The following is a 124,519-nucleotide window of genomic DNA, read 5'->3' as shown; positions in this document are numbered from 1 at the left end:
CTACATATCTATTACTACAAACAGTTTCAGTAATTAGTAAGAAATCGGAAATTAATAATTGGAAGTTAGAAATCAAAACAGGACGATAAGAATCTATTCTGACAGTAGGTTTGTGCACCCACGAACGAGCTCTGAAAGACCTTACTGTTGAACGCCAGTTTCCACGGCTGACAGAGCCGAATAGGAGCACAGGTTCGTCTCGCGAAATCCCGTGGGGATTTAGATTTCGATTTCGATCTCGCGAAAGGCAAACATGTTGCTACGCGACACTGGGTACAGCGAACGCTCGGAAAAATTATAATTGCTTCCCTTACAAAGACAGACCGGCAACGCGTAAAGTTCCCAAAGAACCCATTTCTCGGGGCATACAAAATTCAAGGAACACACCCAATTTCCATGTTTCACGAGCTTATCACAGGGGACGGTGCTTTCGCACTGTTAACGTCTATTACAGGCGAAAGCCCGAAAAATTAACGAGCCGCGTTAAACGCACCGTGGGCGAGAGAGCCAGTTTCTGAATAATTTCTGAACACACACACGCGCCATTTTAGGGGGTGGGGGGGGGGGGTGGAAGCAGTGGGTGTAAAGGGAAAATAAAACGAAAAGAAACACGCAAATGAATGGAAGAGATTGACAAAACGGTGCGACGACAGCGGTAGATCAACATTTTAAAGAGACCGAGATATATTGTGTTCCCGGTTGAAAGGCTCTCCCTGTGGCTGTGAGCATGGTGATGAATCCGTGGCTGCAAAATCCACGGTGTAAGAACACCGAACAACCCTGTCGGTTGGACAAAGGCTACCCGCAGAGTGCTTACAAACTAGTCATAAAGGCGCGGACCTGGCGCCCATTAACAGACAAATGTTCATTGGAAGAGAAACGAGTTACCGGTATTATGGCGGTCCGCCGCGTTTCCTTTGAACTCGAAAACATTTCGCAACGACCCAGCCCCGGCCGGTAGTTCCGACGGCGACGACGACGACGACGACGACGACGTCACGAATATAAATCCTTCGTGGAACAGTTGGAACGATTGTAGACGATTGGCGCGGCAGGAACAACGTGCCATGGAATTTCATTTGAATAGAATTGTCAGTTTCAATGAGAACGTCTACTGTTTGCTTTCTGCTGAGCTGTTTAGAGGGTAAGTCTGTCGAGTTAATTAGAGGATAGGCTGTACGAATGGCTTCGTCGCTTCGTGGAGCCGTACTTTACTTTGAAGACGGATATTATGCAGGTATTTCTTTGAACGAAACAACATCGGCCCAACATCTGACAGGAATTGTGATTCTGGGTGAAAATGGCCTGTTAACACTAGAACTACGGACGATAAACGTATATTTGCATCGATCGATGGATAAACGTGAAAAACTTATGAAAATTTAGAAATTTAGAAATTCACTAATTTCTTCAGTTTCGTATCGTAATAAAAGGTGTATAAGATCTGAGAAAATCGTCGTTGGAAGAGTGTATTGACAAGTCATTTTGATTTGCTCGGTAGTTCTAGTGTTAAGTTTGCGTATGTACACACTTCGTTGAGGAATTATTAATTTCAGGCAGGTGAATGTGTCTAGCAAGCGTAGAGAGGATACTTCATTTAAACGCCTACTTCTTTTATGAATATACTTATATAAGTAATTTATGAAGCATACAGGGGACAACTTTTACAATAGACAACTTTTAACTTAACACTTTGAACGTTACGTCACATACGTGTTGACAATACGATTTTCGGTTTAACACTCAAATGAAATATTTATATGTAGTACAATGTTAAATGAAACGGATTTAATGTCAGCTCCTAAGATTCAAGAAGATGTTGGGACAACTACTGCGATACATCTTACTTTTTAAGTCTCTGTTTCATTTAAAACAGGTTTTTAATTTGGTGGAATTCTTATGGGTGCTCCTCTGGTAGTCGTATGTGTTATGTACAATCTTAGGTCAAAATAGATCCGGGAAGCACAGTCAGTGAATTAATGGAAATCTTTAAACCCTGTGTTTTTTACTCAAGAGATTACGAAAATTTTAATAATTGAGTTATTTACATATAAAAAATGAAACTGAACAAGTATGGGTCAGTCTGGACGTTCAAAACATTTTCCACTTTCTTGTAAAGATTTTTGGTAGATATTTCAATATTTTGACGTGGTATTGCGGTATAGCCAATACGGGTGATTTCTACTATCTTAAGCTTATATGGATGGCATGTCAACAAATTTCGAAAAAAATGCTAGAATGAGTTGATAGGACACTTTGACACCAAATAAATCTCAGAAAATTGTATCAACTTGAAGTAAAATCAACTTGAAGAAGGTAAATATGACACTACAAGTACTACATCGTAAAATAATGGTTTCAGAAGGAACTTGAGTCCAGAATGCATCGAAGACTAATAGTTTCTGACATAGATAGCTTAATACTTTTTTATAGCAAATAACGAAGCGCATCGAATAATGCGGTCAAAAATACGTACTTCCATTTGAAGAAACAAGTTTGACCTTTGTACGTCCTCTGCGCGTTCACCTACAAATAAACTGCTTAACTCAAATTATATCCCCTCGAAACCATTTAACTTATATCTGAAAAACCATCACCCTACACAAAGTCACATCAATTGTAAATAATAATGATGCACCCACGAACATCAATTAACATTTTCAGGTACAAATTACATTTTATTAATTCATAAAAAGAAGTATGACACGTAATTTAATTACGCGATCATTTGGACGTTTGTGCGATATCTACACCTGACTTAGCTCCTATTTCAGGGGTCGGCAACCTTTCTTACTAAAAGGGCATATTTCAGAAATGCGGGAGTTCAGCGGGCACCATGAGATGAAGAGGAGGGAAGGGTAAAAGTATAAGATATTTAAACATGAAAATTTTAATGGAACATAAATTTTTAATACATGAATTTAATAAGCGGACACTTCAAAATTGCTTCGCGGGCACTCTGGATCTCGCGGGCACCGCGTTGCCGACTCCTGTCCTATTTCATTCTTCACCATTTTTGTGGTAAATATGACACGCAAACTTCCACGCGTCCCCGTTAACTAACACGGCATCTTACAAACCAGCAGCAAAGGAGAGCCCTAGCTCCAAAATGCATTAGACTGTTTCGTACTTTCCACTCACGAACGCTGCGAAAGGGTTGCTCGTGGCGGCACTCTGGCCGGTTCTCACGTCGTAGGTGAGCACCGTCCACCGAATCATCGGACGGTCAATTTAATTTTAAGTTAGATCACAATCCCGGGGCTAAAGAACTTCCCGTAACGGTCCGACCGTTTTATCGCGGTGCCAACGTAGCCCTCGTAGCTCCTTGTAAACGCGTGTACGTGTGGGGATCGAAGCACCTCGAGAAATCGTGGTTGCGCCGCGATTACTACTACTTCCACGGTGAAGAGGAAGTAAAACCGGCGGATACGCGAGGGAGGATAGTGATTCCGTGATTGGCTTCTCGTGGGGAAAGTTGGTAGTCTAGGGGTTGAAGTGTATTTTCGACTTATTGATTAATTAAAGAAAAGCCGGCGGACTGAAAGAGAGGAAGGGTACCGTGCACGTGTGCGCGCAACTCCGGTATTTACGTTAATGGCACGATAATTGCCACGGTCTGTTCCCGTATTCCTCGATGGTACGTGGTACACCGAATGCCGCTTGTAATCGGTACCTCTTCCGTGACTTCGTAAATATTGATTAGAATGGAATATAGTGGTACATACTGAAATGAAATGTACTCGAACGAATTCTTCTGTTATCCCCTGATTATTACTGAATTGTAGGCATTTACGCAGACTTATATCTACTTCACATTTTTGTCGATTAGGGAAGAAAATGAGAAAGTGATTTTGAGAAAGTGAAAGTGGTTTTTTTCCTATTAAAGTCTCAGGTAACTGAAGAGCAGATATGAAAGTTTGATTGTAAAAGTATACAATATGATACAATATCATAATGTATAATGTAAGTTAGAAACGAGAAGATAGATATAATAAGAAATTTTGAGAAATGTCAACATATATAATTAAATATAAATAAGTAGACAATATCAGACAAAGTATGTAAATAATTATATCAAACATTTACCATAGATAAAATAAAACGTTTTAATACTTGAAGAGTACCACTAACGAAATCAATTGTATTATTGTACAATATGAGTACGATGTCTTATAAACTCAATCTTTGTAGGCAACTATATTTAGCATAACAAAGACTGCAATAGAAAATATGAAATACAATGTAGCTTTTTAACTTTCTTTACAATTTCACAAGTATGTCGTCTAAACTATACCGAGTCATTATGCACTAAACATACAATATTTATTACTTATTTTTCAATTATTACCTTTCTTCTTCCTCAAGTGTCTATAAGCAAAGAAAAGTAAAAATATAGACGCTCAAAAATATACGTATCCATTTAGAAATGTTAACATGACCTCAATATCATTTATCTTGTTCTTTACAAATGAAATAAAATCTCATCCAACATTGAACCTACTTCGTATCAAATTATCTCTATTATACAGTAGTTCCAAATGTAAACTACGTTATATTCATTTGGTAAAGTTATAATAGTGATATGAATATTTTGATAACTTAAACGTTTCACAATATGAACATGTGTAATAATTCACAATCCTTATGAGCTAACAATAACTTCTTCATTATATTTCAAGTTTCTATATTTAAATTACAGTATACATACACTTCCAGCACAGCATTACTCATTTCCTGAGAAACGAAACCACTCATTTAGTAACAGTACCATAATAAATTGTCAGATCATCATTCTAGACAACATGCCACCTAAAACAACAGATTCGATTCAGCGCTTTTTGAAGAAACACTTCTGATTGTCGAAAGTGTAATGAGTACAGCAATAAAATACTTCCCGAGTTCACACTAAACTGACCACAGAAATTTCGAATAAAACTGGTAAAGTAAGATACAACACGATTAATCACGTGTTCCACCCATGGGAAGGATACAGGCAATCTCGAACACTTGGGACCCGATAGAGCAGATCCTAAACTCGACAATGTCCCGGCAAGAAAAACCTCAGACGTTTCGGACGTGATACTGGCTAAAGTTATACCTGCGGGACACGATACAGCACCGTTGAACTTTCGAAAATCGAAAGAGACAGTGGACTCGTGGGTCTAAGCATTGATTTGGGAAACTCGATATAAACACGATCTCGGACTCATGACGCTTGTTGTGAAGAAAACATCGTAATGGTCTAAACCAATACAAAATATTTTTTATTTATAGAAACACATTAAATGATTCTGGGAGTCATTGAATATCAAAATATAGAAGATTCGAAACAATTTAGATAAAATGTTTAACCTATATTGGAATATTTAAAGCCATCGTGACTATTAAATTTCCTTCTTGAACACCCTATCAGCAAATTATTAATAATTATGTATATCTATTTGCATCTATATACTTGAACTCATAAAAATCTTAGAATATTAAAGAATTGTGGAAGACATAGTTTTTCGTAAGCACCTTACTTCTTGTAAATGGCCCGATATGTGGTACTACAGTAGATTGGGTGTAATCCAAAGTTAACATCTAAAATTAATTTATCCGAGAAAATAAGTTATGACGGTAAGATATGACCAAAATCATAAAGAGTTATTCTTTAAACATCTGAAGGTTTATTTCAAGGGACAAATAGAGTGATTTGCTTTGGAGTCATTCAAGCAACCTGTTGAGCGGCAGCCTTATTGAATACAAGCCACCTTAAATATGAACTCAGGACCGAGGAACTGGATTTGGACAAATCCAACCCCTAGAGAGTCAAATTGAATTAAAGCACAGCCTAGAGATCCTACCTGGACCATAGGAGTCCTCGAAAATCTCAGGAATCTACAGTAATTCTGAAGCTACAAGAGCTTTTCAGTATGTTGAGTATTCCGAGAGAATCACAGACCAACCAACTGTAGTTACTTATATCCTCTACCCCAACATTTTTGTTAGAAAATAACAAAATTAACTAGAAACAAATTAACTAGAACGATACTATTCCTTGAAATGTAGTAACACAATTGGATAACTCAGGTATTGAAGTCCTTAAATTAGAGTCATTTTAAGGGGTCATCAAATTAGGTACTAATCGAGATCCTAACAGACCTAACTAGATCACTTCTGGGCCGAGAAGGTATGAGAAGTTCGAGGTAGGTCATCTGGGGACTCAGGAATTTGTATCAGAAAACCCTAATCACGACAGACTTGATTCAGACCATCCCAGGATCGATATACTCAAATTGGTATGTTCAAAGGGATCATCAAACTCAGAAATCGAAGTTAGGGATCCCTCAGATTCAAAGACCCCAATTAAGAGTTTTCGTATTTAAAGAATCAATCTGAGACTCCAGACCTATGGGTTTCCAATTTTAGGGTTTAGTTCTTTAGGGTGGGAGGTCCTATAACTGGAACTTTTATGTGTGAGGGTTCGATGGCGTGAGTTACTGAATCTTCAAGGCAATACAATTCTTGGATTAGGTGGAATGATCTAACTTGAATCTCTCCGTTGTGGAATGGTCTGATTCGAATTTCTCGGTCCTCAAACGGAGTGATTCGAGTCTCTCGGTCCTGGAATTGCGCTGATTCAGATTTCTCGATCCCGTGTTGATTTGACTTTTTTAGACCAGGGTTGGACTAATTTACGTTTCTCAACTTCCAATTTCTTGGTTTTGATTTGGTTCAAATTAAGTCTTTCCACTTTGAGTTCGCCTAATTCGGGTCCTTCGACTTCTATAAACTATACTATAATCTAATTTCAGTTGTTCAGTAATGAGATGACACAATTTCAGTCTCTCAATGTTGTAGTGGTATAACTTGTCTTTTGACTCTCGATTCGTCGAACTTTATATCTCCAAACCTAAGGCAGTTTAAGTTACATCGATTGGTAGTAGAATGGAGTCTTCCTTGGTTATCGAATAATTTAGGAACCATTTTCGTTATAAAAATGTTTGCTTTTACTAACCATAGGACGGTAATATACAGTTTCAGAGGGACTTTGCCCTTTTTATTTTACTACTTGTGGAACATCAGACAAATACCCTAATTAATACCATTACAGCTCTAAAAAGGGTAATATCACACCCAAAACATCAATGTTTGCTACCCAATGAGACAGACCAAACAATATCTACTATCTTAAGTGTATGTAACACACAGGAATGTTTAACACTAGAATTACTAAAGCAGTAAAACTGACTGGTTCGTAAACTTTTGCAAAAATTATTATGTCATAACAGTGTTTTTTCAGAGATACTTCACAAGTTTTATTGCAATAGTTTATTGCAAACGTTCTACTGAAGAAGTCCATTAGTTTATCGATTTGTATATCTTCAACAAGTTCTCGTTTCTACCAATGTGATAGAAATAGAAACACGTCCATTTCCAGTAGTTACACTGTTAAGGGGTCATGCTCAGTCAGGAAGCCGAAAAAAGAGTGTCTTTAGGAATTTTTCTCTCGGAAACTATAAGACCTTCTTCAAGAAATGTGTTTGTGTTTCGAAGATTGTAGTTTCTGGATTATAAGTTAATTTTTGTATTTAAAAATATGTATTAGTAAATAAATGGTGAGCGATCTGCCGGATGTCTCTTCACAAAAAGTAGTCTGCCGTGATCACTGTAACTTCGTAACGGTTCATCTGAAATTAAAAATTCAGTAAGATTTATGTAATGGAAGAACCAATCTTGTCCTTGAACGTGGGGTTTTTCGAAATATTGATTAGGAACAAAATAGCGGATGTTCTCCTGAAAAAGTGCGATTTTTACTTAAAAATACACTCGTTTTTGGTCAATTAAGAAAAAAGGATGGAACGAACAAAAGAATACTTCGTTTAAGGACAAGTTTTTCTGATTTGAAATAAGGCGCAAAAGGCTTCATGTAAATCGACACAGTAGTTTTCGAGAAATATTGATTACCGATTTGAAAAATGTAGTTTCGAGAAAAACGCGTTTAAAGTTTCAAGTCAAGCTTACACTTATATAAAATGTTCATTTATTAATGCCTGTAACTCTGTCATTTTTAATCGGATTACCTTGAAACTTGCATAGAATGTTCTCGAGATGTTGTACTCAAAGAAAATGTAGAAAGTGAAAAATCGATTTTTTTGAAAATTTTTGACTGACCATAACCCCTTAACCAAAGGATGCCTGTATTACTTAAACGATATTTATTCCGGTAATAGGTAACAATGTACCTATAGCATAACATAGATTATGCAAACAGAAAAAGCCTGCTTATACATTCCGCATCTCGTTTCCATCAGAAGTTCACAGACATCGTAGCAACGATATCCCCGATCCAAATAATTAGATCGTATGTGGTCACCCGCAAACTCCATTCATTACGCTCGCGGTCGCATAAACGTCGAAAAGTTTCTGAGCTGGCGTACTCCCCCGTCGTGTTTCGAACCTTCGTCGAGGGATTATTTGTTGCACGCGGAGGGGTGGCGCGGTTCCAACGGCGTGCACCCTTTCGTGATTCAAAATTTTACGAGTACGACATAAAAACTGCCCGGTACACGATACCAACAACAGACCGTCGATGGTGGCACGCTTTCGCCTCCAGTATTTCATTTACGTTTTTTTTTTGCCCGTATATCGACCGGCGATGTACAGGAAACTGGTGAAATTCGGCGAAATTCAGCTACAGTTCAAATATATGCGCTTGCAAGTTATTACGTGGCCGCAAGCTACCCACGTTCGTCATAAACGTAAAACTCCAAGAGGATTAGCGTATCGTTCGTGTAATTCACGCAGTAACAATTCCATTATTAGACGTGTACGATCGGTGTCGAAAGGAGAACGATCTAATTGCGACAACGAATTCACATTCGAGTATGAATTTTAATGCTATTTATTTCTGCGTTTCGATTGCGTTATGGGGTTTAACAATACCTGGTGAATTGTTTTAGCGCGCCGTAGGAATATTTAAAGAGTCTTTCACCGTATCGATACTATTGTATATTCCATTTTTCATGCATGTCATTTTGCAAATTTCATATACACGCGACAATGTTAAAATATTTATAGTGGAAATGCGGGTTCATTCTGTTAGATTGTACCACATAAAATTGTTGATATTTGAATTGTTCGTAAACAACCGCGATTAGTAAATTAAATGTGACCTACATTGTCTGTTATGCTGGTTAGAAGGTGCACTATTACTGTGCTATTCTGTCACTTTTGATTATTGAATTCCTATTATGATAGTTTAATGATTCTAGATAAGTAAACAATATAAGGGGAGGTCAAAAGCGATTGTTTCGTAGCGACTCCTCAGCCGAATACCTTGGTCTTTCGCGATTTTACACGATGATTGAAGTAGTATCGTGTGAGGGGTACTAGAAAATAAGAAATCTAATACTGATAATTAAGTTTAATAATAAGTGACTGTGTACAGGTAACTGAAGACAAATATACAATACTAGGTGTATACGGTATGGCGGTTATAATCGATCTGAAGACCGAGCGTCTCCAATTGGGATTTACTCATTTTGGTCACGCAATCTGGTGGCGAAAAAAAATAAGCAGTCAAATCGGGTCAACTATCCCTTGTGACATACGGAGTTAGTACTGTTTTTGCTCATTCGAAGTACAATTCTTTGTTTTAACACGCTAGATACGTTAAATATTTAATAAAAATAAAGTGGAAGATACATCAGGTGTTCGGTTTCCATCAAAAGAAACCAAGAGCAAGATGTACTATTGTGTATATGGGTGTAGCAGCAAGCTTTGTATCGACATTGCGATTGCGGTTCCGAAAATATTTACCTTTCGGTTTCGATGAAAATTGGTAAAATTCTCTCAATTACTCCCAAATAAACAAAAGATTTTTTGGCAGATTTGAAAATTAATATACATATATGTATACATATACATATATACATATACATATATGTATACATATACATATATACATATACATATATGTATACATATACATATATGCACATATACGTGTACCATATTAATTTTCAAATGCTCCAAAAAAGCTTTTACAAATGTTCGTTTGGGAGTATTTGAAACAATTTTACCAAGTTTCATCAAAATCGAAAGGTGGACCTTATCGGATCTACATCCAATATTATAACAATAATGAAAAAATTTAAATATTCAAATATTTAAAATAAATTGGGGCTTTGTAAGTATTTATTGTATTTCTAACAATGAACGACACTGAATTTTAACGAATGAAGGAAAGAAAGTACAATAATGTGTTATTTTACTGACAAACTTATAAATGCATATTAAAGTTTGTATTGCGCCATCTATACAAGACTAGAAGAAACTATTAAATACTCACAGATATGCAAAAATACATGACACTAGTATTTTATCTCGTAATTTATTATACAATACGTAGTCATATGGCTGCAGTGGGATCGAAAGGGTTAAGACAGTCAACGTTGTTAGGTACTCAAACCTGTCTCAAAGTACTTCCAAAGTGACTCAAGACTTAAATTTTTCAAATCTATGAATATTCTTAACTAAATATTATTATCATCCGACGAAAGTAAATGACAGACCACAGCTGTGATATAATAATTTATTTGATCAGACTGAATAATTTGAACCCAATTTAACATTTTGCTGTTTGTAGGAACGACTGCGGTACCGTTGAGGTGAAAGCTGCTCGAATTCCAGTACCAATAGACTCGGAGGTGTACCACATGAAGCACAAAAGAAGAGGCGTTGCCTTAATCTTCAATCACGTCAATTTCAAGAAGATGGCAACGAGAAAGGGTTCTGTCAAGGATAGCAAGGATGTAACGCAAGCGCTGAATCGACTCGGTTTCGAAATCCGAGAATACACGGATCCTGGTGTTCAGCAGATCGCAGGGATTTTAAAATCCAGTGAGTAAATTATCCACGTATATTATTTGTCTGTGTGTGTTTTGCAGACTTTTAAGTGAATAAACATTTGAAAGTTAACTAAATAATGGTTCATATTTAGTCGAATACATTCAGGTGAAGTGTTAGGTATGAGTAAAAATTGAGTCACAGTTTCGTGTACGTTTTAATAACTAAGTGAATAATTTAAAAAAAGGGATTATTACCAAACATTCCGGATAAATGGAAAACGATTCTAAATAATAGTAGCCATTATTCCTGACTTTAATGTGAGAATAAAGACATTTGTAAGCAAACCGCATAAGATGCACAAAAACTGCATAACGCTCCGTCAGGTCTGATAATGTATTGTTTTCCCATAAAAGGTTTGGAAAACTCTTATTTTTTCACTTTGTATAATCACGAAATTCCAATCGAAAATGGGAACCATTTCAAGTAATATTATTATATTTACATTTATTTTGTACATAATTATAAACGCTCAAAAATCCATTACAGCGTTTCTTTAAAAAAATTTTCAACTGATTCGTTATTCTCCTATTAGCAGACTACTATCATCGGAATCAGAACCTTGGAAATTCGAAACTGTTTGTTACAAACGGTACACGATGTATCAATTTCTACTACTGTGTTTCTAACGATTCAGAAAGTCAGGAACAAAAGAACAATCATGAGTACACGTTCGCAAATTAAAGCGATGAAATTTAGGAAATTACGGCATATTCCGCCAAAGTGTGCCTACGACAAAAATTTTTTGTTCAAGCGGTCGGTCGCAACTCGTGCAACGCGCGAAACACGATTTTGGGAGGCGAAACACGTTTTGTACGCGAACAGGGTGACAGCATTTAATCATTTTTCTGCGCTGCTCGTTAAACAACACGTAATTCGCGACAACGGGCAGGAACGGATAATACGCGCGATAATTCATTTCGGCCGTCTCCGCGTAACGAGTCGCGTTTTCATTATTTGAGTAACGCCCGCTTTGATACAGTTCGGGGTACCGGGGGCGGGCGGGGTGGGGACACCTTTTCGACGCCATGAGTTTCCCCCGGACGAATAAAATTACTAAATGTGCCAGGCAGTTTAAAGAGAACAATGAACAGCTTGAATTGCCTAATGAACGATATAATACGTATGCCGAATTAAACGTGAGCAAAAACATTTAAATAATTTGGGACAACATGAAATACATTATGATTTGAAAAACGCGAGGGATGAACAGAAATGCAAATAATTGAGGAGATATTAGAAGCTTCTAACAGGCTCTTGTTCAACGTTAGATGTACCAATTAGTAATCTATTAGTTCTTTTTCATAGACTAATAACACTGTTTAAATTTGAAACATCTTTCTATCCGTTTCTTCCTTCAAAATGACGGCGAAGAATTTAAAACGAGGACAAATATCACTCAAATATCATAGCCTTCTGATTTCCTCCAAAATACAGTCTGTTCCACAAAAAAGTGTACAGCAGTATTTCTGTAATATATAATCTATGAAAAAAAGAACTTTTGTACTGTAAAATAGACTGAAAAATATATTGCACAACTACCTAGTGGTAAGTTCATTCGCCTCGATTGTCGATAATTGCCTGCCACTTTCTTCGCAAGCTTTCCACGAGTTTTTCTACGTATTCGTTTTCTACGTGTAGCTGGGCTTTCCCCTGAGCGTAAACTTCATGTAGAACCCAACATTCTCGATAGGATTCGCATTTCGAAACGATAGTGGCCAATCCATCATAGTGATGTCATTTTGCGTTTTCGACTCAGTGCAAAGACAACTGCGATGTTTTGGGGCGGTGTCTTCCTGCAGTTTCCAGTTACTCCCGTCTTGGCTAAACTATTTCTGAACAGGCTTCAATAAACATTATAGATTTGGCACCTCTTTGCAGTATTCAGATTCCCGGTTAAGAGAAAAAGTGTGACGAAATCACACTTGCAGAAACACCCCCAAACGTGTAACTGTACGCAGAATGAGCCTGCCACCTGGAAATGATCAGGCCTTTCTCAAGACTGCCCATGCCCAGAAGGAAGCTTCTTCCAAAGAGATTACATTGTTGAAATCCTTGGTCAAATTTTCTTGCGACATGATTTTCGGATGGAAAGCGTTTTTCGATTGTGAAACGATAATCAATTTTCAGTTCATGCAAACGACGCCTGGTGGTGTCTATTCCCATGTCTACGCCTCTCCTACTAAGTTGAACCTGAGCTGAGCGTAATGTTAGAGTAAAGGTTCGTTGAAAAATGCAAACGATCAATGTATCCTTGTTTGATAACATCAAGCGAGTTAGTCCTCTCTCCGGCAAGTCATCCACGTTTCCAACGTCCATTCGCATGATTAACGAGAAACACTGTTTCATAACGCTTGAGATATTTAGTACTCATTGTATAAAGAGTCCACTTGCAGGAACCTAACAATTAGCGCGATGACAAAGCAGACATTAAACAAAAGAGCATAATTCAAACTTTCAAACGCCTCGACGTAGATAGCGCTGCGATTAGCCGTTTAAAACTTCTGCTGTACACTTTCTTGTGGAACAGACTGTAAATACTGAATTTGACAAAATATAGTGGATTATTTACGGACACACTGAACGTAACCAAACATCTGGTTTCGTCTAGAATATTAAAAATGCTAAAATAATTGACATAAATAAATCTTGGTGATTTCTATGTATATTTTAACGTATTCTTCTTACTTAAATAAGTAAAATAAGCGATTCCGACCAATTGCAAATTTTGAACATTTTGTTAACACATCATTTAGTACAGTAATCCTTCTAAGTTAACAAAGAAACACGAGTCACTTGGTCCAATTTTGAAAGAGTTGTTCTGTTTTAAAGGGTGAACGAATACTTTTTTTTACCCACTGTACGTAGTGATTACGCACAATGTACATACACTTTCTTCTGTTCGATCGAATTCTACACGATTACTTTTTTTCATGAAAAATGTCTGAAATTTAGTAGTCAAAACAGTATGATGTTTATAAATATTTAAACAGACGGTCAATTTTCTTGATTTCTTTTTAAATAAATGATGTTTAGTCTCACAGTAGTGATTGTTCTATTATTTAAAAATTCATTTATCCGTACACTTATGTCTCCTTCCTAGTCTGGATACAGAAGGCTCTACTCTAATTAAAAATGATCTCAGCTGAGCAACTAAACGCAAATTATTGAAAGGAGAAGACAGTCTTCTTATCGAACGAATTCGTTCTATATTTCGTCAGCACACCAGCAGACGATGTCCTCAAATTCTCTTTCCGTGGCGAGCACCGACATTTCCATAAAATTCGCATGCCAGACTCGAGGCCTGGAACCTTTGCCCAACAAATCGTCGGTAAACCGTAGGCAATGGGGAACAGAAGCGGAATCGTGGTCGTCGAAGGAACGTCACGTTGAGCACTGTTTGAATTTTCCTCTCTAATATTCGTCCATTCAAATATTGACACAATAGGCGTCGCGCTGCGACGCTGTCCAAAATACATTTATCAAACGCCATTGTCGCGAATTTTACGAAGATGTTCCTTACGGTGACCGGGAACCGTGAAGCTCGTAAATCGTACGTCTCTAAATCACCCACATACCCACAACAATTGTATCGCGAAGGTTTTATTTAAACATATCTTTCGAGTTTTTATCGCGGGTGATGAATTTCAATGACCGTACTTCACGCGATATTCCTTTTTGTTTCTGTAGTTTATCTTTGGAGAAAATGGGTTTAAAAAATACTGCAATGATTTCGTCCTTTTATATATTTTTATTATGTCCATGATTCAAGGAAAAGATAGATCCATACGATTTAATAATACAGTAATCATCGAGAGAGAACAAACAGATCACCGTAGGAAAGTATAAACAATTTTCTCCTTTCATGTCTGTGTAGTTACTAAGCCAGCTGGGCGGACAACTTATTTATTATCATATCGGTCTGTTGTTTGTAAGAATGTTTGTAGACGAACGTATATAATAAAAACAAAATAGTTTCTATTTTACGTTACAGAGAGTCCTCTAATATTTTGTTACTTGTTACACATGAATCCGAACATAGCCTCGGTTTGCACCATTTTAACACGTTACTTGACCGGTTTATAGATATTTTTGATCTCAGAGCTTATGAATTGGAAGCCTTTTAATTTACTTTTAATTGAGGATTAAACTAGAATTCCTAAGATTATCTTATTCAAGCTGTTGTATTGTTTCATGATTGTATTATAATTTGCCACTATGATTAAACAGTTTATTTGTAGGTCGTTGGTTGTTGATTGTTGGATTTAAGGAGTATATTAAAGAGCCGTTGGTAGATAATGTAGTCAGTTATATAACAATATATTCTATAGTGGTAAATTTAAATGAATTACATAACATTCGTTTTACCTTTACCGAGTAATTTGTTGTGTACATTTATTTATTATCTTTATTAAATAACAAATCTGTTAATTCGCGAGTATATTACAGTGAATTATGAATACTTAATCAATCGATTCATACGTTTTCTAATTTCCAAAGAATTATTCGATGAAGTTAATTATATCAGTCGAAATGGTATTCCATAATGATGGTTTCCAAACGAGAAACATATTTGCGAACAATAATTTGATTATTATAACACATATGTATTGTGTAAGTATAATCCATATTATTCTGTGTGTTAAAAGCTCTGCAGGTCTGCAGAAATTTTCAAACATTTATTTCATATTATGTTGTTATTAATGACGCACTAATTGCAATCGGACCTCAATCTCGAAGAGCCCGCGAATCGGATAGAATTACGCTATTTCAACGAGAATCTTGTTTACATTATAATGAGAAGGCAATACAGTTAATAATAGCAGAATCGGTATCGCTATTAATTTAATACCGAACGGTCGACGTAATCGTTTGTACCCGTCGAATTTGAATGAAAATAATATTTTCAATCGAAGTTCTCGACTTACTATCGATGTAATATCATAATTATTAGGTCGTGTTTTAATACGATTAGGATCATGATTGTATGACTGTACGATTTTATTGTAAGAGCATGAAATTATATGAAATCAATTGCAAGTTGCACATGTTAAGGTTACAATTGTCACTTTTGTAATTATATAATATGTAAACTTTCTTCAATTAATTTTATAACGTATGAAAATTAGTTTTTGCACGTGTAAATGAATATTACAATGCTGTCTGCTACGGTGGTCACCGATGACCAACACCATTAAATTATGTAAAAAAAACATTTAATTTTTAAACGGTAAAATTTGTTATCAACTAAATATTGTGATAGAGTAATGATCCAAATGATAAGTATCGAATTACATTTGTAACTATTTATATCATTAATTGTAAAAAATTACACATCTGTACTTTTTCATGATATTGTTTCAATAGCAAAAATGTGGAACGGATACAGAATTCTCTTATCGTCTTATCGACAGAGACGTGATGGTGCTGTAAACGGACGGAAATCGAAAAGTATAATTATTCGAAAGTACACCTTCGATCATTAATTTCTAAAACAAGGTCAATGCAAGAAAATTTAACCTAGTTTTTTTTTAATGTACATGTTTCATTAGGTAGAAGCAGTAATATTAACATCAAAGAAACATCATCCACTGCAGAAATCCCATATTACTTTGTGGCCAACCCAATAATATTCTACAAATGAGAATCTGTATGGGCTATTTTTCCTTTATCAACTTAGAAAACAAGATTAATCGTATAATTACTTTTAAGATATGAATTTCAACCAAACATTGCAAATGCCAAAGAAATTATTTATTGTATTTATTGAAGAAAGATCTTAGACACAGTTTGCCCATAGATCGAAATCATTTATAATTGCCTAGTTCGACAAAGCAGACAATGGAAGGTTTCTTTCCCAGATGTTTTAGTTGCCGTCAGTTGTTTTAAATATAACGACAGAGAGTTAAAACATTTATAGCGTTGTTTTACTCCGTAAACTCCATACTGTCTGTTTAAAAGTATGAGTCCCTAATTTCGACCACCCTTATTGCCTACGAATTTCGAATAAAGTTCGTATCAGACGGTCTGTCAATGGTCCCTTTCAAATCAAAGCACATGCTTACATGTAGCTTTGTTTGCCATTTCCTGGTACCATATCCACCCTCACCGTAGTTATCTGATATTCAGAGACTCCTTACCTACCTACTTCGTCTATAAAAACTGTGTAACCCGGACAGATTTTATTTTCTTTGCAGTACACAAATTTCAAATAAAATTGTCGTCACGTCTTTGGGAAGGAGCCATTCTGGCCATTTTTGAAGACGTTTCCACTTACAATTAATCACCGATCCTTTACCTGTATAGGTGTACCATTTGGACTTATAATTTATTTATAAATTGTTATACTTATAAGTTTTAGAGATATGCATCTTATGTTGTTTTTAATCTTTCTTGGAAATTAATCTTTGTAAAATATGTGTTGCCTCACACAGATGACGAACTTTTGCCACTACGCCACTAATTTTTTAAAAATTTATAACGTCGTATAAAGAACATATTATGTAATGAATGACTAACAAAATACACGAAGTGAAAGCATATTGCTGTACGAAATAATCTCTACAAATAAAAATTGTATAAAAAGTAAACTGCTGCATCGTATGCTTTAGGTGGGTAAAGTAAAACAATATTCATTTCAACATTTTTTTTTATATTCTTATACGCTATAGAAATAATTGTATGTATACATTTAAACCAAACATCTGGTACATGTAATGTATTGCAAAATAAGGGGCCAAATCTTATGATTGTATTCAACTCGTCTCAATGATAACAAGAATATTCTATGAATATAGGTCCAACGATATTTTATTTGCGAAGCATAATGCTTCAGAGTCCTTTATGAAAAGAACTGTTCGCATCTCAATCACCTTGATTTCTTTATTTGCAAATATCTTAAGCGGCTTGTCTATCGAAGACCAATTGAAAATTTAGTAAATCTCCGCAGCTGTATTGTTAGAAACTGTCAAACTGTTCGAACCAATGAAGAAAGTCTAATATGTGTTCGACAAATCTAGTAAACGACGCTGATAAGCGTGTATTCGTACTCAAAGAAGTCTTTGAAATTACTTCTTCTAATAAGACATTTTTGAATGCATTACCTTGGAAATATGTGGTAAGATTCAAAAGTTCTCGGCCTCTCCTATTTTGCGTATACATGGAAAAATATGAGTATCGAGGATATAAAGCTTAATATTAGAAAACACCAACACCGTCGGTTTCCTTCTTGTGCGTTCAGTCTTTTATTTGTAAATGCAGTGTAAAGATTCCACGCGTTAAGTCGAATCTACAGTACCTACCGTGCTGTTATAAAATTCTTCACAAAAGAATATGGTACGTCAATGCACACTCACGAACGCCTTCCTAAGATATTAATGTTCACTCAATGCTTCGCCTTCATATTCAACTGTAGGGCGATGGGTAAAATTATTTAAAATGGGAAGAGAATTTCTCGAAGACGACCCACACAGCAGCCGCCCAATCCAAAAAATATTTTGGGATTGCGATGTCATATTGCTGATCGATTTCAGAAGGAAAAATAAGACAGTAAATGCAGAATACCATGCCAACTTAATTCAAAACCTCAATGCTGCTATTAACTCCTTGCTTTATAACATCGATTCAGACACGTGATGACGATTTCAAACTGGGTTTAATAAACATGTATACTATTAATTTTCTTCGAGTCGAAGTGAAATTCTATTTCATTGGTGTTACTATTTAAGATTTAGAGTAAATGTTAGACTTGTCCTGGGAATAAAATTCCTTTTGTATCTGGAAAATTATTAACAATAAAGTAATGCTTGAGAATACAGTCGTAAAAAAAATCGTAAAGCAAGGGGTTAAAGAAAAATGGAGAGGTAAGCTTTTTGAAGGATCCTTCACGTCAACGTATCTGTCCAAACTGCTTACGTAGTGAAGACTGTTACAAAAAAAATTGCTGAAATTCCTCACCAATGTACAGTCCCAGATGGCCCCTAGCGATTATTATTTATTTCCAAAATTGGAATCTAGTCTTCGTATATGAAAGTTTAATGGCGATGAAGAGCTTGAGGAAGTTGTTGTGAAGCATTTTGCAGACAAAGACAAAAAGTATTTTTCTGAGGGTATAGATATGTTAATTTTCGGTTATAACAAATGTATTGCAATAAAGGGAGACTGTACTGACAAATAATTTGTTTATTCGATATCTTTTTATGGTTCAGGCCGAGAACTTCTGGACCTTACTACGTAACGCATTCGCGAGCCTATGGTAGGGGAGACCCACCCGAAATTGAGTATGTACCTAGGAGAAATCGGGGTCTACTATTGTTTTTATAACGGCTCTACAGTTTCCCACGTTGTTACAGGCACATATCGCAGTCATTTGCATCAGTTCATCGACAAACGCCGATAGCGTAATACGTGTGCTTACTACGGTTGTGATGTTCTCTGTGTTTTTAAGAGCTCTGATCTAATTTTCGATCACTTTACAACTTTACAACTACTGATAGTGTTAAGTAAGTACTTTTTAGTATAGATTCTGCTATTTGTCGTGTATTAAAGTATAAATGAATTGTAATTACGTGGTTGGAAGTCTGTAGAATTAAATGAATTGCATTACCACAGATACCATGTCGGTATATCAAGTAGAACACCCGGTTTGCTCGAGGTAGTGGGGCAAAGTCGTATACGCACAGTATATTTAAATTTCCTATGTTTTTGTGTTAATTTTCTTTTTCCTAAAGTACTAGATGTAAGCTATTATATGACGCAACGATTGCTTTAATAATTTTCTATTCTTCCTTAATTATATTTAATTTCAAATACTCTAAGAAAATGTTTATTTTTTTCTTATTTTATTAATGTCAAAGTTATGAAATTTTATTTTTAAACCCCCTGTTGTACCCCAGACTCCTCTATATGATTTATGTTACTACTACAATGAGTACAATGTGCTCGTAAGGTTTTTTCCTTATTTCACAAACATCTTTTGGATCATCTGTAAACAAGAACCGCTTCTTAAATATCACCAGTAATTCCAACGATATTCGCGCGAGTCGATTGACATTGTCTCAAAGAGGTTTCCAAGCTCCATTGTTCAGTGAAAATTTTTATAGACTACCTGAATGCCGTTCACGGCGTCCTAATAATCGTCTGGCGAACGTCTTTGTGCAATATTTCGTGAGGGGAACGAGGGCGCCAGACGATACTGGCCCCTTCAGCCCGGTTGACCCGAAGCGGATAATGATGTCGCCAATGAATGGGTTTACAAGAAGTTGCACAAACATTTCACAATGAAACGAGCTCATTAAACGTCCACCTCCTTCTCATCCTGCTCCTCTAGGGAAGGTGGGGAGGGACAAGCAGGTTTCCCCTCTGAGGAAGGTATAACTAGCAGAGACAATCACGGGAAATATAGACGTGAGCAACGTAGCCAAGCGGAAAGTCGGATGATCATGGAAACTTTATAATAAGCGAGGAAACTTTTCATATTCCCCTCCGGTTGGAATGCGTCGAGACATATCGCGTTCAGTTTACAACTGTTCCCTGCCTATCTTCCATCCTAATTTTTTCGTGTCAGCCACTGTTCCTGCCCCCCCCCTTGGCGCGTGGACCATAACCGGACATGGTCCGTTCAATTTCGTCCGGCCCTGAGACGAAAACAGACAATTGAATTTCATCGGCACTGCTTACCGATTTAGGTCGAAATGTTATTCAGTCCCTGGTAATCCGGGATAATTAAAATCGAGCTCGAGCTACTGCGTGAACGCGACTCGCGGCTGCAAACGAAGATCTCATAAGGGATGTTCGCGAAGTGATACCTGCCGATTTTTCTGTAACTTTGCTTAATTGTTTATGGGACCAACTTAAGAATTTTGCCGTACTTGGTTCGTGCTAGTTTGAGACTTTAAGGAAGATACCACTCTTTTTCTATCCGAAGCGTTCCTCTTACTTATTCGATTGTAAATCGTAGACTACAAAGGATATCGAAAAGAAGTTTAGATAAAATTTACAGTAATGTCTCGATGAATGCGACGGACTCGGGTCCGCTTTCGAGCATTCCTGTCAAGGCTGTAAAGTTTTCAGCCCCTCATAAATTTATGTCTTGCCCGAATCCGAGCCTCTGCTTAGCTTCTGTTTACTCTATTTTGATTGGTTCCACAGAGGGATTCCTCCAGTGAGAATAACGCCGTGGCTCGTGTCGTATTCATCGGGGAATCACTGTATATCGGTAAAATGACATTTTCAGAAAAGTGATTTTCAAAAGAAAATTTTTGAAGAAACTGTTTTCATTCCTATTTTGAACGATGAGTTCTCATTTCTCTTCGGCAATTTCGCCCATGAGAGCTGTGGTCACTCGATTTGCTCCTAATTCCTACTATTTCTGAACACTTCGTGTACATTATTTGCTTACTGCTAAGGTGTACAATATTGAACGATGTATTAAGTACCGTCATCTGTAACTGTTCATTGCGAGCATGACTCGAGCATGCACGCTGATGGAAAAGAGTTACAAAACAAAGTACAATGACTCATAAAGGGTATAGCTAGATAAATGGGTTAAAACTGATTTTAAACTGAATGGGTATTGTTGATGAACTATTCGATATTTTAGAAAAAGAAATTCGTAAAGGAATAGTAACCGGGACAAGTTGAATTATCCGTTTTTTATTTTCCCGATATATAATTTCCCTGTTCAATACCGAAAAAATCAGTTTATCAACTTCTACATACTTCGCGTATTTCGCGTTGTGAAACCAACGTTCGATTATTCCGTGTTGTCGGAGTATCGGGTAACTTTTCACTCAGTGTCTCGACATCTGTTTTGTAAGCGACGAGTAGGTAATTAAACATTCGTCGTGATTATCGTGTTCATTCGATCGCCCAAACAAAACCACAACTGTACGGACGCAACTGAGAATCTGACGAATGTGCACAATTTACCTAATGACAGGCAAAATGGGCATGACTATAATCGAGACATAATGAATTAACGGCTGGATATTATTGAGAAATTACAAAATAATCCGAATATGAAATGTTCATAAAGGACGATCGCTGGGACCAAATATCGTACAAAGAGTGATAAATTGAAATTTGTGATTTTAAAATTTGCAAAGAATGAATCGTCTGATCATCATGAAAATTTGTTATTTGTGGTTTAGTTATTTTGTGGTTACTTTTGCAATTGGTTAATTAATAATCATTAATCATTTAATCATCGTTGAGATTAGTCAGTGACTAAATACGTATAGTATCTGCAACCTTTAATTATAAATCAGTAGTAATTAATCGGCCAACAAATGATAACATCAACTTTTATTAGAACCAGTAATGTACGTGTACATTCTTATATGATAATAATATAAGCCTTATGTGTTTGAAAATAATTGATACTATCGCTTTTATCTTCAGTCTTTTCTTTATATTGTTTTTTTTTTTTAACTGCAAATGGCCATCTATCTTATATGATATTTAGCGCATTTTATGTGGGATTACAATGACATGAACGTGTATGCACTCAGTAGTGCAACACTGGCTGTGGTTTAGTTTATTCACTAAATCTGAATGGTAAGTGTAGGAAGTGATGTCTTTTTAGTCTTTCGCGATCCTCTGTGGTGTCCAAAAGTTTTGTGGCTAGGTTGTTGGGCTGGTTCCTCAGTCTTTGTTGGTATGTTCTGCTGTGTTCGGCGATTTCATCTATTACCCTGGGAATCTTTATATTGTTATCTGATGTTTTGTGAAGAAATATTCAGTATCATTATAAACGTTACATTATTAATTTATAAATTCAATTATAATCAAAATCCTAATCATTTCCTGATTAATGTAAAATTATTCGCATTGATCACTCTTCTTATTTATTAATCATGATTACTGACTACTCAGCGACCATGTTCTATATATTTATGATAGATCCTGTTGTTGGTGAAAATGTATTCACACTTTATATTAAACGTTTACCATGACTTAACTGAATAAAGTTTTTTTATATAACATTTCGTGGCTACTATGGTATCGTAAAATTGGAAAATCGGCGCCAACGGGTGAAACACTTCGCGGAAAATTTAATTCAATTTGTACAATATCAGTTACTGTGAAAAAAATATGGAGATGTGCGAGAGTACTCGTATTATCACATTACATAACGTAGTCGCGTAAGTTATGTTCATGAGGATATGAATATGCTCGTAATGAATATGCATGTACATTTGAAAGATATGTACAACGTGATAAAATTTGGCTATTGGAACCGTGGATTGTTTAATTTACAGTATCGCTCCGTTACGAAATACAGTTGTTGACTGTTTATTATCGAAGTTGGACATGTTGTAAGAATGATGATTGATTAATTGCAATAGTGATATACCTAATAAAAAAATAATTTCTTAATCTATATTTCTGTACGTTGTATCAGAAACACCGCGATTATTTTTACAAAGGAATATTTTATTTGCACATACGTTTTAATTAATGTCTCAAATATTTCAGAATTTCAAGATAGATTCTGAAGTACTGAAAAAGTAAACCATTTTATCTCATCATTTTAAAGAAATATTTTCCACATGTTTTAATATTGATGACATTTAGTTACCACTATGTGCTTCTATTCCAGTTCTTTGGGGTTTATGCAATTGATCTACTTTAAATCCATTTTTTCCAATTTCTATTTCCTTTAAACAATTATTTAATCTCTAATATGTTTGCTCGTTCCTGTGGTGTCTTCTCAAATTCGATGCAATTTACAGGATATGGGAAAATACGCGGTACAACCGAAAAAGAGATACTTCCTCACAGAAACACAAATGCAAAATATCAAATCAGCAACTGGATATTTCACTGGAAGTGTTTTTTCATTAAAAACTGTTTCTGCTTGATACGGACACAGATACAACAAAAAGCTTTCAAAGAAATGTTTCATATGTAGCTTTAATAGCCTTAATTGCTTTGTGTTTTACATTCATATACAATTAACAAACTCTGATAGGTGCTCTTAAATCAAATTTAATTTAGTATAAATTCATTTTATCAAGGAAAATAGAGCATCATAGACATAATTTCCAAGATACATGATCTTACCTATAACTTATATGCATGGTACAATCCAATTCAGCTGAAGAGAACAAATAATACTTAACAGACAAATAAGTGGGCACACTAACGCAGCACACGACTAGGGGAAAGGTGTCTAAAACGATCCCTCGGGGTAAAATGATTCCTGGCTGCCCTGTGGCTATTAGTGGTGCTATATCGTAATGTCGTTCTACAATAGTTCTCTCCGCACGTCACTAGTCTTTGCTCGAGGAGCCATGTTAATATCAGTGCTCTGTGTGTTGTCCACAAGAAAAATGTAAAATTACTGCAATTTATCTAAGATAAAGTCTTTTTCAATGTTGTGTAACTTTTGTCATACACGGTTTAATGTGACAGCTGCTTCTTGCGCGGATTTAACCACAATTCAATAATAAGTTAATTAATGTTTCGTTACCGCATGTATTAAATTGATGTTATATTCAATCACTGAATGTAAGTTGGGTGTTTGGGGTCATATGATCACTCTCTAGTAGGATAAAATGATCCCAGGAATCATGTTACCCGTATCCTAAATTATTGAACTTCAAAAAGTTAATGAGATTAAATAATTGTTCAACAAATGTCGATTCATTCATAAAGAAGTATTATTTTATTATAACCATTGAAATTACCACGTTTAAACAATTAGAAATGATGAAATATTTTGTTTACCTTTCATTCGTTATTCGAAACTTTTTATCTAGATAATGAGTTTGCCCATCTCTGGTTACAACAATGCCCCGTCACTATGAAAGAAAAACAACGCGTCAAAGCTGTTTTCATTTAAATAAAATGTAATAACTGAAATGTTTTTTAATGTTCGTCGTACTTATTATCAGTAGATATAAAATGATCCCCGGAGATTATTTTATACACATACATTACAAAATGATCCTTAAGTATACCTTCAAAGAAATATGAATAAAAAATATAATTGATCACGTAGCTAAATTTTATTTAAACCAATGATAAGATTGATAGACTAACTTACAAAAACTACTTTACTTTTATTTAAATAATGAGCATTTGTATTTTTTATGTAAATTAGGCCTTAAAGGGATCGTTTTAGACACTTTTCCCCTACATTCTAAACAAAACTTCCCCACCACACTGTGAACCTTGTAAAAAAATAACCACCAAGCACATGTACCAAATTGCAAGAGCACAAAAGAAGCTAGAAACCAACTCCAAATACCCAACAATGTCAACGAAATATTTGAAATAAAAAACCTCCAGAAAACAGTTCAACTTATCCGTAGGCTAAACCGTTATTCTGAAATACAGAATAACTGCCGACAATAGTAGCTCATAACCGAAAAGTTAATACGATTTTAATCAAAAATGGAAAATTAGAGCATTCTTATCACAAAAGGGATATACGTTTAAGACTACTTTCTTTTACCATATATGGTTTAACTTTTTAATGGTAGTCCGTTTGTTACTAGAAGAAAATATATCCTTTTGTTAAGAAAAATATTTTAAACCAGTAATATAAATTCCTGTGTACTTTTTCTTTTCATTTATACTACTGTCACAGCAGCAATAGATTCCCATACGCTAAGCCGACAAATCCGAAATACCAGCGTGCGTGCAGAAAATATTGCAGTGCCGGTTTATTTGCAGAGACGCGTGTCTCCCGCAGCCCCCGTGTTGACGTTTCGCAAATACGGTCCGAAATGCGAAAGCCATTTCAAGTCGTATCCTGAAAGGAAATTACAGAATTTCAGGTTTGAAGGACAAAGAATAAAGCTTTTTTCAAACAGGCCAGTTTCTCTCCGCATTTCCACGCATCATTTAAAGTGGATTCCTGAAACATGGTGTTGGGTTTCTGGACAGTGGACGAAAGTATTGTATCAGCACGTGACTCACGAGGGGAACTCCTCAAGTGTAACCCTCACGTTTCAATCAGTTCTTTTTCCTTCACATTTCACTTCCCTTTGGGCATAAACAATTAAGAATTTACGAAATATTAACAATTAAAGTTCGTTATTTTAGTATTTTTTGAATATTTAAGTTCACTTCAGAATCATAAGTTAGAGATATTTTAATGCATCATAGCACGTGCTACATGAAAAGCGATAAAAAAAGTATCAGAAAACTGTTCTATGTGTATCACAGACGAGATATAAGAATAGACCTAACATCTTATGGGACTTGGTGTCCCACGAAAATCACGCTAGTTCGAGCGCACCTCTCCATAAAAGTTTCCGATTTCAGGAATTATGTTCGACACCGTGATAACAGGCAGCACACACACACTCATGACTGCATATAGCAATACATGCATACATTATTGCTCCGGTTTCGCTAGCAAGGAATGGAATACTAGTATGGTACGGGGGTTCCTGCCGCCCCCGAAGCAGGGAACACAAAATTACATTGCACGTTAGGTCTATTCTTTTATCTCGTCTGTGATGATACTCCCCTTCTGAAACCATTGAAACTGTGCAAGAAACATTTCTCATATCATTAAAAATAAAGACGGTGTTTACGTGTTAAGTGTCTTAGCTGGAACACCCTGTATAGCATACGAATTTTAGTATACAAAATTTAATTGTTAATATGTCATAAACTATGAATTTCTGCACCCAAAAGGGATATGACTGTGTTCAGCTCGACAGCTCAAACTCGCAAAAAGCCGATTAAATTACATTTGGGGAGTTCTCGAAATTAATTCTAAGCGTAACATAGTGATTAGAATTGCAACGTTAAATCGACGAAATCGGTCCGATGAGTTTGTCAATTAAGACATTGTTCTCCTTTTTCTATTAGGTAACGAGAATTTCTTGACAATAGAATAAACGATGGGGATAAACTGGTCACATTTGCACTTTGTACGCATTTTAGCCTTTTTTATTATATAAGTATTGTGTATTATTTTCGTCTTCGTGGTTATATAAATATATACAGTAGGTATTCAATAAATCAAGGCTCATTTAATGCGCGATAGGAGCAACTCTGCAGAGTACGCGTGTTGTACGAAGTTTTAAATATAGTTCTTTGAAAAACAGATTCGTTTTTGCTCGTAACATTGTATACCTTTCAATTCCGGTACGAAGAATGTCGCGCTATGTGCTCCGGGACAGAACTACGTAAACAATTTTGAATTTCGATTGTTAAATCACAACGGATTGCAGTGTTATTACAAACAATGCGTTTCCATATTTTCGAAAAGGTGGACGTTGTTATTTTCAATGCTTCCATTTCAGTTGGGAATGCCGCACGTCAGCTCAGAACGCGTTTCCGTTCTCTCATTCTCGCAGATTGGATTTCACTTTGAAGTCTGCTCCAAGTTTTTCAATCGAATCGTTCAACGAAGCTGAAATCGTTACGTCTCTGTCTATCATTTGTAAGGAAAATGTGACAGACGCAGAATAAGAAAGATTTCTTTAGTAATGAGAGTCTGTAGGATTTACTGAAGATCCGCGCTGTCCAACTTGATCTAAACCATTTACAACTTCTGACAACTTCCACTTTTTAAAGAACGAATTTTTTTAGAAAGGACGGAGACAGAAGTACCTACTGGTACCTCATTGCTTTACTATCCGGGAACAACCATTATAGGTGTGAGAGTCTTTTTAAAAGTGGTATTCACTTTTCTTTATCTCGAGATACATGCTTAGTGTTTAAAAACTAAATAATAGCTTGTTTCATGCTTTTAAGATTCCAGACATATTTAATTTTATTATGCGTTCACTTTTGTAAATTTTCTTCATGAGAACAGTGTTTCACTTGGAAAAAGATTTTGTTAAAAATGTGACTAATACCAAATTTCAATTTATATTTCAATTGACATAGATTTTCTTAAAATGCAATTTTACCATATGAATAATAAAAGCATATTACTGAATATAAAAATATCTTCATTTCATGTATATTTTCGAGAATTCTGTTACAGTAAATTTAATAAAAGAAGTACAATCGTAAAGATAGACAACGGTAATAACTTTCACTCATATTTTATTCATTTTGCTTTGCAAAAAGTTTCTTGAAATACTGTTATTCTTATAAATGGACTTATACAGTTTCAAAGAAAAGTTTTATGCAATTCCATGTAACAGCCAACTTCTTTTGACTAATTCATATGAATAGTGTGCTCTATTGACTTTGTTATTATAAGTACATATAAAAAAAAGAAATCTATCTGTAGCAAAAACTAGTTTCAATTTATTATTCTCAATATTGGACCTGTACCACTTTAAAAAGAACGACTCATATGCTAATAGTGGTTTCTTATAATCAATGACATAAATTACGTGTATCTAAAAATAATGACCGTTGTGTTTAAAGTTAGTATAACAATTCTATTTCGATTTATCTACGGGTAATTCAACTTTCATTAACTTTGTGTGTACACATATAGTAAGATTTATTATGATTTTTTTTGAAGAATATATTGTATCCTTAAATGATTATTAAATTAGTAAACATCATAGTCAGATTTTTCATGAAAGTATTGCATATAAAACTGTCTGCCATCCAAGTAAATACAGAATATATTCGAAATCGCGGTAAAACCGAAATGGTAGCCATACTTCATAATTAATTTAATGAAAACTACATTTACAATTACATTACATACAACGCTCCTTCCCAAGAAAATCGACTGCGTAAATTCGTTCCATGCGTGTGCCTTTGTGCAAGCAGCAAGTAGAAACAGTGATCGATGAACAGACACATGATTAGTCTCATTAATCAGGTGTTCCCAATACATATTCAGTTCGAATTTTCTAAACAACGCACAAACGAAAGAAAATTCTCATTCCACGTTCTCGACTTATTTTCGCAAATTTCTGCCATTTTAATTGCACCATTGTTCCAAGTACATTCTGCGCAAATCTGAGGAGGTCATCGAAATTGTACCACGACTGTTCGTGGACGATACCCAAATGGGAACGAATTTGACTATTTTTATTTTCCAGCCGTCAATCGAATAAATCTTTCATTCGCAGGGGTTGCGTCAACAGGAATTCACTGATCTCGCAATATTTTTAAGCGGCCGTCCGTGAAATCGATAATTCTCATTTCTCTCGAACGGGACGACCGCCGCGGCACCTGTCATTTTTTTAATCTGCTCCCGCTGATGGTGTAAACCCGACCAGATAAACACTGGTGTTTTTTCTTCCTGCTCTCACTGCCCACTCCTCGTCGCGGCAGCGACAGCAAGAACGACGAGCGAGCACGCGTATTGGCGTTACCCCGTTTCCGACATAGGATGCGAGAAACAAGTGTACACGCAACTTTTATTTGGACAGCAAACAGGGCGTCCCGTTGGTTTCGCTGGACGAACGATGAAAACAGTACCCATCGCGTTGTAAATAGTTAAATATCTCCGGGTAGCGGTGAAATGTGTTCGCCACATCTTTAATTTACGGAAAAAATAAAGTCAAAGTTGATTTCCCGGTCCGAGTACTTACAGCACGGGAGTATAGGTGTTTTCGCGTGAACTCACGATGAAACTGTCCCTAGTCAACGGAGATCGTAAATCTCCGCTACGATTGCAATCGACACCGAAATTCCGTGATTCCCTAATACGAATTAACATAACTAAGGATGTTAGATTTTAATGGAAATAGTGGAAACAGTGTATATGGATTCAATGATAACAAATAACAAATAAACTATTGATATAATGTGAATATGGAATATGAGGTGACAAAATATACGCGATACAGATAATGCGGTTACTCCGAAATCTTATAAATGGGTCATTCCACTCCAAACGGATCACATTTGTACACGATGTCTGGGATTTTGGTCAAATTGGAATATGTTAAACTTTATGTAAAAGTAAGGGCAGTTTAAGTCATCATTTTGCTGGTTGGAAAATTGGTAATTTTCACCGATTTTTACGAAATCTACGATCACAAACGAATTTTTATCCCAGTAACTATTAAAGATAAGAACTTGATTCTTCTTTGGTTTTGATTGTAAAAGATTGTTCTTTCTAATGAATTGTTTGTTTTGTATGTAAACTTATTTTTGTAATGCAAAAATATTAGAAATATTTTTATCTTGCAAATTTAACCCCTAGGATACAAATTTCAAAATTTCAAAAAATATGCTCCTATAATACTATAACTTCTGTCCTGCCTACTACCTGTTTATAAAAATATTCGGTAAGTTTGTAACAATGGTTTTAGTAGCATGTAACGACAATTTCCGTTGGAAGAGTCCAGTTTTCTAAATACAGAAACATTACTTCGGTACAATAGTGATTGACGAATTCGTTGGAATATTTTTAATACGATATTGATTACCAAAGTGCCAACTTTTAGAAACTAGCATTAAAGAGAAATTTGGTTATTCTAGCAAGGATATTGTTTGCTTTCAAATAAAATGCAAGATTAATTAAACTTTCTCGAACCCTTAAGAACACTGTATTTTAAACAATCGTATATTCATGAATGTATAAAATCGTTGGTAGATTCATAAAAGAAAGCTATAGGTGAATTTTACCGTTTACAGTATGTGTGTACTATTGCATAATATATGAATTTCTAAGTACTTCATTATTCGTAACTAAACTCACTAAAGTTCATGTATCTGTAGTATATATGTATGTCATCACCATAATATATATTATGATGTTTAATGCGGCTTCTATGCTATTTGAAGACTGACAAAACACCTGCAAAATTTGTCTATAGATACCTGTACTTGCATAAAAATCCGCAGTCTAATCACTAATACTTTGCATATATGTCCACAAGTCATTATTTTCTTATGCTACTAAATACAAAACAAGAACAAATTAGTGACACAAAATCACTTAACTTATGAAATAAACAAATTCTCATTAATTTTACACAGTATAAAAAAAATGAAATCAATATTCACTGTCATGAATGATCTTAAATACCTATGCGGGTATGTTTAATTAACATTTTTCAATTCATTCGGAAAAATCCATTTGAGCGATTCATGGCAGTTTAACAGTGAATTTAAAAAATATTTCTCGACAGAATCCTTTCAAATTATTTCATAACCACCTCTATCAATCATTTGTTAATTTTAGATACATATTCTTTATTTGCTTGGTAATTAACAGCACACCTATTAGATCATGTTATATTGACTAAATTTTTAAATAGTGTTGCACAGTTATTCATGACTTTGCAAATTAACATCATATATAGTAAAGTTAGATTCCTAGAATAATCCACCTGGCGACCCAACTCTTCCCGTGGGAAATTCAGAATAAGTTACTTAATATCAGAAAGTACAGAAAATCCATATGAGAATCACATAAGTGTACATATAGTGGTACAAAACTTTCTTAATCTGTGCGAAATAATATTAACGTAACAATAATTAATAATAAACTATTAATAATTTAATAGTTGAATAGGCTTATTACGAATACACTGTTCTAATTTTAAAATATCTAAACCCCCTATAATTTTTCCAACTCAGTTTTCTGTCTGTAATATTGAAAAATACACCAATGTATGAGCCGTTCTGTTTAAAGTTGTACAAGTTCAGTTTAAAAAAAAATGAATTAAATCTGGTATCAACTAAAGATGGGTGCCTTCCTTTTATATTTGTAATAACAAAGTCAGTACAATACGGTATACTTATGAATTCTTGTTTCTGTTAAATGAAATTGTATAAATGTTCCTTTTGACACTGGTATAAGTATTTATCAATATATTAACATATATAAATTATTTTAAATTTATGTAACATATTTTAAGAAGAAAAATTAATAAAATATATGATATATGATTGCACTTTCATTTTTTTAGACTGTCCTTTTATTAAAATTATTTTAATAAAGTTCTGAAAAATGTATATCAAATAAACATATTTTTACATTCAATAATATACCTTTATGGTTTTTATTATAATTATTATATTTAAATTTCGCATCTGTAACGTTGTTGTTGATTTATTACTTTTGAAAGTGGTACAAGTCTATTTACGGTTAACAAAAACACTGTTTTACTCGAAGAATATTTATACAAAGGTCCGATAATACAATTCAACATGTCTGGAATCTTACAAGCATAAAACAAAGTTACTATCGTTTAACAATATTTTTAAATACAGCAAAATGCAAAACATCAAATATTTTGGGATAAAGAAAAGTGAATATATACCACTTTAAAACAGAACAGCACGTATTTTTATCGATTCATGAATGAATATTCGGTTTCAGTGACTCGCGGTACGCGTGACCGAATCCCGTTTGTGGTGGAAATCATTCTTGCTGTGTGATCACGCGCCAAACGAGGTACACGACGCGATTTAATAATTCACTTCACGACCGACTGCTTGTGTCATGGCTCGGCACGCGTTAAGGGCTTGCCGATATTGGCACCGCGCCAACAGACGTGATAACAGCCAGTTTGTCTAGGTTATTTGGTGTTGGATATGAAGATTTTGTTATCGGTCGTGGCAAAATCGAAACCTCGTGTACGGTGCAGAGAGGTCATTAATGGGGTATTCTCACTCGGAGGCGTCATTTTTAAGCGATTTTTAGAAATAAAAATTAATGGACGACGGAACTTGTAGTTTCTTAAAACTTTCTTTAATAAAAATAACAATTTGGTGGAAATTCCAGGAAAAATGAAATTTTGCTTGGGTCGTGAAAAAACATCCACATTGCCTACGGAGAGTTAAGGATGAGTGTGATCAACCGTTTATAAAAAAAACATTTTCGCAGTAATTGTATAACTATTTTACGTCAGCCTTATATAATGAATACTGTAACTGCTGAAACGAATTTCCTTTTAGTTATAACTTTCGTAGAATCTCCTTTAATTTAATGGCGAATTATTGACACAATTTTAAATAACACGCCAATGTTTTGTCTTTAAACACATGATACATCGAAAACATCATATTTGTACAAGTATTTATACAAGACAGAAAACTGTTATATTTTCTCTTAAATTCCGAAACAATAACTCTAAAACGAGGAGACACTGGGGCGTTTGTTTACTTTGAAAGCAGTATCGAACTGCGAGAGCACGGGTAAAATGTAACGATCACAGTTTCGCTTCTTTTCCACGGATTTAGCTAGATATCTCCTCCACAACTACCGGTGTTCAAGGCATAATTTTCAGTGTCCAGGTACTGGGAAAGTTTGCTTGGCAGATAGGGGCGGAAAAATCGGAGAAAAGCGAATTCCCAGAACGTTTCCGCGAACGTAGTTTCTTACTACTACAAAGTGGCTGTAATACTCTGCTAAAGAAACTTTTTCGAATATTTGCAACGACTTTTTGTAGATCTATTTTACAAGGAGGAGATGAAAGACGAATGGATTGTTAATATAAAATAGTAGGTTTCCAAGAACATAAATTATGTACGGAGAAGTACACGAGAAATGTAAGAGCCATGTTAATACAATATACCATAAAGTTTATGAAATGTTTAGCAATAATACTCAGGAAAAATAAGAGACTGTACAGGGTGTGGCCGGACAGGGGGTGATTCTACATGTAAAAATAAGTTGAAAAAGAGAATAAAATTTTTCCGATGATGCTTCGTTTTCAAAATAATCGAATTTGAAGATTTATTGGATAAATGGGCACTAGAATAGAACGTGGCCAATACGTCTGTTCATTGCAGACCGTTTCTACTTATTGGCAGAACAAATGCACGTGATTGAGATGATTTTTCAAACCCGATTTTCTAACTTTGTCTGCTCAATAGAAATAATATTTGTTTCTACTCAAATGAAAAATATTGTTCTTTTTTTTAAACTTATTTTTGCATGTTGAATCACCATTCGGCCGATTGTATCACACGTCCGAGCCCACCCTGTACAACAAACACTAACGAATAAACAATGTTTATCCATAATGTTCGGCAAAACGAGATTCATAAATTGATTTAAACACATTTGTCAATAATTGCAGTAGTGCAAATAAAATTGACATTCTATAAAAGCATTATGAAACAGGAGAAAATGAACGAATATCCTTAAAAATACCATAAAGGCAAGTACTTCTTCATTTATACCATGTAATGCCTACAGGATGAAACTTATATTACATTTCATATCAACGACTTATAATTATTATATTATATTATTGGAATTATTTATAGCGTATTCTTAATCATTACTCATTTGTCTTATTAAACGTTGCTCAAAATAATTAGAAAATTACTATCATTGGCGGTCTTATTCCGTCAACCAAGTAAGAGACGAAACAGATATTATAGGTGTGATAAATTGATATCTTTTGAATAATATATCTTCTATCTAATAGTAACGTCTAGTTCTGATTTCTAAATATTAAAATATAATCAGTGCAGTCAGTTAAATTAAATTATATTTCTAATTTAATACAGAATACATTCCCTACTACAATTTCTTTTTATGTACTGTAACATGATCAGTAGAGAAAAACAATTCAACGAACGTAGAAGCTTCAAGTGCAAAGATATCCCTCGAATTTATTCCATTAGTTATCTCATTGATTTATTGTCAAAAAATTAATTATCTGAAGCAGAAACGCATATTTAGTATATAATGGAAATACAACCAATGAATGGATTGCCTGGCGGATGATTGTCTATCGTCGCAAAATACTCTAAAATTTGGCTGTTCCCCATTATTCATTGTCCTCTGATCTGCCCTTTCATTTTTAACGCACTTCCTGCAACTATTCGCGGTTTACGAATCGGATCGAATACTCGCCACGCGTTAAAGCCAGTTTCCAAACGACTAAATGCGAAGCATCGGTCGCAACCAGTCAACGATACCTGCGTTTTCCGCGATGATTTCCGATTCAGGGTCTACAAAGAACAATGAGAACATTCAAAGGGAAGTAATTCATTTTCGAGCACCCGGATATCGTACGATTGTTGCTCGCAGATCCGAACGGTCGTCGAAATTTTGGTAATTCCTTTTTCATTACGCTTGCGAATCAATCGTTGTGATCGATTTTGTAAAAAGTCGACGGTGACTAAATAAAAGAAAACGGTGTTCACCTTCTCGATATTTGACTAATTGCGGAAAATCGAATCTACCATCTCACAATATTATACAGAAATAGAAGCAGCAGGCGCAGATTAGTACCTTTACTAAGGAAGTAGCTAAATTAAAATGAACTGAAGATTTTGATCCGTGCTCGACAATAGAGCTAATAAATACAGCAATAACGCGACAGAAAAAAAGATGGAATGAACGCTGGAGATAATTACCTTTATAGCATGAAAAAGATATCGATGAAAAGTTTTTCAAAATAAGACCACGTAATTAACTTCCCAGAACAGAACAGGTAGGAGAAAGTGGGGCAATATGATATATCTAATATTTCTCTGCTAACAAAAAATCAGAGGGCAAAAGAACTTTGAACATCATTTTGAGTTTTAAGTTGATATTAGTTTGTCAGAAAATGAGACCTTATGTTTGTAACAAAAATTTGGCTAGCAAAGGAAGTAAGACTTCCCGAAATTGTTTATTCAGAAGCATATAAAAATCCGTTCATTATTTGTATAGAAACGACTAATTATTCCGTCGTTGAGTTGGTATTACAATAATACCTATTATATAGTTCAATAATTTTTAGGACAGAATCAATCGTTTTTGTCGAATTATAATTGGCCTGTGACAAATAATGCATCAGAGTGTCTTTGTGTTACTATTTCATGGTGGATTTTATTTGCGATATACGCGGTATTCCATTTTCTGCGTTTTTATGCAATCTTCGGTGCAATGAATATCCATCCTTCAAAATTGTTTTATTTCCAATCGTTTTATGACATACATGAAACTATGACTCTTCTGCGCCAATTATACAAAAAATCGATTATCGCAACGAATTTAAATAATGGGCGTTCTACTGTATATTCAATACTTCGTCTATTCCTTTATTTATATTTATGTGTTTGGAATGAAAGGTTACATAAACTACATTTGAATACCTCAACCAACTTCTAAATTCAAATGACAGTGACGTGAATATTAGATATTACTGAACGACACTCAAGTATCAACACGTAATTTATTTGAAGAAAAAACAACAAAATAACAAATAGAATCGAGCGCGTGACAAAATAACGTGGCGTTAACTGAATCGAGCAAGACTGGTTGACAGAATGACCTTATTCGCCGGTTCGCGTGAGCGTAAAAATGGAAAAGATAGACACAGGAAAAAAGAAAAATAAATTATGTTGGAGAGAACACCGAAAGCACGGAAAAACTCTCAGAAAGTATCTAGGTAGTAAGAAGGACAGACCGGAGCACAGATTTCAAAAGCTTCGTTTTCGAGATAATCAAATCTGAAAATCTGCTGGACACGCGTACAATTGATTAGGTCTTGTTTAACCTGTCTGTTCAGTACATTCCGTTTCTACTTATTGTTACCATGCATTTGATCTTGCATGACCTTCAATGATGGCTCGCTGAAGTCGTCTCAACATTGGCTATCACGTTGCGATAAAAAAAACATAGCATTCCATTATAAGAAGTAGAGATCACCTTGAAATCTCCTCTATGCCTTCACCCACGCAGAAAATGTTTGTGTCACACTCTATACCGTGTAAGTTTTGCAACATAACATTTTGTCATATTATTAGAAATAACGGCAATATTCCAAGTGGACATAGTTATTGCCCCACCCTGTACATGTACATAAATGTCTTCAAATTCGATTAACTCGAGAATGAAGCATCGTACTAAAACGTTTTAATCTGCATTTCCGACGTACAGTAATCCCTCGCTGAATGCGACACGAGCAACGGCTTTATTTCCACCACTGGTTGGGGGGGGGGGGTTACCCCTGGACACAATCAAAACAGAATAAACAAAAGATAAATACAGGCTCGGCTTCGAGTCAAAAATAAATTTGTGAGGGGCTGAAAACCTTTCCGCCTTGCCATGAAGGCTCCGAAGCGGACCCGAGTGCGTCGCACTCATCGCGACATTACTGTATTTTTCTACGTAGAATAACCTCCTGTATAGTTCTACCGCATGTTCTGGCCCAATTACACTGGTCTACAAAATTTTACTTTTTTTTTCGTTACACAAGTTTTAATATGCGACTTTAATAGTATTTTCCATGCTGAATACATATATACGTTTGTTGCTTCGTCTTCATCTGTGGTTTTTGTGTAACACAGAGTTCTAACAAAATCCTAAACATTCGGAAGCTGTAGAATACATATAACCTAAAATGTGTTACATGTTGATTATCTAGAATATTTTTCTTTATGAATATTCCGTTGGTCTATCGGATATGACTCGATTTCCCCCGATATCGCGTTTCCATACACGAAATGTCCTGATGAAATCATTCACCATGTTCATCGCTCAAGGCACCCAGATTTTCCGGGAAAAATTCAAATGAGAGTGCTGGAAGCGGATTTTCAAAGCCATGTTACACCCTATATCTGTGCAAGAGTTCAATAGTTCTATAAAATAATATTCTCATCTCTATAATTTAGTTACAATTAAGTAATACAAAACATTGTGACACAAAAATTATGGGTGACGAAAAAAGTTTGATTGCAGTGATTGAGTGCACTGTAAATGTTTTTTGCGACAAAAATCATGTTGACCAGTGTTATTGTCACGGTTCTATACACAGAAGTATTTTTAAACTGGACTATCTCGAAAACGGAAGTATTACACGAAAAAACATTATTCTATATTTTCAACTTATTTTTGTATATAAAAAGGATCTCTCCGGTTGTACTACCCATCCAGGCCACACTGTATAACCGTCACAACAGTAAACTGTCCACGATTTTCCTCGTTGCTGCGATCCGTACCACACACCGTTTTGGCGTAGATCGACCGAAGTTGTGTTATAGGGTCTTCTAAGAGACAGGACTTGGATGGACAATTACTTCATTCGACGGTGTACACCCAACATTATACCGCTGTCCCTATCTACACATACATAGTTATATACCCCTATAGTCCACGATTCTCGATGCAACTCGGGTCACCGAATGCCACGAGGAGGAGAGAGTCTCGTTTGCTCGTGGCAAGGGGGTGCATTTCAGCGGCTGCTTTTAACGTCAAGCCTACGGAACGAGTGTACGGAGTAGTGTACCAGTGATGGTAACCTAGCTAGGTATGTGAGGGAAGCCCCACCGGTAGTAGTTCATATCTTCAGCGGTATACTAGATTTACATTTGCCTTGGAACCATCAACCGTCTGCGGTAATAAACTTGCGAATTTGTAGTGCAGTCGGTGTATATCGATCAACCGAAGGTGCATTCCGCCTTCCCTCGAGTGGAAGAGGATGTTCCTACCAGATATTGTTAGTAAGAGAGCTAGGGTATATCGGTTTATTCGAGACCGGAAGCGGAGTAGCGTGTTCACCTTCGTTGAGCAGCAATTACTACAGGTGCACCGTGTTCGATACGTCTACCTGTCCTTTTGTCTACCTGAAGACCATTTCGCCCCCCCTTCCCTTGACTGTCCGTGTTCTTAGGCTGTCCTCCCTGTTTCGCGATTAATTCGGCCGGAGCTGATTTATTTGATTGAAGTAGCCGTAACTTCCAAACTAGTCCACAGTCAGCATCGAGGAAACTTTCGTCGCTGTCAGAATGAGCGTGTTTATGTATCTAATAATTGAATGTTAATCCTCCATTCGGAAGCAGGGTTCCGGTTGAATTTATCTTAAGTTTCGAGTAAGTAGGGGAAAGGTGTCTAAAACGATCCCTTAAAGGCGTAATTTATATAAAAAATACAAATGCTCTTTATTTAAATAAAAGTAAAGTAGTTTTTGTACGTTAGTCTATCTATCTTCTCATTGGTTTAAATAAAATTTAGCTACCTGATCAATTATAATTTTTATTCACATTTCTTTGAAGGCATACTTAAGGATCATTTTATAATGTGTGTGTATAAATGATCCCTGGGGATCATTTTATACCTGTTGATAGTAAATACGACGAACAATAAAAAGCATTCCATTTATTACATTTTATTTGAATAAAACAGCTTTGACGCGTTGTTTTCCTTTTATACTGACGGGGCATTATTATAACTAAGAGAAAAAAACAATAATATAGCATATGGGTAAAATGTAACCTCATCATATAACCCCAAACACCCAACTCACATTCAATGATTCAATATAATATCAATTTAATACATGCGGTAACGAAACATTAATTAACGTATTATTGAATTGTGGTTCAATCCGCGCAAGAAGTAGCTGTTACATTAAACCGTTTATGACAAAAGTTACACAACATTGAAAAATACCTTATCTTAGATAAATTACAGTAATTTTCAATTTTTCTTGTGGACAATACACAGAACATAGAAATTCACATGGCACTTCGAGCAACGACTAGTGACGTGCGGGGAAAACTATTGTAGAACGACATTGCGATATAGTACCACTAATAACCACAAGGCAGCCAGGAATCATTTTACTCTAAGGGATCGTTTTAGACACCTTTCCCCTACATTTGACCGGTTACGTGTCCTACGTAACGTACCGAGGTAATTACGGAAATTGGGGCAGGTTTGTACGGATCGTTTTTCAAGCGAGAATGCAGACAATTTTCTAGGAGAAATGTAGCCAGATAAGGTGCATCTTCGTGTGATCGTACTTCTTCCGAAGATGTTGCTGTAACGTGCAGTTGCTTTACTTTTTTAGGTTCTAGTAGATACTTGCACGGGAACTTCGGTAACCAGGAAATTCCGATTTTCTTGAAACTTTGCAACCTTTTAGAGGACTCCAATGAAAGTATGAGACAATTTTTTTTTCTTTCTTCTTGCTTCTTCAGGGAAAAAACGCACCTTAAAGGTTAATTGGTGGTTTCCTATTTCGCTGTATATCTTGAAAACTATAGTGAATATAAAGGGAATTGTTAAAATGAAAGTTTCATGGTATTTTATGTTCAGTAAAGCTGTTCAACAGAATTATTAAAAATTTGCTTCTTTAACTATTTATTTAACCACTAAACTTTTAACAATTTCATTGCACTATTTTATAAGAAGTATAAGAAGTCATTAAATGTTCATTGCAACTTATTCTTATGTTTACTACAGTTTTTAAGATATAGTGAGACACAGAAGTATGCGCACCCTTGCAATTCTTGAAATCAAATGATTAATTATTATCTATGGAGATATATAGTGTAATAATTAAGCTTTCGAATGAGATGTCTTTTATTGAAAATTAACCATTCATAGTAATATAGATGGAATCTTTAACAAATCATCGCGAATTGTATCCCACGAAAGTATTAAACATATACACAACAAAATGGATATATTGTAAAATATTAGAGGTGGGTGGGAAATAAGCGGCCGCTCGAACATTATAAAATTACTATTGCCATGGCTATAACTGCAAGTGCTTGCAATTTTAATTAAATTACAAGATGACTATAAACAAATTCGGTTTTCACGAAACAGAAGTCTTATATAAATAAATTTTATTGTGTATTTTCGACTTATTTTTACACGTAGAATTACCCTCTTCCTAGTTGTACCACGATTAGTGGAACATCCTGTATAGTATCACCGGTAATAGCACACAGCTGATCAGTATCATACGAAAGCTGTCTTTGCTTTCGAAAATCCGAGCAGGAAATGCTTCTAAACTTTTCGCTGCGTTGTATAAACAGTTACGGTTCTCCGTTGCGAAACAATGTTCCAAAGTGTGTACTGGGCCTGAACTGTGCACAGTTTCACAGATCGATCTGGCTGGAGGAAATGGAATGTGAAATTACGGTTGACTTTTGCGGAGAGTTGTTCGGGAAGTTTTTACCCATTGAGAATTTTGCTTTGCGCAATTCTTCTTTATTGCAATTTAGTATACGTTACTTTCCTGTAGAAACACTTATTTGTGAGCATAAAACGTCAATTTTAAACTTGTTAAAATGATTGCTGTTATGAACGTGCTGCAAAGATAGTTTTGTGATAAAAGAACATATTTGGATGAAAACATAATGTATCTTAAAAGCTGTCAATTCAATTATGTTAGCATTGTGCAGTCAAAGGGAATACTTAACGCAGAAACGTGAAAGTTAATGGGGCAATGTTTTACGGAATATTCATTTGTACGTGCTTTTGATGAAAAGTATGGTGTTATAGCCACAAATAACATTATATATGTGCTATATATGTATTGCAATTTTATATACACAAACTTTATACGTAGTTATTAGACATTTATTATACTGTAGTCATGAATTTAGATATACTTTGAGACACCGTACGATGCATTGAACTTTCAAGTACTACATTAAAATCTCGATCGCTGAAACGATTTATTAAAATTAAAATATCTTGAGTACCTTTTTCATTATTCTGTCAACCACTCTGAAAAAAGAGGACGGTATTATGCGAAAGAGCATTCTAATTTATTCTGTGTAACACTTCTTATTTTTTTATAACCTTGATGGACAGTGACAGAAAACGTCAAGTGCATCCGTCAATAGTTTCATTATTAACTTATTCTCGACACATAATCGTATAGCACATGTAGACTACATAGTTAACAAAAATCATATTTGAAGAAACAAAATTACAAACCATAATTTATTAACATTGCAACGACTGCCATTAAAAACATTTCTATCCATCTGTATAAGCAGTGGCTCCTTTCTACTACGAGGGAAAAATGAAGAATTTTTAAAAAGATACAAGCTAATATATTGCAAAATAATATAAATTTCATAAAATATATTATTAGGATCATGAATAATGTTTATAAGAAATATTAAAGCTAGTTCTCATATCGAAAGAAATGGTTGTAACCATACGTCGTGTGGTATACGATGAATAATCTATGGAGATTCATGAATTTTCACATTATCATAATGATGACAGACATTAGAACTACAGAAACATGTGTGTTAACTATTTAGATACTTGTTTAACTAAAATTAAATTCGAAATTCCATTAATATTCATTCAAATTTTCATACTACTGTACATTGAAATCTCTAGTTCAGCGATGAACAATCCGTCATTTGCTGCTAATATGATTAAAATAAATTCCATTGGAGTTCAATGACTTTTAAGACCTTAGAAAAGATGCATTAATCTCTGTATATTAGCACAGAGAAACGAAAATGAAAAAGCAGCATGAAAATTGGAGGTTTCCGAACACTTTCGTGACTCACTGTACACGGAAAGAGCAAATCCAAAGGTTTTAGGAAGTCGGTCTGTTAGCAATTCGATAAAATCGTTTCGAATTGTTTGCAAAAGTGATTTTCAAGTACGTCGGTGTTTGTCGTGGAAACACAACAGCGAAATCGGAAAGGGTGAACGGTTAAACGAACAGTACGTGCCGTAGTTAACCTCTTGATTTGCTTGCGTATGACCCATCACGGTAAACAGCTCGGTCACCATTATTGCGGGCTGCGCTGAATTAATTAATCCTTTCATTAAATTTATCGTCGACGCTGGCACGGCTACGAATCTATAACGTAATAAACTCGTCCAATTTAATCGTTGTCTTCCGACGAATTACAAAATTCATGCTATGACTTTAATTATTGTAAGGTCGCATTAGGAGAGAAATCTAAAATTTACATTACAACACAAACAATTGTGGTCCAATCGAAAAGTCGAAAAGGTCAGTGAAAAGTATAAAAATATGTCGAAAATATATGATCCAAATTTTGTACATATGTATACACTTGGCTTCATTCTCAGGAAAATACGCTCTGCAAATTGTTGGAGACATTAATTGTATTATTGTATTATATATTTTTTTACAGTAATTTGATATAAATCGATCAGAAGATAATACTATACGAAGATTAATTTACAGCGATGATCATTTCATTTGAGCCACTTGCATAAATTGACAATTTTATGATTTTATTTGTATTTTTCATCATTACATAAGATAAGTTGAATTTTATTGTGAATTTTTAGTAGACAATTTTTAATTATAAGTTATTCAGTATACAAACCTTGATATTGTAATTTAATTCTACACAACCACATAAAAAATAGTTTTTGTAGTGTGGTTCTCATCATTCGATCACCAACTGTAAAACATACTATACCGTAGTATCACCAGTGTTTTTATCAAGTAGAAATAGTAAATAATAATCAGACATGTTGACCCATTAGTATTTAGAAGTACGAATGCTTGATGAGTCTTCGACTTCAATTTTTGCAAAAATGATGTTTCGTAGGCAATAATTTTGTTCTCACATTTTCTACTTAACGATACATGAGAAACCACTGCATTTAAATAATCAGTTTATTTAAGACTTCCTTTGTGATAATAACATTGGAACAGAATAAATCTATCAAGACTGTCCTTAACATATCTAAGTAATTAAATACTATAATAACAAGCACACAAAGTACAGTAACAAGAAATTGTATTTAAACTCATGATATTATTATTATAGACAAAATGTATATTTTGTCACTTCTACATACACTTTTATTAGTATTTTGAATCAATCGGCAAATCGTCTAATCGTCTCGACTTACCAAAAGTTCGGAAGCATGTTCCTTTCTTAAATTATCCTATGATCGCCACTGTATGTAATTGGATGATAATCAACAGCGTTACATGTTAACTAGAATTAGTTGAGCAGCATACGTAACCAGGGAAAATGTATATTTTCTCTCCGGAACACCTACGAAACCTCTTATGAGGGGCTCAAGGAGAAACTGGTACAAGTGAGAAAATCTTTAATAAAAAAAGCAATGTGAGTAAAGTTAAACTTTAATTGAAAAATCTGTATTCTATCAAACAGTAAAATACATTACCTATACGTGGGTACTATTATTAGAAGATGCTTGTACTATTACATCTTCAGTTAAATACGGATCTCATATATCTTTAATTGAAAAATCTGTATTCTTCCATACATTAAAACACATTACCTATATGTACTACTTAATCTACCATTATTACCAGTGTAAGAAAACTCTTGTTCCATACTTCCTTCAGATAAATACGGGTCTTATATGTATATGCTTTCCAAACATTAAAACACATTATTTATAGGTATTTCAATTAGGAAACTTTTGTACCATTTTACATCCAGACAAAAATAGATCTTACATTTCCTGTACTTGCCTAGTTTTTGGGGAATAAATGTACTTTTTTCCACCGAGCCCATCATACGATCTGACAGTAGAATGTGATAAATCCAAAACTGTGTAAATAGTGAAACAGTAACTTCGGCGGAATATACGTGATTTCCATCGATAGAGATGGAAATAGAATGGTGAACTTAAGCTTGCCCAATATTGTTTCTAGTATACCTACTACGGCAAACAGTCCGTGGACGATATCACGGGCCGCACCGAATTAATTAATCCTTTCATTAAAGCCGCTGCGGAAGACCACACGGATGCTGACTGTCTGATCGTGGTGGCTATGTCGCACGGGGAATCGGGTTTACTGTATTCGACCGATAACATGTACAGCGTCGATTTTCTCTGGGCCCACTTCACTGGTGACCAATGCTCCACTTTGATCGGGAAGCCGAAGTTGTTTTTCATACAGGTAAGCAACTCCAAAAAATAAATTATTAACAATTTTCATAATTAAAAGAATATACAAATTTTCTTTAAAACCGCAGATAACACACTTCCTTTTATGCACCCATATAATACTATGTCCAAATTTTTAGTTTATACGTAATCGTAAAAAAGTATGTTTTAAGCGGTTGTTCCACCCTTTCAAACCGTTCATTAGCAAAAACAAAACACTATGATTTCAATAGTTTTTAATTCTCTACAAATTCATGCCAGTATGCATGGGCAAAATATTTTCACTCTGGGGATGTTCCCTTGTAAGACGAAAATCAAGAATGACGAAATTGCGTTCGAGGCTTTGTTTTCGAGTTATTAATTGATGAAAATACGAATGAAATACCGGTGAAATATGTTTGACACGGAGGGTTATTCTACTCGAGAGGCGTGGTCTTTAACTATGTCACGAGTTAGTTTTATTCATTTCATTTCATTCATTAGTTTCACTACATCATCGATCGTGCCTGTATATCAGCTGGGAATCGACTTTGTAAGTAGTACTTATAACGTGTCAGACATACTTCCCGCGTATTTTGCCCATATTTTTAACAATTAATAACTCGCAAACGAAACCACGAACACAATCTCGTCATTCCTCCTTTGCTTGGCGTCTAGAACCCACCCGCTGAAAGTGACCCACATTTTTATTAACGTACTGCATAAACGAAACAATATATCCTCTTCAATTGATACGGTAACAGTCGGACTATTACTGCCAAGTGTGGTATCGAGCTTAACGTCATAAATTTGAATATTATCCGCGCTACGGAAAAAATGTAAATATCTCGCGCAATGATAACGTAAATCTTAGTTTTCCCCACGATGGTAATCCAGCTGGGATCTTTTTCCATTTATCTACCTCAGTAAGATCTCACAAGGATTTTCAGCGCATTACTACGGCGGCGCCGCCTCTGTTTTTCAGCTCGACAGCCCGTGAAACGTGTATATACCCCGCTAGATAATGGAATTGTTTGTAAAGAGATCGCGAATGTGAATAATTAAGATTACCCTTCAATTCCGAAAAAGTGAAATAATATTGACGGTAAGAAGAATGTTAACTATTCGCCGAAAAGTTCGGTCTCAGACCGAATCGTTTCACGAGCTTCACTCTGGCTCATTCACGGTTTCTCTGAGAATTATTTCGCATTCCGGTTTCCACGGGTGAAGCGAGTACCGCGCACTAACATTTGAACGTTCGAGGACACACACAAGCGAGAAAGATACTCTAAACTCCTTTGAACCCGGTAACACCATGGCAACCCACAAATTTTGAAACATTCGTAAAATTATAGTTCCTTCGGCAGCTATAACCTCGATGATTTGTACAACGTGCCGTAAAATATGTGGACATTTAGTCTATTTAGTAGGATAATTCTTAAATATTGATTCATAAATATCACGTATCAGTCTATGATGCGGCGTCTCGCGATAAGCTCGCGAATTATCCACTGCTCGTTGGTAAATTAATACCGTGGAGCTTGTTATTTTGTGTTTTAAATGATTAACACAACTTAGTAACACACGTAGATTTTAATATAAACTTAACAATGTGGTGTATGTGCATGTGTGTACTGCTTGTGTTCTGACTGATCGATGTGTTCGTGTTGACGGTTGAATGTGTTCTCCTGAATGAGGGAATGTATAGGTGCTTGCTGGAACGGATCGACTCTTGATTGGTGGAAAATGCAAAATTTTTGTTGGTGTAGGTGGTTCAAGAGGTGGTACTCTGAGTTAGAAGAAGTGGGGTTTGGTGTATGCATTCTCACTTGAATTTCTGGAAGTCCGCGGCGAAATATATGGAACGGTCTAAAGACTCCCAGGAATCCCTGTTTATGACGGTTTGGTGACCGTGTCGACGGCCCAAGACGCGACGAGCGTTGCGACTATCGCCTACCTGCATTGGGTCGCAACAGTCTATTTTGCTTGCCACTTTAGAGGCATTTGTAACATAGGAAAAACAAGTAGTATACATGAATTAGTGCTAGTCCGAAAGGACATATACAGGGTGGCCCACATAACTCTTAACAGCTCTATATCTGGAAAACTATGCCATGAATTTTAAAGTTCTTGGTCTTAAATTGCATGAATCTGAATGGCCTTTCTATGTACATAAATGTGAAGTGGCCCCCCTTTCCCTTTAAGGGGGAGGGGCGGGGGTACCTTTGTAATTTTAAATGGAACCCCCTATAAAACGTTACATATTTACATTCTACAGAAAAAAACAAGTAATTTTTATCTGAAACATTTTGTTGTCAGATATTTCCATGATGAGATATAACAGTTTGAAGTTTCGACTTGTAGGTACTTACTTGAAGCGCTCGGAAATTGCGTTATTGAATTACACCCGCTTGAGTCCTTTGTTTATTCGTGAAGAAATAAAATGTTCTTTAAATTAAATGTTCAAAATGTCCACCACGGGCTTGTAAACATTTATTTACTCGAAACATCAAAGTTGTTCTAACATTTGTTAACATTTGAAAAAAATTCGTGATTTTGTTTCCATGATTGGTATCTGGGATGATCGGCGTTTCCAAAAATCGACGGTCTACTGTATTCCAGCTTACGAGGATTGAAAAATGCTTTTTAGTAGATGATGTTTAATTACTACGTCTTATTAGATAGGTTACGGTAAATTCGGGACAGTTGCTTCACCTCAAATAAAATGGATATTAATAATGTTACTGGGTAATATTTAGTGCGTCATAATAAAGCAATATCAATACAATTATTTGATGATTAAAAAATTGATCAATATTTCCCTTAATATCCTTGAATATTTAATATCCGGCATCCCATCCGGATTTTCCCTGTTATTAGAGTCTAAAAATAAAATTGAAGAAAAATTTGCTTCAACCATCAAAAATTTTAGGAAGCAATGGAACAATAAAAGCATTATAAATCTTTGCTAGTGTAATCTTATTTCTTATCTTTAACTTACAACGACAATAATCGTTGGAAGGAATCATTTTAAATGTTCTCTACCTTTATGTAAAAATTGCTTAAATTTTAATAAAAAGAAAGATTGTTAATATCCGTAGTCAGTAATTCATGTTAATTAAATTTGTAATATTTGCATGGGATTTGCTTCAATCGTCTATGGATAATGTGAACGAGGCTTTACGAAATATCGTCGCTTAAATAAGTAATTGAATATATGTATACCGATTGGAAACAAAATGGAGCTACAAGTCAAATGACCTGTCAGCCTTTCATGTTGCTTGATGCTTCCAGGTATATTGATCATTTATGCTTCTTATACAAATTGATCTTCCATTATGTGAAAATAATATATCGATGACACTCGATGCCAACGGTGTTATAGTGAACAGGAAGTACATTTATTGCTAACGAACTGGTCGTATAATGGCGGAATACATTCGAATTGCGTATTTGGTAAACATGTACCGATTACACTTAATTGGCACGCTACTAATTAATCCCACTGCTTTGAATCAAAATATACATTACGGCTATTACAATTTCGCGAATAAGCAAGTTTAATTTTCTAATCATGATGTACCAAATTTAAAATATAACTTGATGTTAAAGGAATCGTGACATTCAATATGCAAAGGACTGTACATCGTTAAGAGACAGTGACTTTTAATAGATATTTTAAAAAATCACACAAATCTAGCAACAAAAAAATAAAAAGAACTCAACGTACAAAGTATTTTTACATTAGTGCCAGTAGAAATAAGTATTTTGTACTATTTAGGACGAGATTGTACGTCGAGGCAAAACGTTTTTCTTTATTTATTAGGTTGCTAAATATAAAACGTCGTTTTTCTGGTCATCGATTTTATTGGGTCAATAACATCCATTAAATTTTTTCCGATCTTCTGTTGCTTAAAACCGTACTGAAGAAGAAAAAAAACGCTGTTCTCCATGTGTTGTGAGTACTAACAAGATTCATAATGTAAATATTAATTCTTTGTTAGCAACCGTCACGAGTATAAGATTTCCTTATATGAGTTTCACTTGGGACAAGTGCCACAAATATTCCTGAAAACATAAATTTAGCATTTAGAGAAAGTCATGTAAATCTTAGGACAGTTCAACCTTGTTTCGTAAAATTCAAGGCTGGTAAGTTTTCATTACAGAATGAATCAAACGGATGACCAGAAAATGATCAAAAAATTTTCAAAGCATTCTACTGATCGGAGTTAGTTAGACCTATAATCGACTAGTGTTGGAAACCCGGCAAGTCAATAATACACTGATGACAATATAATAAATGTATTTCAGAAACTGCAAGGCTTACAATATACGACTTGCATTTAGACACGACTAAGTACACTATACTATGGAAATGAGTTGTTACTGACGATATTGCGAGTCTCGTGTCTGAATTAGATCTAACCTCCGCATCTTTCCGGGGAGCTTATATGCAGTAGTATTAGGAGGGAGCCGAATGACCTTAGGCCCTTAGCAACTAAATAGGAGAAAAACCGAATTTTGTACAAAACCATACTTTGAAATGGAAAGCGAAACGATGACGGATAACGAATTTGAAAAACGTCGAATGCATAGAAGTTATCAGACTAGCGCTCTGTTGATTCAAGACTAACAGATGGTTAGTCATCCAACACTAGTGTATAACGAGAACCTGTATCTTCCGAATAAGTGAATTCCCAAAGCTAATTCTAAGATTTTATATTTGAAGTGTTCCAATACTTTTCAAAACACCCACCAAGTTCTTGATCTTGATCGGCTACCGGTTCAGAATAACAACCTAAAGAATACCACCTCGTTAGGTCGAACAATGAAATAAAACGATTAATCGATTCCTTTATAAGTTGTCGTTTTAGTTCTTTCATAGAATAACATGATCAATGACGGTGGAAACAAATCGTGTGCGTGTCGACGAAATTTTTCACCCGTGGAAAGTTTCTTTGCCGCGAAATTAATTTCAGCGACAAGGGGTTGCGAGATCGGCTACGTCAGACACGCGGAGGTCGAGGGTACAAGGCTCGTTCTCGCCTCCCGGCGTCGCGCAGCAGCTAGCCACTAACGCGCTGGTTTTCCGGTTCTTCGTGAAAAGTGGAGAGACGCGGCGGTCTCTAACGGAAGTGGAAAAGACGACACAGTTAATTATCCGTACGACGTTTCAAAGGGACATGAAAGAGTTTTATAGTTGACGAGGTTACTTCTCAACTCGTTTAACAAGCTCTTGAGTAGGTATGTGCTACGGCACTGATGTACCGCGGGGCGACGTTAAGCCAGGAAAAGTTACGCGGAAACGTGGTAATATACACGAGAAACATACGGGGGCCGGATCGCTAAGAATATAAGCGTGTCGGTACAATATGCAGATCCTCGAAGTGAAATATGTTTGTTCTCTTAAGCGGGGAGCCTGATGTAAACGGCCTGAAAATGAATTTTTGGGAACTTCTTGTGAAGAAATTATGAAACCAATCTTTTTAAAACTTTCAGAATACTTTATTGTACAATTAAACAGAATACAAAAGTTTTTATTTTCACGAGAAATTCATAAATATTACTGTTATAAGGACTTATGTGAAGCCTTTGAGCAAAAAAGGTGTTTCACGCCGGGATATGCAATTAAAAGAATATTTAACCAACTATCGCAGCTTTACATGTACATATTTTTTAACATCTTCTTCACAGCATGAACCTATATTTATAATTTCATTGTTTCAATAAATCATATTTTTTAGCATTATTTACTTGAAAAAAGTAACCAATTTTTCATTTTTTAACTTCAAAATAGGTTCATGCCGTGAAGAAGATGTTAAAGAATATGTACATGTAAGGCTGCGATAGTTGGTTAAATATTCTTTTAATTGCATATCCCGGCGTGAAACACCTTTTTTGCTCACAGGCTGCACATAAGCCCTTATAACAGTAATATTTATGAATTTCTCGTGAAAATAAAAACTTTTGTATTCTGTTTAATTGTACAATAAAGTATTCTTAAAGTTTCAAAGAGATTGGCGTTAGGAATTTAAAGATTTAGAAGTTGGCAATACATTCCTCCACTCCATATGTTATGGATTATCGATATTCTTCTTATTCTTCTTTGTGCTCTCATAGCGTTCCAATCGTTTGTAAACATGTGATACAGATATTAAAAACTATATGAAGTATATTCTCCCAATTAGATATTTACCCATCACTGCACTTTCGCTAACAATTGGTTTAATATGTACTTTTGTTGTGCCTGGATATGTATCAGCATATCACACTGTGAGACACCCCCTACCACCTCATTTCAGGCGAATGCGACTTTATAAAAACAACGCTCATCGCCCTGGGGACAAAATGATATCAAACGACAAAGTGCAACTTAAGTTTGAATAAATACTTCCTTTCGCTGAACTACTGGTGAATGCTAATTCTTCGAACGATCCCGAACCCAAGTATCCCAAATTATTCGTTGTACCCCCACGGGCACAACACATTCTTCATAATAAATTCCCCAAAAATTCATTCATTGTTACCTGTTTACACCAGGCTCGCGGAGGTATTCTCACTCGGAGGTGTCATTTTTAAGCGATTCTTAGAATCAAGAATTAATGGACCAAGGAACTTGTAGTTTTTCGTACAGGTTTGTTTACATTTCAAGAAAATACAGTAAAGGTTTTGTGCAATTATCTTTTATAGTAACAAAGTTATTGAATGTTTTGTGTAGCCTATCGTTCTGAACGGCTACCACAATTCACGTTGTTCTATTCATCTGAAAAAAATCAAAGATAATCTTAATCTACATAGAAGTGGCTATCTTGTGAACTGCTATGAAGCGGGAAAATAATTTTGTAACCAAATGACACCAGTGTGAAGCAAAAATTCATTAAATTTGCAACTTCTTCAGGCGATAAAAAAAAGTATCAAAAATTATCTGGTAGTTCACAAGATAAAAAGACGTCTATTGTATATTTGTATCCATATAGATGTCTATATTATATGTGTGTCAAATCTCAAGTAGCTTGGTTAACTCGTTATTGAGATATTGTGGCAACCAATTTGGAAAACATGGTTTCGAAAAAAACGCGTTTACTCGTGCAGCGGTACACCGTTGTTCTCAGGTGTATCGTTCTCTTAAAATCGTTATAATTTCGTCATTTCAATGACTTGAAGCGTATCATTTTGGGAACACATTTTCAAGATATTGGGTATACTTCAAGAAAATACAGTAAAAAAAATCGATGCTTTGACCCCTCCGAATGGGAATACCTCTTAAGAGGTTAAACCACCCTGAAGCGTCTTTAAAAAGTACCGTATTTTTCGAAACTCGTTTCCAAGTAACAAAGGAATTTTTTCGATCAAAATTTTTTGATAGAGACAGAAAATAAAGAACAACTCACTTCGATGGCTTTTAACTAACTGAGTCATGAACTTATATAATGCTCCAAGGGTAGAGGAGACCTCAGCACAGACTATCATGTCGTTACTCTGTTATGTGTAGGTAAATCTAACTAAGACACCGTGACCTTTATTTTAAATAATTTACAAATTGCACTATGTATTCCTTCATTATATTAATTTATTACCACTGTGTCAATTCGACACTAAGAGACAATGTACGTTGCAAAATGAGGGATTGATGAGGGTCAAGGATGCAACGAAAATAAAGGAGACCTGGGAAAAGAATTCGTTTCACACTTATTTAATACAATTGTACATAAGCAACCCAAAGACCAAGAAGGTATGTCTCCACTTGGAGAGGTGTCATAGACAGTTTTCTATCACTATGCAAACCACAAGCATAGTAATTTTTCGTAATATCAATCAAAGCAACTTTAGCGCCGAATAATTTCGGATGAAACTAAAACACGCCACACCCGAGAAGAGAAATTGGTTTCACACGATTCGGGCTCGCACAACCAAACATACTTTTCCAGCAAATAGAGGAAAATTATTTCTGCCGTCGCTTCGTAATGGCCTGCCGCGCGTTTTAATTCAGGACCGGCTTCCACGAAAATCGCATAAATCTCGGTCACGTGTGGTCACGAGGCGCGTTTTATCGAATAACAACGGTGTGAATTTCAAATTCACCGGCCTTTTGTTCGCACGCCTAGCCGCGTGAAACGGTGGCGAGGTTCTTTATCGTTCCCGTCGAATCCGTATCGCGGCCACGACGACGAGCTGCCGCTTTTTAGCGATAGTCGAGTCGCAAATTTTTGCGACTTAACGCCGTCGCGAATTTTCCAGACGAAATTTGCACGATAATATCACCACCTTCCGCCGTGGTACACAAGCGGAGCGAGGTGACGCTTCGAGCTCATAACGCTCCGACATTTTCCTTTCCCAAGAGAACGGCGCGGTTGGGAGATTGGAAAATAAGAATGATAGGAGATAGGCGAGGGACGACGACGAAAAAAATTGCATCGAGGTGCAGTCGTCTGTCGATAGCAGCTCGGTTCGTACTGCGCGTTAAACGCTCGTCGCTATTTTTTCCTTTTTGCCATGCTGAGAGCTAACAGAAATAATCTACAGTTACATTGTGGCTCACTTGTTAGCGTCAACGATTCTCTAGTAGAATCGAAGACCTAGTTTTTATTAATGGCCTGACGCGTTTTCGCGTTCCAAGAGTGTATGACAGGGTTTTAGGATTTGCTCGGTCTGGAAAGAGGCTGCATGAGACTAAATGGTTCTGGCGTCTATTTAAAAAGAGGTGAAAGGGAGTTGGACATGGCAAGTACCGTGACATTATGTTATCTTAAGGATAAAGGTAGTGTTCCGAGAGATTCTCAGTAGAGAGTGGTGGAGTCTAGGGCGCCTTCTGATAAGAGGACTGTGTTGGGCCACACGGCACTTATCCCAGAATCGCCCTGGAAAGAGCATCTCGCGTCTCTTTTGAAATTCCAGGTCTTTGCATTTCCGATATGCTATTCGAACGTGACATAAATAGGTCGGAAATTTAATGTATTTATACCAAATGGAAAGATAAATATTTAGAACAAAATAAAATCAACATTTCAATGTTATTTCGAAGGTACTGTAATTTACGTTCGAATATAAGTTAATTTGAATTCCGTCTTCGTGAATTTATAATTTTCAGTCTAATCATAAATTAATTACCTTTACAGTATAAAAACTTATTTCATTCTAACAACACTTTATACTTAACGTTAATTTAACCCCTCGACGCCGGGGGCCGCGAAACGAGAAGTAAGTTGTCGTGCCGGGTAGTATTTGCGAGCAGGGGCACTGCAGTGCCGGCAGTCGCGTAGCGAGAAACTATATTCTTGTTGTACTTGTTAGGATACGCAGGAGGAATCTTTCTAACAGATGAAAATTATTAATGCTACAGTTTTATATTTTCATATCATTGTTTATTAATGTGTTTACATGATGTTAACGCGTATAGAAATGCGAAATAAAATTCGCATACAAAAAAAGTGCAATAAAATATCAAAAATTCACTAAAGAATAAACAATATATTTTATAGTTATCATAACAGTCCTGGTCATATGTGACTAAAAATAAAATCGAGGATCGCTCATAAATAATTGTATTGCTTGAGACTATATTACGGGCGCCCCAGGATTTTATTATTAGTCACATATAACCAAGTAGGTATGCTGTAATAGCTATTAAAATTATTTTTTTATTTTTTGGTGAATGTTTTTATGTATGTCGTATTAACTTTATAGTGCATTTTACTATAACCGAGTAACTTAAAAAGGTTTTATAATATATATTTTATTTGTGATATCCACTATATTGAAAAAAGAATAGAACAACTCAGTTTATAATTAGTGTTTACTTCAGTAGATAAATTAGCGTAAATTATAAATAATAATTTGTGTAAATTAATAACGAAAATTTAGTGAGAAGACTTTTGAAAACTGTTATAAACAAAACATAAACGTTTCATTACGATACGATATATGATTGTATATATCAATGAATAATATATACAATCCGTCTTATCGCATCGCCCTTCCTAGCAGCCCGTGGATCGGTAATTTGCATCGACGACACGTGAAGAAAACAGGGTATGTCTGAGATACGGACGTCGGCGACCTGTGAAAAACGCGGGGTCGGTATCCCTTACGTATACTGGCGGTGTATAAAGAAAGCAGGGTCCGTATCTCTTACGTATGCCGGCGTTGAGGGGTTAATAACTGTTTCCTTATTAACACTTTGACCGCCAGACTGGAAAAGGCCGTACAAACTCAGACATACTTCATTTCTTAAGTCATAAATTGTCGAAAATATATGCGTTCGTTTAATACAGGCTGTTGGTAGTATTTTTAATTATACTGGCGACATTAATTTTACGCAATAATTTTGTAACATCATTTAAATAATCCAGCTTCTCTGCAATGTACGTGTCACCCATATTTGGGTGATGTGACAGTCAATGTGTTAAAGGTGACTACATTCACCCAACGTCGAGCGCTCGCTGTGTACTAGAGGTAACATTAGTCACCCACCGCCCAGCGCCTCTGGTATCCTAAAAGTGACTGTAGTCGCCCTCTCCAAATTGTGCCTCAGTTAAGAATTAACATAAACTTAATTCATTCATTTCATGAATTACACGGATTAATTAAGCAGACGTTACACTTTCCGTGGTAAGGTGTAGTCCCGCGACTTAACTGTCCAGTACAATGGCAACATTCTAGCGACCAACTCCGCCGTAGCAAAAGGGTTAAATATTTCCTAACTGCTTCACTATATTTCCCTTAATTCTGCCAGTCTACCTCAGACACATCTACTACTACACCATCACAGCTCTTCCCACTTTGAGTGTCTACCTCTGTGCTTCTTCAATTCCGCTACTCTACATTCTTTAGTTCTGCCCACCCTAGTTTACTCAGTTCTCTCCCCCACTATGTTTCTATTATTTCCCGTACTTCGCATCGGATAGCGTGCACAGGAGGCTGCGTTCGCGTAAAAAAGCTTCATGAGTAGACGACACTGAAAGATGAGCGAGATATCTGAGGAATATCAGTTTCTTGGAAAGCTCGCGAATGTTACCACGGTGAATCAACTCAGGCGTGAACGTCGACGTGAAACGTAAAAATCTCAAGCGGGGACGGCAGTTGTCATCGACGGAACGTCGTTGTTCCGCCAAACAATGCTCCTCCCCCATAGAATCATCCGCTGCGTTCAAGTGGATCGCACAAAGGGGTAATGTCTGCGCACGGTTGCAACTTGCGTGCCCACTCACGTATGCGTTTTCTTTTCCGTAGGCATGCCGTGGGACGCGGCTGGACGATGCAGTGGAAGTTATGCACGAGACGGATAGCATGAGCTCGTACAGCATCCCCTCCCATGCGGATATTCTGGTTGCTTATTCCACTTATGACGGTAAGTAGAGACGCATTATCCATCCTGTAGAGTGCATAAAGTGAGCGCACCTGATATCGATCCGAATCTCTTTTCCAATTTTCTTACTGAAACTCTCAATTAATATAACCCTTTAACGCTCAGTGTTATTATGTTAAATATTGTCGCCGGTTAACACAATCGTAACCGTTGTTCCGTCGTAGACCGAAACGACGGTTATACGGTCAGACGATACCATTACTTTTTATTATGTTATTCCTTCTTTCAATCAATTTATATATTTTCAAGACCGACCCTTTGCAATTTCGATTTCGTTGACAAAGGGAATCAGAGACAAAAGAAGCGAACATTTGGTCTGCAGTCCGCCACATGCGCTCGGTAACCTGGGACCCATCCGCGCCAGGCCTTACCGGGGCGCGCTGACTCGCAGACAATATAGTCATAAAACCCTACCGTTGAGAGACTCGAAAATTCGTCGCGGTCAACTAGCACCGTGACCACGTGCGCGATATTTTCCTGACGTCCGCTTCGCCCTGAAGGAGAGGTATTCCACCTCCACGTCGCTTGGAAAAACCGAGCAATTTGCCTTCCCCTTCAGGGCATAACCAATAAGGAGGCGAGTTTTGGTAACGCCTTCAGCGAACTTTGAGGAAGCGCGACGTCACACGAAGCTCGTACAATCGAAAAGATTCGGTCGAAAACATTCATTAGAAAAGATTCGTTCGCAAACATTCGCAAAACGTACTCGTATCGACAGACTCAAACCAGAACTCACCCGGTGAACATCACACACACACACAGACACGCACAGAAACACACAACTTGTAAATACAGTCATTACGAAACAATCTAAGTGTGCTTTATTTTCGGTTTCAAAATTCTAAAGATCGTGTAACGGTTCGGCAATTAAGTGCGAACATTGCACGACCTAACAACCGTCTTAGCGTACAAATCTTTAGCTGTGTACCGGTAATATTGTTCTATGTCATTTCAAAACCTTTTATATTGATAATACAATAACTATGTCCACTTTGAATATTGCCGTTATTTGTAATAATATGGAAAAATGTTATATACAAAACTTACACGGTATAGAGGGGGGCATATTGTGACAAACATTTTCTGCGTGGGTGAAGGCATACAGGAGATTTCAAGGTCATCTCTATTTTTTTTAATGGAATGCTAAGTTTTTTTTATCTCGATGTAATAACCGGTGTTGAGACGACTTCAGCGAGCTATCATTGAAGGTCATGCAACGTCAAATGTGGTAGTCAAATAAACTTCACTTAACCGCATTTTATCGATGGAAATCTTACTGGCGAACGATATATGTACACACTTTATACGAAGTAGATTAGGTACTTTATTAGAAAATGTACCACTAAACGTTCGCCAAATGATGTGGTTACAGCACGACGGGTGTCCAGCACATTATGCTCGGTCCAAATAAATGGACAGGACATGGAGGATTAGTTTCTTTTCCTCTGGGGAGCATTGAAAAATGCTGTTTATCAAGAAGTATCCACTACACCAGAAAATATGAAACAATGGATAATTGCAGTATGTGCTAGAATAAGTTCAGAAACGATAAGACATACACGTGATACAGCGATACGAAGATTGCAACTTTGCATTGACGCAAACGGTCATCACTTCGAGCATCTCCTCTAATGTAAGAAAGTTTATTTTACTACCACATTTCACCTTGCATAACCTTGAATGATAGCTCGCTGAAGTCGTCTCAACACCGGTTATTACATCGCAATAAAAAAAACATAACATTCCATTGAAGAAAGTAGAGATGACCTTGAAATGTCCTCTATGCCTTTACCCACGCAGAAAATGTTTGTCACAATATGCTCCCCTCTATACCGTGTAAGTTTTGTATATAACATTTTTTCATATTATTACAAATGACGGCAATATTCAAAGTGGACACAGTTATTGCCCCACCATGTACATGTAACGGTACTTGTGGGTTATCGGGACACAAGTAACTTTTCAAATTATTATAGAGATTAATTGGAGTTGGTTAGAGCTGGTTTCAAAAATTCAGGGTGATAGAGCAATCCCGTTTTTGGATTTGTGTTTGTGACGACACGTTTTACAAGGATATTGCAGATCAGGGAAAAAGTTTTAATTTTTTGGACAGTGTTACTATTCGAAGATCCAACGCTACACTTTGTGGGACACCCTGTATATGTGTCCCTTGGATGTTATATAATCATTGTGAATATAAATAAAACATTCAAGGTGCTTGATTTCTATAGAAGCGAAAACTGAGGGGTGCTTCTAATGAAAATATTATTATTCGCGCGTTCAGGCGTTAATTAAAACACGCGTATGTATGCACACGTTACTTATCTCCTACGCAGCCACTAACAAGGAACGCATTGCGCAAATGCCATCGTTCCTCCGCTTCTCTAAGCTTCTTATTTTACGACACGGAGCGTACAACAATGCTCCATCCCGGGTACGTGCTCGACATGGAAACGCGTGGAACGAAGTGCATTCGTTTCTGTCTCTTCTTTTTTTATCCAGACGAGGGGAAATGTTCCTTGACTTTGTATTCATGCAAGGTAATTTTCATGCGTCGAAAAAACAAATATGTGATTCCGTAGCTATAGGTATATGTGTCTATGAGAATGAAAGAAGGGAACGCTGAAAATCACCGCCAGTGGATTTCATACATGAATTCATATCCAAAAGTGGCAAAGCCATATGTGCTCGTTATACATATTGGACGATTCGCGAAGCAGGAAAAATTCAAATGACAAAATATATATTATGAAATTTGTAGGTACATCAGTAAAACTTCTGTTTCGGGGACATTTCCTTTAACTATTAAATCCACATGTGTGTTTGAAGTAAAATAAATATTTATTTTATTAAAAAGATTACTTATTAAGAAGATATACTTGAAGTTTATTCATGAAAGTTGTAAGTACATCAGAACTATCCTTTAGAACGTCTTTCTAAATCTGAAGATTATTCGAAAATTATAAACGATTGTGTACTTTATTTGCAATTTATGTCAGAAAAATTAATGGTTAAAATAACGTTGATATATAAGCTTATGTTACTCGAAAAAAAGTCGAACTAGAAAATTATGTCACTAACCAGCATCACGAGGTACAAACTTTAGATTTTACTGAATAAACCATCGATAATTTCGCTGATTTAACGAAAGTGACGTCGAAGTAGAACTGTACAACTTTTAATTAAAGAAATTAAAACATTGAAATTAAAATGATTCATATATCTGACACAAAGTATGTTTATCTAATCGCGAAAGATATAAAATGAAATAATTCTCATTCATTGAGTAGAATATTAGACGAATAATAAATATCCACATTTAGTTATAATATATCAAACGAGAAATTTATATAAATAACGATTGCATTATCGTCTCTGATGTAGGAAAAATTGCCAATTTTTTATACACCATGATGCTTTATACTAAGCTTTCTATAATTTGTACATTCCAGTAAACGTTACACTATTTTATATGTGATGGACAGACGAGTATATTTCCTATTTATATGTATAATATTTCTTGCCATGACAGTCCAATTTTCTAATATACTCCTTTAATACTGCGCAGGGTATTTATGTTATCCGAGATCGATTAAAAAATATTCAGTAGGCGATTAATGACATGAAAAAATGCTTTCTATAAAATTCTAAAAATTCTATAAAAATTCTTTCTATAATTGTTGAATCAAAGGGGATATCACGTAAGGTATAAATTTTTTCTATAAGCGTAATTGTGGGGAACATTCCACATTCAATTTAATTTTTTTTAAATATAATAGAATGCAATACGTTTCTGTTTCTAATATCATGGTATTGTTTGAGACAATTTCAACGAACTGTCACATGAAGTTCTTCCATCCCACTGAAGGTCGTAAATTAGTGCGCTTCCAAGAGGTCACAAGAAACTGCATACACTCCCGCCCATAAGTATTTATCAGGATACTTTTATCGAATATGCAGTAAATGTTACAGGGTATTGCAAAATTGCTGAAAGTCTGAAATAAATACAGTTTCGGGGATATTAAAGGTCGGTGGACAACGTTTCTGCTACTATGAAGTGATAAACGCGACTCAGAATGTATAATATTGACAAAACATATTTTCTTCATACAGAACAAATGTCCTAATACCTATGAATGGTAGTGTACATATGTATAATACAATAGCATTTCACAGTTTTCATACTTACGTAAATAATTTTTGCAGTGATCATGTACATCTTTTCTATTAAGTATATTCTACCGTGAATAGTATTTTTTAATACTTCCAAAGCTAAGTGAAACATTTCAGTATTCTACTTTCCGTAACTGAATTGTAGCATGTGAAAAATCAAACTATCATGAAAGTTAAAGAGGGGCCGATAAAACGACAAAAAAAGTCATCTTACGGACGGCGTTTAAGTAACTTCCTTCTCGTCGTAAAATGAACGTTATAAGGTTTAACCACTGTTTTCATTCGATTAACGAACAAAGAAAATTTTTAAAACGCTCGCAATGCACTTCCTTCTACCTTCATCATTCGTGCTGTACGGCTTGAAAGAAGTAGAATTAATCATCCTTATTTCGCGGAAGATGGCCAAGATAATGAACTTTTTCAACGTCTTCTTTATAAACAAATTGAATGAAGTTAAAGGATATTTCTCGACCCGGTGCGGCTGTATAAACACCATTTATTCTTATCTTCTAAAACGCTAGCAATATTTCAAACAGACAGAGTTATTGCTGGATGACTTACACGTAAACCGGGAACGTAGGATGTTTCAGACTTATGTATTTGCGAGTCTGTGCTGCGTGAATTGTGTATAAGACAATGTTAGGTTTCTACAATGGTCCTGACGCTTGGTGAAACTGTATGAAACAGAAATTCAATTTTATATAAACATTTTATATTAAAAATCGTACTGTATATTTGACAACTGGTTTTTATAATTTCAGAATAGACTGTGGATTTTATCCATTTATCACATATATGATTGTTTAAAATTTAGTACAAAAAATTTAATGAATTTTAATAAAATTTTTATATTATCTGAAACTTGATGGAATCCTTAGTAAAAAATGCTATTCTATATGATTTGGTTTTCTATGAATTACTTCATAAAAATCTGTATTTGCATAAACTTCTGCAATTTTAAACATTTGGGAAATGTTTCATATACGTCTTTTAAGATATTACCATAGCGTTTTTAAAATCTATTTAAACGTTTTCAAAACGTATAGGGAATGTTACTTTTACACATTCGAGAAACGTTCACAGAATGTTGACACAGGACGTCCTCAAGACATTCATCTTAACCCGGACCTAACGGGGACACATGGACCTTCTCGGAACATCCTCCGAATGTACAGAACGTCCAGAACGTACGTCCAACGGACATACATAGGACGTTTTTGTGCTATTTGGGACATGTATCCAGCAAAATTTCTCGAAAATAAAGTCTCAATGGAGAAAATGTTAGACTTTATTTTCAACTTCTTTTGTACGTAGAAGTAACCCCTATCCAGTTGTACCACCAGCTACATAACACCCTGCATAATATTCCTACGAGTTACCGATAGGTAATACCTACGTATTGTGTGACAATACAACTGATACTAACAAAGACAATATAGAGTTGGAGGTAAACCTCAGAGAGACAAAGACGTGTTAAAGCTAAGTAAAAGTTAAAGCTCGTCTATTCTAATAAATCAGTTGTATTTTTAGTAACCATTGTCCTTTTTATTATGATTATGCCGCGCCTGCGCAACAATATTTATATCGAAATACACATGTATAGAATTCCTACATTTGGGGGCATTCCTAGGTAATCCTGGAATTACCTGGGTTTACGTAGTTGTCAGAGAAACGTAGTAGAAACCACTGCTTTTTACACATTCCATTTTTCGAGACAGCAACACAATTCGAATACTCAATTTATCCAAATGGATGACAATAAAATTCTGACACTCAACTTCTCAAGATAGATAGCAGTAGAATTGAAGACTTCAGAGGATGAAGGGTAACATTTGTGTGAGGATTGAATTGCCTTAGTGAATAAAAGTTGTATGTGGTATTCTTTCACATAGTAAGTCATTTTTACATTATCCTGTCACAGAATAAAAAAATTCAGTAAGGTTAAGGATATATGCTACAGAAGCAGGTACAGGAAAATAAGTTTTAAACTCAGTCTACTACGAATTTAATATTTGTAATATAAAATCTTCATCCCCTGAAACTTTCAATTCTAAAACTCAATTTATCCAAATGAATTGTACCAAAATTCTGACATTCAGTTCACTAAAATTTTAGAAACGTTTTTAAATGTTTCGAATAAACATACATACCTACATGCTATATTATTAGGTTGTGCAAAATGTTCTGTTAGATTCTGGTTTCTTGAATTTTAAGAAAAATTCGATAAAAAAATCGAATTATTTATTACTCCATTGTTTTATACACCATAAAGTTTATTTCTGTCAGCTATGGTTTAATACCTATTTTCATTAAGCGTTTCACCTACGAGTATTTGTCTAACGATGGAAAACCGTTATCTCTGGTGATTCCATACCTCGTAGCTTTTCTTGCAAATGGAATAAGTAAATTAGTGAAACGTTCGGCAATGTGTATCGATTATAATGGTTCTTACTTTAAATAAATATATTGACTTTCGACGGAGTTATAACTATTTACTTGAATTTAGACGACGAAATCCGACAAAACTTTCCGAACGACCTAATACCTTGTCACAGAGTAATCAAGGTCAAGTACGCGTGGAAGTGAATGTGGAATAATCTTATCAATAGCGTCACCTCGTAACGCCGGCTGTGCATATCAATGCACACAGCGATGATAGCAATTTATCCGATTTAGTGTCCGCACATTTGAATGATACGAGCGTATCGACGTGGTGTACGATCAACTGCAGCCGCTGGCCATTTGGAATATTAGGCTTACGGTGAAACAATCTATTGGTAGCCTGGATTGCCCAATCGGTTTCGGATTTTCGGCCTGTCCCGATACACTGATTGCTCCAGTGCTTTTAGAATAGTACTCGGTACTTCGAACATTTATTGTGAACTACTGTTTCTAATTAACCTAAAAATCACTCTCAATGGAAACGTATAGAATTGATAATGAAAATGTAAAAACTTCATAGCTTCACAACGATTGGAAAAGACTTTTATTTTACATTAATTTCTAATATTTATTTCCTCTTCCAAAGTTCATAATAGAAGAAGGAATTTTCTATTTAATTCCTATTTTCACAAAGTAATTTAAGAAAAACTATATTTACACAACGATCCATAATCTAATAATGATAATTGCTTTATCATAAACAGGGCGTGCGTTTTAACCCTCGAAGTACGGACATTTTTAACGCTCGTAGAGACAATGGTGTGTGGATCCATTTGAAACCTTATGCTTCCTTCTTTTTTAAACGTATCATTAAGAGACACCTACTTTTTTTACATGACTAAATATGAACAACTCCCATCTTAAATTACATTTACAAACCGATGAGTTAGATACAGTTTTTAAACACTCGGTTCCAAACGGACCCGGTCACCGTACTCCAAGTGTTAAAGTTAGTGATGGACGCTTGTATATTTCTATAGGAAGCTGAGAGTTTAGTTTCCATTAGAATAGTAATAAGGGTAATAAGGGTATTTTTAACGTAATAAGGGTTTTTCAGCTCCCTCCATTACGTTTCAGATTAATACAAGAGCATTATCATACTGTAGCATACTGTATCATAAATCAAATAACTAGTGAACAAAACTGCAGACCGAACACGTATATGATAATAATAATTGCATATTATAACACAATTGCAAGTAGTAAGAAGGAGTAAAAATGTAGTAAGCTGTTGTTAAAACTATTTACACCTGTACTTTGATTGAGTTCATTAAGATGACTGATAATCTATGACGTGAGATCGAAAAATTTAGCAAGTTTAATTATTTCAGTGTAATTATTTTAGTACTCTATTAATAATTCTATTTATACCTGCACGTTCTTAACCGCTTATTTTCGGAGGTACATTTTCAAGCAGCTTTGAAGGAGAAAAGGGGTTTAAGCTAGCTCGCGCTGATGTCTGCGGAAGAAACTTCTCGAAGCAGGTGCACGCTGATTTCCTCGGTTGATCAGCTAAGACGTGCATTTTTTCCGTCGACCTCTGGCGGACGCTTAACTACTTTCAAGGGAATATTATTAACTTGATAGGATCATACAGTTCACCTGAAAGTGAAGTATACATAGAGCTTCTCACAGATTTTACATATTAACACGTTGAATTCCACAATTTTTACTCTTCGGACAGTCTCGTGGTAAGATACATTTATTTAGGTCTCTGTTTTTAACAATATAAGTATTTACGCGTTGACTGTAACGTTAATTACTTTGAATATTATTTCACTACTGATTACATTTATACAATGTTAAATGTTGCTGTTTAGAAATTCAATATTTCTTTGCGTAATTTAATGACGCTGGTCATTGGTAACCACAATGGCAGTCAACGTGTTAAAAAGCAAGTGGATAATGTCAAACTGCATTTTTATACAGAAATCCTCGTTTTGAAAAATTAAATTTGACAATTTTTCAGCAACAGGTGTATCTGAGTAACACCTAGTTCGTATGCCCTAATAACCTCGCTTAGTTCTACTTACTATGGTATAATATTTGCAGACAATAACAGAAGTATTATTTACTCTACATAATAATTTGGAACAAACTGATAGTTGACAGATCGATGTTTTATTGGTAATAATTATTTGTGCTTACACATAAAATTACTTCCAATCCGATTGTACCGTTCGTTTCCGCCACTTCGTACACCTCACCGGTTGCATTTTCATCACGAATTTATGGGCTCAAATATCGACATTTATCATTTTAATATCATATAAAATGTCGTGTCGTTAGTTTCCATTATGCTTCAAACGCCAGAACAGTACTTTGTGTTTACTCCTAATATCTTCAGAGTTTTAATTGAAATGCATGTGTGTTAAAATGTGCTTATTAATATTTTTTAAATTTTATACCAAAACAAAGAATATTTTCACTTTCCTCGACATTTTGTTTTTAATTCTCGGTAGCAGAAAATGTTTTCACTACTTCAGAAATTCTTCATAGAAATAATTAATATTTCTTTTGAATTTATACTTCCAAAAAAGAATATTTGTACTATTCCTAAGATTTTCTAAGAGAATAACAATTTGCTAATTGTGAATCTGAGCCTGAAAACGAGTAGTTCCATTATTCCAACGATTTCCCAAGGAAACAGCGACATGCAACACAGCACACTTTGTACACCCCAGACGCAGATACGTTGCGCAAACGGTTGCCGTTGTGTGCAGCCAAGTAAAGCTGCTTACCTTAAGTGACACGTCTCGAAATGATGGTACTCGAAAGGAGGAAAGCGTATACAGAAATGAATCCTTCTCTTTGATTAAGATTGATGTCTCACGAACAAGCAATCGTTGCTACAAGTGTACACGCGATCGAACGAAAGGTCTGTGTGCACGTAACGTACGTTGTAGTTTATCGGGGAAAGAGATTCGTGTATGATGGGAACAAAATTTAATTAAAAGGGGAAATTTGTCACGGAAAATTAATTAAGGATTGGTTGTTTAACAATATCGATTAATTAATAGCGTTGGCGAATTGGAGAGTGGTGTCACTAATCCTCTATAAATCCATATAACTTTGAAGTCTTGTATCAGTTTTATCAGTATTGAGCAAATGAAAATATTTTCTTCCACAGTTGACCAACGTAACTTAAAAACCACGATAAGGCTGCTTATCTGCACAGTCGCTACTGCCCAGTGTGATTTCAGAAATCTATTCCAAAAGACCTGAAACCTGCAAAATTGAAAATTTAATTTCCGGGTGTCGAACTGGTCAGTGGTGAGGTGTGGAACTTACAATGAATATCTAAATTATTTGTGCTGATATTGAAAACAAACAAAATTAGTAATAGGAGTTTATATGGTTTCAAGGCGTGCATCTAGTTATAATAAAAAAAAGTCTCCTCGAAGTTATCTTCAAGATTATTTCTAGATCGTTAACATTTTTCTGTATATCGCATTCTGTGCTTTATATTACGATCATGTCCTTGAAATGACCGTAAACTTATAATTAATTGGTACTCACATTCGTCCCTCGCATGTTAGCCGCTTCTATAGCTTGTTAACACTCTGAGAACCCAATATTACCAGTTTGAATGTTTCGCTTTGAAGAAAAAATAAATATATTTATTTATGGTGAAGTTGAACAGAACACGGTTCGAGCGTGTAAACTATATACAAAAATGTATCCAACAAAAAATCATCCTTGACGAGTTACACTTCAAGAGACGGTAACTTTATTTTTCGAAACAGGTATTGTTCATTCCCAATAGAAGGGAAGATGTTACATTACTAGTGGTAAAGAAGCAGAAGTAAGTGTTTTGGAGACTGTTGCCAGTAATCGACAAATCAGTTGGTAAAACTGAACGATGTTGCCCTGATTACCCATTTTCTTCTATTAAACATCACTTCAAGACCGTAATGTCATAGGTAGTTCAACTTGTCTGAATGTCGGCTACAACGTTGCATTATAAAAAAATAGAACGTAATTTGGAAAAAAATGTCAGATAATTTCCAAAAAAAAAATTCGTCCCTGAAATGACCTTCAAAATCGCCTTATAGAAACTTCTCTTGACATCACCAAATACGCATCTTTAACTCGTATAAACTCTTCTTAGCCATTTTTTCTTACCTCGAATACCAATTGGGATAATTTATATGTTCATTATGAATGATTTCAAAAAATTTGTTGCACAATAAAAATTATTTTCGATTTTAAAAGGTTAAAATCGTTACGATCGGATCTAGCGTGTTCGTGACATGAAGCTCGTTGTCTAGTCCTGACGAGTTCTTTGAGCGGTAAAAGGACAAACCAGCGGTCCATAACAGGACTCGATACCGTGGCCGATTGACGGTCCGTAATTGTTCGGGACGAGAAATTTATTGTCCACCGTTGCAGATATCATTGACACCGTGTCACTGACCGTATATCGATCTCGTCGGCTGTGTCATCGAAATGACCGGGTAAAATATTGGTCTGCGCGTCATTTTGGATCGTTAGCCGGTCGATTCGCGTCACGTGGAAAACAAACGGGAGCAATTGACAGGGGGATACAGACACACCGATAAACACAATTTATTCATTTAGCTGAGTCGCATGTGAACGATAGTTTCGACGTGGCCTTTGAAAGGTAGGCGATTAAATAATCATTAAACTAACTGATCTATTATTTGACGGTTAAATACGTTTCGGTTAATTTATCATATTTCCAGTGAAAAAGTTTATGAATAGGATTATCGACGTTGATATTAACAACGGAGCCAATTGATATTTCTTTAAAGAGAAAAAAAAATAGTGTTAAATATTAATTGTTTAGATATTAGAATACATTCACCTTGTGTGAAATATAACCTTGAAGTGACCTTGAAGACCAATTAAGTGACATGTTTCTAGATATTGTATTAACTGAACAATTAAAATTAGTTATATTTAGGACTTAAATAATGTTTCCTTGTCGTTAGATATGAAACAAGTATTCAGATACTTGATTCTGATAAGACATCCTGTACAAAAATAGAACTATTTTTGCTCGATTAGTCTGTGAAATTACGACCTTTACTATTTTAATCATAACAAAGATAGATACTTAATAGCGTAGCGTAATTTAAAATGGGAGTGCAATTTCTTCCTAATTGGCAAACTTTCGAGAAAAATCAAATATACTTAACACTTTGCACATTCTCATGTAAACAAGAAATTTAACTTTAACGTAAATCCATCGCAAGTGTGTCTAACGAACTATTTTTATATTTACTTTTACACAATTTAGTGCAACCTTCCGCGAGAAGTCATTCTTACGAAAACTAAAGTTTTTCTTTGGCTGTTTGCATTTTATCGTTACCGTGTACACATTTTTGCTTTTATAAGGAACGTTACATTATTCTCCTGAACTTATAATTCGCTCCTCAGCGTCTGTAGAGGTAGAAAACTTTTCTGATAAGGCAGTTCTTTCGGTTAAACCGAATCACTTTGGAATAAAAAGTAAACTTACGTTGAAATCACCGCTAGGATCTTTCTATAAGCAATTAACTTAACTCCAAACAATGCAACTATGTTGAAATTAACAACTGGCATGTCAGTCCTCCAGTATACAGGATTTTCGTAGAATGTGATAGCAAAGTTTTTGAGTTAGTTGCTTTTGAAGTTTTTCTCATGATATGTGACAACGTTCATGGTTTCTACATTACGAATACATTGTTCTAATTTTAAAATATCTAAACCCCCTATAACTGTTTCAACTCAGTTTTCTGTCTGCAATATTCAAAAATACACCAATGTACGATCCGTTTTGTTTAAACTTGTACAAGTCCAGTATTTGAGTTAGTTGCTTTTGAAGTTTTTCTCGTAGTATGTTGACCAATCGTTCACAGATATAACGTCGTGACAATCTTCATGGTTTCTACCGTGATGGCCAGTGTTCAAATACACCCGAAACACATTCAAAAATCTTTGGAAGAGACGTATTTGAACACTGGCTGTCACGGTAGTGCTCATCATAGAAGATATTGCCCCGAACAACATAACTTGTATTTAAGTCACGCAAGAAACATTGAATCGTAACTATAAAACTTTTGAGTATCTACTCCTATATGGGGGTGGGGGCGATTTATTAACACTTTGATGTCGGATTACGTATTACAGTGGATTCCGGTTAATTGGGACGCCGGTTAATCGGGACCGCCAGTTATTTGGGACAAATACTGAAGGACGAAAACACACACTATTGGTTCCACTTCGATTATATGAGACATACCGCTGCTTTATTGGGACAGTTAACGCTTGTACAATTTACGGTTGGAGATATATTAAAGCGTGTTCTGAAGTAGTAATACTGATTATAAGTATAGATATGGCTCGAACGTAGGAAAGGACAGCATAAATAAAGTAAAAAAGGGCCCAAAATTCTGAATCATATTAAAGTGGGATCAAGTTGACATGCTCGAGTCGAGGCACAATAACACGGGTGATTCGGGGAACGCGGCACGGCGTCCCCCCATCGCATTTCTATCGATAGCTTTTTCTTTATTACTTGTATAACTTTTTTTGTTAAACTTTGTATTTAACTATGTATTTATTTTTTACCTTATTCAGATTTCATCTGTTGATACTTTTAACACAGTTAATTAAACATTTAGTTGAATTGTTCCCTACTGATTTAATTGAAATAAACATTTTAATTATTCCCTATTGATTTAACTTAAAATTCGCTTTATTGAGACAAAATAGTCTGGTCTCAATGTGTCCCAATTAACCGGAATCCACTGTAGTACGTATTTTCAAAAACAAAAGCTGAGAGCGGTTGACGTAGTAGTACGTCTTCTTGAAATAAAAATTAAAATAGTAAAAAGTAGGAAAAATCGTTTTTTCTATATGCAAGGTTTGACAAATGAAAGTTAAGTTTTAGTTTCCAAATATGTTTAGTATTGTGCATGCTATACATGTAGCCCGTTCTGAACGTACGATCTTAAGTTAAATCCTCCCGCCAGAAAAGTGTTAGAAAAAAAACCTACAGATTCTAAATACAGTGAGGTATGCTACAACCATCGAATGCTACAGTGAACAGTTTTTATTATTATTAGAATCGAAATATTACAACGAACGAATGCGTTATAACGCACGCAGGCAAAGACGATCGGCCATTATGCCGATTGTCCCAGTCCGCTTTCGTTACCATGGTAAAGAAACAACTGACGATAGGAATCTGTTAATAACAGTATCATGAATAGTATTAGAGCGTCAGTTGCCATATGTTGCTATAGTGGGTGAAATTAGATTCAGTATTTTTTGAATGTAAATGCTATAACGAACGAGGTTTTACAATCAATTAGTTCATTCTAGCATATCCCACTGTACATGATTTTAAATGTTTCATTAAAATCGGCGTCCCAAAGTTCGTGCCATCATCCCGTAAAACGATTCGTAATACTTAGCTTTCGCATAGAGCCAGACAGGGGAGGAGGTCAAGCTACACAGCAGGGGTACGTGCCTGTTTACATTGTTGTCACTTTGACGGAAACAAAATTATTCCTGAAATTTTATAATCACACCTCTTATGCAACGCATAATGTACACATGATATACAGGGTGTAACAAAAATCTTGCTGGTCCCTGAAATGGGATACTTGTGAGGCAATTTGGCACAAGTTTTTTCTTAGCAAAAATGTTATCTAAGGCTTTGTTAACGAGATATTAACGAAAAACCTTGACCAATCAGAACTCTAGTCTTCCTGTAGAATGTGTGCATAGTCAACGTTATATGTTCAACTCACAGCCCTCACGGCAGTCGACAGGTCAACACTATCCATATTACGTAAACTGTGGTGTGTACCAAACTGCTGTAAAACACTTTTTGCAGCTTAATTCAGTGTACATTGATATGTGGACTAGACCAAGGATGAATGTAGGTATACTGATGTTTACTGAACGAAACTGAAGCATACTACTGCCTTAGGAGCATGATATGTAGGATAATACGGCTACGTAAATCCTTAGGTGTAGCAAACATTTGCACTGTCAACGCTAATGACACTCGAGCATCTCTTCAGAATGGCGCACAGCTGGCACACACCAATGGGGTGTTAATGCTGATGTCAGTCAAATCGCTGCCCGTGCCAGGCGGGTTTAAATTACATCCAACCGAATCCGGATTCCGTTGCATATTTAATTAAATGATAAGCTTGTTAGGATTTTTGAAGTATAATATCTTCTGCCGTTCCCTACAAAAGTAAAGTCACATGATTACGAAAAAATCGACATGGTTTGTGTCTAAGTTTTTGACACATGTTACACGACATTTTATCTTCGTCATATTCTTCGGCCCCTATTTACAGCTTTCGTTGCCAACTGCAATTATTCGACGGAATAAATGAAACGATTTATAATTGGGATACTTTAAAAATTGAATGGCTCTTAAAATTCAATGTATTTAGTCGAAAGGTGTCCACGAATTCCAAGACAATACTGACCACGCATAAATTCACTGACTACTGCAACAGTGTATCAGCATTCTCTACGTCATGAAACAAAAACATGATTTCGCCGACATTGGTGTTTAATGCAGCGTTTATTTTCAATTTGGAACAAGTGTTAACTGAACGTTAACAGAACTATTTGATAATACTCTCGAGATTCTCGTCACAGGGGGCTATTATTGCTTCACGTGCATTGAATGAGATGAATATGAAACACCGTGACAGCGTTGCTGCTGGCGTTTAATAGTATCGAGCTTTTGTCTTTTCGAGGCAACGATCGCACTGGAGTTTTCGCGTATCCGCTACAATCGGCTTTTGTAGTACTTCCAGAGACGACTGAATTATTATCCTTACATGTTTCGAGACAAAGGAAATTGTTCGTTGCCATGTAAACGCGACATAAACGATGACAGAATTACGAGGACACGTTCATTCGAAATCGACTGGCTGTATTAACGAGGGATTGCGTTCAAGTAATATTGAAAGTTCATCCATAGTTGCTCGTTACATTATTGGAAATCTGTTAGATTGACGGTAATAGTGAGCTTCGTTAATGGTACACAAAGTTCATTTCCATCCGACTAGTTCGATATACATATAATTCCTACGTTTGTAATAGGGGTATACTTGATTGTTTGTAAATAACATACAGTAGAACGTTGTAAAGGAAACACACGTCTATTTTAATATATGCTATATAATAATAATGCTTATAAGGCACTACAGATAAAATGTGTTGTCGCCAAACATTTAATCCACAAAAAAATTGGCGGCGTATTCCATACGCCACTAATACAAACAAGTCCTCTTTATCGCTAAATTTTTTACTTGATAAATGTTTTTCTTTATTCTAAATATTTATCAGTAAAAATAGAAAATTAGTAAATTAAAAGATCACAAAAAGCTTGCACCTGTCTTTTAAAATTACGAAAAGAACGTTCTTCCTGATTTTCGACTTTTAATTTACATGTAGAATCCATTGTGTAAAAGTGTCCCACATTTTTATGAACACTCTGTACAACACTTCTACAATTTTGCGTGTCTTCTTACAATTCAGTGAATGTCAGATTATCCTTATTTAACTAGAACTCAAGAACATTTATTACTTGTTAATATTTTCCTCAAACATCATTAACTCTTCTAATCTGTTTCTTTAATACACATAAAACATTACCCTTCAGTACTTGTGTAAATAATTACAGCAGTGATCTTGTTAATCTGTTTGGTTAAATACTTTCTGTCAGAGGCAAGTACTATCTTTAAATGAACATGAAGTAAATTATACAAGGCTCTAATTTCCAAGTCAATATACATATTGGATTTGAAAATTGTAATTGTGATGATATTTAGAAGCAATAAAAAATACCTGAAGATTATTGAGGACGTAATTATTCATTCAGAAATATTCATTTGTGTTATTGTGTGATCTGTCATGCAATAAGCTTTCATATGTCAAAACTGCATTGTGGTATTGTATGTATATGAAACTGTTGTTTTCGTCGACCAATTACCCGAGAACCGCTTATCCGAATGGATTTGCGTTTCTATTAATTCGCATAATCAGCGTTCTATTCTATTACCTTTATACCGGTATTCAATAAAATGATCGTTTCAGTGTTATAGATAGTGAATTGTGAATGATTATTTAATAACGTGTACACGAGGCCATTCAACAATTTGTTTCGTAACGTATAATTATAGGATTCTTATATGTTTATTTTAAGTTGTATTGATCTGTCATGCAGGAGATAAAGCGTCTCTTCATTTATATTATTACGCTGCTCGAAATAATTAGAGGATCGCCAACTCAAATAACGTAGTAGCACAACACTGTTACGGTAATATAGTAATTGCCTCAGACTTTGAGTTTAGCAAAGTGGAAATGTTGGGTGATTTCAACTTGTTAACAAGAATTTCATTTAATAATAAACAGTAATTTTATGAATGCAAACTTTTAAGAGAATTAAATTGTTGTACTAAGTACATCTACGGGTGGCTAAAATTTTGTAATATACGAATCAATAATGAAAATGCAATGAATAGAATTACACCAATATCTGATAACTAGACTGTGGATGTTTATTCAAATATAGATTGACATGGTTGAACTTACAGAGACTAGAATAAAAGAAAAAATTTGGTTCACAAACAATTCTATTAGATTCTAAATAAAATGGAAAGCTCGTTGGTCTGTCATCAATATGTAATTATACTGAAATTTAGGCAATCGTCTAAGCTATGAATGCATAAAATTTGCAGTTTAATGATGGCCATTTGGATAGAATTATTGAAGAACAATCTATAATGCAACGATAATTAATGACACGAAGGTAGGTTTGTCCATTTAGAATTTGAATTTGGATTAAATTATATTCAATTGGAACTGAAGTGGAAGCAACAATAGAAATCATAGAATCTGTTGAAATAAAAATATATGGACTGGTTTCGAATATGATTTAAAGGCAAATTTAATTTTATAAAATGGTATATTATACTTCTATTCCGACATTTCCTACTCAACAGGAACATGAATTCAATACTGCCCTATAACATAAACTCGAGGTGAGCGAATACGAAATTTTGATTAAAAACATCACACATTTAATCACCATTTGACAACTACGAGTAACGATTTCCAATCTAAGTACCTAATACATTTTTCATAAAGGTAATATATTATACATTTCACAGATTTTTCATCATTCATTATTTTATACTCTAAAACTTCACTTGGCGGTGTAATGTTTCTCGTGAAAAATACAAGATAAGTTACTCAGCACAGAACAACAAAGTACATCAAATAAATTATACATAAGTATATACATATATGTATACATATGTACCTATAGATTGTTCAGCTATTGGTGTAAGAAACGTTATGGGGTCATTCAACGTGTCAACATAAAATAATAATTTAGAATGACGAAATTGTCATGAAGGCTCTGTGTTCAAATCATTAACAATAAGAAATTGGGGTCAGAAACGCCTCCCGGTGTTTTCGGTCGTTCGACCACCTCGTCTTCACTCGTCTTTTAGATGTTATTCTGACTAGCAAAGAGCTTTTCTTTATTATTACTTTTCTGTCCTTTGCGCGGGATTCAAGTATCGTTTCGTTAGTTCAGTGAGGGTCGTCAACGCGAACACATCCAGTCGGAGACCTCGAAGAAGAATATCTGCGCTCTTTTATACTATTAACTGAATTTATTATACTGAGTTGTAGTGTCGTGCAAGTTAATTTGTTTAGTGTCTATTCTCTGTAGTCTCTCGTATGAGCTTGAACGAGTAACTAGATTTAACGACGTGCAACTAACTTATGCGTATATGCTAATTTTATGAAGAGTCGCAAGAAGATACTTCAGGCTCACAATCTGTTGTTACACATCACTTTTGTAGCTACAAGGTAAATATGTATGTTTTTCTAACAGTGCTTACACCTTTATGCAAATTGTCTAGTTTCAGGCATTCTGACCCGAATTTATTATTGTTAATAACGTTTAAACGAAACCTCTAATACAATCTCGTCATTCCAGATTTTTGTCTTACTTCGGCATATAGAATCACGCCTTAAAGTTTTTGACATCAGTAGCGGAACACCCTGTATATTCGGTCGGTTCATTATAAGTGTTAGACTTTCGTCGGGCAGCTGGGCCAATGTACGACAATTTGGAAGCTGACTACAAGTCAATATTAACACATTGTAGACTGATCATGAGAAGTCTCGTCTTTTCAAATATTTTACGTATATTTTCTGTACCAATAACATATCCACTAACTTTTGTTATATTAAGTATTCATTTTCTAGGCAATCCGACACCCAAACTGTTTTAGCAAAGGAAAGGACAGAAAGATATTTTGAACTTGCACTGTGTTACCAATTTACTAAAATAATTTGTGCTTCATAATCTCGGATCACAACACCAGAATTTCAAAATTACCCTTCTGGAGCAGAGTCTTTACTTTGCGGGCAACGCCCTCTGTACACCGTATAAGCGCGAAAACTGATCCGGAAAATCACCAAGAGATATACCAGACCCAAAGTGGTTGCGCACCTAGTGCACCTGTTAATTGCCAGGTCAAGTTTCCGAGATCAATGACATGTCAATTGCTATTGAGTCGACCCTTTAACGCCTAGTGTTGCAACCATGCAACAGTCGTTCTAAAAGTCCAACCACTTGTGCTCCCGATTAATACCTACTTGTTCTCAGCAAGGATCCGTAGTTTCACTGATGTGAAGTAGATCTCCACGTTTCCACTTGAGAAATTCAAAAATAAATAAAAACAAGAAGAAAATGACAAGAAAGGTCTGTTTAATATTGAAATTGTCGACTTCAAAATAACAAGATACAACATATACAGAGTGTCCGAAAATAGTTGTTCTTGAAAGGAGTGATTCCTGGTGTGATTTAAAATAACGTTTTCCTTAGCGAAAAAGTTCTCCGAGGTTTTGTTAACGAGATATTAACGAGAAACCTCGACCAATCAGAGTGCGAGTCTGCTGGCTGAGCTCCTGCGGTAACGTTAACTACGCGCTACCGCGGGAGCTCAGCCGACAAACTCGCGCTCTGATTAGTCGAGGTTTTTCGTTAATATCTCGTTAACAAAGTCTCGGTGAACTTTTTCGCCAAGAAAGAAGTTGTTCCAAATCGCACCAGGAAACACCCATTTCAAGGACTTACAGCTATTTTGGGACACCCTGTATATCAGTCTCATAAGTTTGCAATAATGATGTACGGGTCCGAGTGTTATAGGGCCAGAGGGCCACGTATGCAACAGAAACTTTTCACAATAGAGCAGTTTCGAGTCCAATATTTTAAAACTAAATTGTCAATAGTTAAAAATGCAGTTTGCTCAAAAAAAGCAAACTTTAACCGTTCGCACCGTAACAACACCTTGTACAGTTAGCCGTATACATGCACCGACAAGGCCGGCGGTTTTTAAAGCTTCTGCACGATTGTCCCCGACTTGCACGTCGGGCTGCACTGTTTCCACGCCTCTTACGGTACTCCGCGGGCATCGAGACCTTGTATACATCTCCGGCGGCCGCGTTAAGAGAAGCCGGGGGCTTCCGTCCCCGTCTATTGTGATCGATAACGAGGAACAAAGTGCCTCTCTGCGAGGCAGGAAGCCCGAACGAAAAGTGCCGCGAATACTGACGAGTCCACGGTGGAAAAACCTCCGGGCAAAAATGCTGCTTTTAGAGGGGACGGCTGGCTGCTGGCTCGTCGTGAACACTTTTTCGGGATCTTTTCTTCTCCGCGAACCGGATGGTGAAGGGATACGATTACATTCGTTCGTTGAAATCTCGGCGAACTCATCGGACTCGCAAGAAACGGAATATTTAATTATTGTATTTTGCGCAGTTGTTCACGGAAGCTTTGGAAAATCGTTTGCGATATATAGGGTAAGCGCACCTAATATCGCCTATCCAGATTTAACCTGTACTCAATTGAATTATGTAGGCAACTACTGTCAGATAAAAAAAGAAATAGTCTGGTTTTCAGACACGGCTAGTGAGAACTGTTAAAATCTAAAGACTTTCAGTCGCAATTGGAAGAAAACAGAACAAGCCAAAATTTTGAAGAATTGCACATAATATCGCCTACTTAGAAAATATTGATTAATTCATGAATTTATGAGTTTTTAAAATTATATTTATATGTGTGTTTATGATTTTTAACCATATGATTATTTTTTGAAGCTTTTGCCAAGCTGCTTTTTGATCGGATTTATGTTTAAAAACTGTCTTTATTACAAAAATGAAGAAACACAGTTTCAAAATATTTATAATATTACATACTATTTTCTGGAGACAATCACTTTTACATACTGAGAAGACAAAATTCAGTTCTGTAGCGTTGCAAATTTCGTGTCCGCATCTGTACCGAGTACTACACTGAAAGTTAGACGGTATTGAGTGCACCTCTGGTAGACGGTAATGGGTGCACGCTGGCCAAGACCCAAAAAGTCCGTTTCCATTAACGAAAATGTTAGAACCGATTAAATTGCTGAAACATGCCATTAATTAGACACTTCCAGTAAATATTCTGCATTCATAAAATTGTTAAACTTGCCATCTCCCAATGTGACAAAAAATTGTCACGATTCAGTAAATTTTTAAGATTCACTGAAATACTTTTCATTTGTTACATGTTACTCAGATGATGTTGCAACCGTAGTATGTCTTCCTACACATGATTGGTCAGTATTTTAGCACATTACCAACAGAGTTTAGCACTTTCTGCACGAGGTATTACGAGTGGCGATATTACATGGTAGGCCATACAAGATACATTTGGCAATACATGTGGCAAAAAACAACTTTAAATTGAAAAATTTATAGTTACAGTTTCATATTCTGGATATTGTAAAATAATATAATTTAAGTCTTGAGAATCTGCTTCGAAGTGACAGGACCTACAGAATTGACATTGACTCCTGCTAGGCAACCCTTTAAGGTACAGTGATGGGAGTCATCTATTGATGAATGTAATTACATTTCTGGAGCATTTATAACCGTATGTATGGATAAATATTCACAGTCTAGTTATAAGAAAACTGTCCTCTATCTTGTCTTCCGTGTCTTCCACAGTCAAAAAATATTCAGTGTCCATACTGATTGAGACTACCTAAATATCTCATTTCTTTTTAACGACATGAGAAACGCTTGAATTGTAATTAGAATGATTTTGAAAGAGGAATACCGTGGAAGAAAATTTTTTTTAGATTATTTTTCTGTGTTTTTCCTAGGTTACAGCCTTTTTACTGTTGGTATGCATCTGGTAGCAGATGGACAAGTGCATTCGAGTATGACTAAGTTATGACCTTCAGATGACCTTGAACACCAAAGACGGTAATCGCATAATTTGAATTTGTGCTGCTGTCACATCTAAGACAATTGAAAGAGCATCGCAATCCATGATTACCCGTGTTAGAAAGTTTATCGCTGCTGACTCACATCACTCTGAGCATTTGTTACATAACAAGACAGTAAGTTAACCACTATCCTGATGAGGTTGTCTCAGAATTTCATCACTCCTTGGTGTTCAAGATATTCTGAAGGTCATAACTGATGCATGCTCAAATGCATTTCTTCATCTATTTCTGGATGCAATTTTTGCTAGGAAAAAAATATATGCTTTTCAAGAAAATATCACCAGTGAGCTTAAAAAAACAGACAGAAAAAATTTGTTTCCTCAACAGTATTTCTGTTTCGCAAAACCATTCAAATTGAGTTGTACATATACATTTCTCATGTCATTTAGAAGAAAGAAAATATTTAGGTGGCCTCCTTCAGATAGGATATCCTATATTGTAGCTTTTAAACGAAATCCCTTATCTTAAAAGATGTCCTCTCTGGCGGTATCGACATCCTCTGTCCTCGCAGCGAACTGTTACTTGTACAGACGGTCCCATTCAAGAGACGTATACGAAGTATTAGCTGGATATCCAAAGATACGAATGGCCATCATCTCGCGAGTTCACGAGAGTACGGTTTTTGCGGCGAAGACGATCTTTCCCGGGCCCTGGAAAGTGACAATGCTATATCCGTCCTCTCCCTGTTGCATTAGCGTTCTGAAAGTACCGTCTCGGTACCCTTTGTCTCGACCGCTTCCGTCTATTGTCAGGTTACAAGTAGCTTCCTTCCGCGTAACAAAAGATATATTTTCGTCTAACGTGCAATCCATCATAAGACTTGGAACGGAATATTCGCGTGCTTTTGAGGTTTTCAGTCTTCGTTCTATATAATTAAGCCCGGAATGGATGCGCTGCATATTGTACGTTAAAAGACAGCAGGATATTAAATAACAGGTATAAATTATTTGAAATATAAAGTACAAAATCATATTTCGAGTAGCAGATTATTACGTATACTTTGTTATTTGTATATGAAAATAATTTCGCAAGAGTATTGGGTTCGTGCAAAGGTTTTAATTGCTTTTCTGTAGCTGATGTGATCGCCACGGTTTTGTGGAAACAATAGACAACTATTTTAATATATTATGTGTCGATGTCAATGTAATACAATGAATTGTTGTTCAAAATCAAAACTGGCGCGGTTGCGTGTGCTATTGATTAAAATAAAATTGAAATTAAATAATGAAAGGAATGAACGTTACAAACACCGCAAAAAAATATTTGTGATTTGTATGAAGAAGCTTTATGTAAATTCCACTCCGTGGTAAACTGTAAATTAATTATTATAATTTGATTATATTAATTCACTCAGTAATAATATTCCAGAACATTGGTTATTAGGATAAAAATTTCTATTGAACATACATATGTTATAAAAGAATTATTATGTATTTCAATACACTGTTATTAAATAATAATTAAGTTTATTATTCGTCTACTCCTTTAGAGCAAAATCCATCAAAACTATTGCACTGGTCCACTAACACGATTTTATTAAAATGAATTGAAATATACAGTAAAGAATAAGCTTTAACGTAACAGACTATTGCCTGTACTCTTTTATTTGTATTAACAAAATCATATTCTATAAATAGGTAACTTTATTTCATTCCAAAACAGAACAAAGAATTTCGAAATGATTTTTCATTTAATTTAGTGGTTTCAGTGTATAATAACCGATTATGTAGAATTTTAAATATAATGCTCACAGTCGTACTGTGCGAATGTACATCTTACGGAAGATATAGTTTATATTTGTTCTTGGTATTGATTACCTCGCGCATATGGAAATCTGGTACGTACAGTTTATGTGGAAAGATAAGAAATTATTTGAAAAATTACTTTAAACTACAGGTATTCAAATGATAATCAGATGAAAATGATTTTACTACTACCAAAGATTTTGTCAATAACTAAACTGAAATATTTATATAAATTGTCTTTCACTTCATAGAAAATCATGATTATAATTCAAACAACACGCAGTTTCACATTTTTATAAGTTAAAAGAGCAAATAAAAAAGTTGTTTCTCATCCCAAGGATTTTTTCATATTCAAGTTAAAACAAAAACTTCTTTATAAAATATTAATACATATTTTACTTCGGTATAAAGTGGACTTTAACTATATTGCCACTAAACATATTGCCATGCGAGGCATTTCTCCTTCACATGTACTATCGAGCACACAAATTCGCTCTCCCACCACGTTGCGTACACCGGCGCACGAGTACAATCCAGCTTTTGCGCAGGCGCAGAGGCTGATGCTATAACGATAGAACTTAGCATGGGGATGGCTCTGAGCTCATTGTCATTTTACTCCCCTACAGTCCCGACCATGGCAATATAGTTACAGTCCACTGTATGTCGTAATGTTCACATTTAATATGAATACAAAACCTAATTTATAATTATGACAGGATTGTCTCGTTCTTATAAATATAAGAGTATATAGAAAATAACGTTATATAGAAAATAACGAGATCAATCGCAATAAATTAATTACCAAAACTGACGAGTCACTAGACTGCAGATATTTTCGCGAATTCCACATTCTCAAGACTACTTTATAAAAATCACGGTAAAAAGCAAATCCATTTCTCATATTGAGGTGTTGAAAAATTGACATTTTGTGGTGTTCTATTCCTGCTTTGTCAATGAAAAAATTAACTAAAAAAGCAATTAATGCTTGTGCATGTACACACTTTATTGTGTCTTACTAACCCCAACAAGAATGTGCGCAAAAGAAAGCGGCACACAAGAACATTCCATCAACGATCGAAGAATGGGAATAGATCACTCCCCCGTAGAAGAACGAAAATCTACTTCGGCTAAGAAAAGCTGGTCCGTCCAGCGACGACGGTAAAAATCATTTTCAAAGTACAATTAATCTTTCACGCCAGAGAGAGCTCTTTTTGAGAGGCGACCCGTATTTACGCGACCGTGCATCAGTCCAGGACGATATATAGCTTCACGATCCGGGCGCAGCTCTTCAAGTTATTTCTGCAAACCCTGACCCGGCCAGCCATTAAGCCCCGATATTTACCCCCGGACGAAGGTTCACGAAAGCAACTAATGACCTCATCAGGGACCGTCCATCACGTGAGAATGCGGCCCCGTCTTTATAAACACAATCGAGCCGCAACAATACGCAGGATCGAGGGGGCGGGGTCGGTGTTCGTACAAACTCGTTTAGATCTGTTTAATCTGGCGAGTTCGCCGGTGGTTTTCCTGATTTCTTGTACGTTCAGGGTCCTCCCACCCCCACCTCCCCCTGGCAATTCCGTGAGAAGACGGGAAGCATCGGAATAGGGGTAAATTACCATTAAGCTCCGGGCCGAGCACCGAGTGTTCCGCAAATACGTATTGACGTTCAAATACGGGAGTTTGGTTACCGATAAAAGTCGAAAGTGTATTGTTATCTGTATTTATTAATACTGTGCTAGAAAACAATCAGAGGAGCAGATAAATACAAGGTCTGATCAAAAAGTTTGGGAACTATAGGTATGAATTATTTATTATTAATCTTGACAATTCCATAGGATCACCATGAAAGTAATCTCCTTCTGCCCTTATGCGTCTTCGAAGTCTTTTTTTCCAGTTTTTAGGAACCAAGTCTAGCTCCTCCTGTCATTTCTTAGTTATTGTCTCTCGGCGAAAAATCGTCCTTTTCACACTCGTTTAAACACTACTGTTCTCCCCATTTATTTTTTATTTTGTGTTCCTTTGAATACAATTATTTCAAATTTCGAAATGATTTGTTCTTAAGAAATGGGAAATACACAAACTGTAGACGTGAATTTGAAATATGATGGATACTAAAAACAAATGTTTAAAAATATAATCTTCATTTCGGGTCGTATATGCCCGAGGAGAACAGCAGAGTTAAATCGAGGAAAGCAGATGACAATTTCTTAATATTAATCGTAATTGGTGATGAAACATGGATCTATGGTTGCAGTATGGATACGAGGCAGCAATCCAGCCAGTTGGCGAAGAAAGCACACATGTGTTCTTAACATTTTGACGGCTGGATTCGTGTATACGTGAATTCGTTTAGTTAATGTTTATTATTTAAAACGGAGGAACCAGAATTTGGTACGATCAATAATCATATAAGTTTCATGCATGACACTAACTATTCTTTTGAACTAGAATAATCTGCAATATACAGGGTGAGTCATCTAACAATATTATCTAAAACATCTCCGTTGTTTTTAAAGATACGAGAAAATTTTTAAGGAAGAAAATGTTTGATCCTGTAGGGCAGTTATTGTGACAAGGAAAATTTTTTCCTCAAGGTTATATTTTCCGATATTTCAAGGTCATCGTCTTTTTTTAAAGGAAATAACGTATGTTGATTCGTGTAACGTTATAGCTAATAAAAAACAAATTCAATCATGTATAATAAGTCAACCTTCGAATGACCTTCGGAGGAGTTATTTTCCAAAAACGTATCTTAACGTACGAAGACGATGTTCATGCTTCCCGTATTCTAGTAGCCCCTCATTAATGTAAACACTGAAACATTGTCGAAAGATAAGTTTATAAACAAAAGATAACTTTTTAAGAAAAAACTACTCCGAAGGTCAGTTAAAGGTTAACTCATTATACATGGTTGAATTTGCCGTTTCATTAACTATAACCCTGTATAATCAAAATACGTCATCCTGTTTAAAAAAACGACGATGACCTTGAAATTTCAGAAGATATGACCTTGAGAGAAAAGTCTTCTCTATTGCCATCACTGTCCTACAGGCAGAAACATATTCTTCCTTACATATTTTCTCATATCATTCAATACAACGGAGATATTTTAGGTGACTCACCCTGTATACTTCAAAAGCTGCAAAATATTACCTTGTTAACGGGTTGTGTCCGGAAATGTGAAAACACAAAATTGTTCGAATTGTAGGAAAAGGGAAAATAGAAAATCCGCGAAAACCATGTAGACTATCCATCGCGTCAACAAAAAGTAGTTCAACTGCACTTATGTGTTCCTCATGTAACGTTCCGTTGCAAGTTGGGTAATATTTTGAGAAATGTCACACTAAATAAAAATATAAAAAAGTTGTTAATAATAAAAACTTTATTTTATAATGGAAATAATTACGCCTTCTTACTTATTCAATAATAATTATGTTTGAATTTGCAACAACATGTCAACAGCATGCCTTCAGTTTATAACCAAACTTATGAAAAGTGCCGGCAACAGCCAGTTGTTTTCGCCATTATATGCCCGCGGCAAGAACAAACCTTTTTGTTAAAAGTGTGGCTGTCAAAGTGTTAAAATACCTAATCCACTGGCTGGATTACTGCTTCATCTCCACATCGCAACTATAGATCCACGTTTCGTCCCCACTTATGATTAATTAGAAGAAATTTTCATCTTATTACTTCGCCTTAAACGGGTGCTAAAAGTAAGACATTTTGCCATGTGAGAAACAATAATTAAAAAATCGTAGGTATAGCTAGACTTGATTCTGATATCCATTTACCACACCGCTTTCAAAAACTGGAAGAAAAGATTTCAAAGGTGTATAACGGAAGAAATAGGTTACCTTCGTGGTGATCTTATGGAATTGTGGTTAAGATTAACCCTTTGTCTTATAACAGCGAGTCAGGCTCGTGATGACGATATCAAAATGGATTCAACAAACAGAAATATTAATAATTTTCTTTAAGTGAAAGTGAAATACAAGTTTGCTGATATTAATATTTAACTTTTAGAGTAAATGTACAATTGCAATAAGTACACGAATTCCTTTTCTTTCTGGAGAATTATTGATGATAAGGTAATTCTGAAGACTGCAGACATCAGGAAAATCATAAGGCAAGGGGTTAATAATAAATGATTTATAGATATAGTTGCCGAACTTGTTGATCAAACCATGTATTATAGTCGCTATTACCGTCAGTATGCTGTGTAAGTCCTGAAAAGTTTTTTATAAATGCTACTTTGGTACCGAGAACATGTGAATTTATCAAAGCTACAGCATTTGTTTCATTTCTGATGGTTGGCGCAATTGGACCGCCCGCAGTCGCGGTTCTCTAATTGTTTTTAGCGGTTTTTAGCGGAGACAAGACTTATGAGTATGTGAAGAAGAGATGATTTATGATGGAACAGTAAATGTCCGTAGTGTTCTAAAAATAGTTCATGATGTTAAAGAGGTATTGTTTATGTACGTTTGAATATTATGTGGACAACAAGTTAAACATATGAAATAGAATCTTATTTGTATGGAGCTTCGTTATCGAACAAATTGGATATGAATATTTATCGGCCGCTCGTACGACTTACAAGACTTGGTTATCGTTTTCGTCCTTCCAATGACTTCTAAGTAGCATGGTATTATGTCATAATACTTAACAGAATTTAATATAGTTTCTAATACAGTATCCTTTAGTAATAAATTATGAAAAGTAAAAACTGAATCGAGTATTAATCATGAGAAAGACGGAGTATACAATATTAAAATAATAATAAAAGACTTAAACAGGCCATCTAGAGAAGATATAATAGAAGAACGTCTATTATGACTTTGGTTTCGTTATAAAATGAAACTGCTTCTGCATATGTTCCTCACTATTGTCAATTTTATTGATTTACGTTTTGTAACGTTTTGTAATGTTTTGCCGTAACCCCTATTTACGACCGTTATTGTTTTTCGAGTAATAAACTCATTGTTTTGATGGGTTCTGACATATTTAGAAATATTAAATATATACAGAACTTCGAAATTACAGTGTTTAATAATAAAATAAATTGCCATGTATAATCATGTTTTTATTTCAAGAAAAGTTAACTTATACTTGGGAAAAGGAAATTTAATCATTGCAATAATTTAAAAAGTGTAACATCTGAAAACGGTCATTTTGACGAATTTGGTTGTTCTAGTGTTAACAGAAAAAGAAGAACAACACGAGATGTTAACTCCACAGCGTCAGAGCAACCATATCGGGTCACCATCACAGACTTCTATATACATATATACGTATATACTAAACAGACAACTAACTCTTTATATAAATTGTACCCAAAAAACATGTACAAAAGTATCTCATTCTGCACACGCATAGAAGCATTGGCCAATCAAACCTGTCAATTTGGACATGGCAAACTAACCTCTCGGTTTGATGTCTAATCGCGCAAAGTTTAAATCAATCGTTACAAACATATTTTGTTAAAAACATGCTACCTTAATTACTACAAGCCAATAACATATATTCATTAACAATATCTACACATTGCTTCTGCCAATAATATTTCGGGAGTCATTGAAGCGCAAGCGTCACGTATTCTTTGTTTCATATTCTCTTTTGTCGTCGGCAGTTCAAACATAATGTTAACAAATGTTAACAAATGTTAGGACAATTTTGATGTTTCGAGTAAATAAATGTTTACAAGCACGTGGTGGACATTTTAAACATTTCATTTAAAGAACATTTTATTTCTTCACGAGTAAGCAAAGGACTCAAGCGCGTATAATTCAATAACGCAATTTCCGAGCGCTTCAAGTAAGTACCTACAAGTCGAAATTTCAAACTGTTATATCTCATCATGGAAATATCTGACAAAAAAATGTTTCAGACAAAATTTACTTGCTTTTTCCTGTAGAATCTAAATATGTAACGTTTTATAGGGAATTCTATTTAAAATTATAAAGGTACCCCCGCCACCCCCCTTAAAGGGGAAGGGGGGGCCACTACACGTTTATGTAGTTATAAAAGCCCTTCAGATTCATGCAATTTAAGATCAAGAAATTTAAAATCGATGGCATAGTTTTCGAGAATTGAGCTGTTAAGAGTTATGTGGGCCACCCTGTATATGTATACCCTGTAGAAGTCTGTGGTGGTCATGTGCTTCGTCCGTAGTAGTTAGTGGGTTAGGTTAAATACATTTCTATCGAAGTGTATTACTTAGACGGGCACAGCATAATAACCATAAGGTATTATAATTACATTGCATTGCGTATTATGCAGCCTGTTATAGAATTCAGTACTGTTATAATATTATGCAAACACAGTTAACATCATACCCGAATGACTCGCTTCCTTTGATGAAGCATTGCGAGAGGAGAGTTTCACCTATCCAACAAGTTTCTGTGACTAATAGTGTGGGTGCGGGTTAGGGAATACGAAACATTGTTAGGAAGCATTTAATTGAGGAGATAGCCGCACTGAAGCAGCTTTCGTCTAATGATGCTCTCTTCGAACGAAGCAGTATTGTCGGTGCTCAGATGTTGCTGGATCAAAGTGTGTGTCTGAATTCATCTGGTGCTCGTTATACACAGTAACGTAACATATTCAATTTTTGAAAATAAAAATTTTCAATTTGTATCTAGATGAAAACCACGAATCCTGTTCTTATTTAGAAATTGATCTTATCATTCTATAAAAGTAATTCTAACAAGGGAACATACCGAAATGGCTATCACCGATTTTGATACAGCTCTGTGAGAAAGTAGTTTTCATAAATATATTGACTCGCATACTTTTTGTTTAGCTGCTACCATCCACGTTAGAGAAATGAATACAGTCCTTAAAGTTAGGGGTATGAAATGCTTTTGGTCGAATATCTTGGAAACTATTAGAGGTAGGATAACGGTTTAAATAGCAATATTGTGTGTTCTTTGATGAGGAATCCAGCTATATTATTAGATTCTATTGTAACAAGGTATAAATGTGCATTTTTCTTCTAAACTTGAACTTCTGTGGTCCCACTGGTTTAGATAAAGTTTTAATAAAATATAAAGGTTCATAAAATTTCATGTTACATCCTATACATCTTGAGGACATTTATTCCTCTCTTAACAATATGTTAAACGCCGCCATTACAGCGTGTTAAGTACGCAGCAATCCATATTGCATTTTCATATGGAAATTATTTCGGTTTGAGAGACAAATCACAAATATCCGAAATATAAGAATTGCACTTAAGAAAGTTCAGGAGATGAAGATAAGTGCGTATATTAATATTAAATAAATATACATCCATTTATCTTAATAATTATATATACCATAGAAATCACAAAATTGACATAAAGTATCCTTTATCTTACTTTTGGTAACCTGAAAAACTCGAAGTACGTAATAACATTTCACAGATACGAGCATAACAGAATGCTTCATACATTTCTCTGGAAAAAGAAGTTTAAAGTATCATCCACGGAGATCAGAACAGAGTATCGTCAATAGGTATCTCACAATACCGAAACTGGGGCTCGGTTGAAATCGGAAGTCAATCACTCGCTACGGATTAAAGACCGTTCTTATGCGACCAGAGACGAAGCAGCCCTGAAATAAAAGAAAAGAAAATCGAACGTTTTTTGAAAGAATCGAAAGAACGACTTTGCTTCATCCCCCCTGGCAAAAACGTTCGCCCACAATTAACGCCGTTTCCCTTAATGACGTGTCTTTTGCCGCAATGGAAACGTTTCATTCGCGATAAATCTGCGGCCCCGTTAGAAACGGAAGTTCCGTGCGCCAAGCGCTCGGAGACTGTTCGTGCTGGGCACGCTGGGGTACGAAAATGCATTTCGACGCTGTGCATAGTGGTCGAAATGGTTGAATTAGGTAGACAAAAATTCTCTGTGACGGAAAGAACCTATTAAAGGACTGTAAATCTTCCAAGGACACTGTTTTATTCACTCGAGTGTATTTTGTTGGCAGACTGTCACGATAGTGGACAAAATCGACTCATTGTCATAAACAAGGTGTTAATTTTAACTCGAGCACCTAAATTATTTCCGCTACTATTTAAAGTAAGAAAAAATGACTAAATAGGATATATATGGTTTTAAGGCGTGAATCTGATGGTGATGAAATGTTTTTTACTTGTTATTACGTTTATTTACTTCTGCATTCTACAAACTGAAGCTGATTCCTTCGCCTTCAAGGTCACTTTAAGGTCGCGGTATGTAGGTCGTTGAACTCATCTTGACGCCGACTACCATATCATGTTATAAAAAATACATGTTAATGTGCAAAAAAATACGATGACCTTGAAAAAACCGTTAAAATGACCTTCACAGGACTTTTTTATAGGTCTGCGAAGCGAGCACCTGCGAATGCTAAATTTTATGAAAAACCAACAATATTCGTTTGTCCACGATTTGTCCACATTTGTTCAATCAAAATTTTCGTTTGTCCCCCCTACAAAAAAACGTTTTGAACTAGTTGACCACATGAGATTAATACTGCCACGAACATTTTCCTTCATTACAAACTGAGATATGATTGTCCACGACGTGTCCACGTTTGTCCACCCCACATTATCGTTTGTCTACCTAGCAGAATCGAATTATTAACAAACAAAAACATAAAAAAATAAAATTTAATATTGACAGCGACAAACGAAAATTTTTGATGGACAAACGTTGACATATCGTGTACAAATGATTCCGATGCTTAATTTAGAGAAAATGCAATAAGAAATACTCTGGGTGATTAAATCTTATTTTTTTGTGTTTTCTTTTAATAATAATTCGATTCTGCTGGGTTGACAAACGAAAATTTGGGGTGGACAAACGTGGACATATCGTGGACAAACATATCTCAGTCAGAAATGAAGAAAAAATGTTTGTGGGAGTATTGATATCATATTATTAATTTGTTTATAACTTTTTTTTGAAGAGTGGACAAACGAAAATTTTGGTTAGACAAATGTGAACAAATCAAGTTTTTCATAAAATTTTGCATTTGGGAGTGCTAACTTCACAGACCTCTTTTTTATCACCATCAGATGTACGTCTTAAAACGATGTACATCCTATTTAGTCATTTTTTCTTACTTTCAATAAAATTAACACAATGTATGTTCCCGTTCATACGTCACCAAGACACTTGATTGTTTTTGAGAAAAATGGAAATTGAAAGAGAAATGCAATTTCTTGAAGCAATTTCACTAATTTAGTCTATTTCTAGGTATAAAAGTGTAGATGTTCCAATTTCTGCCACCTTAAGATTGTAGCGTAACAACATTTACTTATTGTAAGTGTTGTTTAACCCGTTCACTGTCTTTATCCATTACACAGAACATCAATTTTATCAATGTGTTACTAATATCAGAAACATTTTTTACCAATCGTAGGCATATAGAATCTTTAAGTAACTCCTAAACAATAGAAGATCAACGTAAAAATTTCTTTTATTAAAACACGTATTTCCTAACGAAATTCCTATCTTTACTGTTGCCTTCAAAAATTATTTTAGAAAATTTCATTTTGCATAAAAATCCGCAGTCTAGTCATCACTTCCTACTTACGCAGTCGCGTCTCTGACGTTCAAATTGCACTTTCATATTTCTACAATAATTTGTAAATACCAAGTACATATAGGTGCATGGATTTCTTTGCTTTTATGTAAATTAAAGTTCCATTTTAATAATACAATTTTTTTGTTCACAAATTCTTTATAGTTAACACTTCTGTTAAGTAATGTAAGTGAAGTGGCAGTATTAAGGACACTGGCAGTAATTCGGGCATTTACCCTAGTGGTGCTGAACATACTTCAGACGTCTTTCAGAATTATTTTAAAAAAGTATAACACAGTAATCAGCTTTAAATTTTGTAACACTACTCATAGTACAGCCAATTTAATACAGTTGAATAATTCTGACATTGATTAGCAAAAAGATTAACCTTTTAGCTGCAATACGCCATTGTACTGGTATCTCACTAGCTCTTTTAGAACGATATGTCCCTGTAGTGGCTTTTCTGTGTGTGACACTTTTGAACGTTACGCCACTATAGTGACTCGCTTGTTTATCTCACGTTGAGAGGCGGGCAGATCATTTATTTTTAAACATGGCTTAATGCATAGTGGAAAACATTAAACACCGTTCGCGATACTGACGTTGTTTACGTGCAGTCTGCGGCAAAGCTGTCCGTACAGCGTCAAAAAAATTCTAAAGGATTAAGAACACGCGTAGAAATGAACGAAAAACTCGTGGAAGTCACTATAGACCGATTTGAGTGAAATCAGGGGAGAATTATTTTTAAAACTTCGCTGTCAAAGTGCCACAATTTATTTGGATGATTATTCCTGAATGGAATGAAGACATTAAATAAACAGATTAATTACTCATTTATACGCTCATTTATCTCATAATTCAAATAACGTTGCAACCCTTATTGTTTTTTCGTATTCCACGTTTAGCAGCATAAGTTGTCGATGACTCATGGACGGGTGTTTCGCCATAGTTTTCTATGAAATATCATCAAACTAGCGGTACAAGCTACAAGATAAGATTCTATATAAAAAAACTAGTATGTCACAAATATGAAATTTGATTTTTTTTGTGTTTTGTTTTCAAAACAAATTAAATTTGACGATTCGTCAGAAATGCGTGCTTTTTTATACACGACTGGCGTCATGTCTGACCATTGCTCACTGATTCTACTTGGAATACATTTTACTCGTAACAAATTATTATTCGTGTTCCATCGATTTAATTATCCTTTAACTATTACTTTATAATTAACTATAGTAGAAGTAATTCACCGACATTGATTACAAATATTGACGTAATTATAAGGGACTAGCAATGGACAGACACGTAAGCTAAATGATGTTAAATTACATGTGCAGGTACACCGACGTACGAAATCCAGTATGACTTTTTTTTATTCCACATTTTTTAGCCAATCCAATATCGTTAGTTCTCGTCACTTTTTATTCCACTGGCACGATCCGCTCCACTTCTAAATGACACAAGTAACGCAGACTTTTTTCTTTCTCATTTTCGTCCGCCCGGATCGATCATTTAAACCACAGCGCGGCGTGCATAGATAAAGAGCGAGCTCGAGCAAGAGAACCATCTGACCGACGAACATTTTACTATGAATTTCAGGCTTCTATTCGTGGCGGAACCCAGACGCTGGATCCTGGTTCATACAGGCACTCTGTGAGGAATTGAATCTGAACGGGCGTACCCGTGATCTACTCACCATAATGACTTTCGTCAACCGGCGAGTCGCTATTCAGTATCAATCGTTCGTGCCGAACAACAAGGATTTCCACGGGAAAAAGCAGATCCCCTCCATTGTCTCCATGTTGACGCGGTTGGTGTACTTCGGTGAAAATCCGCTTTAATATTTCACGACACCGGACGGACCGGAGAGGAAAAAGGGAACCGCCGGCGAAAGGCTGAATACGGGGATCGAGGAAATTTCATGGATCCCGGCTATTCCGTTATTCGAACGAAATTCACGGAATCCTTTTTTTTTCTCGGGTAAAATATTCCACCGATTTTCCAACGACCTAACGTTTCACAGACAAGCATGACTAGACTCGGATTTCCGATTAGTATCGCGGTCACATCTAATTATTTAGCCGACGCGTGACCAACGAGAAAACAGAGAATTCTCGATCTGATGTTAATTAATTCCTCTGAGTAATTGAAGCGATCGACGGGAGCGCTGTAGGTTGATGCGTTGATTATGCATTGTGTTTTGTGCGTGCAAGGGCAAGATTATTAATTTCGTTCGATTGGAATTTGGCGTCACGATTCATTGACTATCCTACTGTGAAAATGGTTAGCACGAATTTCGTTGAAATATTTTTTACCCTTAGCTGTGGACGACTCATTTCAGAGACGAGTCTGAATTCTTAGTTCACTTTTATTATTATTATTAATTCATAATTCACGTAGTGAAGAATTTTTTATACTTAAACGTTTGGATACCACAGTAAGTGGCACACCGGTTCCAGAAGAGTAATATAAAATAACGTCCAGTTGGTTGTTAACCCATTAAGGACCAAGCAGTGAAGTAATACGATTTTTATACAGAAGATTTTTTATTCTTTACAATATTACATACCTAAGTGGAAGAAGAAATGGCGACGAAAAAATTATTAAACAAATCCTTGGAATGCCCTTTCATAACCACAATGTTAAAAAACAGAATTGAATAATATATTGATTATTAATGATCATCAGTTTGAATAATGAAAGTCATTAATCATTTAAAAAAATACAAATGAAATGTTGCATTAAAGCAACATTAGTCCTTAGTGGGTTACAAGTGTTTCGAAGTAGTCGTTGTCATTGACATGAATCGTCTGTAGTTAAGGGTTAATGTGATTTCTTCTTAATAATTTTATATTGATCAATAATTTCGAAATCGGAAGAAAAGTTTCTCAGTATGTCCGATATAATTTTCAATAAAAATTTCGAAGATTCTAACTAAAAGTCACTGTATAACGAGCAAATCATTCCAGACAGTGACATTAGTTCCAAATATTACTGTAGAATGAATTCGAAGTACAAAGTAACTATTTTCTGAAATTTCGAAGAAAGTAGTGAATCTATGAAAATGATTTAAATATTCTTGTTATTTGTAATTAATGCGAAGCATCGTTTTGGAATTTATTGCTTAGCGTACGACACCATAACAGTACTATGATAAGATATTAAAGAATTCTATACATTGCAAAATACCATTGACAAATGGGACGACAGACATCCGATTTTATAATACTGTATATTAATCATAAGTACCTATATTAATTTTTTAAGTAATTGGCAATAATCAGATTTCGTTTGGCAGTTTTAATATTTCGTTATTTCAATTTATTAAAAGTATTGTACACAGTATTTATACCCCATTACGAGAGAAGACAATTCTATTACGAATATTTGTGATTATAGTTGGACTAAAGTCATTTACCACTTTGAGGTTTCTTTGCCAACACTAAAGGGTTCTCATATACAGTATTGGCTCCCCAGAATTGCATTGCTAGGTCGAACAGTGAGATTATAAAATGCGGCCGATACGATTATGTGACCGTTTCATATACTCTGTTTGGTTCCTTCGTCTTATGTTACTGTGCAGAAAGCAGGTTATCTGAATGTCTATTGTCAGGAACGTCGATCATTCAGTGTACCAACTATCGAAAAGCAGAATGAGTCTGGAATATTTTGCAGTGAATATGTGCGACACTTTAAGTGACAATTGAATATATTAAATTTGAAGGTTGCAATTGTGATAATATTCAACGGTGGTTAAAAATACGTACAGATAATATAAAATTATTCACAATATTTTTTGTTGAATAAAATACTAACTAGAGATGACAGGACCATGTATTGTTTTTATTCTGTCCAACCTTCCGTAGAATATACATCCATTATTCAAACTTGTTTTATTTGCAATCGTTTCATGACATAATATGAAACTTTGCTTCTTCTGGACCATTTATCCGAAAAATCGTTTATGCATCCGAACGGCTTTGTTACCCAGAGTTTGGATAATCGCCGTTGTATTGTACATGAAACCTTTTTTAAAAGTTTATTTAACGATTATATTAACCTTTTTTAACGATTTACCATTCTGTTTTTTTAAAAGACAAAGAGAGTTGAGAATTAAACAAACGGTAACGGTAACCTGTTAATGGCGCCGAAAGCACAGTTCAGTTCATTCCAGCTATAGAATTAGTTTGTTTACAGTGTAATTTCTACAATGTTTAATATTAATATTTGTTGTACTAGACAGTAAGACTTTAATTATTTTCATGTGATTACGTTAATTGTGACTTATGGATTAGTGCAATACAATCACGTTCTCTGAGGAACATTTGGAAATTGGAAACAAAAGGGTTAGTAGGTGTGGCACTGCTTAGACTAATCCGAGACTCACTACTTGTATTTCACCTCTAATATATTTAGCAAATTTCGATTCGAAATGAGCCTTTTATCATTCCTGAATAAAAGTATTAGATGTAGATGATTAATGTTCAGAAAATCGAAATTCGTACTACCTACTTAAATAATATCTATCCTTGTTCCCCAACATTCTCCGCTATTCTTAAAACAGGAAAGATTAAAAAAGTGTTTTACATTTAAGTTACGTTGCCAATTTATTTAAATAATGTAATAAATTACATATTAGTAAACCCAATATTTAACTAATACCGACAAAGTTATTCTAATGTTTCGTTAAAGTATACATTAAGTGTTGTCAGTAGAGTAGAATAAACAATGTCACACGAAACACTTTCTTTTTTTGTATCTTAAACCTTGTTTAATGCTTCCACATTACCTACTTATAATTTTTTTCAAAATTGTTCTACGTATAACGCGAATATGGATTTCATGTATTTATAGCCTATAAAGGCACAGTGAAATACAAAGAGAAACCAAAACTGTCGTCAGATGCAACACACCCATTAAGATACTTGAAAGAAGAAAGGAATTCCTACATTTGTTCTTGTGTTTATAAATTACTTTAGAAAATATCATTTTGCATAAAAATTCGCAGTTTAATTATAACTAACCTAAAATTTCATGATTCAGACGATCTGTCGAGTGAAAGTGGTAATCCAATTTCGTGGACGAAGCAACGGATCCTCCAACTTAACCGGTCATAGATTTCAGTTGCGTGGTGTTAAATACAAATTTGTTTCACCGATATAAGAGGCTCATAACGAAGCACGCGGGGCGGATTGTTTGAACCAGTTTACGATGTTTAATAGAAACGGCGAATAACTTCTTCTCAAGACAAAGCGGAAAGCATGAATTCTATTTAAACTTTAGAGTCACTTTATGATCGGAGCTTAAAAAATTAACTATATTTCGCTGGGTAAGTGAGTCACCGATATATCTTTTTATTATTTCATCGCGTTATAGCTTCCTGTGGTGCTGATGGCGGTTCTGTTTCGCCATAAACAACGGTTTGCAGTCTATAAGAATGAACACCTTTCTCGGTATTCGCGATAAAAATTAAATTATTTTTTACGACCGCGAAGGAAAACTTGCGAATGAAGATCCTGTTCCAGCATTTAGATTCATCGACCGAATAATATGATAACTAAACATCATAATTGTCTTATGGATTTATCGTTTTTCATTTATAAGTCAACGTGTAATTGTAAATAATGGAAAGATTGCGGATTTTATACATTTATAACTTATATCAATGGGTACTACGAAATATAATACCATAAATTTCACACGTGTTTTTGAATTTACTCAAATCCAAAATAAAGATATTTGGTTGCTCTTTATTGCCCCCCCCCCCCGCCCTTCACAGTGTTACAAAATTTTTGCAGAATATTTAATATTGCAGTATAATTTGAAACACGACCAACAGCCTTTATTAACAAAACGCATTCATTTTGAACGCTATATGACTTACAAGACAAAAAAAAAGTGTGTCTGGCTACATACGGTCTTTTTCACTGTGACAGTCGATGTATTAATATTTTTGTCCCTCGCCCCCCGACTGATAACCTGGCTGCGCCCATGCTTCAATGTCTATTTTTAGAACCTTCCCTCTATAAATGCAAACGTGTATAAACATTCATAGTCTAATCAGCGTCTGTTAAGCATAACGAAATTAACGTACATTTTTCTGTCCACTCTGAAACGTTAGCTGCGATATTTTACGCAGTTGTGTTTTTATTGTCGAAAATTATTCTTCAACGCGTCAACCATCTGTTTCATCGTTGAGTGAAAAAGAGAATATAGGACGCTACCGGGAACGTAATTTCTCGGAATGCTTCTGGTTCTCTAAAATACGTAATTGGAGGGCTCAGCCATTATGGGGCAAGCCCAGTTGACTTAATTTTATGTAAATTGACTTTAGAAATTACAGTCGTTTAGGTGCAGAGGTCATAACGTATGGCAGATGAGTGTGGTGAAAGATCTAGTTTTTTTTTCGCTTGCATGGTTCGAAACCGTCATACATTTTCTGCAAAATGGACAAAATTGATTCGAACTATATATATAATCATAATTATATTTTACTTATAAGTTACAATTATATAACTTTATATAATTATATTTACGTTTACATAATTAATTTGTGCATAATTAAACATAAAGTATATAGTTAATTGGGAAATTATATTTCTATAATTATCACATAGCTATATTCATTCATAATTGCATTCATGTTCCGGCACGCTCAAAAAGCTGGATATTCAATAAATTCTGTATTTGGTTAATGAAGATATGCGGACTCTTTAATTGAGTATAATGCAACATCTTCTTGGTATAACATTATTTTATTTTCACCGAAATTTGTGTAATAAAGCTAACGTTTATATATTTTCACGATCTGAAATTGAATTTACTTAAATCAATTTCCAAATACAGCAATGTAGACTCTCCCAATACTGAAATTAACCAATGTGTTACAAATTGGGTCATTAAACATTTTTATGCATACAAGATTTTTAAACTATTCTTATTTCAGCCATTCGTGGAGAAACAAAAGGCCTTATACATATAGATCGACATAAATATTCATAAAGTATATTAACGAATGTATGACATATAATGTAATAAATATTAATAAAATGTATGAATATATTACTGTTCTTGTATATTACTGAGATGTGTTATTTCCAGTGTCATCATATGCAAGATAGAATTAGATAGGTAGTATAGATTATATTATTAATTCATCCATCACCTTCGCTACAGTAACATTTCAATTTCTTTGAATGGTCAATCTTAATACGCTCTACGAATCACTAATAAAATAATAAAATACGATGAATAATATCATAATTAAATCAATAATAAAGTACAATATTAAATTCATTGAAATGAGAACGTTAAAATATTCTAAGAACGGTTGGCTATAATTTCAAAGTTCATCAGATAAATTTGTAAAGACTCATTGCGTAATGCTGCTGCGGAAGAAACTTCACACTTTTCTAAATATGCACGAATTGAAAAAAAAATTTACATTCTTGCGTATGCAACCATACTGTAGTTCAAGTAAGAAGCACCCATCTCCGTGGTTTCATAATTCCCAACTTCCTAATGTAAATCCTATTTTAATCAGAAGTTGCATCATATCAAGCTTAACGCAAGAGCACGTACGTTTACGAAATTAACCAACGAAAATTTCAAGAGAACCTCATGCCTAATAAGATTTTCTACTTCCTACTCCATTCCCACGTTAGTCGCCATCCTGACTTTGTCACTTTCTACGCAGAATCACCTCCTGTCGTATTGTACCATTCAATCCGCCCTATTCAATGTAAGCCTCCCTTTTGCATTTAACTAAGGTCAATGTCCCTATTTTTAATCATATAAGAATTCTGCAATCGCAGAAATTGATTTTTATTATTTAGTTATGCAACAATCGACAAGAAATCGTATTGGGTATAAAATGTAAACCTCCCTTCATAGTCAAATTTAAATAACGGTATTTCTAAAAACATTTTAACTTAATAATAGTTAATTAGTATGAAGTATAAAATGTCGCTACTTTTGTTCAGGGAAAGTGAAAATGCTCGCACCTATGCTCACGAGCGTGTCCCTATTCTTGTTCAGTGAAAATCGAAGTGCCAAAACCAGTTTTTAGCGAACAATATTAAAGAATCCGTAAGTTTTTTTCAGTAAAAACCGAGCGTCCACGTGTAACTCACGATCGCAACGAAACCGCTCAAATTACGTTCCTTTACGATGGACACACTTATTAAATTTATTTCTATTAAAATGCTGGCATCTATTGAACAGCGGGCTGCAGCATTTTGTACGGAAATACTGAACTAATTTAAATAATTTTTTGTACAACTAATTCAGTGACTAACTTTTTACACTAAAAAAAAATTGTACGTACTGAGCATAAATCGGGACGTGATCAGAAATAGGGACATTGACCTTACTTCTTCGGCGGTTTTTAAAGTGACGTGCACGAATAGATCACATCAAATTCGATTTAATCGTATGCAAGTCGTTTATATCTTACAATTCAATTCATAGGATTCGCCAGCCTCGGTTCACCAAGAACTTCATCCGTCGCGGTTCTTGAACTACTTTCGTACAAAAGAGGGACTCAAGTCTTTTGGGTGGTACAGATGCAGACGTCTGTTTGACCGTGCAATGACAATTCGATTCCATTCACTTCATCCCCGCCTTCTCAAATGTCTAAGTGGATTCTCGAGGCAAACGGAGCATGATAGAAGCACGGCTCGTTTGAGACACGGTTAAAGGGTTTCGTAATACGGGTTACGAGATCCTGGTCGGCAATTTGCTACAGGTTACCGGCGGAAGTCACTGTACAACCAAAAGGAAGTTAATTTTATTCCTTCGCCAAAAGGCAGTGTACACAGTATTTCTGAACAATAATGGGATTGATAATATATTAATTGAAACATTCATCGTGTATCTGAAAATCGTTCATTTTGTTCAAAGTATATCCCTTCATCATTAATTACAATGCTCAGTCAGGGTCGACAATTTCAAAGATATACAAGGTGTCCCAAAATAGTTGTAAGTCCTTGAAAGGGGTAATTCCCGGAGTGATTCAAAACAATTTTTTCCTTAGCGAAAAAGTTCTTCAAGACTTCGTTAACGAGATATTAACCCCTTAACGCAGCAATTAAAAATTCAAAAGCGGTCGTTTTTCCACCAATTTTTTTATTCTTTATTTTCTTAAAATACAAAAGAACGTTAACAAATCTTGAAAATAAAACACAAAAATGTATTATATAAAATAGACTAAGGTAATTGCACCTACTTCACTTAATCGAGTTAACTCGGGCAATAAAAAAAATCTTGAGAACGATAAAAGAAATATTGAAAAATAAGCTTTTAGTCAAAATTTACGACGGTATGGTAAATTTTAATATCTTGTTTCTTTGCGAACCGTTTTATTGTTTTCATTCTAGATGACATTCACAGAATCAGCTGACAATCACCGGTGGCAACTTTTTTCGGGTGAGAGGAAATAAGCACAACACTGTCTAACGAGTATATTCGGTTGTATTTATATAGAAAACCGAAACTGTAGATCTCACGAGTTAACTCAGGCGCGTGGAAAAAAATCGTTTTCTTAAACCCGACTTAACTCGGGCGAGTACGCTAAGAGGTTAACGACAAACCGTGACCAATCAGAACTGCGTAAAATAGCAAATGAAATTTTCATTTTCGGACGCTACTCTTTAATTTGCTGTTCTACGCAGTTTCCTTCGATGTAAAACGTAACCAACGCTACCGCGGGATCTCAGCCGGTAGACTCACGGTCTGATTGGTCGGGGTCAGATAACATTTTAGCTAAGGAAAAACTTGTTTCAAATCACCTCACGAGTCTTCCATTTCCAGGTCTTCCAACATTTTTGTTGGAGTAATTATATAGGATCACTTTCAAAGTAATCTCATTCTGTCCTTATACAGGGTGTCCCAAAATAGGTCGGGGTTCGTCGTTGATATCTGGTTCATAAAGCCTCGAAGAACCTTTTCGCTAAGGAAAAAGTTATTTCAAATCACCCCAGGAATCACCCCTTTCAAGGACTTACACCTACTTTAGGACACCAGGTATAAGGGCAGAATGAGATTACTTTGAAAGTGATCCTATATAATTACTCTTAAGATTAATAATAAATGACATAGGCAAATGTTGCCGAATTGGGACCATAGCATATGTTTTGGACCATTAATGTAATTTGTCATGTGTAACCAATTTTCCCCGTATGATAGTCAATATTGTATGTGTTGCTTTATTATACACATATTGTCTATCGTACGGTGCAAATTGCTTTCGCATGGCAAGTTACAGTAGTGGTTCAACTTAGGCGATGGTCCAAATTCGACAACCTTCCCCCATACCTACATAAACCAAACTGTTTAATCAGAACTTGTATGTTCTTTGAACATTAATACACTGAAGAAAGATTTCTGGAGACCGGCCTTCGAAATCGTCTTGAGTATCCTTGCGACGGCTGCTTGTACACAAGCGATCATGCACTTGATCATCGTACCACCAACGTAGGTAAATTTTTGGCCAACAAGCGAAAAAAATGCTCATCGTACCACCAACGTAGGTAATGATTTGGCTTCTTGTGATTACTTCCTGCTTCTAAGACTCTAAATTCCAATGAAATGGACTCGCTATTATGACACTCCAATCGTACAAACAGTCGTGACAGGGATACTCAAAACGATTCCAATAGCAGATTTTTAGATATCTACTCAAACATTGGTTGACCGTTTCCAAACGCTGTGTCAATGCCGAAAGAACATACTTCGAATGAAATGAACGATTTGTAAAATATGGTCAGTGTTTGAATTAATAACGTTAGTTTCTCAATCCTGTTAGGTTATATTCAGGACATTTCTTAACATGAGTGACCTGTTTCAGCGGTAGGTGGGGGATACGAAAACAATAAAAAAGGTCATATAACGGAATTGTAGTAAGATGTTATAGAAACTTCTTAACTGAAGTCAAACTTAATCAAGTAACGCTTTAACTGAAGTCATCAACCACTTTTTGCCAACCTTTTTTTAATGCCATTACGTTTCAAAAATGTTAGTATAAAAATAAAGAAATATCATTTCGACAGATTTATATTAAAACATACTTTTTGACACGATAACGTTTACATGCTGAGCAGACAAAGTTTAGATCTGTAGGTTCGGAAGTTTCGTGTCCTCATCTGTTGCAAATACTACACTGAAAGATAGTCGGTGTTAAATGCATGCTGGCCAAGGCCCAAAAAATCAGTTTCCATAAAATCTTGTGATCGATTAAATTGCTGAAGTATATCATTAATTAAATACTCCCAATCAATATACATGCGTTCCTAGAATTTATAAACTTGCCTTCTTCCATTATGACGTTAAATTGAAACTGTTCCATCAATTATTACGCTATCAAGAATCACTGAAATATTTCTCATTTATTACACGTTGCAACCATAGTATATCTTCCTGACATGCTTGGCCGCTAGTTTCGTTCATTACCAACAGATTTCAGCACTATCTTCACGAGATATCACATGCTAGGCGATATTAGTTGCAGTTACCCTATGCTAACTATTATCTGACTCACGCCATGCCGCATTGCCGACGAAATTTCCGTTGCAAAGTACCGATTACAAATTTATAACTTTCAGCATACATCACGGCGTCCGTTCGATCCTATATACAACGATAAATCTAAATAGGAAGAAGTTACAGTGGTAACTCGTCGCATTATGGATCATGCATCACTAGGAAGTTCGTTATAATGGAATGTCATGCTTCGGTGGGCAGTAAAGCGACACGGCCGATTTTACCGCGCGAAGTATCGTGCCTCCGCCGCGCTACAAAATGGAGTTGGTGGTCAAAGACCTTTGTTAGTACATTCCGACCGCGTGAATCGCAGCGCGCTTGGGTTTGAACGAAATTTTGCAATTTAATAATTCATCTGATGAACCGATGACAAGTCGAGCTATTCCACACACCGATGGACACAAGACGAAGTACGCTCTCGAAGTTGAACCACTCGAGACTAAGTGGATGACTAGCTCGTTTCGTCAAAGGATCTCGGGGCCCAGGCCGCCCAGGTGCTCCTGCCACTTCATCGAGCATCGTTGCGCCGAAGGAGGACAAAGTAGTACTTGTATTTCTGGAAACTTTGTAGTGAAGCGTCATTGGTTCACTGACGTCGAATTACACCGAGAGACAAAGTGAGTTCCATGATATATTGATACGTATGCATTTGTATCACTTTATAACTTTCAAAACGCAGCAGAATAAATAACTTTATCAAGTTTTAATAATACTTATATGTTGTCATAGACATAATAAAACATCTAGTTACTAGAAATAAATTTTTCTCTAATTTTCGTGTTTCTAAATTAGTGCCTAAAATTATTAATTTATATACAGATCTGCAGTCTAATCGTGATTTTTGTACATGCTTAAATAGTTGTTTTTTTAATACGTTGGGTTTCTTCGCAAGATTGGGTAGATTTTCTGAGGATGATATATGATCACTATGATTTTGAGGTAAGTAACAATAAACAATTATGCTATCGTAGTATGTATCGATGTCAGTGTAACACGGTAAATTGTTGTTTAAAACAAAAATTGACATTCTCAGTGAACTTTTGTAGGCTCCATTTACATGTCCTATTACTGTACCCACACGTTTTGCAACGGATTAAATGTTACAAGCAGCATAAAAACACGTGTGACCTGTTTATCTGCGTTTAATTGAAGGACTTAGTGGAAAAATGGTACAGATGCACTTTTTCTCGAAAACAAGCTACAACGTAAGTACAGAAAACGATAAGCAATATCCGTATTTATATAGAAGAAACATGCTACAGGTGTTTTCTACCGATTGTAATATGTTTTTTAATTTAATCTGAAATCAAAAAACAAAAGTTTTCCTTAAAACTTACAGGGATGCTTATCGTATCAAGCTATTTTATTGTGAAATATTGAAAATTCGTTGATTAGTACCTATTTTAGTAAAAGTTTTCCGAAAATAATTAATCTTTTTTTAAAAAATGTTACATACCTGTATGTAGCATCTATCATTAATAATGATACATTGATTAACCAAAACTTCGGAATCTGCTTGATACGACAACCATCCCTGCAAGTTTTAAGAAACACTTTGGTTTTTTTGATTTGAGGTTTTTTTTCACGTCACAATCATTGCTATTTTTTGCAGGATATGTATATTAAACAGGATAACGTAAAACGAATTTTTATGATATCCTGAAATGATATAATATTAAGAATACACCCTTAATAAATAAAATCAAGGATACCACAATAATACACCCTTTGAGTGCGAAAGGCGTATCTATACGCCTTCAGAAGTTTCTGGATTAAAGTCGAAAGGCGATTCTAGTGATACGCTCAGTAAATTTTGCGCAGTATACCACACATGCTGTTGTACTAAACTAATATAGTATAGAATTTAAATAATAATACAAATAAAATAGTTATATAGTAATACATTCAAAGGATTAATATAAACTGCAATACTAAAAAGAAGCCTTTTTTGCAGTGTTTATGCCATAATAATGTACCTTTGAATAATGATGAAGACACACCAGCACTATTATCATCAGAACGATACGAAATGTGTCACAAATTTCGTCGTATCACCATCACGTCTAGTTCCCGCGAAAATTTATTCGCGGTCCTTAACTCCTTGTTCCCGCCACCACGAAACCGATGTTCCCGCTCGCACCCCCTGTCATCGGAGTTGACGCGATATTCGGGTCACCGAGAGGAGGACACACACGGTTTCACGGGATGATATTAAAATCTAACTCGGGAGCAGCGACGCAGATATCTGGGAGGCCGTTTTGTGGAAGTTGCCGGCGGTGCAACGGAATTGAAATGTGGTGGGATGGTATAATGATGTGATTTTCGGTCGTGAAACGGCGTTCGTTGCGGCGAACGACGGAATATTGCTTGTAATTATCCGATACGTTGTATTCTCCGTAATTAGCGGAGTACCGGTATTAATGAATTTCCGGGATTTCCAGGACGAGGGGCTGTGACGTAAAATCCAAAACCGAAATAAATTCACGTTGCGCCGGTACAATTCGAAGGAGGCGTAATCCAGGTTTTATGATACGTCGTTAAATGCGCACATTAATCAGCGGACATGATTGCACGATTGAACGTTGATTCGAAACGAGCAAACAGAACGGAAAATTTCGAGCTAATAAAATGGAAAGTTTCGGGTCCCTTCATCGCGGGCGTCGTTACAGCTTTTATCGATTCATAGTAGACACGTATTGCGTTGTGCTTTGTTCAAAAAGAGTATGCACATGTTCTGGTGAAACTAGTTCAAGAACTGGAATTTTTGATAGCTTCAATGATCAGTAATTATCTGTTTTATTATCAGGAATAGTGAATATTCTCTCGATTAATTAAGCGTATTTATGTTATTTTGTTTAATGTATAATTTAACAACCAGCGATGACAGTGGCATTCAAAAAGCGGATGCTTAAACGTTCTACTTAATATTTCGAGAGCCATTCATCTGAAATCAGAATATCAAGTTTTTCTTAAAACTTATAGGGGTGGTTATCGTATCAAACAGATTCATAAATTCTGGTTAACAAATACATCTTCCATTTAACATTTTTTAATGAAAAGGTTAGCTATGTTTGGAACACTTTCACAAAAAGAGGTAGTAATCAGCGAATTTCCGTTATTTTTCAATAAAAGAGCTTGATATTATGACCATCCCTATAAGTTTCAAGAAAAACTACGGTTTTAAATATTATTTCAGATGAGTGGATCTAGAAATTTTCGATACACCGTTTGGGAATTCGTTTTCTTGAACGTCACAAGTAATTGATGGTTTTTACAGTACCTATACATTAAACAAAATAACATACAAAATTTTGTTGATATCTTAAATGTATATTAATAAATATCAGATTGATGGTTTCCTCTATGTCTTATAGGTTTCTTTTACCAGAGTCCTAAAAGAGTTGTTTTTTTGCAGCGGTTACACTAGGATGTACCATTAAGAAAAAATTCACTCCGTGTCAAAGTTGGAGGATCACGAAATTTTTGCTGAAAAATTGTTGATCTTTGAACCGTGAGGTTCGTGAAGCAAAAATCGTACAATAATCCACTTTGGGTCATTTTGAAGAGCGGAATCTTTACATTCACTTCCATAAGTTGATTTTCCTCGACATGTCTTTACACTAGGAAGCTGGGCGGGAATGTCAAGATGGCTTTTCTTTCTCGAAAATTGTACAAACTCAAGCTATTCTACGGAGATACCAAATTTTTGTTTGCGACTTGAATCTCCATGAGTTTGAAGATTGAAACCTTTCTTTTATAACGACCCCCCGAAAGTTAATGTTCGACTTTTTTCGCCATTTTATTAAATTTTGAATAAAAAGTTCGATATTTCGTAAGAGTAAATGCAGAATGAAATTGTAATAAAATGACAAGAATTACCGCATATTCATATTTAAGGGGTCGTTGCAAACGGGAGACGTCAATCTTCAAACTTTTACCAATTTATGTCGTGAATCAAAATTTGCAGATTGTGTAGCGCCGTTTGATTTTGCAAAATTTTCGGAAAAAAAATTTCCTATCTACTATAAAAGAATCTTCGCGGTAAATCAACTAATGGAAATAAAAGTAGATTTCCCTTTCACAATGACCCCAGGGGGATTATTGTAAGATTTTTCTTCAGGAAATTATAACAGTTTAAGTATCGATAATCTTTTGGCGAAAATTTCGTAATCTTTTAATTTTGATACCCCCATGTAGCATTATTGAGTTAATTATATTATTTAAATTAAAGTACAACGAACAGATTATTTTTATTTCGTTCTAGCTTAGAATTTTAGGAGTGTGGATACCTATCATGAAGGACTTCATAGATGGATAATAAAATATGCTAGCATGTATGAGGGCAAGGGTATAAAAGCCAGGTAGAGCCAGGTATCTATTTAGTTAGTATACAGTGAACTGTGAATACGAGCACATCGGAGTCTCCCGTGTCCTGTTTCTATTGAATTGGCCAAATAGTTCGTGCGGTTTTTGGTGATAGTTGTCTTCAGGCCCTTTGAAACGCAACTAACTTTAGTTTAAATCTTGAAAGCATTTAGTAATTTGATAGCTAATATTTAATAGCTGTACATTTTAACCGAAAAGTTTAAAGATTAAGTCTGTTTTCGAATTTTGGCGTAATTTAAAAAATGGACATCCAAAAGACGTATTTTCGGCATATTTTGCTGTTTTATTTAAAAAAAAAAGGAAAAATACGGTGGGAACTTGTAAAAAGTTCTGCAAGGTGTACGGATCGCATAACATCAAAGAATACGTGTGACAGAAGTGATTCGTGAAATTTTGCTTTTTTCCACTCCAGGATGATGCACTACACTCCCAGATAACACATGACGCTTTGAAGACGCCCATTTTACGGCTATTTTAGGTCTGAGGTGCCTTTAAGCCGTCTTCGAGGCGTCATTAAGCGTCATGTGTCACAACGATCAAATAAACTGTTTAATCAACATTGATCCTCGTTACACAATCCGGGAAATTGTATAAATTGTCCATGTACCATAATCAAACGAAGACAACCGTTTGCATAAACCTGGATATGTCAGCCGGCATAAAAACTGCACGAACTTTATGGGCAATACAATATGTTCCGTTGTGCAAATGTAAAAAATGGGACCGATACAAATTCAAAATAGTTGGTGATAAAAATTTTGTGTCGAACAAATTCGTATTGGAGATTCACGGTCACCGGTGGCTCGACATTCAACAGTCAAAGATTCATCGTGAGTTAGCATCCGAACACATTCTATTAATTCTACAATTCTATTAATTTATGCTGTTTATATCATGCTCTACTGTTGCGCTATTTTATTGTTGTAATTGCAGTGAAGGCTCCATGAGAGTTGAATAGGCAGTTCCTTGTGAAAGTTTCTAATTCATCCCCACCACTGGGCGGATGGGGGAGGGGTGGGTGGGGGTGGAGGGGGGTGGAGGGAGAGGGGGGAGGGGATGAGACCGTGAAACCTGCCAAGCGCCTTTATTGCTTTTTTTGCAATTTATTGCTCCCTCCCATCTTTTGTTGCCGCGGTTCGGGCTTCGGTCAAAAAATATATTTCTGAGGTGTTGAAACGATTCACGGTGGACCGTGAAAGTTTTGAAACTGTCCCGAGTTTCAAACTGTCATGGAATCTTTACTGTACGTGTAGATAATTTAATTACTCAAAAATTTAGTTTTGTTTTAAAGTAAGCCATAAAATATGTACTTTTACAGACGCATAAGTATCGATACAGTAATTTCTTAAACTTAAAATTTGTATTTTTAGATTCTATTCGTTAAATACTATCAACAAACATCAAAATGGATCACGACTTTTGAGGCCCCCAACACGAAGTGTAGCTCTTCGAAATATTTACTTGAAAACATTTCATAAGATTACAAAGGAATTTGCAATGCTACGAGGATTTTATTACACCTCGTCCAAAGAGTTGAGTCAGTAACTGTAAACAAAGGGAGGTGATGAACATTTAGGTGGAACAGATACAGAGAACATTGCCAGCCTATAATACTTGGGATTAACACGTGAATGTTTTGGTTATTTTTACTGACTCGTTTTGTTGAACGGAGAATAGAAGAGTACTTTTATAATTATCTTTAGAAATCAAAGCTTTATGATCAGGGAGTATGTAGGTTAAATTCCATTCGACGCATCGACCACATCGTTTTCCCTTATCCCTTTTGTTTCGGGCGCGTCGTTGTCATCGCGTAGCACCGCGCAAAATCCACGAACCGTGGAACTTGAAGCACTCTTCGACGGCAGCCGGTACTAACGATCGTGCCGATTGACTCATAATTAACCGCGGCCGACAGTTTCGAATTCAGCGTGCACGAGGCCATCCAGGTTCGATATTTCCGATAAGTTACGAGCTGCCTCGGTGACATTTCAATTTCCTTCTTCGGACTGTTTGCCCGACGAGCCTGCCCGTACAACAGAACGTCAACTAATTGAATATCAAATTAGTCTTGTGACCAGCGACGTTAATGAAATAACGATTGCTGGATAATTATGTGGTGCCCGATATTTGCATAACCCATTGACGATTAATCGTGCGGATTCCTATCCGTGGAATCGTTCATTTCATTTCGATCACGTGGTCCCTGCTTGTTAGAAACGGGAAACGTATGAACGAAACTGGAAGTTACACAAGACTAGAAGGAAACTATTATACAGGGTGAACCACGAATCGTGATCAGTAGATATCATTAGATGTACGGAAGGAAATGTTTACAAACAGTAGGCAAGAGCTGAACATCGGAACGCGTACAATGGCGTAGCATACGATACTCTTTGTAATATTACAGTTCGAATATTTCTTTAATCTTCTGTCGACCCAGATGAAAAAAAAAGTAACACATATTATGTTATGATACTTACCGAATTTGTCTTGAAATCCTCTAAGAGATAGGTGTAAAAAAATTATAGGTATATTTGCAAAAAATTGAAGGCGACCTTAAAAAGTTATGAAAGAAAAGAGTTGACAAACAATTTGCTATAATCACGTTAAAGGTCTCTTGAAACCATGCTAACGATTCGTGGTTCACCCTGTATAACTATACTAGTGAACTCGCGAAGCAGCTTGGAGTTGTAAAATCAAAATTATCTAGCTGAAAGGCGGACACCTTAAAGGACTCGCATATAGGGAACGGGCAGTTAAGAGATAGAGTTATTTATTGTTTCTTTCAACTATTATTAATTTATATGTTAATGAAATTTTTTACCAACAGTTCTTACACAAATTAAAAGAAAAATGCATAGTTACCAGTGAGAAATTAAGGGGTTGATTTTTTTAAACGGGTGAGCTTATTTATATATTATTCTGTATCAAAATATTATTTCTTCATGTCAAAGGTAAAAGAAGTAGTGCTACTCACTAATGTCTAAGAAATGCCCTATTGAGGACTTCTTTCGCTCGTCCAATAAAATTGTGACGGTATTATTTTTATAAATATATTTAGGTAAAAAATTCTCAGGACTTAATGAACGACCTAATAAAAAAAGAGTACTTTAAATAGAAAAAGACTTCTTGTCTTGCATTTTACTGAAGTAGAAACAATTATGTTATGATACCGAATTTGTCTTGAAATCCTCTAACAGATAGGCGTAAAAAAATTATAAGTGTATTTGAAAAAAATTGAAGGTGACTTTGAAACATCATGAAAAAAAAGAGTTGACAAACAATTTGCTATAATCACGTTAAAGTTCTCTTGAAACCATGCTATACCTGATAAAAACATTTTCGATCGGACTGCTAATTACAGAGTAATCTCTACTGATCACGATTCGTGGTTCACCCAGTATACTCACAGATATGCAAAAAATACATGATAGTATTATTTTAATTAGTAATTTAAAATATGTAGCCATATGGCAACAGTGGGAACGAAAGAATTAACGGTTAATAGAGCCCACTCAATTGTCTCGCGCAATCTTTTATTTCGTTCCCCTCGATTCTTAGTCGACGTACGTTACACATGAGTTCCAACTGCAAATTGGAAAATGAACAAGGTACCCACCAATCGAGACGCGAAACATTTTTTTCTCCGTACGGATCTGCGGACAGCCTGATGAACAATCCAAATTTACATATGGATGTTTACAGATTGCAGCCGTTTTTCCGTTATTACGGATGTCCATACATGTGTACAAATGGGCGCATGAAAAAGATATGAGCCGCGAAGCTGCGGCCCGTTTGAAAAATATCTGCGGCCGTTGTTGTTTGCTCGCTTCCTTCTCGCCGGACTGGCTTCCGCTGATGTTGGGCAAACATTATTTATATTCAAGCGTCAAACGAAACATATTCTTTCGCCGCCGTGTGTGTATTGTTGCGTTTCACCCGACACCACGAAGAGTAATTTATGTTGACGTCACCCCGCCGAAATAACCACGCGCGTGCGCGCAAGGTTTACGTTTTATTTCAAAGGTTGAGTATTTCAAAAGCTGGGAACTCGACGAAAAGGTACGGCGGTGTTATTTAAATTATTATCCGACTTCGTTCACTTTCATCAGAATGATAAAAAGGTTAGCTTTTCTAAAATATGTAAGTTCATGAATTAGCTAATTTCTTCCTTCTCATATTGCAATGGTTACAAAAGGTTACGAAAGAAATCAGAAAGTGCACTGTCATAACATTTTAACACTTTGACTGCCATGTCACCCACATATGGGTGATACGTACATTGCAAAGAGGCTGGATTATTTAAATGCCGTTGCAAAATTTTTGCGTTAAATTAATATCGCAATATACTTTATAACAAAACCAATAGTTTCTATTAACTAAACGCGTATATTTTTGACGATTTATTACTTAAAAAATGAAATAGAACGTGTCTGGTTTCGCATGACCTTTTTCACTATGGCAATCAACGAGTTAATATAATTATACTCATCTAGTAATTATCTTATAATACTTTGACTGCCACGCTAGTTTTACATGTTTTGGCCTGGGGGCAGAATAGAATTTTCATTATTGTAAGCACATTATAAAATATTGAGAGGTATAATTACTGGCGACCACCGTGAGCCTACAATGCAATCGATGCATCTCATCCGATAATTTTCCAAAATATTTCATGAGAAAAATATTATAATATTCGATACGAGGACTACGAAAAATTGCACAAAAAAAAAGTTACGACATATTTATTGCCAAGAATGTGATGATCAGTCCCACTTTTGTTTGAAATGTTTCAATACTATTCAAAATTTAGATATTCAATTATTAATTGTTGAATAGCGCAGTTTTTATTTTACACTGTTATGTAGTTATTTATGTTGTTCAAAATTTTTGAGTCGATCATACATTTATATTATTTACATTATTATTATGATAACATTTTTTTGCACGATGAAAAATGAATTACTTAAAGCCACCAATCGTATACTTTCGTGTGTTCTCTGGTTATTGATATACGTTACGGTAGTACTTAAATTATTTTGTTTATTTTTTCTCAAACTACAGTAAATCATCGATAAGTGTTTGAAGACTTCTCGGAACTGAACATTAAATACTCCATAAACTAATGGCCATATGCGAGTAAATATCACTGGCTTCATAATTCCAAGCTCTATGACTGCTAAATCTCATTAAAAAGTCAGCGTTACCACCAGGGACCTCTGTCAGTGCCGAGAAGCCTTCGAACAATCATTAATTATTTACTGTACATCGTTCGACGGGCTAAATTATCTTCGATCCTTGTTTAAGGTCGATCGTCAGCCTCGATCGGTTAGTGTAAGTTACCGACAAAGCTTTTCTCTGGCTGTGCTTCACTATACCGTTCACCGTCGACTATTCAAATCCACGCAAGAGACACTAATCCCTCTTTCATGCTTACGAATGAGTTGCATATTCGCATTCCGAAGTCACAAACTTGTTTCCACGCAGTTTCGAATTTCTACCTCTCCGATAACAAGTTCGAAGAAGAACCATATCATATTTCCCTCGTGCGGTTGCGTCATCCGATCTAAATAGCGAATTTTGATCTATGCTCGAGAGAACTCTCATAGACGTACCGTGGAACTTTCGTCCGTCGAATCACTGAATTCTGATAATTCTCACGTTTTGTTCCGTCGTAGACCGAAACGACGGTTGTACAGTCAGACGATACCGTTACTTTTTATTATTTTATTCCTTCTTTCAGTCAATTTATATATTTTCAAGACCGATCCTTTGCAATTTCAATCTCGTTAACACAAAGAGAATAATATACAAAGAAGCGAACATTATGGTCTGCAGTCCGCCACATACGATCGGTAACCTGGGACCCATCCGCGCCGGGCCTTACCGGGGCGCGCTGACTCGCAGACAATATAGTCATAAAACCCTACCGTTGAGAGACTCGAAAATTCGTTGCGGTCAACTCGCACCGCGACCACGTGCGCGATATTTTCCTGACGTCCGCTTCGGCCTGAAGGAGAGGTTTTCCACCTCCACGTCGCTTGGAAAAACCGAGCAATTTGCCTTCCCCTTCAGGGCATCACCAATAAGGAGGCGAGTTTTGGTAACGCCTTCATCGAACTTTGAGGAAGCGCGACGTCACACGAAACTCGACATACAGTCGAAAAGATTCATTCAGTCGAAAACATTCATTAGAATCACTCGTTCGCAAACACTCGTTCGCAAAACACACTCGTTCGACAAGAGTCACACGTACTCAAGACATTCACGTACTCGTATCGACAAGAGTCAAACGGACTCAATTCATTCGCATTAACTCGTAATCGAACAGTCATTCGACAACAATCATTCGAAAACTCGCACTCGTTACGACAAGAGTCACACGGACTCAATTCATTCGACAACATTCGCATCACGATTCGTCAGCTCCAACGGTCGAGCAATTATTAGGTTTTCTCACCAGAGAATATTGAAACAGTTGCCTAATATTAATTTGGCGGGAAACAGTCGCAACCGGACGCGTACCACGACGGTCGAGCCTGGAATTTACAACTCCAGGCGGATTCGAAAGAGAAATCCACGCGGACGGACGCGACACGTTTAGAAGTTTCGTATAACGAAAGACTGCGTTGCGCTATCGGAGGGGTAAATGTAACAACATTAACACGAAGGTGAAGTGATAGAGGAATATGGACGTATTCTAAAGAGGAGGTATGAGTTAGGTAACATTACCGCCTGTAACCACGTATTTACGTTTGTGCTAAGTTTCTTAACTCTTATGTCAATACAACCGGGTATAGGGTGATTCTGGCAACTGGATTACCCTATATGTAGCTCCGTTACAAGTGAAGTTAGAAAAAAAAAAATCGTAAAGGAAAATTTTGCACTGTTAACAAACTTTATCGTCCGACTGTATACTTTCTTTCACACGTGTATCTGTGTACTTGCAAAGTGCATGACAATATGATTTTTCTTGCATACATTGGTTCCTCATGCCATTCTGTGTATAAACGGTCTAAGGTAAAATCATTGAAAAAACAATACTTTAAATTGCATTATCCAAGTGCACTGATGGATTTGCATAAAGAGTCGTATCGTTAGCTTATAGAGCTTGTTACATAGTGCAAAATGTGCCTCTACGATTTTTTTTTATAACTTTAGTTGGTAACAAAGTCATAGCCTGACCTAGATGCCAAGATCACCCCGTATATGCGAGTACAAATATGTATAACGAATGCGAGAGGACAATCATCGCTAAGCAGATCACTTTTGTACACGATGCTTGGAATTTTGCTCCAATTGAATAATGTTATAGTCTACGTGAAAAGAGAAGAGGTTTATGTCATCATTTTGCTGGTTCCGAAATTTTTTAAAAGATACAGACCCTCAAAATTGGCAATTTTCACCGATTTTACGAAAACTATGTTTACAGAAAAATTTCTATCTCCGCAACTATAAATGATACAAACTTGATTTTAGTTTCATTTTAATCGTAAAACATCGTTTTTTCTACTAATTTTTTATTTTACACGTTTCTATTTATTCGTTTATGTTAATGGACAATTTATGACACTTTATAAATGTGTTTCTGTGTTCTTAACTAATTGATCACTGCTAGTTCTAACAATTCTTATCTGTTTTATCTATGTTTGTTAGAAGGAGCATCACGACACATATAACACAACTTTTCTTCTCCTATTTGAATCTCGTTGTGGAGACATTGTGTGTATGTCCAGAAACTGAGGGTACATCAATGACTGTGCATGGTTTGCTTATACTACCCTGTACTGTTAATTTTACCGTGAAACGGATCATTATATGAGCATTTGAAGAACAATTTTCTATTTGCTTTGATCGTTATATACACAGAACAAATGTATATACGAATATATACTTGTATACGTGCAGGATGTGAAAATGTCGTGGAATACCTACATCCGAACTTTGGAACATAATTTTCGGTTAATAGAACTTTTCGATGAAACAATCATAAGTTGACAGATTGTTTCAATAATCTACGTTCTGCTTTATTTATGAACCGCAGTTCTTACGTTAATTTCACTGCAATAGATATAATACATTCATAGAGGTGTTACAAAACAGGGCTAAGCGGCTGCGAAAGCCGAGGAAATGGCGAGTTTGGTTTTTTAGAGTTTGTTATGTGGACGAACCTGTGCCTATTTCATCTCAGGGAGCCACAAGGATTGTTAGTATGGGCCTCGTAACTTAAAGAATTCGGTACACTTCGAGCGGTAAAAGTGTGCCTTTGTGGGTTCGCTTCTAGCTGGGAATTTAGATATTATTCTAAAATTGAAATGAACAACACTGAATTATAACTATATAAATGTATAAAAGCATATTCAAGAAAGTAAAGGTTATACAAATGTTACTGTAAATTGTGGTCGCGGAAAGTAATTCCAACGTTCTCGGTTTTCACGCACTGAGAAATGCGGGGATTTGTTGTACAGAGTTTAGCTTACTTTTATAAATGCTTGAAAGGGACTTTCATACCCGATCTCACTAGCTAGACTTCTGGTATGAGCATGATCCGCGGATGAGCTGTACGCGTCCCTTTTTATACCCCGAAAGTCGAGTCTAAAAGTAGTGGGGGGCACGCCTGTTCTCAACGGAAAACTGTTTCCCAAGAAAATCTGGCCACGCCATAACACCCCGTGGGCAATTACGTAATCTGGCCGGATGCATTCCAACTTCCGATAGGGTTAAGAGGTCACGAGAGTGACTTAGTACGTAACAGAGGATAACTCCTTATTTTATATTTAGTGAAATGCTACGGTTCAATACCGTTTAACATGTTAAGATGCCTATCCACTTGTTGCGTATCCTCATATTGTATCACTGTTGCGTATCAATGTCGACGGGTTAGCGTTGCATCGTTGCGTATGAAAATGATACGAAGATAGACCGAGTTGCATATCGTCGTATCGTATCACCGTTGTGTATCAATGTCGACGAGCAAGCGATGCATCACTGTGTATGCAAATGTGGTACAAAGATACGCCAACGGACCGATCTGTCATTTGTCGGTTTTTCGTCATCACATCAAAGGATGTCGCGATATTCATTTGAACAACTTTAGGGTAGGGAGTCTTCTACACGCCACAGTTGCCATGTGCCATCTGCAACTCACGTACGCACACACGCATTCATCCTTGACTGTTTTTTTCGTTAATTACGAGTATTATCAAAAAATCTGAACAAAAAAAAATATTTAAGTAAAACCAACTTCTTGTTATTAGCTATATTGTAACCATTGCAATTTAGTTCGGTTATACATTGTTGCAGATAAATTTGTCATACCATTTTCTGAACATAGTTGTCTTGCCATTCTAGTTTGCCTTCCTTCGGAAACAATTCGGCCATTTCCTCTCTTGTAGCTAGCAATTTCGATTTTGTTATGCGTGCAATACTTCTGAAGGGAAGTAGTCACTATGTATTTCTCTGTTTTTATACATTCGTTACACCCACCAATGCGGTGATTTCCTTTTCTTGTCTTTAGCATATAATGTATAAATATGTGGAAGGCCACTGCTAACTCAAGAGGTGAATTCATTGTAGTCACAGGAGGAACCGATACTCTATTTCTCGTGACAGGTCGTATCCTCCGTTTCTGTACGAATACGCACGCTACGATGATACGCAACAGTGATACGATATAAGGATACGTAACAAATGGATACGCAGCTTTATCGACTGAAACTCGTCGTAACTTTACAATGTTTAACCTTTATCATGCCACGACGCGCAACAACCAAAGCTATGTGTCCCATTTTGCCATTACAGAAACAATCTAGCCTGGTGATATGCTTAAACAGCGATTTCTCGTTAATTCAATACCGTTTCACGTTTTACGAACTCGCGGAATTATCGATGAAAACTGATACGTCGATAATTACCACTAAAACCAGCGTTTCTGTTACAGCCGCTAACCGCCGAACGAGACACGGTAAATCGGATACTGAACGTGGAAGCGTTATTAATGTCCTGGAAACCCATAAAACTGAAGTTGAACCGGTTGTGCTCGAGCGACAGAGAAAACTTAATAACGGACTGCTATTCGTGTAATATGCAAAACAGTGGAAGAAGTATCAGGCGGCGGCGGTAAAAAAACTTGCGTACTCGTAAAATATTTATGCACTCGATGCCCCCCTCGCGACCGTAAACCGTTTTGAGTATTACAAAAACGACGACGACGGAAGCGCGCGCACGTACGAGCACCAGGGGAGGAACTAATTGGGGGGAAAAAAACAGTGGCAGTTTGTCCCTTTTACGCGAGCCTGACTTCCGTTGACGCCACCTGCGACGATCACCTGCTTCCCACGACAGTTGGGGGTGAATTGCGATCCAGCCACCACCCCCCTCTCACCCCTTCCCCGCCATACACACACACACACACCCTTGTCACGAGTTCGAACGTTGCTCGGTTCGCTGAAATTATTTTCCTCCAAGGCGAAAGGTACTTTCGGTTTGCAACCATTTGTTATAGCAACGGGTGACGATATCTCACGAGCAGGAGACGATTCATTTATTTCGATCCCGGAGGGATTTTGCCTAGTCGATGGATAAAATGATACTCCTCTTTATGCACTATTAACAGATGTATATACAATACTTGCTGAGGGAAATAGAGGTTCTTCCATTTCAATTCTTTCATGGAAGTAGTTTTAAATGTTTAATACTGTTACGTCCTAGGTCCCAAGTCAACTCCGAAAAAGACATCATGACGGCAGGAGGGGATAATAATCTTGTAATATTTACATTATTCGTTAAAGTTCCTTAATTCATTAATTAAGTTTCTATTTGAAACATCGACTTCCTCATTGAAAATACATAAGATATTGCAGTTATGATTATCCCGATATACACTCTTGTCTATAAGTCACCTTACAAGTCAAAATCGGTCTAAGGACACTTTTGACCCCCTTATCCTACTACACCTTTTGATTTTGTAAAAAATGATAATCGAAACTGAAATGCAAGTTCTTGAAGCAGTTTCACTGATTTATTCTAATTATCCGTAAAATGCTGATTACGAAAATACCTCAAACTTCTTCCAGGATTACTTAACACAAGATTAGAAACTAATAATCAGCTGTAAATATTTTGTAATGCTATCCATAATGAGTTAAATTAATGCAACCATTAACAAAGAACTAGTGAAAGTAATTATAGACTGATTTGAGTGGAACCAAATGAGAATTATTCCAAAAAATTCACTGTTAAGTGCGATAATTTAGTTGACTGAATATCTGAAAAAAATGAACACATATTTACAATTTGTAGACAACATTGAATACAATCTAAATTTGCCTTTCAATGTGTAAAATTAATAAGAATTTATATATTTAGTAAGGTTTAAAGTAAATGTCCCAATTACTGCCAGTGTCCCTAATACTGCCACTTTCTATATGTTACTTAATGAAAACGTAACGTATAAATAATCGTGTTACAAAAGATTTTCTTATCAAATTGGAACTCTTATTTATACGAAAACGAAGAAACGCACGTGCTTGTATGTCCGTGATATTTAAAACATAATGTTGAAAAATGTAAGTGCTATCTGAGCGTCAAAAATGCGACCACATAAGCAGAATGTAATGGCGAAATCATTCTAAAGAAACAGCCGTAATTTTACTATACAATCTATATCTATTCTACAAAATGAATCATTAAAGCATACAAGAACTACTTTAATTCTTGAGGTGACAGTTATAGATTTTAATTAATTATTATTTAATTTTACATATTTAATCTAGGTAATTATTATTTGTAATGGAAGAGATGTTGAATAATATTATGTTTCAAACTGAGATGATTTTTAAAATGAACAGCACGTTAAATGATTAAATCAAGTCATACTACAATCTTAAGGTGGCAGTAAGTAGGACCTCTATCCTATTTCATAATTTACGTAACTCTTTAACGTTAACTCTTTCTTCTTCTGCATTTAGTAACATAACTGTCTGGTGACTTACAGACGAAAGTGTATTTCCTCAGGTTCTTCGAAACTGCCTCAAAGTCCAAAAAGTCATTAATATCCATTAACAATCAAACAAATCATATTTAGTAATGTTGACGATCACTCTAATTGTAAAAGAGAAAAAAACGAGTGAACATTTTTCTTTATCCCTGTGGCATGTTCGTAAGACTTTCGCGAACGACTGTGTACACAAATCTTGCTGCACACTCTTATATCCAACATGTCGTATAAGGCTCACCATGGTCCTTAAAAGGTCCTATAATTTCCATTTATAGGAAGAAAAGCATACAGCATCGAAATACCTTTTTAAGCCCTCTCCATATCTCATCCAGTTTCAGTACGAATTTGAAATATGTTGTATGATTATATGTACCGTAACACTAAACCAGATTTACGGCATTCTGAAATTCTTTCCATCTACGATACACACTCGTCGGGGAAAACGTGGCGTCTTACGACAGCGCAGTATCCGCTCGGAACGCGGGAATCATCTTCTATCGATAACGCGAAAATATGGAATAGATTCCCGTCGAGAGTGCTATCGATGATGTGAATTTTAATGGAATGCCAGATGGTCTAATATTGATATCGAACGGAGGCGTGTCCCTGCAATATCACCGATGAAGACCGCCTGAATAATAAAATAAAGATTTGACGACGATGCCGGAACCCATTTCGTAAATCGCTGGAAACGTTACATTGTGATCCCAACACGGGAAATTGTCTTTCGATCAGCGAAAAGTTTACCAACTTTCACCGAATCAAACGGTTTAACGAGCGTCTATCTGACTTCTCTCCTTTAAAGCACATTTATTTTAACTCGGCTACTTTTCATAGATTGCTTTACAAAAGCCAGAAAGTAAGAAATATACAGAGTATCCCACAATGTGAAGTACCATCGCGCAGGGTGTGATGTTCTAGGAAAAAAATAATCGAAAATGAAGAATAAGCTTTCTTTAAATAATGCTTCATTTTCTGAGAAAGTTCATTTTCAAAATTTATGAAGTATGCATACACTTCACTCATAAGTAATGATTTGATGGACCATAGTGTACGTTACTTCTTCTGTAGAATCTACTATTTAGGCCCACCCCATGCCCCCCCTCCACAAATTAATCAATTAATATTAATATATGACTTTTAATATTAAAAGTAGTATTCATACATCTAATAATAACAGGATGCAGAATTTTTAATCAACTACACTGATAGGAAATCTGAAAAAGGAGTTATGATCTAGTCTAATATTAAAATGAGTAGATTTTGTTACAAATTACTTCGGAGATATAAAGAATGGCAGAAATTTTGGACGAATCTAATTATTGTATTGTGCCACATCTGATGCATGTATTTTAAATATGAGAATCCAAAACTAATAAGGTTCAGATTGATATGTCAATTGGTGTAAAAGAAAACAAGATCCATATTCAACTTTAAATCATTTTCGTTGTGCCAAATTTTGTTTTACCTGTTAAACGTTCATATAAATTAATTTTTTCAGATGAGTTGTATTACTGTAGATTCTATGTTTTAATGTAATTATAATATCGTAATTCCTTCTAATTCTGAATAGGACTGAAAAAAAAACAGAGAAGAGAACAACCAAAGAAGAAAAAACACACTGGATAGATTTGTTTTCATTTATGTATCTCAAAGATAATTAAAAAAATATAAAAATCGCAAAATTTCGTTTATTACAAGTACTTAATATTTATATTTAAAGTTGCAAAATATAATACGAAAACCTTTAGAATCTAATTTATAACAAAAGATAACAAATAACAGTACTAATACATTTAAATTTTTACAATACAATTTTTCACGATACAGAGTTTTAATTGAAGAGAGCTTAAAAACGTAGAACTAAAAACTAGACGAGTATTCTATCTGCATCATTGCTTTCATCTTCATAAATTGATATACAGGTCGCCATCGTTTCTCAATTTTCAGTTACTAGAACCATAATTATCAGATTTTTTGACAGGTCAAAAAAAGTAGACTAAAAACAGTTACAGCTGCAGCACTAGCTCTTTTTCCATTATTCTTCTCCGAAAGATACCTAAAATTAATACCAAACCCGCATTAACCTTAGAAGCAACAGCATGAATCACAAAACCGCTCATTTCTAAAAAAAAACAGTCTACTTAATTTTCAATTGGTCGTTATATCTTTCAACGAACAACAGAATTTTATAAATTCCCCTCCAACACAATAAAACATCCGCATTTAACAGTAAAGTCACCCTCGTGGAATACGAATCGGACGAATTAACATTGTCAGCGGGATGAACGAAAACAAAAACCTCGACACTGCTCGAAAGTATGCATTTCACATTCAGTTGTGTAGAGCGTCATTCATTTGACCGGCGATAAAACAATAGGAAAAACCTACCTGCGAATAAATCATACCTTTATCCTCGTCGTGTACTATTCAATAAAGAACAAGGGAGTTTATATATCCGTCGAGGAAATGTCTCGGGCAAGAGTTCCGTCGATCGGCGCCGATTCGATGGTTCGTTCGAGAAATAATTATACGGAAACGCGGAACGGTATATCGGTCGCGATCACCGAGGTGTTCGGTTAAAGAATACCAAGGAACGGCTCCGCCGTCGACCCCGATCAATAAAACTCCGCTTCCACTCTACTTAACTTTGTGTACTCGTAAAATTCTATTAAACCGGTGCTCGACGAGTATCCGCGGAAGGATGGCGGTGAAAAAAGACGCCGCAGAGGAAGGAAGGAACGAAGGGAGGCATCGCCCGCTTCGAATCGTGAATTTCGAGGAAATTAACCGAGCAGCGTTTCCGGAAGACTCGAGCGCGAACAAGAGAAATATAATTACACTTACCCCAACGCTTCCTATTCGCATCCCCCGCGGATTGTCGCGGATAATGGGAAATTAGGAACGGTAAATTCGAATCTGCATAATCGAGTCGAGAGCTAATGAAATGTGATTCGACTGGACTGTCGGAGAACATTTTCGTCGGTTCGGAACGCGTCCACGTCGCTTTTCATGATCTTTCGAATCTTCCTGTATCGATTCCTGCCCGTATTCGATACGGAGCCGTCTTCATTTCCCTAATTGTACGAGCTCTCTGCGAATTACGCTTGCATATCGACTCGAGGCATTACAGGTCGTTCTTCATGAAAGAGGAATCGGGAGAATTAAGATACCTCGTTCAAGGGAGACGTAGTGTAAGCGAACCTGATATCATCCATGCAAATTCAAATTATTCGCAATTGGCAGGCAATAAATATTTTTGTATCTATGTTTTGTATCACAAATAAAGAAGAAATTGTTTCTGTTTCGTGTACGGCTGGTTAGAACTGTTAAAAACTAAGGATTCTCAATTGCGATTAGAAAAAAGGCAAGAATAAGTAAAAATGAGGATCGTGAAATAGTGCACATAATATCGCCTACCTGAAAAATATTGATTGATTCATATATTTCTAAGTTTTCAAAGTTATATTTTTAGGGTGTTTATTATTTTTAACTAGATGAACATTTTGGAAGCTTTTTGCCAAACTTTTCTTTTGATGTGATTATATTTCAAAAGTGTCTTTTCATAATAAAAGGCATTCGTCAGACATAATCCTATTGAAAAAAGTTTGGCAAAACGCTGTCCTGTTGGATTTTGGGTAACCGTTTATTAATATTATCACACTTATGTAGTTATTGTTCTTACACGCTACATTCTGGTTATCGGTAATACTAGTGGTATATGAATGTTTCTCTTTGTAGGACGCGTCGCTATGACATACTGCGTAGTATACAGGACGAACCACGAATCGTGATCGGTAGATATCATTAAATGTGTTTCAATGTACAGAACGAAATGTTTACAAACAGTAGGCAAGAGCTCAACATCGGAACGCGTAGAATGGCGTAGCATACGGTACTCTTTGTAATATTACAGTTCGAATATTTCTTTAATCTTTTCTCGAACCAGATGAAAACAAAGTAACACATGTTATGTTATGACGCTACCGAATTCGTCTTGAAATCCTCTAACAGATAGGCGTAAAAAAATTATAGGTGTATTTGCGAAAAATTGAAGATGACCTTGAAAAATCATGAAAAAAAGAGTTGACAAGAAATTTGTTATAATCACGTTAAAGCTCTCTTGAAACCATGCTATACTTCCTTAAAACATTTTCGATCGGATTGCTAATAACAGAGTAATCTCTACTGATCACGATTCGTGGTTTACCCTGTATATTGCGTAGTACTGCATACCGATCGTCTCCCGACCTACTGCACTCTCTCAGAGGCGCGCCGGAGGCACCTAAAAGCTTCCAAACCATTCATATGGTTAAAAATAATAAACACACATAAAAGTATCACTTTGAAAGTTCAGAAATCCATGGATCAATCGATGTTTTACAATTCATAATATTTATACAATTACATATTATTTTTTGAGACGATCGCGTTTGCATACTGGGAAAACAAAGTTCAGTTCTGTAGCTGTGTGGCTGTCATGTTCCCATCTGTAGCAAATACTACACTGAAAGGCAGATGGTTATGAGTTCACATTGGCTAAGACACAAAAAAACGGTTTCCGTTAACAAACAAACAAACCGGTTAAATTGCTGAAACATGCCATTGATTAGTTATTCTCAGTAAATATTCATGTCTACATAGAATTCTTGAAATCTGTACGGTTCAATAAGTTTTGCCACTAATCAAGATTCGCCGAAATACTTCTCATTTGCTACATGTTGCTGATATGATGTTTCAATTATAGTATATCTTCCTACAGATGCTTAGCTACTACTTTAGTTCATTACCAACAATTTTAGTATTTTCCTCACGAAATACATATTGCGTGTTAGGTGATATTAGGTGCAGTTATCGTATAACGGATCGCTGTTTCAGAGTAGTTAATATGCTTGCAAATTTAGAACTTATATGTGGTACGATATTAGACAATAATTGAAGTGTATTTAAATTTATTGGTGAATGAAACAGTCGTGTGGATTTCGAATGATATTTAGATTGAGAATCTTAAATCCCCTATTTTATAATTTGAAGGGTAATATTTTCTTTCAATGTATCCTACAAAGGCGCTAAGTTGGACTGTATTGCCGGATACATTAACTTCTACATTCCGTAAGCCCCTAGGACACTGAAACAGTTGAGCGACTAAATTCTTAAACTTTTAGAAACTTGGACACCTGGACTCCTAGGGCTATAGCACTTTAGACCTCTGAATATCTGTATCTCTAATGCTTTGGATCCCAGTAGATCCCCGAATACTTGAGCACTTGAACTTCTACAATTTTTAAATCTTTGAACTTCTGAGATCCTGTGTACGAAAGAACGAAGAACAGAGGTGTAAGATAAGTTGAAGATAATTACGATAATTCGTTAAACACCTTATAGTTAGCCTCGAATGTTTTTTAAGTGTATTATGTGGTAACTAAATGACAGGAAGAATTCTTAAGGGACGGAATATAAAAGCAAAATATTTAAATGTTAATAACGGTAACTATAATATTTTAACGCAAACCAATGAATCTGAACATATGAGTATTATATAGTAACTAAGTACTCAAAATATTAAATGTAAGTTTAATCTTTCACCATTTAATTACCTCTATCGTCAATAGACGACGAAGCAAAAAGGACTAAAAACGGAGGGACTTCATCTTCCTACCACATTACACTTATATTGATATTTTTTCTATAAAACAAGTATTTGCTTGTTTATATGTTTACTTATTAATTTCATTAGTACCACTTATTTACATGGTTTTTAAGTTTTGACGACCAATTTCATGTTTATATACCCATAGCTAAAAAATATTGTAGTCTACAATATTTTCATGTTAATGAAAACTCAACCCCAAATTAAAAATGGACTCCCAGACCTGAATTGAATTTATTCGGATTTATCGTTCTATACACTTTTAAGACGTTCAAATTAAGTCGTCAGACATTTAAACCAGCAACAGGTATAAAATAGTCATATCCAAGCTATTTTGTGTTACACGAGATAATAAAAGGTGGATATCTCTATTTACTCACTTTCAAAATGTGTCGTATGGTTCTGTAGTTGTAAGCTCCAGTGACTTTCCAAAGAAAACGATAACGTTTTAATTATAAAAGTTCCTTACCTGAAACAAGCAACATTGATTGTTAATATATAGAACAACAACGAATTTATGTATTAACTTATAATTTTTAAACATACATATACAATTCAAATCACCAAATTTTTCGGAGACATATAAATAGAGTGGCCTGAAAAAGTATTGAACAGTAACAACTTACTGTAAGATCTTTCATTAAATCTATATCATGACGCTGTCAAAAAATTATTATCCACGTATAATTTAAGAATATCGGATGTGTTAAGTAATTCTCCGCGTACCTTCGTATTTAATAATTATTGTTGGAAAGTAATACAGCGAGTGAATTTTGTATGCTACTCTATACGTCTGTAAAAAATATCACAAATCAAACAATAAAACCTTGAAATTGCACAATTCTCTCATATTAGCAAGGACTGTGTTTTATAAAGGAGATTATGGTACTGTAGGAAATACAAACCATACTTCCTAACTTCTTAAAAAAGCATAGTATTCGCAGTATTTTTCTTCAGCCGTTGCACGTGAATACACCACTGCGGTTATATTTCTCGAGCAATCGTATCCTTGCAATAACAACTCATAGCTAACCATAACAGACGGTAAGAAAGCAACCGACAAACACAATAGAGATAAAAACTAATAAAATTCCTGTCCACAAAAAGGCTCTATAGCAGTGTTTCCTCTAATTTAAGCTTGAATATTGCCTTCTCGCGGTAGCACTTGAATTGATTGAACATTTCTACACTGATCCCCGAGGAATAGATTTTAAAGGACGTCTGGCCAAACCAATTTTGGGATACCCAGTGAAATGAAACTCGTGAAATAAGGTTTCTGCCGCCCCAACTGCCACGAACCATACACGATGAGTCGTTTGAAATATCAACAGGCTCAACTAGTATTCAATCTGTGAACCCAGGGTCGACAACTAGAATAGACCTATCGCCTGGTTAGACAAGATTGTTTAGAAAACGAAGTATTATACGAAAAAATTGTACTCCACATTTTCGACTTATGTTTGCATGTAGAACGACCTTTAGTCCGATTGTATCACTCGTCCTCTTCCACCTGTATAGTCGTGCTTCCAATAAGTAGAAATGGTGAGTAAGGGAAAGACAGGTTAGCCAAGTCTTAATCAATTGCATGCGTATCGAATAGATTTTCGAGCTAGTTTTTTTTCGAGACCTAAGCCAGGGATGAAAAAATTTTATTGTGCACATTTGATTTATGTAATTAACAATGCAAGTATCAACATGTTAATTGAAACACTCATTACTTTCATCATTACTCTACTACTAATTGTATTTATAAAATGCTAAATGTTCCTGGTCAGAAATTCAATGCTGTTTCGTGTAATTCAATGGTGTCGGTCATCAGTGACCACCATGTTAGTCAAAAAGTATTAACCTTCATCAAGAAGAGTCTCAGAGGATCTCAGTACAGAATATCTAAAGCTAGTAATTCAAAAATATTTTACTTCATTTAATACTAGAACTACCAGCGTTGAATATACCATGAAATAAAATCTGCAGCAAATTAAAAACCAACATATTTGCGT

The 124,519-nt window shown here is 35.6% G+C and overlaps 1 protein-coding gene across 1 annotated transcript; it reads left to right on the top strand.

Moving 5' to 3' along the window:
* Positions 1 to 10,694: 10,694 nt before the first annotated feature.
* Positions 10,695 to 90,788, top strand: LOC107187599 (caspase-1-like; the record flags this gene model as incomplete). The annotated part of the gene is made up of 4 exons (XM_015575766.1): positions 10,695 to 10,887; positions 44,194 to 44,369; positions 55,565 to 55,682; positions 90,547 to 90,788. Coding segments are annotated over 4 exons (729 nt in total), but the record flags the coding sequence as incomplete, so codon positions are not given.
* Positions 90,789 to 124,519: the final 33,731 nt, after the last annotated feature.

This window comes from Dufourea novaeangliae, unplaced genomic scaffold (genome assembly GCF_001272555.1).
Source record: "Dufourea novaeangliae isolate 0120121106 unplaced genomic scaffold, ASM127255v1 scaffold2, whole genome shotgun sequence".
NCBI lineage: Eukaryota > Metazoa > Arthropoda > Insecta > Hymenoptera > Halictidae > Dufourea > Dufourea novaeangliae.
The sequence above is the reverse complement of the archived record's forward strand: the minus strand, read 5'-3'. Positions and strand labels throughout refer to the sequence as shown.